This window comes from Cuculus canorus, chromosome 1 (assembly GCF_017976375.1).
Source record: "Cuculus canorus isolate bCucCan1 chromosome 1, bCucCan1.pri, whole genome shotgun sequence".
Taxonomy (NCBI): Eukaryota; Metazoa; Chordata; class Aves; order Cuculiformes; family Cuculidae; genus Cuculus; species Cuculus canorus.
Window position 1 is genome coordinate 175,751,524 of NC_071401.1, and position 144,179 is coordinate 175,895,702.

Below are 144,179 nucleotides of genomic sequence, written 5' to 3' on the forward strand. Positions count from 1 at the left end.
GATTTAAACTGATTATTTTGGTTTTCCAGTGTTGATACTGTGGGAAGCGATTAAATGTAAGACTAAGGTGCAGTTTGTGTAATGAATGTCTTAAGGAACAGGTCTCAGAAAGACATGGAGACTAAACATTGAACTGAAACAGAGTTTATATGCCCAAGACAAAAACGGCAGATGCAATGCCATTTAACCCTGGAGACACCTTCACTCTGTAGCGGCTCTCCTGCTTGGCTTTAAAAGTGGGTGCCATGGTTAGGGTTCATTTTATCTGACTGTATTGTCTGAAATTTAGATTTTGAGTTCATCATTACCCAGGTCTTTGTATAATCAGCAGAGAAAGATGATCCTCTGTAGGGGTCAGTTCAGTGCACCTCACTTAGACACCTGTTTGGGCATCTCCAGAGAGTGATTTATCATATCACTCTATATTGAGAGGACTTGTAAAAACATCTATCTAAAACAAGATGCCTGATTTCAGATGGATAGAGTTAAGTGCTATAAATCTCACTCTTCAGAGTTGTACTTCTGTGCCTTGTCCTGAAGTGTCCCAGTCTTGAGAGGGCTGAGCAACTCAAGACTCCAACTTACACCTAAGCCTGAGTTCAGAAGGTAGGCATTTTTCCGCCTGTGTTCCCCGAGGGGTTCAAACCATTTGGTGGTGTTCATACAGCTTGCTGATGGATATTGTCATGACAACAGTCCTAGCCATTTTTTTTCTTTTTCTTTTCTTTTTTTTTTTTTTTTAATATACTCGAAGAATGCACCCACCCCATTTACTTGATAATGTAATGCTTACAAATTCTGAGAAGGTTCATTTCCCTCCTTTGGCTGAATTCACATCCTTATTTTCCACTTCTTAAGAGAGTCCCTGGAGTAGCCAGTACTTGAGAGGGGGCTTGGAGGCAAGTATTTTTAATTGTCCCTTCATCACAAAAGAATTCCAAATCTGATGCAGTTCAAGAGGGGAAGTTAAAGACTGTGAATATCACTGAGCTGCTGCTCTGCAAGTCTGGCAGACAAAATTCAGAAACTGACATGCATATCTTCAGTGTTTTCTTGTTGGCTGGTACTAGGTAGCTGTACACTGATTTAAAGTAAATCTTTTCTCAGTGCTCTAGCAATTGTGGACCCCATTTAACTGACTCTCTCCGTGCGTTGCTTAGGGGAGTTTGGGTGGCTACGATTGGCATGGATTCCACTCTGGCAGCCTGGTACCTAAAATGTAAGCACTTATGTATTTAAATGTCCAAAAATAATGCTTACTGTAGAAGAAGATATTCTGGAATTCTGAGACAATATTACAAATCCTAGCTCCGTTATTAAAATCTGTTTAGCAATCTTTAAGATACTCAGCTGTATTTTAAAGCTGTGCATCCCAGGCTTTACTCTTCAGCACAGAAAAACAGAATTCTGAGTTCTTGATCTGTAAGTCCTCGTGGCCACCATGGAGGACATGCACAGTAACAGTGCATGTTCTTATCACTATATCAAATGCAAAGAATCTCTGTGCTGTGATTAAAAAATCCCAAACACAACAAAAGATATATGATGTTAATGTCCTACACATCTGAACTTCACAATGTACATTTTTTAAATTTCATTATCCCAGATAAAACCGGAGAAAGAGATGACCAAGTTGGTTTTGTATTTACTACATAAAATCAGAGCAAGTCTGTTATCTATATTTCCACTAGCGTATATAGGCTAATGATTCAGCAGTGTAGTTTGAATGCACAAATTTCCAATTAAGTCAATTATTTTTCTTTGTTTAGCAGTCCATTATTAAAGTAAATACTGTTAGATGGTACTATGTCAGGATATAAAGTATTAATATTTGGGAATAAGTGCTTAATGTTCCTTTAATCACTTGAAGCATATAGGATGATCCTATAGGACAGATGAAGAAAGCAGTTACCCTGCAACAATTAAATACTTGGGATCAGTTTTTCTGTTAGTTCAGTGAAATTACATCATATTTACACAGCTCTCTCTTTGTTTTTTTTATGTTTCAAAGGAAGATGTTAATGTTCTAACCCCCCAAAATGTTTTCTTAAAAAGATTTGTTCTTATGGAATAAATAGCAAAGATAAGCCAAAGGAAAAAACTTTTGAGGTTATTATTACGATTTCCCTACTGAAAGGGATTAAATGTGCCTCCAAAAGACTCATAGTACTTGGGGTTTCCTCAGCCAATGGCCTTGAGCTACTGCCTTCACTCCAGCCTTCACCTGTTATTCTTTGACTCTGCAGGGTACCAAACAGAATTGTATTTCCATTAAAAGTAGATCACCACCCTGCTGGGGCCCTGTAATATTCTAATATATGCGCAGAGTTGGAAACAAACATCTAAGGAAATCACTATTTTTCCATGATTGATGTTAGTTGTTTTTTTTCTGGCCAGTCATTTACTTTCCTGTCTTCTGACTTTCAGATGCATACTAATTTTAGAAAAGGACACTAAAGGAAAGGCACAATGCAGGTTTGGGGTGAGATGAGAAGGTATTGTAGGGCTTTAGGTCCATATAGTAAGTTGAAAGCCAGTCCTTTGTGACATCGGGTACTATACTTTTTTAAGAAGCCATTTGTTGTAGGAGAAAATAAGTGTGAAGACTACACTGTAAATGTTGTAATTTTTACATACTTGGATTGCTTACAAATATTACCTTTTTTTCTACAGAGAATGGTATCTCAATGGTGACTATTTAGTGCTGCTGGTGTCTGTCGTCCTCATTCTTCCCCTGTCCTTACTGAAAAATTTAGGTAAGCAGTAGAGTACAATCAAACCAAAAATGCATTGAAAATACAGTGGGGAAATGGTTTGATAGGAGATTTGAATCTTTAAATGCTATGTGAATTAACACATGTCTCCAAGCTTGTCTCTTGGGACTAATGAGTGGTTAGGTAATTGGTGTCAGTCTACTTTAAAAGGAGAGAAAAATCAAAACAAGTGTCTTTAAGTTACAGATGTGTTTGTGGAAAACAGAAGGACAGTAGAGAGGGTAACTTTTAGAACAAGGGTCAACAGTAGCTTTCTGTTTATGTTCTTATCACAACATTTGACGTATTTTGATCAGTAGTGAAGTAATACAATGTTATTAGCTAATGAACTTATTAGCTATCCTGTAACAGTCTCAAAAGAATGGACATGCTAGTCCTGGGTTGTTGAATTGTGTTTGCAAAGAAGTCGCTTTTTTCATTTTAGATCCCAAGGAGTAGCAGAATATTTATACTAGGTGCTTTTTGTGAAATGGCTGTAGTGCAGTGATATATGTGAGTAATTCAGCTAATACACTATCATTCAGAGAATCCTGTAGTGGAACCTTACGAACTGAGAGTTTCGAAGCAAATTACTTTCTGAAGTTATTACTTTACAAATCAAGTGAATCAGTAAAAACAGAAGGAAAAAAGCTAGTAATTATATTAGAATTAATCCTATAATCATTCTTAATATATGATAAGCAACTCACATTGGGGTGGGGGGGTTCTGGGTCTTTTTAAGTTAGGTTGTTTAATGTTACAGACAGCTACATGTATAAACCCTAGTATGTCTTTCAGAATTTTCAGATCTGGATTGAGATTAGCAGAAAGTCAGTGAATAATTAACTTGTTCTATGTAGCACTAAGAGAATGGCAAATCTTCTTCAATATGGCATGAGCGGTGTTTCTGTTTATTGTACCTTAGCGGTTTTTTATCTTTCTTGAACACAGGTTATTTGGGCTACACCAGCGGCTTTTCCTTACTTTGCATGGTCTTTTTTCTGATTGTTGTAAGTATAATCTTGTAGCTTTCCAGTGCTTGTAAAACTGCATTTGAAAATACAGTTAAACACATTTTCTAAAAAGTTTCACATATTGCATTAGTCAAAGTAACAATAAATGCATGGCTTTATTTCTAGGTAATTTGGAAGATGTTTCAGATTCCTTGTCCTATGGACAGTGACATCATGAACGTGACAGCAAATGTGACACTGCTGGCACCTTTGGTACATGAAAACATAACAAGCGATGATATTTGCAAGCCAAAGTATTTCATCTTCAATTCACAGGTAACTGACTAAAAATCAGACTCTCTGTTAAAAATAACAAAAAGAGACTAAATGCATAGCAGATAAATTAGGTGTTTTTTCCTCCAGGTAACTGCCCAGTTGTAAACTTGGGGTGGGCTAAGACTTTCTGTTCCAATAGAGTTAGGCCCTGTTAACCTCCTGTAGACTGCGTGTTTCCACACTCCAAATGCACAGAAATTAGAGGTGATTGAGCTGCCTGCCTGGAATTTATGACAACAAACACATCTCTCATTCTTCAGCACAGCGTTTCTCAAGCTTCATTCAAGTAATTTAGTAATGTGTTTTGAGAAGTAGATTGCAGAAGAAGATGAAGTAAATGCATGTGAATGGGAAATGTATGCCAGGGTTTGGAATAGACATTAAATTCCCAGTCACAAAGTCTTGACTCTCATAAACTCTCCCAGTTACAGTTGCTAATCTCCACATCTAGCAAGAAGTATGTGCAATAGCCAACACCAAGATCAGGCTGTAGTGGCTTAAGCCTGTGAAATGCAGAACATAAAGCTCGATACAAATATATTCATCTCAACAGGGGCAAGTATTTGGTACCTTAGGGCCTGAGTTTAGAAAAATATAAATGGGTTTTCGCGTTTGTCAAATTTCAGTTGTATAGCTAGTTTTCATCAAAAACTAACCTGATACCCAAGTCAAAAGTGAAAAATTTACTGATGAATTTTTAAAACTAAATTTCTAATATCTGCTGAGATACTTAAGGAAGATACTTCTGTTTTTCAGACTGTCTACGCTGTCCCAATCCTAACATTTTCTTTTGTCTGCCATCCTGCGATTCTTCCTATCTATGAAGAACTGAAAAGGTGAGTGTTAGCTCTGACGCTGTAATTTCACTAAAAAAAACCAAGAAAAACCCCAAAAGTTATGTAAACCAGTGTGTTCTCATTGCTAACAGTGTTTCTTTTTCTTATAGCCGAAGCCGTAAAAGAATGATGAGTGTGTCTTATGTATCTTTTTTTGCCATGTTCCTCATGTATTTATTGGCTGCTCTCTTTGGATACCTGACATTTTATGGTGAGTATTGCCTTCTCTGCTTTCTTTTAAATTAATTATGTTCTGCAAAACCACAGTAGTATTTATAAGTTAGAGTAAGCAAGCATTTACTATGGGTTCTAAGTATACGCTCTAGCGGTATTTTTAAGAATTCTGTAAGTGCACACCCAAAAGGAGATCAGTAGTAGAACTAGGCCCAAGGCACAGGATTAAAATTGGATTGAATTGCCTCCAAGATTCAGTGCCTCCAAGTTATCCCTGTGTAAAATGCAGTCATGCTTTCCAGGAGCTGTTGAGGCTTTGAATTCATATTGCTGTGACTGTAAAATTCACATAGGATTTAGAGCAGAAGTGGTTGTTTGTGAAGTACGTCAATTACCATCTAATTAAAATACCATTTTCTTTGTAGGAAATGTCGAGCCAGAACTGCTTCATACTTACTCTGCTTATCTGGGTGATGATATTCTTCTTCTTATTGTGCGTCTCGCTGTACTTATGGCTGTGACCCTTACTGTACCTGTAGTTATTTTCCCAGTAAGTAATTTATTTTTTTTAATCTTACAACCATTTATTATTTGTCCCAATGCAGTTATTTACCGATTTGGCAACTCCCTTTTATAGAATTTTTCTCCTAACTGTGAAACAAAATTTGTTCTAATAAGCTTGAGGAAATATCTCTATACTATTAATTCAAATAAATTAAATAATTTGGCAGCCTTTACAAAGCAGTATATGAAAATATGTTCAATTATATTGTTTTCTGGTATGGTTTAATTCGGGGGGTGGAACAGATTGCCCGTTTATAAAAGTACTTGCGCTATTGGATTATCAGCTTACAAAAATGAAGTGTATTTTTTGTAAGTACACTGTAAACATGAATCTGAGCAGAATCCTTAGGTGTTACAAAAATCCCTGGGATTTATTTTTGTTAAAAGACAGATGTTTTTCCTTTTGTTTTCTCCATTACTGGCTGTCCATTGAAAATACAAATCACTGAAAAGAGAAGCAAACCAGAAATACAAAGTTACCTCTCAAGTGCAGGAAGTATACTAAAAAAAAAAAAAAAAAAAAAATTTTTCAACATTTAGAAAGTCTAAAGTGTTCAGGAAAGTGATTTTAAAATACTTTCAGGAGAACATGTAGTTCAGGTGACAGTGACTGACTTACACAATGAAAACTAAACTTTTTTTTTCCCCCCTCTCTTCAAAAGATCCGCAGTTCCATTACCCAGCTTTTGTGGGCAGGGAAGGAGTTTAGATGGTGGCGTCACTGTTCCATTACAGTTGCTCTTCTGGCGTTTACCAATGTGCTTGTTATCTTTGTCCCTACTATCCGAGACATCTTCGGATTCATTGGTAAGCATTTTCACATCAGCTCAAGTAGTCTTTCAGATCTCAGAAAATGCATTTCCCATTTGATTAAATTATATTTGCCTGTTTATTAATATTGATATCTCTGCTTCTTAAATACAGGTGCATCTGCAGCTGCCATGCTGATTTTTATACTTCCTTCTGCCTTCTATATCAAATTAGTGAAGAAGGAACCAATGAAGTCAGTGCAAAAGATTGGGGTATGTATGGACAAATATGTAATACTTGCTCTGAAATAGTAAGCACGTACTTCTGTTTTCTTCTTCATGACTTAAGAATTTTGAAGTCCTGGAGAGGCTGGCCAGTGAATTCACGTTTAATGTTATCTTAGTCAGCCTGTGGGAGCTGCATGGATACTCAAAACTGAGGAGAGAGCCGTCACAAGGCTCAGTTCACTTCAGTGACTTCTCTTATCCATTAATCCCCAACATCAACAATAGTTCGATGGTTCTGTTGCTGGTACGATCTAGATTTCAACAGATTATGCTTAAGAGCTATACTACGTCTTTTTTGTTTAAATTTTCTTTGAAGACTTGTATGTGTAATTTACCACAAGAAGCTGACCTCTGCCAATCATTTGGGTCATCCTGCTCTTACTGGCCTTAGTAACACTAACTTGGAATCAAAATCTTAAACATATTGAGTCAGAATCAAGCCAGTGCAGTGTCACAGCCTAACTGGTAGCGACAGCTACTATAATGTCCCTGCAATTCTGAAAATAAATGTACTTTTTTATTTAAAAAAGGACCTCAAGTATGAGAATGATACTTGGCTCCTTATTGTCTGCTGTCATCACTTGTATTTTTTACTTTGTCTTCCATGAGTAATGACATTGGTGCCATAAATGGGCATGACTTTATGAGTCCAGTAGCAAAAACTTAAATACTTCCTTTATGTTTTCTTTTTCAGGCTGCATTCTTCTTTCTAAGTGGTATACTTGTGATGACTGGGTGTATGACACTGATTATTCTAGACTGGACCCACAATGTTCCATCTGATGGCCATTAACTGTCCCGGTTTAATCTTCAATACTCCACTTCAAATGCCAGTGTTCACTCAGATACCTACTGAGAATTAAAATGAGCTACTCAGCTTCCTTTAAAATGCAGATTCTTTGCTGGTGGTTCTTCTGATTGTAGAATACCTGAACTCTGTCTTTAAGAAGCTATTCTGCATGATGGAAGTGGATATTAACATCAAACCACATGAGTGTCTGGCTGAAGGAAGTGACAACTTTATTCCATTCCAGAGAATGGACAGAACTCTCTGTAGACTTTTATCAAGCCATGTTTGGCTTTCATCATTGTTACTTGGATATTTTCTTATTTTACTTGAATGTGCCTATAATGGAACCATTTGATGTGAGAAATATCTTTTATTTACAGCAAAGTGTTTAAATAACCAATGAGAGAGAGAGAGAGAGAAAAACACTATTATTTTTTGTACCAAAAATTCTTATGGACCTCAAAAGCACTATTTTGACTTTAAGAAACATTTTTCTAAAAAGAATGAAAGAATAACATAGAAGAGCTCATAAAAATATTTAATCAGTGACCTAAATTAAATCTAGTTTGCCTTTCTTTAGAGGCATAATTAGAAGAAACTTTATTTTAAAATACACTTCTCATGACCAAAACAGAAAATGAACCAATTCAAATCAAAATTCTTTAATTATAAATGTTTCCCATTAAGTTCACTTAATTCAGAGTAGAGTGAAAATAATCCTGAAATCATTTGTTAGCTTACAGAAGTAAGTGCAGTTACCTTAATTCCCAAAAAAGGTGTGGAAACCCAAATTTTCAAGCTTTAAAAAAAACCCACCCTTTAGAACGGGTACATTTAAAAAAAATGTAGCTAATTAGAAAATGTAAACATATTGACATTTCCCTTCTTGAGGTACTCAATAGTGCAATTGGGTAAAACAGGGTTTGGGGGTTTTGCTTTTTTGGTTTTGTTTTTTTCTGTTGTAGATATAAACTGAATGGCACTGGAGCATATGATGCCATTGATGTAAAACTCCCTTCTGGAGTTCTGTCTGTTAATAAGGTCCATTGTCAGTTGTAGCAATGTTTGTTATTTTTCTGTCCAATCTATCTTGAAACACTCTGTAGGAAAACAGAAAGGTCCTAATGTAGTTTACTAGTTGTATAATATTCAAGAAGTGTACAATATTTCTCAAATTACTTATCCATTGATGGATTTTTTTTAATTACTTGACTATTCTGTTTCTGAGTCACATCCACAAAATAACTGCACCAGTATTTCATGCTTGGTACAAACTCTCTTCATATACTCAGCTGGGATTCTTCTTCCAATTTATACTGTATAGTAGTATTAAAAATAACCTCATAGACTGGATAGTCATCTCATACTTGTTTGCTTCAGAAATAGGTAAATCTCTTACGAGCCCTAGCTAGCTAGCTGATGAGACAGGTGCTGTATGATTGTGATTAGCTGTTTTGTTTCTAGTGCATGTTTACTCTTTCATTCTTATCCCAGGTTGAAGAGAAATAACACTTGTATTACAGCATACTTTGCTTATTAGAGGTTCTCAAACACAACAATATTGGGTACAAAAGCCTAGATAGAGATTATTAATGAAATAATCATGGCAATGTGGTTGGCTGTCTTCATCTGACACAACGCTTTAAAAACCTGATTTACAAAGTTTCACTCCGTCATTGTGTTGGGGTGAACAAGTAAGGGCCTGTAATCCATTGATTGAATGGTGCCTGAGACTTTTTTGCTCTTGTAGAATTCATCGGGAACAAATCTAAATGACAGTCACTGGCAGATAATGTCAATCTCTGCCCAGCCATTTAAAAACTATGAAAAAAGAAATTGCAGCTATTTTGTATTGATACTCCTGCATGACTGTAAGTACTGGTCACTAAGTCTGTAGTGTAAAACTGTAATGAGAAGTTAAGATTCCTCTTGTGTTGTTTGTATTATTAGTTTGGTGGTACTCAACTGGCAATTAATGATCCTGGAGTCAGTCCTGAGTAACGCTCCTTAGGTACTTCCCTGCCTCAGGTACTTTACATCCATGGCTAACTATCCCATGCTACCTGGTCTCCATAGAAGTGCTGAGCGTGAGCCTCCTCAGTACTTTGGCAGCTTTTCTTCTTCCTCTCCACAAATGTAGAAAGGTGGAAGAAGATTAAAATGTTGTCCACCTTTGAGCAATTTGTAGCACGTGAGGGGTGAAGCGCTTCTCTTGCCAGCCTTTAAAAAGAAAGGAAGTGAGAAATGGCCTCCATTTTCTCAGTAACCTTAAAGAGGAAGGAGGTGTAAATGAGAAGTTACTACACAGTCCTTCTCAGCAGCCAGAGAGGAGGAAGACTTTCGTGATGACACCTCATAATGTAAATTAATATGTGTCACTTAATTCTCTGAATGTAGCAATTTCCAGATTTCACATTATGTACTATATTATTTGATGACTGGCTCTCGATCTGCAACAGTTGAGTTCCACTTGGCTGGGTTGATTTCTAACATATGATTTATTTTTTTTCCTAAACCTATCTGCTTAGTTACCTACATGCAAACCACCTAAAAGAGCAGCTTCAGTATTAAACCACTGTTTTGTCACCTCGGTTGGACATTACTGTCTTCCATGATATTTCAGTCATAAATGTAACATGTTATTTATAAAACATTAATCCATTAAAACTAAACCTATTTTTCAATATTTATGATAGTCTATGTACATAAATTGTATGTGTGTATATACTGTAAGTACAATGTATATAATGTAGCTTTGAAATCTAGGATTTATGTATATATTCCTCTCTCATTATGGATTGTTACATCATTTCAAGGAGTTGTTCATGTTGTACATCTGTGTAACAACTGTCAAAGGAAAGGATCATCTGCAACGAAATGTAACGTTTACCAAAATGGAAGAAATGTGTTACTCCTGAGGTGTAGAAGGAAACACTGAGACTGTATTTATTAATGTATATGTTGCAATAAACGCAGAAGTCACTTGGGTCCATAAAAAGCATTGTTCAGGTTCATGTATACTTTTCCTCTAAAATTTACCATGGATGTTACGATTTCCTGAACTTGACAACTTTAATGATCTAACATACTTGTTAGGCCACCGAATTCAGGCATCCTACGGTACATCCGTGTACATATGTAAATACCCACTGTATTGTTAGAGGCCAACACTAGTTGCAGTTGTTGGCAGGGAGTGCAACACAGTTTCAATGAAACATTGTATGTTTGTTTTAACTGAAATAAATAAATAGATAATCCTAAGCAATGTTGTGGTTTTTGAGGGGGGAGGGATATGAAGGATTTTCCTTTAAGAATGTTTTTAGAAGTGTGTCTTTAATTTCATACATGTTTAACATTTATATGGCACTTTTCGGGGGGGGCGGGGAGAATAAAAGCATACAACTAAATTCACAATCTATGACACTGCATGACTAAGAACAAGTCTAGACATTAAAAAATGAGAATTTTGCAAGAGACCTATATTATTTCCATTTTTTTCAGTATATCTAGAGACAAGACTCTGTTCAGTCTTGTACAAGTGTAATAAATGAGTGAGTCTTGCCAAAATCCTAAGCCGTTTTCCTGCAACTGAATCTCCAGGAGAACAGTAACTGTGTAGGGATTTTCAAAACTGGTATGTCTGTTCCACTTGAACTTCAGCAACTGGGTACAAGCACAGCAGCTCTTTGTTCTTGAGAAATCTGCATGGGTTCATACCAACCTTTGTCTTTCCTAAATATTCATGAATTGGGTGTGAGAGACACAAGGTGTAACTTCATGTGTTAGGTACACAACAAAACACTATATGAAAGTAATATTAAAAAGGCATAGTTAAGTACCTTGAAATTAGGAAATGCCTCAATTAAGGTGGTTTAATTACAGAATGGCATAGTATTTTTTGCTATTTGTTATTTTGCGTTTTATCACATTTTCTATGTTTATGTATTTGCTCAAGGTCCAAAGCTCATCCGGATGGGGAATTAATGTCCTCATTTCTCTGGTCTCATTTTAATGTTATCTTTGTGAAACACAAATGCTTACTCATTTTCATGATGTTGCAGGCCTGTAAGAAGGTATTAATCAGCCTGCACATCTAGGGACCTGAGTTTAGAGAGCCAGTGCTGTGGAGCAGCCGTTCGTTTAAGTCCACAATTTAATGCCCAGCATATGGTGTATTTTGTATTACAGCATTTGCTTACGTGCATCTGAAGCATAACTACAAACAGGATTTGAGCGTTCATCATTCTTGAGACAAGAATCCTAAGCATCAAGTTAGCCACTTGGGAAGGGTGGTCATGCCTGGAAATGCTCATTCTCATAACTTGCTCATTGTCACACAGGAATTTCGTAGTAGTAGAGAAGCTCTTTCCCCAGAATGCCACGTGACCAGTTCAACAATCAAGCTCACCTTTATGCAATCAGGCATTTCTACCAACTTAAATAATATACAAAGTAGACTTTTCTACACGTCTGATTAAAAAACCCCAGAAATTATTGTTGTGTGGCAGTGTCTAAAATCCTGTGCTTTGAAGCTCTTTACTCACCACAAGGTCTTTGCTCCAGAAGAGCAATAAGCTGTCACTTAGGGTTTATTCGCAATGCCAAGGTTTGGGAATCTTTTGAGGCCTTTGCAGGTAAGAGATGGCATCTTCACTTTCTTCAGGTCACTTGAAGTTTACGTCTTTTTCTGCCTTGGTCTTGCCAAATCTGTTCTGTCCCACGGTCATGCCTAGGCACCTCACCCCCAAGTGTTCGTGCAATGGCTGGATCACATCGGGTCATGCCCTAAGATCCCCCACAGCTTGATCCATGTACCTTTTTGTAGGGCAGCACAGCTCCTATTCAGTCTGCATGCCCAGGTTTCTTTTCTGGAGAAACAGAAGGTGACTGGCGTATGACCAGGTTTAGGTTTCAGTGCCAGAAGGAGCTGAGATGCCACAAGGGGTCTCTCAGTCCTGCTCTTCCTGAAATGTGGACATGCCATCTCATCTCCAGTGCAGACGTGCCCAGCACCCTCTCCCTTGGCCTTTCTGGTTTCAGTCCCTTGAACGTGACAGTCTAAACCCCAGCTGCTTTCACATGCATTTCCTTCTGCCTTCTTGCACTGCTGCTTTCAGCTGTCATAAGATGACTCCTTGTCAGCTTTGTCACTCTCACTCTGACCTCAGTCCCGGTTTGTCAGTTCTCCAGTAACACCGCCTCTCCCACCTCCTCCTGCAAGACACATTCCCTCATCTTACTGCCGTCCTGACTATTTGTCTGCCCAAGTCCAGATCCCACCCTTCCACATTCACTTCACCCAGGCACAGCTAGAAACATCTACCTTTGATTTTCCTAGTCTCTCTCCATCTATGGCCTCCAACCTAACTAAATTAGCGTTATCTTTTGTTCTCTGGCCACCCTTCCAGTTCCAGTTCTCCAGCAGTGCTGCATGGACTCCTCCAGCAGCTCAGAGCAGACGATCTCCACACTGTGTTCTGGTACTCCTTGCCCTTCCAGCCTCTGGCTGAGTGCAAAGCCCCGCAGTAGAGACTGGGAGGAGAAACTTTTCCCAGGAAAAATGATTCATTATTTTACTACAGGAAAACGTTCTCTTTTTCCTCATTTATTCCCAAATGGGGCAAATAATTTAGGCCAATTGTTTTTCCACACGGATGTGCAAAACTGCCACTCTGCTGCAGTTACTCATAATGGAAAAAGTCAGGAGAAGAGTCTGAAGCCAGATAACATTTAAAAGAACAGAAGCATATTCCAGTAAAAGAATGGTCAGATAATCTCAGCAACAAGCAGAACCATCAACCCTGTTTGAAACTGTTATTTCAATTAGAAATAAGTGCTATTATTTTTTTAAACATTTTTGCTATTATTTACATGTATTTAAATGGGGGTGGGGTGTCCAATTGCGGAACATAAATTGGTAGGTAATATATGTGGGATGGTAGTAACAATAACATAGAAGATCAATACAGGTCTTAGAAAGGAAATGTAGCTTATTTAACTACCTTTTTGGCAATCAAAAAGTCTTTACATTGTCTCTAAACAGCTCAGACTGCAGCAAAATGAACTGGAGCCAAGTGAGGTGCTGCAGATGTTCCCAAATGCTCAGGAGTTATCAGGCCAGGGCTAATGTGGTCAACCACACAGCTATTTTTTGTTAAAATAAACGCCAGTTCATGAACAGCCAATACTGGTCTTTCCTGCCCACTTTAGTAAAATAATTTAATGCACCAGCAAAGTGTTTCTTAGGGTTGGACCCCAGAGTATTACATAGAACAGACAGATGGACAGACAGGTATTGTGAGAGGTGGCGTGGGCTGGGAACTGCTCCCTGGGTGCCTCATCCTGCCTGTGGTGGCATCATCTGGAGGCCCCACTCCAACCCCCACCAAGGACTGGAGTGAGGGATAAAATCAGCAGGCTCTTCTACAGAAGGCAGGATATGGGGAGCGCGCTCCAGATCCAAGGCTGAGGAAAATGCTAAGAAAAACAAGACAACGATCAAAAGAGCTTCATCAGAGCTGCAAGTTTGTGGAAACATGGAGATCATGAACAGAGTTTCATCCCGTCAGCAAAGAGCAGCAACCAGAAGAGAGACCTTCAGAAGACAGCTTTGAAAATTGCTGCTACTAAAATATTTGTATTGGTCTTTTGATACAGCCATGGAGGCATCGGCTGTGAAATTGTTACTGCAAGGGTTACTGGACTCCAAATGAAAATGGCATATGAAGGATGCATTTTTCTGGGAAACAGGTGAGGAAGTTCCTAAGAAAAAACAAGCTGCTTTTACAAGAAGCTGCTGAAGAGTTAGTTACCAGAGGCCAGAGCTGGGTGCAGGTATTTCCTGCCGAGGAGCAGCGCCAGGAGCAGCGAGCCTGCTGTGTACACTGACCCACCTGCAGAAGTCGAGCCAAATCTTGACTGCAGGAAATGATGAAATGTGCACTAACATTGATCAACCACCCCTGGAGGACGTCTGCAGCCGCCTGCTATTGTCCAGCTCAAAGGGGCTGCAGGCTGCCCACTCCTGTGGGATTTTGGCACTTGCCCTGTTTCAAAAGATCAGACAGGTCTCTTGCCTTACTGCAAAGATAATGTTTAGTAGCATAGATGAGATTTACTTTTTTCTAATCACTTTGTTAAAACCACAGGTGTCCCAAGAAACAGTTTGAACTGAATGAAACGTACTTGCCGTAATGATCGTTGTTTGGGCTAACAGTGTGCCTGTGCCTGTGTCTGCACACACACGGGGAACAGAGGGTATGAGGGATCTTCTAATCCACTTGATCTGACCTGGAAAAACAATTAAAAAAATCAAATGGGGAAGTGAAACCCACAAGTCCCTCTTCTAAAAATGAGACAAGCACCAATATTGATTCCGACACTCACATTATTTTTCGGAAAGGTCCAGGATTCTCCAAATTCCTCTTGCACATTGTATTTTTGAAGCCTGTACTTTCTCTGGTAACTGCAGCAAGCTGGCCTTTAATTTCCATTTCTTCTGCAAGATCGCTCATTTTGGGCATGCCATTATTTCACATACCTGCCTCCTTCAAATCTTTAACAGTCAACCCTAAACTGATTACATGGCATAAATGTAGCAGCCTTTCTTTTCCCAGGACCCAGCCCCAAGGTCTACAGTGAGCTCCTCTCAGCTAGTGAGCCGGGTCACAGTAGCATATGAGCTGTGTTTCAAAATCGAGTCACTAGTTTAACATAAAACAAATGGGTTTGAGTTTTTGCTGCCACAGATTTTCCAGCATGAACTGCAAACACAGCCCTTCGCTGTGTTTGCAGTGCATGCTGGAAAATTTCTCAACCCACTTAAACAATCCATATCTTGGATCAACACACTGCTTATCTCCAAGTCCCGCTGTAGAAGTCCTAAGACAGTTATTACATCTGAGCGTGGCTAACTGCTAGTATATCCATTTGTCCTGTCTTGCAAATTTTGGCAGGGAATAGCAGTTCATCCTTTCTTCTGCATTTTCTATCAGCAACTTGACCAAAACTAAACCTCCGAAGTATTTCCTTACTTACTTGGGTATGGATTAGTTTGGAAATGAATCAGATCCTCTCTTTGTCCGGAAACTCCAGAGGACTGAAATCCTTCTGAAAAAGGCATCAGCAGCTACTCGGAGTAACTACTTTGATTGTCTTCTTATTTTTATAAACAGTGAGCAAATTTAAACACATGCAAGGTGAAGTGCTTTTACAGATAATTTTGTTTCTGTAAATTGTGCTGGTATCTGGATCAATTTGCTTGTGTGATTCAGACTTGTCCCTTGCTGAAGACATGGTGCTTTCCATGCCCGTGTACATTGAGTTATTTTACATAGTCCAATAACACAGAGATAGAGCTACGGAAGTTCATCTGCAAGATCTTTCCTGCTTTCATTTCTTTCGCTCTTTTTCAGACTGATGCATTGTAGCTTTCCCTTCTCCTTTTCACCACAGACACCCATTCACTTTTTAAACACTCTCAAAGTTTTGAAAAACTATTTGGTCTTCTTTTTGTGAAGACTTTGCTTTTCATTTGCTCTGTAGAGTTTCCCCCATGATCTTCTCAGAGAGTGTAAAGATTTCGAAGAGGAAATACATGGCTGCCTTTCACCCCCTCTAGCAAACAGACTTTTACGGGGGGATTTTGAAAGACTCAGTGATAAAGAAACAGTGAGAAATATTGCATGTAATATCATGGCAGTGCATATGACAGCCAACTGATACACCAATGTTACTAAACTGTGGTTCGCCTTCAACACTGGAGGGGGTAACTGAAAAAATAACTGCGCAGTTTATTCTGCATCCTACTGCTGCAGCTCAGCTGTGCTTATTTGCTACCCTGCACACTGATCTGGCTTGTGAACCCTCAGGGTTTGTGCTTTTTTTTCATGTAGCTGTCGTTACGTCTGTGAGCCCATCCATTCTGCAGCCTCTCAGGGAGATGGCAGGCGAAGAAAGATGCCTCAGGGGCAAAGGGGTGGGCAGGCAGCTGAACTGGCTGCACTGCCCAAAGGAGAAAGGAGTCCAAGACAAAACTTGACTGTGTGGTAACGAAAGGGATGTTTGATCAACGGTCAGCCTTGAGGTGCCTGAAGAGTGAGAATGGAATCTGCCAGCAGCCAGTTTTCCTGCACAGGGAAAGGAGCCACCACTGTAGGCCAAGTGCCCATCACAATGGCGACTGTCGGAAGACCCCTCAGGTCTTCTTTTCACTCCTCCCAGTGTGCTCACGAGCAGGTCAGTGTCATCGAGGGCTCCTGCAAGTGTGAATGGAGATATACGCAGTGACAGCGTTTTTTGGAGCAGGCAATGGAGATCGCTGAAGGCACAAGTGACGGAGGAGGAAAGCAAGCCAAAAGAAACACAGGAGGAAAAAGAGTCCTGGAGAGGAACAGAAAAATGTATAGTTGCTTGTTTGTGAGGAAGAGAGAAAGTAGACCCACTGATGAGTGAGAAGAAAAATGAGAAGAACGTCTGTGTGAAACGTCAGAAATTTTAAAGTGATTTCATGGTTATTTATTTGCCTCTTTGCTTTCCCTGAACAGGACGAGAGGAAGGACTTTGTGGAAATAATCTTGGGTGAGGTACGTAGAATATATGACAACTGAACATCCGCCAGCCCAGCCCGTAAACAGCTCAATTAATAAATATTCATAATCATTTGAAATTATTTTGAAATCATGTGAAAAAAATTTGGAGAAAATAGTGCATGTTGACAGTCTCCAAGGGAAACCTGAGTCATTACTTAACTCCTGTTACTTAGTGCCCTCAAGGCTTTCTTCTGTCCCACTGGCACATTAGCATAAGTAATAAAATAAATCACAATAAGCCAGAACCCCTTCCTGCTGACTGTGAGCAATTACGAGCATTTGTATGCTCAGTGAAATCAAGGAGATAGTTTATCCGAGTAGCCTGGAGTTCCAGATCACCTTCTGAACATGGATTTTTTTGAGTGGATGGCCATTAGAAATAAGCCAAAAAGGGATAAGTATTTTTCAGACTTCACTGACTCTGAGCCAAAGATAGATAAACATTTCCCTGTCCAGGTTTGCAAGCTGACAATGAGCACACACATCCTGGAAAACAAAAGAGCATAATAAAGCATCTCCGGGCAGCCAAGAAGTAGTGGGCAACAACATCTGGTGCGGCAGCCATGGCCTGCGCAACAGCCAGTGCAGACTCGCAATAGACCCTACAGGCAGATCACTCCTCCACCTTCTACACAGCCACAGATCAAACACACTGGCACGTGTTTGCCTCCCTCCAGAAAAGTGTTCTCTCTTCTTATGGAAAGATTTTGCAGTGATGAGTTTTGATGCTAAAAATATAAGACGTAGAACTTACTCATTCCCTAAGGAAACAAACAGCGTGGTCCCACAGCCTTGAGGGACCACAGCATTGTCATTCTCCACCAAAACACACCGGCAACGCTGTACGCTTTTCTACTCACTGCCAATTACAATATTCTGAATCACAAGGAACATACAAAACCTGCAAAGTCACAAACAAGGTTCTGGCCTTGAGTAACTAACTTCACTTCCTGAAAATAAATCAACAGAAAAATGGTAGGTTTGGTGTCATTTTCCAGGAACCAGATAGGAAGGAAAAGAGGTTAAGTATTTTCTTCCGGCCAAAAGATTGATGACGATATTCACATCTAAAGGGAAGAATTTGCCCTGACTCATAGGAAATATCTTTGTTCTTGGGGATTTGAAAACAACCTTTGTGGAACAAAACAGATTGCACAACCGTGCCCGTGTTTCGAGGAAGTGTAACTTTGCCTATTGAAAAGAGTAACAAGGTGAAGAAGTATCCTAATGGAATGTGAGGGTATTTTCATTTTTCTTCATAGCTGGCTGCACCAAAGGCAGATGACAATGGTGAATAATTTTAAAGAGCATAGCAACACAGAAATAGAAAGGTGTTTAGATTTTGAATAATTGATTTGGGTTATGTTGCTGTTGTCAAGCTGTTTGTTTATCTAGAAGACACAAAAATGGATAAATTCTTTGCTCTGACGAGATTTCAGTCTGAGCTGTGATGATCTCATGTAATGTTGGTTCTAGCTGTCACATAGTTACTCCAGCTCCCTTTTTTTAAAACCTACCACAAACTTAACAAGTATTAATTGAAGCAATGACAGAAACAGAGCTGCAAATTCCCTCCAAACCCCAGTGAAGGTGCTCGCTCATCTTCTAATCAACGTTTCTACACAGAAGAGTGGCTACGGCTTGTTAAAAACGTCTTCAAACCTGACAGCATTTTTATTACAGTCCCAAGGTTGCTTTTTTTGCTGGAACATAAGCATGTGTACTCCAAGAGCTGAAGGATACCAGCGGCACTTGAGAGAGGACCAGAACTGAAAGGCAAAGTGGGCATTCACAGCACTGCACTTGGTGCTCTGGGAATCCAAATTAAGTGTATGCTTTAAGCAACTTGAATGCTCCCACTATATTTAACACTTATTTTAAGGTAGTTTTGGACTCAAGCCTAAAATAAGTTATTTCTGTACTGAAGTCCTCATATATGGAATTAATTTGGAAACAAACAAAAAAAATAGAGCTCAGACTTTGCATCAAAAGAAGCGAGTAACTCAGGCACATGTTGAGAGAGACAATGGGGAAAGCCCTGTGGCATAAGAAAAGTTATCCCAGTTTTCAGGCCTGCTGTTGATACCTAACCCTGTTACAAATCCTTCCTGGACCATTACCAAAACTGTTCTTGTGATATTTTCCATTTCAAGGCTGAAACATCTGTGTGTGTTTCATTGTGTTGGGCATGGCATCTGAAAGAGAGGGCCTGGCGTTGGCATGGCCAAGCAGGTGGAACAAGCTGTGCTTCTGGCATCCGTTTTCCAGGTACTTGGCCTTTGAACAAACCTTTTTTTCAGTTTTATGGGCTCTTAGAAATATTCCCAGACATTGACTCAACTCTATCAGTCAAAGGATTTCTCACAGATGCCCTTTCATGGTAAATGTTTCAAGGAACTTCTCAGGTCATAGATTCACAGAATCATAGAATCACATAGAATAGTTTGGGTTGGCAGGGACCTTGAAGATCATCCAGCTAGACACCCACAAGTCTATGGGGCCGGATGGGATCCACCCAAGAGTATTAAAGGAGCTGGCAGGTGTCCTTTCCAAACCCCTTTCCATCATCTTCCAGCAGTCCTGGTTGACTGGGGAAGTTCTACTGGTCTGGAGGCTGGCTGATGTTGTGCCCATCTGCAAGAAGGGTTGCAGGGAGGATCCGGGGAACTACAGGCCTGTCAGTCTGACCTCAGTGTCGGGGAAAGTCATGGAACAGGTGATCTTGGGTGCTATCATGAAGCACATGCAAGAGAACCGGGAGATCAGGCCCAGTCAACACGGGTTCACGAAAGGCAGATCTTGCCAAACTAACCTGATCGCCTTCTATGACAAAGTGACTCAACTACTGGATGAGGGAAAGGCTGTGGATGTAGTCTTCTTGGACTTTGGTAAAGCCTTTGACACAGTTTCTCACAGCATTCTGCTTCAGAAACTGTCAGCCTCTGGCCTGGACAGGCACACACTCTCCTGGGTTGAAAACTGGTTGGATGGCCGGGCCCAGAGAGTGGTGATAAATGGAGTTAACTCCAGCTGGAGGCCGGTTACAAGTGGGGTTCCCCAGGGCTCAGTGCTGGGTCCAGCTCTGTTCAATGTCTTTATCAATGACCTGGATGAAGGCACTGAGTGCATCCTTAGCAAGTTTGATGACACTAAGCTGGGTGGAAGTGTGGATCTGCTGGAGGGTAGGGAGGCTCTGCAAAGGGATCTGAACAGGCTGGACCACTGGGCTGAGACCATTGGCATGAGGTTTAATGAGGCCAAATGCCAGGTCCTGCAGTTGGGGCACAACAACTCTATGCAGTGCTACAGACTGGGAGAAGTCTGGCTAGAAAGCTGTACAGACGAGAAGGACCTGGGGGCGTTGGTTGACAGCCGACTGAATATGAGCCAGCAGTGTGCCCAGGTGGCCAAGAAAGCCACTGGCATCTTGGCTTGTATCAGAAACGGTGTGACCAGCAGGTCCAGGGAGGTTATTCTCCCTCTGTACTCAGCACTGGTGAGACAGCACCTTGAGCACTGTGTTCAGTTCTGGGCCCCTCACCACAAGGAGGATGTTGAGGCTCTGGAGCGTGTCCAGAGAGGAGCAACAAAACTGGTGAAGGGGCTGGAGAACAAGTCTTATGAGGAGCGGCTGAGAGAGCTGGGGTTGTTTAGCCTGGAGAAGAGGAGGCTGAGGGGAGACCTTATTGCTCTCTACAACTATCTGAAAGGCGGTTGTGGAGAGGAGGGAGCTGGCCTCTTCTCCCAAGTGACAGGGGACAGGACAAGGGGGAATGGCCTTAAGCTGTGCCAGGAGAGTTTCAGGCTGGACATCACGAAAAAATTTTTCACAGAAAGGGTCACTGGGCACTGGCAGAGGCTGCCCAGGGAGGTGGTTGAGTCACCTTCCCTGAAGGTGTTTAAGGTACTGGTAGATGAGGTGCTGAGGGGCATGGTTTAGGGATTGTTAGGAATGGTTGCACTCGATGACCCAGTGGGACCCTTCCAACCTAGTGATTCTATGATTCTATGATTCCAACTCCCCTGCCCCACTAGATCAGGCTGTCCAAGGCCACATCCAACATGGCCTTGAACACCTCCAGGGATGGGGCATCCATAACTTCCCTGGGCAACCTGTGCCAGTGTCTCATCACTCTCATGGTGAAGAAATTCTTCCTTAAGTCTAGTCTAAATCTGCCCCTCTCCAGTTTATACCCATTGCCCCTATCCTATCACTACAAGCCTTTGTAAACAGCCCCTTCCCGGCTTTCAGACTTGAACATATTTCAGGGAAGATACGGCCACTTCTGGAAGCAGATTTCTCAGCAGGAGATTTAGGAGGACAAAGACAACCACTTCAATGCATCTGCTGTGTGAATATCTTATTTAAATGTCAATGTCACCCTACAGCCACCAACACGTTGTACAGGTGCCCTCACAACAAATGGCCACCAAGTGGGAGGGCACGGGCCGTGCTTTGTGCACAAGGGCTTCCCTGAGCCCCTCGCATAGGCTGGCAAAGCCACTACTACCCATTGGGCAACATCATATGACAACATACAGAACAATATTGCCATCTTTACTCTCTCTGACTAAATAGAGGACAATCGCATACCTCAGAGAAAATTAGGACAATTCCTGCATGATGCTGTTAAGTAGCTGAGTTATGAAAAAACAACTATATTCTTCAAATTCACTTTTCATTCTCTTCTTGTTACAAATATTTTTTTCATTCCCCTGCTATATAAGACCTTTTAACATTATTTTCTGTCCGTTAAGTTTCCTGTGTAGCAGGCACTGTCCTGACGTACTGTTTTAATCCTTAAAGAGGATCAAATGAAAAACAGATAAAAATATTCAAATTTCAGAGTTATTAGAATCCTCTTGAGGATGTTTTTCTTGTTTTCCACTTCCTGTCAGGATTTGATTTTGCAAATGAAGCCAACACATACAAACCCTGATCACATCTTGCTATTAGGTTTATATTTAGACTTATGAGCAAGATTTAGATTTAGCTTGGGATTATCAGAACTTCAGCTGCTCATTTCTTTAACTTTGGGCTCTGAAAAAAAAGCTATGCAAGGAAAGCGTATCTGAGGACAAGACTACAACAGATCAACAAGAGGATTATATGTCATAACATACTTCTATTAAAGATAAAGCACTTCCCGCTTCTCTGGAAAGTGTACACTTATTTCCCAGAACAGTAAAAAAGGAAGAGATAGAACTACACATCCCAAACGAAACGTGCACCAAAACTGATGTGGAAAACAGAAATAAACTAAAGGATTTTCAATTTGGACGTCGAAGAACTAACACTGCAATCTTTCTATACATCCTAAACAGGACTGTGGAAAAACTTCAGTGTAGATGAGGAACACATATTCTCAGAAAAGTCTGCGATAAAACCTGGAGTGTCTCATAAAAATCATAATTTAATTTTACTACTTCCTCCTGTGAACTTTGTCACAAGAACATTTTATCTCCATCACACGATGTAAAATGAAAAATGAGAATATGCTATCATATCTATCAAAATAAGTTGAATTCCATGAATATTTGTAACAAAGGACATAATATTATTGTAGCCAAAAAGGTATAAGAACATAAACAAGACTAGTTTTCTGAGGGGAGACCTTATTGCTCTCTACAATACTGAACTACCTGAAAGAAGGTTGTAGAGAGGAGGGAGCTGGCCTCTTCCCCCAACTGTCAGGGGACAGGACAAGGGGGAATGGCCTCAAGCTGTGCCAGGCGAGGTTCAGGCTGGACATCAGAAAAAAGTTTTTCACAGAAAGCATCACCAGGCACTGGCAGAGGCTGTGCAGGGAGGGGGTTGAGTCACCTTCCCTGGAGGTGTTTAAAAGACAGGTGTATGAGATGCTCAGGGGCATGGTTTAGTGGTTGATAGGAATGGTTGGACTTGATGATCCTGGAGGTCTTTTCCAACCTGGTGATTCTGTGATTCTGTGAGTTTGTAGGTAAATATTATATCTTTATCAAATGAGCTGGTCTAATTTAAAAAAATTAGTTTAAAAAAAAAAAAAAGCTTGCAGAAGCACAAGCGCTTTGCAGGTCTGAAATAGAAGCAGCAAACATAAGTTTGCTATGAAACAAAGTTTCATCGCACATCACAGTCTGCTCCTTTCCCATCCTCATGTCAGACAAGTGATGCATTGTGCCTCCCTACACTTTAGGGGGAGTTCCAGCTACCTTCCTATCACGTGGCCTAACTTATGCACATGTAATTTGGCTTAGAGCAGCTCCCCTCCACTTCTGCCAGGCTTTGAAGTTTGCTTCTACATCTTACTTGAAGAAGGCTGCGTGTGCTCGAAAATCTGCTTTACTCAGCGTATAAACGTCGGCTTGCCAGCGTCTGTTAGTGCACTCCGTTGGCATGAGCCATGTCCTGGGCCATTGTCATCCCACATGATGTGCTAACGCTGAATAATCCAAAGACTAGAAACCAGAGGGCTAGTTTTGCTGCAATAGCATGACAACAATACAAACTGTTCAAACATTAGTGTAATGACATCAATAGCTTCATGCCACTAGCATAAGAGAATATAAACACATTCACAGTAAGAAATAATTTCGTAGGGAAAATGATAGGTTTGTGAATGAAATATGAGTGATTTCAGTATGACACATTCTTTTTAGACTGGATACATACAGGATGACAGTTATTTTTGTTTGTAGCTGAATATTTTTCAACAGCATTTCAACAGTATATTGAAAAGTTATTTCACTCTCCAAATGTGTGGACTACAAAATTCTAAGAGAACACTCAAATAAATATCCATACTCAAACAGCCCTGAATGGACTAGCTAGGTTTTTCATGTGATCGCTAAGGTGAGGAAGGGTGCAGTGTGTACTTGCTGTCTCTGTGTCCCATCAGGAGCACTGGGGTGAGGCCAGGATCATCTCCGCAGACTGAGCGCATCAGGTAAGGCAAGTGAGCTGGCAGTGGGCTATTTTAATCAGCAAAGTGTTGTGCCCTGAAGCTAGTGGAAAGAGAAAGTTTTGTCTGTCCTTAACTAATGACATTGGCACTCCACCCTTTCCAGGATGTGACTGATAAAACGTTATCTATAGTACAACCTAGCCTCAATAAAGGGGAAAAAAATGTAAGGAAAAGGGCAGAGAAAAAAAAAATCATTAATTGTAATCTGTACATTTTCCAAACGTGAGATTAAAATGACGAAGAAAATTCCTTCCATTTTCAGAAGGCAGTGGCCTTTGGTTATGTTACCATCGTCTTCACATTACACAGCTCATCAACTCTGTTGTCACAGCATTTTCAGGCAATTGATTACCTGGTTAGGAAACACAACTTAATGAGTCATGAGCAGCAGTGTTTGTTGTGAGTGGCACTTGTTTGTTTAATCCACAGGAGAAACTAAGAGCAACAGTAGCCATTTCAAACTAGCTGAACGTCAGAGAAAAGCAAATAGCTTTATATATGTAACACTACACGCTGGCACCAAACCCTCCTGTGTGAAAACCGAGTGGCAAACAAGGAGCAAGTGAATGCTTGTGCCCATAGAGGCCTCGAACGTTGCCAGCAACAGCCAGCCATGAAATTGAAAGCAAATATTTGCTCTGCTTAAAAAATGCTCAGTTTGTAATAATTGCGTAACGCTGTGAGCTTCAAGAGCTTCTCAATCGTTTATGGACACTGCCTCTCTGCTTGCTGGATATTTACTGAAGTTCCCAGCTGTTTGCTATCAGTCACTCCCCTGCTTAAACTCAGAATATTTCCAAATAGAATTGTGCAAGTGAAACAAGTTCTGATATACTATATTTTTAGCTTCCCTAGTTCCCTATAGCACGAGCTGCTGCCTTTGTTTGAGTTGGTGTCACTGCAAGCAGTGAGCATGCCCAGAAGTCTGATTCCTCTTTCGTTTAAGGTCCTGATTTGGGTTTCTTAAAACCACAATCAAAATCTTGACATTTCCTATGCTGGATGTGCTCCAAGCATTAGGTGGTTTGGAGGGCTTTGCAGGGGTGGATTTGTCCGGTCTCAGTCAAGAGGGGAGGGGAATCTGTGGTTGAGCTTGGCTACGTTTTGCCTGTCACCACTGGTGGATCTGTCACTCGACATCCAATTTTTTCACACCTCTCACCTTTTTCACACTGAAAACCAAAAGCCAGCGAAAATTGCAGAACTGTTCCATTTACCTGGGATGCAGGAATAAACACAGTTTTACAACACAGAAAGCCGTGCAGCTCCTATAGGTCTGTGCTCCCTGCTGTGGGGAGCTGGAACGAGCTCTGCTGCTACCTCCAGCATGGCATGTCCTCTCTCAGTCTCACCAGCTGTCATTGCTAGCCCCTTCCCCTATATTCTCAGATAGCCCTCACCAGGTCTGACAACACTGTGGCCCTGTTTTGGTCCCAATCACATCAGTCCTGCTCCTGACACCTGGTGTTGGTGTGCCCCCACTGAGGCTGAGTCCCTCCGAGTGAACAGTTTTGGCACAGGGCGACAGCAGCACAGTGGGGACTCTCGAGCACTCAGTCTGGGAAGGGGACGTGAAAAGGTGGGAGAAAAAATCTCTTGTCCAGTGACGTCTCTTGTTCAGACAAGTTCTTGGAAACAACTGGTGTGGGTTAACAACACTAGCTCGGGCTTCAGAGAAGCAAAGCCGCCTGTGCACCACCTGCCTGCTTCTGTCTCCGCACTGGCCCTTCTGTGAACTGATCGGAGCTCCAGGCTTAGTAGGGTGTTATTCTTAACGTGGATGTGTGCCTCAGCCTGGCTCAAAGCAAAAGCGATGTCTGTGCAACCACAGCTTAAAAAGGAGGTGTGCTCCTCCCTGGGCTGCTCCTTCCCCCGCATCCTTCTGAGGGTAATTTCTGAGCAATTCTTTACATCATTACATCCTGGACTCTCTCTTATGGGCCAAATTTGGGAAAATGCTTCAGCACAGGCCGTGTTTTATGTACGTGTCTGTCTTCGTTGACTTCAACAATCTTCCAGGCAGCCCCAACTGTGCCTGAGATTACCAAAGACAGGATTTCCAGCAGCCCCCCACACATGAGGAGAAAAACAGGATGATGGATTCTTGCTGCATTTTTGGATGACAATATTTTATGAAAGCATCCACAACCTGAACCAGGTAGCATTCCCGATGAATATGAATATTTCAGAACACATTTACAAAATGCACTTACTCCTTCCTTTTATGACTGCATTAGGCCATGATGGGAATAGTAAAAACATATTGGGTCAGGCAGCTTCGCTTACGCTAGTCCATAACAACATTTCCGATGTAACTACAGTTCGTGAGTGCACAAAGTTTGCCTGATCAGGCTATGATTTGCTGCCGAGGCAAGGCTTTAGGAAGACAGCATTTTCTAATGGCCATTTTGGACTAAGAACACTAACACACTGCTGTCAAGTTCATGCATCAAGTTCTAATACAAAGAGTCTAAATACAAGTTCTAAACCTACTTGCAGGCGTGCAGGGTTTTTTTAAATTTATTTATTATAAGAGATATAGTAGATATCTGCTAACATATAATATACATTTTATATATATATTTTAGCTCTAAAATGGTAACATATAAAAATTTATAAATTCATCTGCTACATATTGTAATATATCTCTGCCTTCTGAATACCCAGAGCTTTACACACTAGATCTACTGGTAAAGCCTACATTGCATTCTGATCTTGTAAGATTTTTTTCTACTATCGCTTGCCTCAGAGCAATTTCCTTTAGAGCAACTTTTAGAATTTTACATGGGTCTTAGAAATTTCATTGTACTTTTCCTCACAGCTTTGTTAAAATATTACCTGTTTTCTTCACCTTCTGACTAAGCAGTGTGAAACAGAATGAAAAACAGGAGAATGAAAAACTTGTAGATGAGATAAAGCAGTGGCAATCAAAACTACCAAATCCCCTTTCTGGTGTGAAGAGCCTCTACCAGTATTTGAATTGTGTATGTTCCACTGATAACCACTATATTGCATGCTGTAAGATCACACACAATTGGTTAAGAATGTACACAGTTAGTTAAATGCATTGCTAAGTGAACAACATCTTCCACTAATCCTGATTTACCAGAAGAGGATGTAGAACAAGGCAGGTGGTGTTCACCTGGATGATCAACTGCTGGTCATACCAAGCATCCCAGATAAGATGCTATAGGGATGTAAGCCCAGATAGGACAGAGATGTAAGCCTACACTCCGCAACGCATTTAGGTGGGCAAATATACAGCTGGTGGAAGACAATAAAACAGACTCTGGTAAGGAGAAAATTCAGCTTTCTGCTTTTAAAGATACCAGGAGGTGGTATGAAGACATATTTACCTCTGTAGAGGCATATAGTGATAACTACGGCAGACACATAAAGTCTTTGAAGATGTCTTTTCTCTTGTAATACTGTGCTCCTATCATTCATACAACCACACAGAACTTTCTGGTTACTGTACAAAGAGAGGGGATCTGCTCTGGGAAAGAAAACTTGCAGGTGCTGTATCCAACTGGAAGCTGTGAGTTCTCTTGCTTTGTACTCAAAACCTATAGCACCAGGACCTGCATGGAAGAGTCTTCCATACTAAAGAAATGCAGAAAACGTCTTTTGCTTGCAGGATTCCCTCAAGGACATTGAAGGAAAGGTTAGCTAGTCTTGCACTAGCTCATCTTGCTCCACCATTTGACCGGACTCCTAAACGAATTATGTATTTTCTCATTTTCCCTCTAGGTTTTCAATCTGCAATGGGGCTAATAATACTTGCTTCTTGTAGCAAAATGCTAGGAGATTCTGAGATGAAAAACAGCGTGTAAGTTCAAAGTACTTATAATCAATAATTCTACAATATGATAGACTCCTCACTTCAATCAAGTACACTTTAAAAAAAGAATTATATGCTCTAAAAATAATTTCCCAAAGACTATCCTTGAAATCAGAAGATTCAAATATGGAGCACTTAACTAGACTGCAGGAATGCATGCCATTTCTAGACCTGTAATTAGGCAACAGAGCAGATCTAACCACTTCATTACTGTAATGACAGCTGCTACATGAAGCCCAAAACCAGAGAAAGAAATAGGTTACCACACAGGTACCTCAGAATGTTTTTAAGCATAACTGCTCATAGACCTGTACTCTTTAATATTTTTGTATGTCTTTTGCCTTTTTGCCTTATTTGCAGCTTGGGCTCAATGGCACGTCAGGGAGGTGCAACTGGCATTAACCAGCTCCATGCTGCAAGGGAGGCTTGGGGGAATCAACCACACCAGCAGCGCTAGAGACTTCCCTGTCTCAAGCAGATCAGGAAGTTTTGCTGTTTTTATAACATGAAGTTCCACTTAGCTTAATTTTATCAGTTTAATACTTTTTCTAGAGAACTTGACTCCTCCATAAACACATTATTAAATGCATGCACATTTAATAACCACTGAACATGCACGGGTAGAACATTGCTTTGGCCTACAGCACTGTCACAATCTCTAGGGAAGGATTTTCACAGAACACACGATACCCAAAGCCTTGTAAATTATGGATTAGATTTTGCTTTCATTGATTTCATTTAGGTTTAATGTAAACAGGATTTGTTTTCCTTTTAAAGAACTGAAAAAGATAAAGTATACACCAGAGGGACAACAAGATGGGTACCAGGCACCATATGAGGCACCTGGAAGGCTTTACACATATGTTAGCAACGTCAGTGTTTTAAGCAGGTTTACTGTTTCTGCTGTATTTCAGCCATACTTTACAATGTGCCCTTGGACAGTCAATAACCTTATTTTGATTTATTCCTTTTAAAAAATATAAGCCATCAAGATGTTCTTAAAGAACTTCATTTTAACCTAGTCCTCTACTCCCTGAGCAAAAATCCCTTGTGTGTAAAGCTAATCTTTATTGGTTGGGTTTTTACTGTGGTGATCTAGAGTTCATGATTTTACCACCATTCTGGAAAGCTTGTGTCATCTTATTAGACAGAAATTGTCAAATACAAGAATTCACTCTTTTTTTTCAAATTCACTCATTTAATGGTGTTTCATGATCCCATAATACCTCCAGGATACATTACTGTTGGATTATAATAAGGTAAATATGTGCAACTTGGATACTTACAGGTTAGCATGTAACTTCATTTACAGTCGGGTAAATGAGCATGCTGATTTCTAGAGATACTGAGTTCCCTCAGCTCCCATGGATTTAACAGCAATGAGAGATGCTCAGCAACTTTGAAGGCTTCTAATTAATGATGTGGATTTAGATATATAATATTTGGCACCAAACTCTGAATTAAACTTTCATATTTTATTTTAGATATGTATCTTTTAATCTATCTTTTTTTAACGAGGAGAATTCAATTACTGGGCTGTGCACTAGCAGGCCAGTCCCAGACTAAATAAATTATCTTAAGTATAATTTAATTCACAACAGTCATCAATTATTTCATGCTTCTAGATGCATCCCATCTTTCATAGCCATGCCTCATGCTGGCACTAGGAGTTGCAAGTTGCCAGGGCCGTTTCTGCCAACCCAAGATAACAGATACTGTCACTCAATACACTGAGCAAGTCTTTAACACTACTTTACACAAATGGAATAGCAAAATATATGCTGTTCTGGGAGAGAGAGGATCTCCTCTTTGTGTTATAAAATGACAAAGTCCAAAGATGCTCATTTTGGAAAGATCCAAGCTTTGTGGTCTACTCAGACCATACAGCACTATCAATTGATGGTAAGAAGCAACGCCTTAAAAGCAATTAAACAAAAGAGCATTTTGTCACACATACTTTTAAAGTATGTTTTAGTCAAGCCTTTAATGTCACTTCAGGCATCTATGAAACTTGCAAATCTTTTTGTTTTAGTCATTGCTATTTCCTTAGCTTCGTGTAAGAAGATTTAAAACTTTACAGTCTGGCAAAACACTTGTTCTGACCAGAGAAAAACATCATAGCAGACAAATAGAAGGTAAGGAGAAAAAGCATGGGTCCCTGGTTCATTGCATGAAACCCTGGGTTTGAGGAGGAACAGCAGAGTACTCCTCCTAAATGAGTATTAGTCATTGTAGTTGTATACAAGACTTTGGTCAGGAAACAAAATAATGATACCATCTCATGATCACAGAGTCACAGACATACATGCAAGATTTCACAGCCCTCGAAAACTGATTGTCTCAACATGCAGAGTTGGAGGTGGCTGAACACATGCTTAAACATAGTTGATGCTATCAGTGTTCACGAAATGTGTGACAAGTGTGGGCAGTTCTTTTCAGAGTATTTTACAAGACCAGTCATGTACACATTGCACATTACACATCATAGTCAATGATGTTTTTCCTTGCTTAGTTGCTAGGCAAAATATCCTTCTCAACTAATGTTACAGAGTCAATGCTGGGACCCTCTTGGCACCAGCACTCTTTTAACATAGTGGCAGATTTCCAAGAAACCTTTTTTTCTATCTGATAGCAGATCCTGGTATTGCAGACTAGAGAAACAAAATATATTGAAAATTATACTTTGCTTCCAAGAAGAAAGTTGAATGGGGCAGTGCAATAGCATGCTGTACTGCCCCAGAAGAGTTCACCCACCTCAGCGGCCCCCATGGTATGTTTGGGCTTGAACCACGCTCAGCCTAAGTAGTTACCAGCATTTTATTCCTCCTTACAGCACATCTGCAACAGTTTTTGAGCCCACAGTCTCTGTAAAGCCTTGGTGGGAGGAGAATCTCAATAAATACTTTCTAAAAGATGACCAGTACTGCCCTGTCCTGCGATGAGCCCCATAGCTTAGATGCTGACTTATGAGACCGAAGCTCATGGGCTCTCTGCAGCAAATAGACACAAAGACTTCATTCAAGAAAAACAAAATCAGACAAAATAGCCCCAAAAATCGATATGTTTTTATATATCAACCAGCACAAGATGTAGGCATAGCTCTGAGTTGCAAAAATATCCATTGCCTACACTTTGTGCTTCTTCATCACTCTTGGCCATTCTTGAAGGCCAGAGATTCCAAAGAAGTTCAACTACACTTCCTGGCAGCAAACAGATTGTCTGCAAAATAGAGGATTTTTCTCCTTCTGCTGGCTTTCTGTTCTCTTTTATTCCCCTCTCTTTCACACAAGCGCTAACACGTAAGTTCAAACATGCCAGTGACGGATGTACTAAAATAGAGGTGAAGAGAACTCTGCAAGCACCTCCAGCTCCTCCTGTCAGGCTCCTCACGTCAGCCGTGAATCCCCCTGCTCCAGGCACAGCTACCTCCAACTTGAGCACCGCTTTCCTTTTGGGATGTAGCCATACATTTGACCAGGGGTAAAATAGTTGAACAGGTAATCATCCAAACTTAATGACCCTCTGTCATCATCTTCTTGCCAGGTGCAAGATTTTTGCCTTGAAGCTGTTGTAGGCTTCACTGCAATTTGGAAGCAAAAGACAACAAAGAAACCAACCAAGACCCACTTTCAATAAAATGCGCCCCAAATCAGAAAGCACTTAAAAACTGTGCATGCAGAAGCTTGCCAAATGCTCACACATGACAATTTAGTCAAACAAAGAAGGACTTGATGTGTTTTATGTTCATTTGTACTAGATAGGTATGGGTTGTTTTGTTGTGTACCTGCAGTTTCCATTAGACAGTTTAAGTTAGTCAATAAGCATAAATTTTTGAAGGACATTTCAGAAGGGAATTTTCCAGAATCTGAAAGAACATTGCACTTCGGAGTATCGTTCTGAAAATGAACACGTCTGTTGACGCATTTTAGGCAGCCAAAATAAAATCTAAAGAACATTTGGAAGTTGCAGGTCTGAACAAAAGAAGGATGAGAATGGTGTTATCACAGACAGAGAAAGGCTCAGGGCTATTTCAGAGGAAAGAGAAGAGGATCCATTTTGACTAAATAGAAGTGTATTGAAAGGCATCCAAGAAGAGAACTGCCAGTTCTAGACGCACAAGAGAAAGAAAAATTATAGGCCTGAAATATAAAAGCAAATTCCTGAATCTTTTGGTATATCTGAAATCAGATTTAGAAATAAGATTATAAGTGAAAAGAATAAAGAGAAAGGCCCAGGAGGAGTGAATAAGGTCAATAAGGAGTGAACGGCATGAAAATCTATTGAAAAAGAAGCTTAAAAGAAATCATAAAGACCGAAACTAGAGGATGCTGGTCACAAGCATCAGGGTTTCACAGAATATCAGGGCAAACAGAACTAACAGCGCTAAAAAATCAGAAAGATATTGAGAGGGATAGTGGAGAAATTCAAAATACTAAAAGTGCAAAGTAAAACAGTTTTCATTTCTGAGAAGTGCTATCATTTTTGTGGAGCTGTGTTAAGATACTAAAAAGATTTTTTTTCCAAATTCTAAGAAAAAGAACTACCTTGGTTCTTAGAATATGCATGACAAGGTAAGAATCGAATTATTTGTAAGTTAGAAAACACATGCCTTTACAAGTATAAAATGAATGGTGGTAAGAGAATGCATCAAATAGAAGACCATTCACGCGTTAGCCTTATATATTTCTTTGTTAAAGAAACAAAGTAGTTTCTTCTTCATCTTCTTATTCACTACATCAATACCACCTGACCACATCCGCTACATAGTAGATATTTTTGTTTAATAATTTGGGTTGTAAGTTGATTGGCAGTTCAAGAGAAATAAGCCTAATTGAGCAACAGTGAATTGCAAATGCTCTCTTCTCTGCTTCCAGGCATGCACGGCCAGCACATCGGGCTGGAAGGGGATTGAAGCCCCTGACTTGGAATCCAGTCCCACATCCTTTGTCAAGCTGAAATTCCTGTGGGGCTGAATATGGTGCTAGTGTGAGCCCCAGAGGGGTTTATTTGCATGAGGAAGTGTTGAAAGAGCAGTCCTTGGCTTAACAGCCTTGGGCAGGTAGCTCTTCCTCTGGCTTTGCTCTCATTACTGGAATGATATGGTTCTCTCCTAGCAGGGTGCAATGGGTGTTAATTAAACTACTGTTTGCAAAGCGCTTCCCATTCAAAGAACTACCCCAGCGAAAAAAAAAAAAGACGCAGTACAAGTACCAAAATGAGAATACAACTTGTACATTCAAACATGGTAATTTGAAAAACACAGTTCTTCGTGTGTGTGTGTCATTTGCCTTTTTGGCTTGGCATTTAGGAGATTCAGGAGGGGAACTTCCAGAGCAAATACCTCGAGAAGGTGCCAGCAGAGCTACCACGAGAGCTTCGCAGCAGCCGTTCCCCCTCCACGGGCGGCCAGGCAAGCTGCCCCCAAACCCATATGCTCCAGCATCCTTTTACTCTTTGCCTTGTGATACCCCGTGCAAGTCATGCATTCCATGAGGTGAAAACAAGGACTGCGGTCTCAAATTTGTCAGCTGCAATGCCATCTTGCTTCAGATTTGTTCTTAAAAAGTTTTTTTTTTTCAATCCAAAAAAGCTCATACAATACTTCCTATGGTTTAGTACAGAAATAACCACCTACAGCAAACCACCTTCTACATCAAATCGCCCTTTATGCTTTTAGAGCATGTCTTGCCCCAGTTGGAAATGCTCTGACCTCTCGCACAAATGGCAGTGTTTTCAGCATATACATTTTACATGACGAAACAGGAAATTGGGTAACGTGATGTTTCCAGATCTTCCGTGGCCATTTCAGGGAAAATGCCACAAAAATCCAGCCTGCCGGCCGGGAGAAACTCTCCTGTGGGCAAGCCATAGCATAAAAAGAGAGTGAAAAATTATTTTTCTTGTTGTAAAAGCAGTAAAAATTTGTTTGTTGTTTTTTTAGAGAGAAAAAAAAAAAAAAGATGCTGACCGTACCCGGGGCGGGAGAATGTGGGGAGAATGGGGGGATGGAGGATGAGAGGAGCCCCGGGATGGTAGAGGATGCGAGGAAATCCGGGGGAAAGGGGTGTGAGGGATGCGGGGTGGAGGATGCGGAGAGCTCAGTGGGGGTATGGGGGATGCAGAGAGCCCGGGAGAGGGGGGGGGGGTAGGATGCGGGGACCCGGGGAAAGGGGGGGAGGGATGCAAGGGGGAGGGGGGGAGGGTGCGGGAAGCCCGGGTTGTGGGTGTGTGATGGATGCGAGGAGCACGGGGAGGCGATGGAGGATGCAGGGAGCCCAGGGGCAGGGGGATGCGGGAAGCCGGGTCGGGGGGAAGGGGGGAGGATGCAGGGAGCTCAGGGAAAGGGGGGTGAGGGATGCGGAGGGAGAGTGGAAGATGCGGGGAGCCGGGGAGGAAGGATGCGGAGAGGAGAGTGGAGGATGCGGGGAGCCAGGGGGGTGTGATGGATGCGGGGAGGCCGGGGAAAGCGATGCGGGGGGGGAGGTGGAGAGATGCGGCGCGGCTGAGGGATGCGGGGAGCCGGGGGAAAGAGGGGTGAGAGATGTGGAGGATGGGGGTGGGGGGGAATAGAGGATGGGGGGAGTCCGAGGAGGGTGTGGGCGATGCAGGGAGCCCGGGAGGGGAGGGTGGGGGGCGGAGGATGCGTGAATCCGTGGAGGGAAGGGGGGCAGAGGACGGGGGGATGGATGCGGAGCGGCGGTGCCCGTGCCGGCGGGGGGGCTGCGGGGGGCTGCGCGTCCCCGAGCCGGCGCGCTCCCGCCCCTCCACATGCCCACACCCGCGGCGGGAGGAGGAGCGGCATCCTCCTCGGCGCCTTCGTCTCGCCGATTTCGTTTCCCTCTGCACCCCGTCCTCGCCCCTTTTTTTTCTATTTTCTTTTTTTTCCTCCCCTCAATTCTCTTTTAAATTCTATTTCCTCGCTGTCCCTGCCGCTGTTTGCCGGGGCGCTGCGGCCGGATCGCACCTCGGGGCTCCTGGGGAAGGAAGGTAAGGCAGCGGCTGCGGGCGGGGATGCGGCTCCCCCCGCCTTTGTCTCCGGCCGCGCTTTTGTCCTCGCCGTGTGCTCGGCCCCCGCCCCGACAAACGGGTCTCCGCCGCCCCCGGGCGCTCGCGAAGCTTAGAGAAGCTGTCGGGGAGCCGAGAAGGGTCTGCGAGCGGCGGGCTGCGCGCCATGCGGCACCTCCCGCGGCGGGGATGCTGCGGGCACGGCGCCTTCCGCGCGGAAAAAAAGGAAAACGGGGGGAAAAAAAACCCCGACATTTAAAAAGGCAGTCGGCTACGAGCGTTCGTTAGCAGCGCCTAAAAAATAATTGAAATACTAATAAATGACAGAGGGGGGTGTGAGCGCGAGGGGCTCCTGCCGCAGCCCCGCGGGATGCGCGGTTGGGCTGCCGGGGGGGGATCGTTCCTGCTCCCCTCGATCCGCCGGGGGCACCGCGAGGTCTGAGGTATTCGGGAAATGCAGGCTGGGCCCCCGGCGCGCAGGCGTGCGGGCGCGATCCGAGCCGCGGTGTGTGCCCGTAAACGCGTAGTAACACCTCAGCTGCTGGGTTATAGGGAGCCCGGGACGAGAAGGGGCAGGCGGGGGGCAGGGAGGCTCACGCGTGTGCGGGTCGGGCTTTGCTCTCAGGGCAGAGGGTTGGCTCCATTGTTTTGCCGAGTTTGTAAGGCAACCTGTAGCTAGGATACATCTCCTTGTGAAAGGGGAGATGTGTAAACCCGCGCTTTGTTTATTTGGCGTTGGAAGGACTGAAATAAACCCCGTGTTTGGCAGCGGGTTTTATGGGAGGCGAAGCTGTAGCCAGCCTGTGCCACCAGCTGAGCCCGCCACATGTCCTCGGGCTGCTCAGTGTCCCACGGGCTGCTCGGGGGCATCGCCCCTGACCTCTGCGCCAAATAGGGGCTGTTCACAAAGGCTTGTGGTGATAGACCAGGGGCAATGGGTATAAACTGCAGAGGGGCAGATTTAGACTAGACATGAGGAAGAATTTCTTCACCGTGAGAGTGGTGAGGCACTGGCACAGGTTGTCCAGGGAAGCTGTGGCTGCCCCATCCCTGGAGGTGTTCAAGGCCAGGTTGGATGGGGCCCTGGGCAGCCTGGTCTGGTGGGAGGTGTCCCTGCCCATGGCAGGGGTGGGAGTTGGAACAGGATGATCTTTGAGGTTCCTTCCAACCCAAACTATTCTATGGTTCTATGATAGTAATCTGTGCTTCATTCGCCTTTAGGTTTGTTCTAAAAGTGAACTTGTTAATTGATACAATACAGTCTGGTAGAAGAAAAAACCCCAAAACATTCTGAATCTAAGCAACTTAGATTAAGCAGTAAAACCAGATACAATGGGAAAAAGAGAGAGCATCCTTGCATCTAATTTTTACTTCATTTGTTACCAACTTTGTTCATAAAGTCTAAGAGGGAATTCCCTCTGTTACTGAAGGATACAGAATATCAGTAACTGCCCTTTTCAGGCCACCAGCCTATGCCAAAACTGACTGGCAAAACCTGACTGAAATCTAGGAATTGCCATATTGCTGGTGAGCAGAGGCCTTCTGCTCTGGCTCAGTGGAAATTCACCGACTAAAATGTGATCTGCTTCTCTGTCATACTGAATGACTCTCATTTGACTTTGCTGTTTTGGAATGGGATTTTTTTTCTTTTCTTTTTAAGAGGCACCATAGCGAGAGCACTTCACTGAAGCACACTGCAGCATCCTCTGGCTTGTCACTTGAGACTGTTTATGCTGTAGTTGGACCAGATAGGCTCTCCAGCCCCGGTGAGGATGGGAGATGTGTTGGCAGTGAGTGCCACACTCCACATACTCTTGTGTGGAGGATTATCCTCCGAGCTGTTTGAGGCTTCTGCAGACTGCCATAGAACATGGAGGATCAATTGTCCTCCCTATCCAAATCCTGCTTTTTACAAGGGTTTTAAAGGATGGAAGAGGAGGCGGGGCCCTCTCAGCCAGTCTGCTTGCGGGCTGCTCAACCTGTGTCTCTGCCCTATATTTTGTTGGGGTTTTGGGGTTTGTTCTTTACTGGGGGAGAAGTGGTGACTGAGCAGAAATGGGACTCTCCTTCCTCCTGTCCTCTCCTGTGTCTTTTTCTCAGCTTACTCATTTCTGCAGAAATGTGCTTAACACATAGTGTGACAATAGCCGCCACTTTAAAAGTTTGTGTTGTGGAGGCAAACAAGATGTGGGAATATTTAAGTACTCTAAGCTTGAATTCAGTTTCCCTTTCTGATAGGTATTTAGTGCTGTGACCTTAATCCTATCCAGGAAGTCTGAGTGGCCTTTCTTGGGAAAAATGGCAGCTTTTTCGTGTTCAAGGTGTTTCACAGCCCTTTTCCAGATAACTCTCTTGTTTGTGTAAGCTTATCTGTTAAATATCACTCTGAGTCTCCTACAGTCAAGAAAACTGAAACAAATATATTACTTGTAAAGGGAGGAGGGGAGGAAAAGTGCCTTGCGTATGAACTTAAGTGAAGAGTTCTTCCTTCTGTAGTACAAAATTTATTTTAAATAAGAATTTCAGAGCTGCTGTTTAACCCTCTTGAATTCATGGATAGCCTGTTTCGTTGCTGTGAACCATAAAATCCCACTCATACAGTGCTTCCACTTTCTGTGGAAGACAAGAGTTCGTTTATTTGTGGTGGTGAGTTCTAGGATCTCTTTAGCAAAATCGAGGCTGTTGAGAGGATTTCACAGAGAAATATAATTAGGAAAAAATGTGACTATATTCCTCTGCAAAATGCCTTCCCTTAATTGACTGGGAAGGGCTGAAACCAAAAATGTACTTAAAACCATTTTCCTTTATGGCTCATCTTTAAGTGTTTTGCCTAAAGTAATGAATCACTGGGTGAATCAGACCAGGATTTTATGATTTCTTATTTGCCTGCCTTTGATCAGCTGAGTAGCCTGTCCAGACTTAATCTGGGACTGTCTTCCTTTTCTTAATGGCAGCATGGAAGGGCGGGGTGGAGAGCAATGGGGCAGAGCAGGAACACTTTCCTGTTGCATTGCAAGGTCATGCACTACTGAGAGGAAGGTTGACAATCCACATTTGTGCTCATTGCTCCTTTTTTATAGCATCCTTTTCAGAGCTTCCTTCTCGAGTCTTCTGTTGCTTGTTTCCCCACTCCCACCTTATCTTTTAACCGTTTTCATCCCTCATGCCACAAGGGCTATGTGAGGAAGAAGGAGCCTGGAAACGAAAGTGATGGCTTGCAGCCACCAAGCAAACAGCTGCTGCAGCTGGAAGACCTTCCGTCTGCCATGCTGCCCTGGCCTGGCAACATTGCTGGCAGGCAGGTTGAACACATGCCAGCACTTCAGTGGTTCTTCGTGGCACCCTCGAACCCACCGGGGCTCGGCTGCTGTCGGGGCCTGGTGAACCCACTTCCTTCCGCTGACTGCAGCCTGCTGCAGAGGGGCAGTACGGAGCAGCCGGAGGCAATGACATTTCAAGTACTGCAGATGTTTGCTCAGTGGATGTGAGTCAGTCTTTAATTTTCACGCTCCTTGTTATCTCGTTGGCCCTTCTGTAATCTCTCCATTTTGTCCTTCCTGTGGATGAGGAGTAAATCAGGAGCTTTATGTTCCACGTGTCAGGTGTCACTAATGCTGAACAAAAAGGGGACAGTTGCTTCCCCGCTAAGTCATTTTGTTCACCAATGCTGAACAAAAAAGCTACTTTCTTCTCCTCCTCCCAAGGTGATACTCTTACATATAAAGCTTATTGCTTTTTGTCATTTAAGTGAATGGGTTTCACTGAGTTTCAGGCTCAGTGTTTCATTATTTATATCCATTGTGTCTTGCTGGTCATACTGCTCTTCTTTGAAAGAACTTTCAGAAGTGTGAGTAGAGAAAGACGTATCGCATCTCAGGCTTTGTAGGAATTAAAACACCTTATGTGAAACTCAAGTGCTGGATTCTGATGACTCGTAACCAACCATGAGGAGTTCTTGGCAAAAATCCCTTTGAGAAAAAGTTGAGTCATATTTCAGCTTTTAAGCAAATTATCTTGAATTCCATAGTTAAAATTGCTTACCGTGTCTTGGAGATTTGCCATCCCCAAGACCATTGGACTGCGGGTAGCACTCTGTGAATGAAGTGTCCAGTGATTTTGCAAGTGCACGTGACAAAAACCATACCCAGAGATGGGCGAGACGGTGTCCAACTTGGCCACTTGTCCAAACACCTCTCACATACTGGGTCAGCTTTTTGGCAGCCACATGTTTTAAGACAGCACTTTTGAATGATGTCATTTACAGGATATGAAAAAAATGGCCTGTGAAGTAAGCCATCACCTTTACCACCAGGACTGATGATGTTACTGTTAAAATCACAATTTCTAGTGGAGTGTTTTCTAAGATTACACTTCTCCCAGGTACAGCCCAGAAAGGATTCATGCTTCAGCCAGCAGAAGAAATAAAGTTAGACTGTCTGTATTACCGTATTTTTTTCAAATCCAAATTTTTGAGCCTCTTACTGCTGTTGTGGAATTAACAGTCCAGAAAACTGGAATTGTGGGGATTTTTTTTTTTTTTTATATTTCAGAAGGCAACAGAAAAAATGACCCCATTGGAATGTGTTTTAGTGGCTTGTGGAGGTCTCTGTGTCCTTGAGAAAAATAAACTTGTTTTATCTTCTTGTGTCATCTCACAGTCCTCCTTCTGAAGTCTGTGACCAGTTGTAGTCTTTCCCATATTCTGCAAGGAGCACACGATGAATAAATTATCCTTAATGGCTTTTACAAGACGTGTCATAGGCTGTTTAAAGAGAAAGCCAAGCTCCTAGCCAGAGCAGTGCTTTTTTTACTAAATGGAATGACTGGATCAGCTACCAAACAGACCTTTAAGTTTCCTTTAGCAGGGTCATTAGTTAGCTGTTTCTTGGTTCTATCTTGGGATGATTCCTGCTTTGAGGAGGAGTATTTGCCCATCCAGGTGGAAAAGTTTAGAGTAAGAGCAAAATTCTTATTTTCTCTTGTTGATTTACTATGTGTGTGTTTGGAGAGACAGGTTTGATGGCAAGTATCTGTTTTTTTCCTTTTGGGAGCTTTAAGACTGGGCAGGGTAATAGGCACAGTGACTGGAAGTGATTGGGATTGCTACAGCCACTCTTCAGAGGATTATTTACTGCCTTGTAATGTGAGTTAAGAATGAAGCTCAGTCTAGGAACTTGTGTTAATATAGATTTTTAATTTGCATTTTTTTCATAGAATCATAGAATCACCAGATTGGAAAGGACCCACTGGATCGTGGAGTCCAACCATTCCTAACACTCCCTTAAACCATGTCCCTAAGCACTTCATCAACCCATTCCTTAAACACCTCCAGGGAAGGTGACTTGACCACCTCCCTGGGCAGCCTGTTCCAGTGCCCGATGACTCTTTCTTTGAAGAATTTTTTTCTGATATCCAGCCTGAACCTCCCCTGGCAGAGCTTGAGGCCGTTCCCCCTTGTCCTGTCCTCAGTCACTTGGGAGAAGAGGCCAGCTCCCTCCTCTCCACAACCTCCTTTCAGGTAGTTGTAGGGAGTAATAAGGTCTACCTTCAGCCTCCTCTTCTCCAGGCTAAACAACCCCAGCTCTCTCAGCCGCTCCTCGTAAGACTTGTTCTCCAGCCCCCTCACCAGCTTCGTTGGTCTTCTCTGGACACGCTCCAGAGCCTCAACATCCTTCTTGTGGTGAGGGGCCCAGAACCGAACACAGTGCTCAAGGTGTGGTCTCACCAGTGCCAAGTACAGAGGGAGAATCACCTCCCTGGACCTGCTGGTCACGCCATTTCAGATACAAGCCAAGATGCCATTGGCCTTCCTGGCCACCTGGGCACACTGCTGGCTCATGTTCAGTCTGCTGTCAACCATTACCCCCAGGTCCTTCTCCTCTGTACAGCTCTCCAGCCACTCTTCCCCAAGTCTGTAGCACTGCACAGAGTTGTTATGTCCCAAGTGCAGGACCCGGCATTTGGCCTTGTTGAACCTCATGCCATTGGCCTCAGCCCAGCGGTCCAGCCTGTTCAGATCCCTTTGCAGAACCTTCCTACCCTCCAGCAGATCCAATGACGCTTATTAGCAGATCATGACATTTATTCAACTAAAAGGCCTCAAAAGTAGGAATATTACAATGCTGCTTTCAGTATAGCTCGGCATCAACTTATGGTGAATTTTCATTAGTTGAAGTATGTTTTTTTTTCTTCCCACAGCATTTGTGGCAGCTACACCTGAGGTGGTGATTTGCTTAGCCCAGCTATACCAGTGTCAAAGTTCCCTTCCGGAACAAAGTTACTGCATTTGCAGAGAGCAGCTCAGTATGGCTGCAGACCCCTCCCATGGATCACAAAGGATTGTCCTCTGGCAGTGCCAGGGTCTGTTGTAAAGGCCAAGTGATGAGCCTGGAAGGGGACTTCCAATGCGTAGGGAACACAGCTGGTTGATGTGAAGCCTAGCCTCTGGGACTTTAGATTTGTGATTTGTCACATCTGCAAATTTGAAATTTAAAATACGGGTTTGACGGTAAAATTCATGTGACTACCTGTACTCCAGTGACTGTGAAGGATGCCTAGATTGATTAGCAGTGACGAAGGGTTTGTTCTGTGTGTGTCTAAGGTAAAGGTATCTTTGCAAACAAAATTGCAATTTGCATAGTGTTTTTTTCCAGGTATCACACCTCTCCCACCCCTTCCCTCTGAGTCTGCAAGCAGTTCACAAACTGAGTGTTATTGTTGCTATAATCATCTTAATTTTACAGATGGAGATGCTAAGGATGAGGTGGTTGTTCTATGCCAAAGATTTGTGATGAGTTCCTGCTGTGACAGTGAGAGTTTCAGTCCCCAGACCCACTGCTCTCTCTTCACTCTTTTGTTTTGGCACTGAAATTGGGTTTTCTCATACTTGGAAGTGCAATGCGTTATTTCACTCAATTTTTTGTTTGTTTCAGGGGTTTGTTTGGTACAGGGTTTTTTTTCAGTAAATTACTTAACCTAGCAAGAACCTGAGGCAGATTCAAAGATGTGCCTGGTGTCATGCTGTTTCAGGAGCAGCTCGTCTGTCTGAAACCTGGGATCTGCTGAAATGCTTGCTGGTGCTTCAGCTGGCACTGCTTGCACTAAAGTGTTGCTGCGTCTTCATTCAATCAGTTTTCTCCAGAATCAGAGGTTTGGTTAAAACAAACAAAAAAAAGGTTGTCACTTTTGCACTGCAAAGATTCCTTGCGAATAAACCACCAAGCCATTTTCCTGCCAAGCCGGCCTTGCAGCATTTCAGCTCCAGAGAGGCAGAACAATAAGCAGGAGCTGCATGTCAGTGGGCTGTGAAGTCTGCTCTCCAGCACACTGTTTACCTCACAGGAGCTCTAATTTAAGCACCTGCTTTTGAGATGCTTAATGGGGAATTTAATAAGCACAGGCAATGTCAAGGCAGTTCAGAAAATCCTCCTGGAGGATCGTGATGTGAAACGGTGCCCAAAGGGAAAGCTGCTCTGCTTGAATCATAGACAAACCCTTACGTGGGTTTTTAAAGGCGAGGGCGTACAGATCTCGATACAGAGGCTGCCATGTCTATTAAGGAATTGTTTACTTTAGGAACTCACTGTTACAAGAAGCTTCAGGATTCAGCAGTCTTGGTCCTTACCACCGCAGCAGTCACCATCTCCTGTGGCCTTATCCTTTTATAAGATCATGCTTCTCCTCCAAAATAGGTAGACTATTTCATCCCCGCAATCTTTGGGAAGACAGTTCCGGAACATTACTGATAAAACTACCCTCTGCTTGCCAGTCTGCATTTATTTATCAGTAGCCTAAATCCATCTATATTTTTTTTTTGTTCTGCCAATATTTTAATACCTGAGGAGTTGCTCCCCTGGAATCTGTAGTGGAAAACTCCACGGAGTTGTTGAAAAAGACGCAGCCCAGATCAGCCCCCCTCCTTGCACCAGGCTGTACCAGGCCCCGTCTGCCATGGTAACAACATGCATAGTTGCTCCTGCAGTAGAAAAGAGCAGATCCTGCCTTGCTGTAAGCCTCAAGGCTCACCTTTAAACTTTGCACCTAAAATTTGGGTAGTTTGGGCTCTTGACGGAATGTTAAGAGCACATTTAAACATTTCTGAGAATGTATTTCCAAGGAAAAAAGTGTATTTGCAGAGGTGTTTTCTGCGTTGTGGGGATGTAGTATAAATCAGAAGTACTGGGTCCTGTAAATTCAATTTGAAACAGGCAGGTGTCATGACTGAACAAGTGAACTATGTCCTCCTCCCTCAACAGTGCCCTGCAAGAGCTAAGGATGCTCCTACTGTTTTTTGGTTGCATGAGAGCAGTTTGATGGTTTTTAGGTAGCCCTGAGAATTTTAAAATATCCCCAGATTAATTTGTCATCTGAGCATTTACCATGGACCCCAGGGTGAATAGTTATTTGGCAATATTGCAGAAAATTCATTCACAAAATGGGAATTGAAACAGTTGTGGTGCAGGAGCATGTTTGTGAATAACATCCTGTTGCCTCAGCGCCACGCTGGAGTTGTAGCTCAGCCAAGAGTGGTCAGAGTCTGGAAATTATTGGTCTTTCAGTTGATTTGCATTGCTGATAAGGAAATGTGTCACTGTAGCAGACTTGTCTGATCTGCCTTTGGTGTTATTCTTTGTGCTTTTAAGCAATACTTCTATCAGAGGAGAAATCATCTGATCTTTAGATAATAACTGCTTGACACAAGATATACGTTGCTCTTTCTTCCTACAATATATGAGCGTAGGGATTTGATTTTGTCTGTTTCTGAATTTGTTCAGAACAAGTTTAACTGTACACAAAGTATCCTCTGCACATCCTCTTTACCAAAAATCCTTAACATATTCAAATACCTGGAATGCAGATATTAGTAGACAAGAGTACTGGAATAACTCTATCCTCTGTTCCATCCACTTAGCAACAGCATGGACACAAGATATTTTATATTTTTTAAGTAAGAGGCAGCATGGAGAACATACAGAAGATGAACAATGAATATTGAAATTGGACTTGAATAAGCAAATAGGTTTTATTTCTTAATTTGTAAGTGGTTAATCTTTTTCCTGAAACAAATAGGATTGGTTTGCTCACGAGTTTGTAAATACAAATAACATCTTCAGCAGTTCATTGCAGGACCGAGTCAATTTGTAAGGTTAATGAAGTTGATCTTATTAAGGCATATAAGGTTACTACTGTTCTGCCATGCATTTACATTATAACCTGCGGTCTCTCTAACGATACAAGATTGGTTGGTAAGGATGGTCCCTCTCATCCAGTTTTCATTGGTTTCTTCTGGAGATATTGACTACTGTAGGTGGTATACATTTTGGGGTTTTTTTTCTTGTGTTTTATTTAGGTTGCTGACACTGTGGCTGCCCTTTACACAAGAGATACCAACCAAACACTAATATTTGGAGAAACACTTGGATAAGTACAGTTCCTCACCCAGGATGCCTTTCAAAGCTGGATTAGAACTGACTGAATTGCAGAATATGACTGTTCCTGAAGATGATAACATCAGCAATGATTCAAATGATTTCACAGAGGTGGAAAATGGCCAGATAAATAGGTGAGTATTTTTCCATTGACACTGCCTATGCTAAGAAACACACTGTTTAAAAACAGCATTTTAATTTTCAGTATATGTCTTGAATTATTCATTACCAAGTCATGCTCCATTTGAAGATGTAATTTGAATTTCATATGTGACATCTGTTGGGCATAGGCTGCAACAGCAGATAAAGCAAACAGAATGGCAATTTATTCATCATTTTGAATCTTTCAAATTAGTCTAATAAAATGCACAAACATATAACGTAGCAAAAAGCCAATATTTTTAAATGTCAGCTTGCACACAGCAAAAAAGTAGTAGTAATTAATACAATTAGACCTGTGGCATAATTTGGGGCAAATCGCTTTGTTGACCTATGATATCTGATATGATGATTTTAACCTGCCTGGCCACCTCCATGCACCCAAGCCTCTGGAGATTTACAGCTGGTGTTGCTGGCAGCAATTATAGTCCCAGTCCCTGTTTGCAATTGGGCAAGGGAAGGTGGGCAGTGGCTGTCACTCCCTGAAGCAAGGATAGCAGGAAGCCAGTAAAATAGAGACATATATCTAATTACTGTTGAGTTTAAAAAATGAATATATTTATCAACATTGGTGAAAGTTATTATGTTTGTTTAAATTAGGCTGTAGACGTTTCCTGTAAGCTGCACAGTTATTTCAAAGAGCAGCCTGCTCCACCTGAGAATGGTTCTTCAGGCCTTCCTTACAGCCTCCTACAGGTGTTGAGCCATCCTGCTTACAGCAAAGGCCTGCTGACAGACCCTGTTTCAGTTTTCTGAGTTGTAAAACAAGAAGCTGTTTTTTGATCAAACTTCCTGTTCAAATACTGCAAACCGTGGTGGAGTACACAAGCCAGCCGGTGCCTGCATGGAGACCCAGCCCTGCCCAATGCTGGTGCTGCTGGAAATCCTCTGCCATCACATTATCCTGCTCCTTTACTGCTGGGCTGCTGCTGCCTGTGTTTATGGTCTTTAAAAAACTCTACTCTTGCCTTTTCTTCCTTTTCTTCCTTTTAGCGGCAGCTTTGCTGGCTACCTGGAGAAACTCACTTTCTGGTGGAAAAACAAAATTAAGAGCTGTTTTTTCTCGAGTGTAGAGTCTTGTGGCTCTTGTGGTTGTGCAGGTGGACAGGGAGCTTTGGCAGCAGCTGTGGGAGTAAGCGCCCAGTGTTGGCCATACCATGCACATAGCAAAACTGGCTGGCCGTACCCTGGGACTGAGCAGGGGGCCCTGGTTGGCAGTGTGGGCGAGTCCTCCCCAGCAGGAGGGTGTCAGCCCCTGCTACCCACTCAGGGGAAGTCCTGGGGCAGTCGCCAGCTGCACTGTGTAGTGGTGTGACCACAACGCAGCTGCACTGGTGAAGATTAGAGCTAGTCAGGAATTTTCTGATGCAACTGCTTTGATGAAAAGTGCCAAAACAAAACACAAACCACTTCTGTAAAAAAAAAAAAAAAATAAAAAAAATAAAAAGGAAAGGGGAAAAAAAGGCAGGAGCAGGGAAAAAAAGGCAGGAGCAAGGAAAAAAAAAACTCCTCCAATTTTGCCAAGACAAAACAGTTCCAGTATGAACCTGCTTGCTTTCCTGCTGGCTCACTTCATGAGACAAGATGCTCTGAGGCTGACAGTCGTAAATTCACTCCCTGGAGCCTGGTGAGGATTTATATCCTTGAGAGCAGAAGGAGTGGCTGTACCAGGCTGGCTGCACCTCCCCAGCACTTTGGCTGGTGCCACCAGTAACAGTTAATGGAGAAAAGCCCTGTTAGCACTTCATCTTTCGGTGAATGTTTATGGAGGGTGGGGGACAGCATAATGTATGGGCCCGAACTTCAGCGGTGTGGATGTGCTTTGTTGGGGTAAGGCGTAGTAAGCATGGCAAGGTCTGGGTTGGATCCAGACTGCCTGCAAAGGGAAGAAGAAAAGTGGAGTGAGGAAAGAGTGTCAGAAACTCAGACAGACTTTCTAATTACTGTCCTGGATTGTAGGGCAGATGAACGAATTCCACAGTTTTCCACTCCTCTACGGATAATGTTTTTCCTCTGCAGAGCATCATTTGGTTGTATGATGTAGCCCATTATGGCTGTCTGCTATCCCTGTGCCGAGGTGCTTGCAGGCTAGCTACTTATCCATGCATCCTATACATGAATATTTTTCCCTATAGACCCTGATGTGTTCGTATTTCCCTCCACATCCAAACCAGGAGTTCTGAGACAGCTGGCTGTGACCACGGCTTCCAGCACAGCAGCGGGTGGCACCAGCACAGGCCTGTCAGCATCACCTGCAGCTGGGGCTGAGGCTCTCATGGCTTGTGCCCTGTGCAAGCGCTAACACAGGTGATTAGCACACAGGCAGACCCGGCTCTGTATGCCTCACCAAATCCAGCCTGGAAAGGTGTGGTTATTTCCTTTCTATAACTATTTTGACAAATGCCCTGTCTCCATAGAACAAGAGGTTAATAGGCGTATGGAAGAACACATTTTGCGCTGCCAGTACAAAGCATGAGACCTTGTGAAACTCCAAAGTCCATCAAATTCAGTGGGATTTTTTCTGTTGATTTCACTCGAGCTTTAGATTAGATCTGTAATTTTCAACTAACTTATTTTTTTCTTTCAACCTGTTTGATTCTGCACTCTATATTTCATTTTATACATTTTTTTTCTCCCAGTGTGTAATTTTTCAAGCTCAATATAAAGCAGAGTTTTTAAGGGACTTTTGGGGAAGGTACACCAATAAGGAGCTGATTCCAGGCCTGGTTTTAAACTGCAAATATTTCTTGATACTGGAAAAGAATTCTCTAATTCCCTTTGGATTTCCATCCTGTTCTGGGCCTAAATATGTATTTATATATGCAGTTATATGGAGAGAGGGGCTGTTGTTTGGAAGGTGCTATGTTGGGAGAGATTTTTTTTTGTACTCAGTTGCTAAATTTCTTCTGAGAATGCTGTTAAGAGACTTCCATCAAATCCAGATATTACTTTGGTGTCTTTTAACTATGTATATTGGCTATAAAACTTTGACATCTCTGCACATAACTGTAAACCAGTATTTAGGTGACCTACTCCTTATCTGTAACTACAACAGTGCTCTCAGGAAGCTGCAGGCTGAATATCTGTCTTGGTTTACAGCTACTAGTAAGTTATCAGCACCCCTTGCACGCTTAACAGGGTTGTTAGTAGGTAGACTCAGATCTGGTCCAGATTTCATAGTGTAAGCCAGACCAAGGTTTCTGCTCCATTTCTTGTTCCTACCTGCCCTGGAAATCTTTGCTGTTGCTCTAAGTAGAGCTCAATTTAGAGAAGCTGCCTAAGGATAAAGTTCTGTCATCTTGGCAAAACTAGCTTCCCCTAACAAATATTAAAGGCATTGTCAGATATCACTTTAGTTTAATTACATTTAAACATATCTGAGATATCTAAATGGTTTCTGGCTAACTCTGCTTAGCCAAAATGGTTAGCTCGGGGATATCACCTTCATCAAGCATTTCTCATTTCAGTCCTTTAATAAATTAAATTTGGAAAGCATAGTTAAACATGGTCCTTTTAAAACCACTTTATCAATAAGACTTAAGTTTCTACTTTGTAATAAATCAAACCAGGAACAAAATTAGGGGAAGAAATTCTTTCCAAGCTAACCACGAGACTTCATGCATCACTAGGATCACTTGATTATTTTTTGGCCAGGATATTTTATTAATGAATCTGAGAAGTTTTGTATAAGCTGCTCATACTCAGTTGTGATGTAGGAAGCACAACAGGACAGCAGAAACATATAAGAAGAGATTATGTCTTTTAATGATGAGTAAAGTTTTTGAAATGAAGACAACAAACAGGGCAAAAGGATTTCATGCTTGTCAGAGACTCACAAGGCTTTGATGACACAGAAGGTCCTACTGTGCATTTCCACAGCACCTGTCACAATGGCCTCTAGTCCTTGTGGGGGCTGTGAGAGTCTGGAGTAAGCAGTTGTTTCACTTGATTTTTGTCATATTTATAAAGGTCAGACATACAACATTCTATGACAATGAATAGCTCATATTCTAAGCACATCTATTAAGCAGAGCAGATATGTGTCACAGTTTAACTAGAAATTCCAGTATTCCAACATATGTTCCTTTTCATGTGCTGTAGTGAGGGGAAAACACCCTGAAATGAAAAAAATATTTATAAAAAGCAAAATCTTGGGAAACTTGGTTTCTGTTGAACCATTGGATTACCTTCCCCCTACATTTTTTTTAAAGTTCAGTAATGCATTCCATTAATGGAAAACGTAGGCTGTCATACAGAATGCCTGTACCACCTACCAAGCATGGTCCCAAGGCAACCTTCTTGTCTGGACTTGCAGGTTAGGTTGCCTGCAATAGCAAATGCAGTACAGCCTGTGAATGAGGTGGACCCCCCACCCCCCTCAGCATTGCTGAGCTTTCTGAGCAGTCTGCCCTGGGGCTGCGAGGCAGGGACTGGGAAGCACCCTGTAAAAAAGCTGGGCACAATGATATGTACCTCATAGTCATTGTGATTTGGGAGCTCAGTGGCTACATTCCCTTGTCTGACTTAGTCCTCTTGTATGCATCACACAGCACAAATGGAGAAATATGTGCAGTGTGACATAGTAAAAGTGGGATGGATGAAGCCCAGCTTATAATAGGAGATGAGAGGCTGGACAACACGCCCAGTCTATTTTAGTGTAGGACAAACTCAAAAGAAAGTGCTTCAGATCAATTTATCAAATCAGATTAGTTTTGTTAGAAGTCCCATCCAGGAGGAAATAATGCATTTGTTGGCCACAGAAGACACCAGCTCTGCAGAAGCTGTTTACTCTGTCAAAAGCATTCTGATGGAAAGTCCCACGGTCGCTTTATATTCAAGCAATATTATTAAAGTGTTGTCTTTATCGTGTGTTAGTTCTTTAACAGTAATTTCCATCAAACTTTAATAGCAGGTGGCAATAATAATAGTATCTACAAATTCATTATTTCTGTAATTATTAAGGGGAGACTGACTGCAGAGGGATCAGGAGAAGCAGGGGGAGAAGACTAGTTACTTCTATCATAACTCTGACAAAATCTAAAATGACACATGATCTCCATAAATGACAGAAGAAAGCAAAGTCCACAGATGTTCCCAGCAGCACTTACAAATCCAAAAGAGACAAAACTCTTCTCTGTGCTCCTGCCTGTATAAATTGCCTGCGGGGTGTTACGAGAGAGAGATGGAATGTCTTTTTGAAACCATTCACACTCTGTTGCCCGCGTTCAAGAGATGGGTTTTAAACAGACATGAAAAAAAAAAAAAAGCACATGCTCTGATTCAGGTTGAGATTTTTTTTCACAATGATGAGATATGTCCATAGTGAGCTTTGGAGAGTTGTTATAATTTGGGATCGGTCTATTCTAGAAGTGCTTGCTTTTGACTTCCTAAAACAGTGGGCGAGGTTCAGCTATCTATTCCAGCTGTGTTAGGGTTGGCAAACCTAGCATGGATCTATATTTTGTTGCAAATTAGTTGCTGAAGTTAGTAGTTTGAAAAATATAGGAGAAATCTATAGTTGTTTTTTTATTGATATAAAGGAAGTCAAAACAGACCAATGGGTAGAAGTCAAAGTTGCAACAAGACCAGTAGAAATACCACATATATTTTGCCAGCCATGCCCCAATTTAAAGGATAAACTCAAATGTGTATGTAGTACTCAAAATGTTAAAAACATGGGGCCCAGCATGTCAACTGTGGAAGACAAGTCAGCATGATTTTGGCATACATTTAAAAGCTGTGCTAGCATGTCTTGCTAGTAATTAGGCCACAGCTGGGGTCGTAGGAAAGTTTGATAGCGCTCTGTCTTTGTGAGTTCAGTTACATGACCAGCCTGAAAAATGCTGGATGGACTCAAATGGTGCACAGTCTTCATTCAGTTTGAACTATACATCCATAGGCAGTAGATGATCACAGCTGTTGGAAAGGACCAGCAGTCCTGCTCTTTGTGTTCAGTGTATTGTTTTTCTGTTTTAATTTAAGAAGAGCCACCTTAATTTACCTACAGCAAAAGGGTCTCTGACAGTCTGTGAAAGCCCCTGGTTAGGTATGTAAGGCGTATGATGGCTGATGCATTAGCCAGTGCAGCCTAAGAACCATCTGTGGATTAACAAAGATGCCAGGGACTTAATTGTGCATAAACCATCAAAAGATGAAAAGCTAAAAGAATGCTTTATACAAACTAAAATGATTGCTGAAGAAAGGGTTTGGGAGAAAACAACAGCTCATCCAAATCAGAAGTGTTGTAAATCCCAAGGATGCCGACACAGCTGCAGGAGGCAAATCTTGTTCTGGTGACGGTAAGTCGCTAAATGTGGATATATCAAGGACACAGAACAAGTAAAGGGTGCAGAGAAAGAAAAGCTGTTTATTCTGTGTTACCCTGAACAGAAGTGTTTAATTTTGCAGTATGATGAATTAAGTATTGAGTTTTGTAAGACACTTACATGAAAATCCAGTAGCCCAGAATGGTACACCAATAGAGCATGCTGCCTGGTTCAGAGTGATCTGGACAGCACTGGCTGCATGCAGCACCTCTTCCTGCTCGTAACTCCAGACATACTAACCCTTCAGTGACAATGTAGGGTTTTACAGGGTACTACAGTGCTACCCAACAATGAGAGGGCATACAGGGTCTTTTAGGGATCCTTGGCAGAATGCTGAGGGCACTTAATTTTTGTTACAATTAAAGCTTTATTTTCATAACAGGTTATTATGATTAGTGTAGTACTGAATTTATTGTAAGAATGGCACAGTATTTATATAAGCAGATCAGTGTAATGAAATCTATATGTAGCAAAATACAGAATTTATAGTACAACTTAACTTATGATTTCTAATCACCTGGACCCTGTGCTTACATGGTTTGCTGTATCAGTGTAATGATCATAATCGGGACTCAAAAATCTTATAAAAGAACATGAGCCACTCCCTCAGTCCTTGGAGGAAGTAGAGTACAGAGGGAGGGCCGTCCCTGGCCACCTGGGGGTCCCAGGTTTCACTGTCCAGCAGCGGCTCTGGTCCAAGTCCCCCACTTAAGACTTGTAACCACTTGATTTTACACAGAATGCTCTGGGTGCTGTTAGGCTTCGCTCTTCTGTGAGGGGGTGGTCACCACCACCCAGTGAGCTGCATGCCTGGGACGTTCAAGGCTGGCAAGGAGGGGAGTAATCAGGCTGGCGCCCTGGAGTCTTGAAGCCAGCAGGGCGGGGAGAAGAAGATATCTGCTTGGTTTGTCTACTTGGTTCATAGGACCTTCAGGGCCTGATAGTGAGGGAAAGAGACTGAATGCATGACGCACTCAGTCATAAAGAATGTCTGCTTGCTTTATAAAATGGTGTTAGTTATGTAATCACTTCAGCAGGAGTTGGGAGCAGGTGCTTCTGGTCTCACGCACCTCTGCAGGACACTTCAAGAAGTATCTTCTCCTACTGTCTCTGCAAACAAATTATTTTCCTGTCCACAAATTCAGTGCTGCTGCTCTACTAAATCTCCCTGAAGACCGTTCTGTATATATACATTTACTCTGATCTTGTGCTAGTGTTATCTTTATTGGTGCCCAATGTACTCTGGTATCAGTGAAGCATAATCTGGCTCACTAAACAGTTATGAGTTTGGTGTCTTTATATACTGTTTTTATATGTTGTGATTTTTGTAATCACATGATGCTCATGGAGTGAATGTGTTTGCATTTTCTAAACGCTTGCTGAAAATAAATCCTCTGACTTCTTTCAGTAAGTTTATTTCGGATCGAGAAAGCAGAAGAAGTCTCACAAACAGCCACCTGGAGAAGAAGAAATGTGATGAATATGTAAGTCTCTCTTGCTGTTCTTTCCCTGTAAAAATGAACTACATGTTGTGTATATGAAGGGCCTTTACACACAGTATTCAAAAGTGCTGGGCGCACACTGTCATATCTGAAATTCAGGTTCCAGTAGGAACTACCTGTGCTCAGTGCTTAAAAAAAAAAAAGGAAAAAACCCCAAACAAACAAACAAAAAAACCCAAGCATTTTGGTGGACTTGGGGCAAGGGAATCCCTCTTGCCTGTGTTAGGCAGGAAGGCTTGGCGGTTTCTTATGGCCTTATACTATATAAATCATGGCTAGGATGTTTCACGGGTGTAGTGAAAGATAAGGTTTAAAATTGAAAGTGTAGTATGAGATATATATTGCCTATATCATTTACATCAGTTTACAAAACCTATAGGACAGTGATCAGAGTACAGGTGCGACAGGGATCAGTGACGCTTTTTCCTCTTTCAAACCAATTTTTATTGTTTCTATACAAGTAGTTACTTGTAACTGATATATCACAAATATGGAGTTTGAAGCATAGACACGTTTCCTTGCTCTGTTCAAAGCTATTACTGGCATGTCTTTACTTTTTCAGATCCCAGGAACTACGTCACTGGGGATGTCCGTCTTCAACCTCAGCAATGCAATTATGGGCAGTGGGATTTTAGGTCTCGCTTTTGCTTTGGCCAACACAGGGATTCTCCTTTTCCTGTAAGTATTGATGTGGTGAGTAGCTGATCTCCATGGAGTTTCGCTGCATTTAAAGAACGTATGCACTTCCAGTAAGCAGAGCGATTTATAGTCCATCTGTAATCAAGTACTGCATTCAAGCTTGGGGATGTTAGCCACAAATTTTGGACATTTTTTTTTCAGTTAAATTTTTTGGTTGGAGAAGCCACTGCTTGTAATGCTAGAGATAATTAAGTCCATGTTATTTAATACTGACCTGAGCCTAGACAGGGATTTTTCCTATGGTCCACAAGCTACACGTACATCAGAACTATTCAGTAATAAAAGTTGCAGTGCAGAGTGAACTAAGTACCTAGTTCTTACATGTGTCACAGGATCTCCAAAGCTTTCTTCAAAGCATGGTGCAATAACTACTTTTTTTTTAGCCAAGAAAAAGAGTATTTATATTCCTTTATATATTACATATAATATTTTCTTCTCACTCCCACAGTTTCTTCAGTTTCTTATGTGAGAGTCCTTGGGAGCCAAAAGAAATATAGCCAAGATTTTAGTATAAAAAATTAGTTGAGGTAGAGTACTTAACTCCAGGAAAAAAGAGGTGTTTTGTAAAGAATTTTATAGTTTAAAAATGAAATGGTGCCAGTGACTGAGTAAGACACAGTATTACTCTGTGTTATTCTGCATCGGAGTGTGAGACATTTCATTGTGAAAAGTGATTGTTAAGAAACCAGTTGGGAATTATGTGCAGATTTCAGTGATAAATGTTCATTGAGAGAAGAAATAAAGTAATTTACAGTCTTTGAGAACTGTTGAACACAGTTATTGAGTTTATAGATTAATCTAAAGAGGTGTCATTTCTTGAATGTCAAATTTAAAATTCTAGAAATTGTGTTACTTCTTAGGTTTTGGGGAAATCTATGTTACAAGCCCTCTGTATAGCAGAGTGGGTGGCCAAAGTGGTGCATATAGCCATCTGCTCTGGGGTTTTGTGCCAGGATAGCTACATCCATGCTGCTAGCTTACAGTTTGCTGTGGCTGGGTAAAATCTAGGAATAATCCAAGGACTTAATCCATTTACATTAAGAATGTACAAAATCTCATAATTGTGCTGTCACTAAGCTAGGCTATAAAGTAGCTGGATTCTAATTTAGGCCTTTATTGTGCAGAGAGACTGAGTTTATTTTATTTTTGCTGCTTTTTTTTACTCAGTACTCTAACCTGTATGTGATACGCCAGCCGTGCTCTGACAAACACTCCTCTGAGGGCACAGACTGGTGGTTGCAAAAACTACTGTAACCAGAAAAAAAAATATTACCTTTTTTCAGCCTTGTTGCCTCTTCTGTGATAATAGTGTCTCAGCCAAGGAGCACCCTCAATTTCTCTAATGTTTCGGTTTTCTATAATCTTCTTTCAGCAGTTTTTCATGTGAAATGTGTTTGCTCTAAAGGATGTAAAAAGGAAGTTTCTTTTAAGTGAAGTGAATCAGAGCAGTGATGTGAACAACAGAGAAGCTTCTAACAATGTGTGATGGTGACTGGTTGGCCTGAGTAGTGTGAGTTTAAATCTGTACCACCACGTTGTGCAAAAAACTGCCAAACCCAAATGTAGAGCTTTTATACAGTAAATAACAGCATTATTCTCTACAGAATTAACTGTGTGTATTTAAAAGTGGATAATTGTTTTTGTTAGCTTCATAATGCCTTTAGATCTGTTGTCCTAGGGGTAGGCCAGCCTGCTGAGATCAAAGGTGAGGAAACTAGCAGGACCTCACTGCCCAGGCTAGCAGAGCTTTCCCCTTTGAAGCCTGGAGATACAGGATCCTAATGTGGTGTCTATAGTTATGCCTGAAAGTAGAACTAATTTAAATGTACTCTTATCATGCAATAACTCAGAGTTAAACCCGGTTCATTAGCGTTAGATCTTTTCTCACACTCTCATTCAGTACATTTTTCCCATAAACGTATAGTTCTGCTGTTGCTGTCACGGGTAGATCTTAGAGCCGTTTCTGCTTTAGATGTGATTAGTGCTAGCAATATTTTCATTGCATTTTGCACAGAAGAAAGGACTTAAATTTCTTGCTCTTGAGCAGCATAGTTCTGAAGAGTGTCTAGGTTGCTTTATTCAGTATTGGCATGCACCGTCCCTGAAAAGTACAAAGCAGAGGTGGAAAAATTGAAGGAGAATTTTCAGAACTAATAAAGCAGACCCAGGCTGATTTCCACTCACACAACTCTTAGCCTCCTGCAGTGTGAAGTGTGTTCTTAATATAAAAATTGCAAAATAAACATGGCAATGAGTATATACTCTCATATCCTATTGGCATAACTTAGTGCCATAGATAAGTGTCATGCTTTCTAGGCAAAACAACTGAGATAGGAACTCAGAAGAACTTAAGCACAGTATTATTGATAACTACAATCTGGACCAAGGAAGTATATCCTTTTCTGTATGCAGAAAGGGAGAAAGTCTTGCTGCAGAAGGATTGCACTAAAGGCTTGGAAAGATATAGATGGGCCAAGACACTTAGGCATGGCAGGAGCACTTGTTGTTGCCTGTGGTTTCATCCTGGAGAGCCAGAATCAGAGTGATGGGTCATGTCACAGAGACATATGGAGCAGCCAAGTGCAGTCTACAATTACTGTGACACTGTACATGATCTGAAACCCTGCTTAGGCACAGGGGCTTGTTAGATGAGCTATAGCATGAGACTACAGGTGTAGTGTCACAATGTTTTAAGCAGCTGCTTGTGCTGAGGATGACTGGAAGCAGTCACAAAGCTGCAGCCTAACTCATCCAGAGGTTTAGGGCAGGCTGGCAGACCAGTCCTCTGCAAGACCATATGGTGGCAAACCCCATGCTCTGCCATGCTTTTCTGCACTTGATACCTTATGAGGGTTCAGAGCTGTGCAATGAGGCAGGTGAGTGCACGAGCCCTACAGGTCTTCCGGCCCCAAGGCCTGGGACTCTGCGGAAGGCTGGGGACAGCACATGTTTCAGCTGACTTGGCAATGTAGCAGCTGGGAGAAAACAGCAGTGGCATCGCAGGAACGGTTCGTTCCTCTCAGCACTGTACCAGTCCCCTGGCCTTAACTGTTTATTCTGGATTTGTTGGGAGGAGGTGACTTTTACATGTGCTGGTTGCTTGCATAGCTGCCAGCACTTCTTTAAAAGCAGGCAAAAAAAAAGTAAGGGGGTGCTTTTGGGACTGCAGCACAAGCTCTCCTGCTTCTGTTTTGAATTTGTGCAGAGCAAGTGGCATGGGCATTTTCATTCCTTTCCAAGGGGTGGTTCTGGCATGAATATCCCAGTCCATAACACAGTCCTAACACAAACAAGTTTTTCATACAGCATTAATGAAAATGCCAAGTGTCTCTGTGAGAACCCTATGGGGAGCTAAGGACAACAGATCAGATAAATACCTGGCTGCTTGGGAGTGTTATTTTTACCACTGCAAAGGCTCCATGAGCTCAGTGCCTGAAAAACGGGAGCTTTTAAAATTAAAATAGACTTGACGCTGGCATGCGGAGCTGCAGCCACTTGGAGCTGGGAGTGAGAGCACTGGAGCACTGTGCCTCCAGGCAGACGGGTGTAACAGCTCTGCAGGGAACACTGGGCAGGAGCAGGGCTTAGCAAATCTGTAAAAAATGGAGCAGAGTGACCTCAACCAGTACAATCTCCCTTCCCTCCCTCCCCTCCCCAAGGAGCAACACCCTCTGGGCTGCACAAAGGGTGTGTTGTTATTGTCAACCATCATTCTCCATTGGCAAAAGAGTAATTCCTCCTATCACATCTTCATGTTTCTCCCTGCTCCCCTAGCCATAAGAAACTTGTGGGTCATTCACCACTGAAGTGTTTCTTGTCTAAAATAATAAAAAATTTGGGGGAGGAGGCTTCTCATGCTGCTCTTTCTGTGTATTCCCATGAAAAAGATGATTTGCTGCCTGTCTGTGGCAGCAGCTTGTTTTCTGTTAAATTTTAGGCTTGTTTTTCTCAGTGTCCTGAGGGTAGTTGTCATAATAAAACGAGGGATTGCCAACAGATTGTCGGAATGCTCTTCACACACATCATGAAAACATCATCAGGTCTTTGTGTGTCAGTGTTTTTGAGGGGAAGGCACACATGGTGCTTGGCTTAAAGACATAGAGCAATGAGTGAATGTGGTTTTATGCACTTAGGCCCCGGCACTGACTAATTATCATTTGTGCCGGCAAGTTCCCTACACAGTTTGGTCATTACTTCCTGCAATTCTTCTACACGGAGCCAAATTGGAGATCACAGCAGATCAGGAGTGACATCAGTGAGGGAACCCCAGTCCCTGCTAGGACAAAGTACAAGCCTTTGGTTTCTGCCTTTATTTCCACGGGAAGATTGTCAAGCCTGGACTTTGCTCCTTTTCCATCTCCTTGTGCACTGGGAAGCACATAAAAAGCCATTTGGGCACCCCTTTGGTAGCATATGAAACATGTCCTGGGACAAGATGCTTCCATTTGGTATGGAAGTCTTTAAGTAGAGGACTTCCCTTTGAGATTTTTACTCTGCTTCCAGGAAAAATGCTTGAGAATGAGTGGTGAGGCACATACCTAGTTCATCCCTGTTCCAATTAAATCTTTATTCCTACCTGAAAAGTCATCTTTATTCTTGCTTCTTTCAATACAGGGAGGCGTAACTCACTAACAGAGCTCTGCAGCTCTGCTAAGTTTTACATGGTTAAATCTCTCTGCCTGCAGGGCTTTCTACCTCCATGGTGGTGTGACGGAGCTGCAAAAAGCATGTAAATCACATGTATTTATAGGGCTTTTTGCATTGTCAGAAGAGTATAAACATTATCTCAGAGTCAATGGGAATATGGCCCAACATGACCTATCACAATGTTAGAGCGTAGCTCTTACAGTAAAATGTTTTCTATTCTTTTGTAGGCTGCTTTTGGTTTCAGTGACACTGCTGTCTATTTATTCAATATATCTCCTGCTGGTGTGTTCAAAGGAAACAGGTAATTTAAGATGTTACTGTACCATTTCATTAGAATTGTAAGGAGCAAGAGGCAAAAAGTGCTTCACATAAGGCCAAGTGTTTTGTGTAAGATGGAGTTTTCACCACTTTGCTGACAAAATCTAAAGGCCTAACATATTTTAGGTCAGGAGCCCAGAATTAACAGGAATTTATGTCATAGCATTGGAGAACATAATCTGACCCTCACTATAAAGAGAAAAATTGATTACAAAGCATGAATTCTGCTATCATGAAATGTTGTAGTCAGTGAGCGAGAAGGAACAGCTCATATAGTTTATTTTCATTAAAAAGATGCTTGCAAATGAAATATTACAATTCTTCACCTGTGGTATAGCTTACCTGGAAATACAGTTTATCCTTAATAGTTACTGTGAAATTCCTGATAGTCTTTGTGGTGTAGCAGGAGGCTTCCTAGAAGAAAGTAAAATGTAACAGTTCTTCCACAGAGAAAAGTGTATCTGTAAGCAAAATAGAACTAAACACAGAAATTAGAAGTTTCCTGCAGTTATAAATGTCACTCAATGGTAATATTTCTACTTCTAAAGCCTTTTATTTCACTGTGTTCTGAAGTCCAAGATTCTTTTTACTTGTGTAACAATATCTGAAGCCAGATTTTATAAACTGTCTATGCACAAGAACACTGTAATATTAATATAGACATGCATGAGTTACTGCTACAGCATGTGTAATGGCAGTAACTGCCTATTTAAGTTAGATATGTATGCCTAATTGTGGACACACATGTGCCCTCTTAGTTCCTTAAATCTAAGGCTTACTTTCTTTGCAGCTGGTACCTTTAATCTGAAATTTATTACTTATACAAGGTGCAAAGCAGAAATGTCAACTATAAGGAAATACAGAGAAAATCAAACAATGGGTTGCATTTGAAAAGTCATCTGTCTAGAGTAAAGTCTGAAACAATTCTCTTTCTGTTCTCTTGTATCTTACCATCTTCACAACATCCAGTCTTTTTCTTAGCCTAAATCCTAGCCAAGGAAAAAACATTTAACAGAAACACAAACCAACTAATAGAGGAGTATCTTGACAGATATTTAAAAAGGAGTTTTAGTTACAATTTAAACTTTTTCCTGCTTTTACCAAAAATATACCATGCTGAGAATTCACAAGTTAAGGCTTCATTGTTAGAAATTGTAAACTATCCTGTAAAACAGTGGCTGCCTTTGTTTGGATCATTTAGTCAAAGCAAGCAAATTTGCAGAATCACAGTAGTGTGTCTGCTGTGGCCAGGTTGCCAGTGGTGACTTGTGAATCCTACTGTACTGAGTTTTGTCTGGAGAAGAGGCTTTCTACGTCACTCTCATTGCAGATGCAAATCTAATATGCCAGGATGGGGACATCAGAACTTAACATGTCACTGGGGGTATAGACTGACTCATTTAGGGGTTGTAATAGCCTCATTAAGGGCTTGAACTTCAAAAGTGACTGGTAGCCAACGGTAACATTTATAGACATCAAGAAAACATTCCTACATAAGTTTTACCCCTTGTAATTACAAGAAGGCTCTCTGTTTACTTGCAAGGGGCAGATACGGCTGCACAGATGGGTGGTTAACTGAGAAGGAATCATAAGTGTTTCAACTCAACAGCTTTCACTGGTGTATTTGTAACCCTTCTCCTTGTTCCTTTTTGTGTAGGGTGCATGGTGTATGAAAAGCTGGGTGAGCAGGTCTTTGGTGCCCCAGGGAAAATGATTGTCTTTGGATCTACATCTCTCCAGAATGTTGGAGGTAAAGGAGATGAGGGGTACTGAAACACAAAAACTAGGAATATCTTAATATATGTTACTTCTACCAACCAGTCAAGTTCCTCCTTCTCTCTGTGATGTCTTGGGATCTTCCTTCTCCTCAACATAGCTGCATGCAGACCTTTAAAAGTGCCGAGTTACTGAATGATCAGTAGTTTACAGTCAATCATAGTTCAGGGTCTTCTATCAGCAAAGGCTCATGTGGGAAAAGGTTCGGGATGCTTCTGTGTACTTATTTCACAAAGTATCTTATCCATTTTCTAAACTGACTTTCTTCTTCCTCCAGCAATGTTGAGCTATCTCTTCATAGTCAAAAATGAATTGCCCTCTGCCATAAAGTTTCTAATGGGAAAAGAAGAAACATTTTCGTAAGTTGAGTTCATTTTGATGGTTATATATATAGGATTTAATATTGTGTAGATAAATTTAAGCATCTGTTTATAAAAGCTTTTCAGTATTGGATACTCTTTAGTTTTCTCAAAGTAGATTTTCACAGGAATATCTCAGAGGGTTAATAAAAACCAAGACAGCTTTGGGAAGGAAAAGAGGATGAATAGGAAATAAAAGGTTAAGTCATTGGTAGTTACTCTATTTGCACACCAGGTTTTCATGCAGAATTGTGATTTATACAAACGTCTTGTAGAATCCAGTCTTTCACAGTGTTAGGCCACACTTGAAGATATTAGGAACAATGCTAGTTTAATATTAGGTATTTCCTTGTGTTCTTAGCATCTTATAGGATTTTGTCCCTGAAGCACTGTCCATAGTATGGAATTTTTCAATACTGGCATATGACAACAGCAGAATGTTATGCTCAGATTTCGGACACTTACCACTCCTTGACATTTACCAGGTTCCTTAGAAGAGGGTAGTATTTCTTTATAGTGGTAGATATCCTTTGCACAGTAGGTTATATAGCATGCTGTAGAGCATGACAAGAAGGTAGAGATCCCATTCCTCTGGCATTCATGCTAAATTGGACCAAGCAGTGGAAATAGGTCATGCAGAATGCCACTAATGCTGTCCTTTCTCCTCTTTCTCGCTTTCCAGCAGGATTCAAAGCACTTTGCTAGAAGGAGATACAACTTTGGGCTGGCTAGTGCATGCCAGCCTGCAGGACCCTGGTTTGCCGCCCCAGGCTCATGCCTGGGTGGTTTAGCAATTGAATCGTGATGGCCCCTCCTGCCCGACTGTGTTGTATGTGTGACCCTTCACATGGTCTTTCCTCATCCTGTCAAGGTGGCTTATATCAGGTTACAGAGAGCGTTGTTTTGCCTCTCAGTCCCACTCACTGATCTCAGCACCAGGATAATATTTTGTCTAGTGACTATGAAAATCTACCATATCTGAGTCAGAGAAGTGCCGTGTTTTAAGGGCTGAATACTTATTGAGCCTACAAAGTTCAGATGTAGCCCCCATCTCTCCCTTTGCAGGAGCTTGTAGGGTGAGGAGACCAAAGATAATTCTGTGACTGCAGCAATCCAAGAGGATGACTGAGTGTGAGGAAAATTAGAGAAGGTTTAAGGTGTGCTGATGGTGATTTTTTTAATGTTTTATACAGGGCATGGTACGTGGATGGGCGGGTCCTTGTTGTCACAGTGACGTTTGGTATAATCCTCCCTTTATGTCTCCTTAAGAACTTAGGTAAGATGCAAATGCCATCATGGGAATAAAATAAAGGAGCCCAGACATCATGCCACTGATAGCCACTCTGGCAACTCAGCTATAAGGAAGAAAAATACGTTCTCATTGTAATCTAAGCAGCCTCCCTGGCCCAGGATTAAGCTGTGTTTTGAGCATCTTGGAACAAGTATGCCTAAATTGTCACAGCAGTTGAACTCAGCATAAACCAGTTTCATCCATACAATTCTGGAAACTGATTTAAAATATTACAGTTAAGATGGTCCTCATTTCATAAGGCAGTTCTAATTTATGAGTATCCTGTAAAAATAGCCTCACAAATTGCAAGATTACAAAAAAGAACTTACTTTTTAATAAGTATTGAAATTTTTAGTTGGACTTTGAAGTAAGGTGTGTATAGAGGGTTGCATTTTCAAATTGAGTCCACAGAGGTGCCGCTAGGTACACGATGTATTTTTTAACACCACGTAACACATTTTGGCACTGAACTCCTGTTGTGATGTTCTTTTTGCAAAAATAACTTATACTCATCTGACATGGCTCGTATGAGGGAATTTGGGTCATATTCTGATTGCAGTTGAACATTCTCAGGTTTGTTTCAATTATCATAGCCCCTGTCAAAAGTAAAATTAGTTAAATTGCCATAAAGGTTACCCTCGGGAAGTCAAACACGTCAGAGCAAAGCTCACGTCTGTCTGAAAGCCAATAGGCTTGTGATTTGGGGGACTCCCATAGCAATAAGATGTGCTTTTGTCCTGCCTAGAAGCTCATGATACATATTAAATGTATACTATAATACATTGACAGTTTTCGTGGAGGAGGAAAAAGAAGGAAACCCCAAGATATGGCTAATAAAATAATTTTGTATGAGACTGCCTTTTAATTTCTTCCAGGGTATCTTGGCTATACCAGTGGATTTTCATTAAGCTGCATGGTATTTTTCCTGATAGTGGTAAGTTCAGCTTGCTTGCTTTGTTGGATGAGAGTCATTTGATAAAGTACTCAAAATTTCTCTGATGTTTTAATTTTAATTTGCTTTTTATTATTTTTAGCAATTAGCTGTCTTTTGCTCTTATTCTAGGTTATTTACAAGAAGTTTCAAATTCCCTGCGGCGGGCTGGAGCTAAATACAACCTCATCTATCCTATCAAATAGCTCAGCACATGAACATATGTGTAAGCCAAAGTATGTTATCTTTAATTCCAAGGTATGTTTCTTTTTATAATACTTATTTTTAATTATAATATATGCACATGCAGCCCATGTTCCTAATGTGATCGACCTCATGTAGGGCCTGATTCTCATTGCTTCCACTCGTACTTCAGTGTTGAACACACAATGAGTAACCTAGCCCAGTTTTTATGGACATGCTGTGTTGAACTTACCTCCTTGCTGTCTTGCTCTGTCCCAGCAGTAAATGTACTAAGACTGTGAGCCTGAGCTGCCACTGGACAACAAATGCTTTCTTTGGGAGAGTTTTCTTTTCCAGTTTCTTACTACCCATGCTGCAACAGTGCCTTTAGGCTGCAGTTCAGCAGAGGCTGAGTAAGCCATTCCTGCGTCCAAAGCCCAGAAGTAATCCCTCTGTCCTTCTGCACACAAACCACTTCTTTGTGGCAGGGTATGTAGATCTGTAGACATATGGTGAGCTAGATCGGGAAAAGCTGAAAGCTAATCCAGCAAAAATTTGATCGCCTTTCAGCTGGATACTTTCCTCCATCGCCACACAGCTGCAGGAAAAGTTGTGCCAAGAGAACGCAAAAGAGCAACTGGCTGTAGCTGTGGGACCCAGGAGGATTGCTCCTGTCAGCTGTGCTGGCGTGCAGTGCTTGTTAAACGCCTTATCCAGCAGGGCAGGGTCCTCAGGGCAGTCACATCCATAGGGAATGTGCATGCATAGCATGTGTGTGCAAAAAATTGTTTTTTTTAAAATTCATACTACCAGCTCCAGATGAAAAAAACAATCCGAGCACTTTTCTTTAGTTGTATTTAGCCATCAGCCCGGATCTGGTGTGGCGAACCAAGAATTGGTTAACTGGGTGTGCAATAGCAGCTTAAGTGTAGGTACATTTTAGGTAGAAGGAGGGTCTTATTCTCCTACAGTAAGTGTCAGAATTTGCCACAGAGTCAATGGAGGCACATGTGTGAGAGGAGAGACAGTTTCATAGCATCAAAGGATCCGAGGTTAGCAGGGACCTCTGGATAACCACCTGGTCCAACACACCTGCTGAAGCAGGGCCACCTAGAACCATTTGCTGAGCACTGTGTCCAGGCAGCTTCTGGGTTGCTCCACAACAATAGTATGCTGTGATCAAGGGAGAGAAGGTGGCACAGGCCTGGATGAGGAAGGACCTCTGGAGAGGAACCAGTGTGTTTACTGGATCCTTCAGGCCTGGGGTGCCCCCCAGGATGGCTTCTGTGGGAGATGGAAGCCTGTGGCCAGTGCAAACAGATCTCAGAGGGCTGAGGAGAGCTCCATGTAGGGATGGACTCATTTTGTCCTTGCAGGAGGACCTGTTTTTCATGTGATCTCTGCTCATACCCATTCCCTAGGGAGAATGGAAGTGCTTGGGCACTGAGATCATTTGTAAAGTTTAGCTATACGCTGAGGACTGACACCCACTCATGTTTTTGGTGGAGAAGGGGGTGAGGTCCCTCCCAGAGGCCTGCTGCGCTTCCTGGTGATGTAACGGTCTCTCTCTTTCCCCAAGGAAAAGCATGCTCCCTCCACAACCCTCCTAGCCCTTTTGTTGGCCTGGGAAATGAAGGGACTCAGTCTGGTACCTTGAAATATCCATTTATTTGTAAGTTCTGCATTCCTCTTCTCTTTTCTTACAGTCTGGAGATGGGCTTCCTCTTCAGGACTTCAGCCTTAGCACCACGAGTGCGCACCCCTCTCCATGCCAAGGCAGGGTAGTGTAGTGGTGACCCACCATACATCCCTTTTACTTGTAACGGTGTGCTAGTAATGGTGGCAGTAGCTGGGCAGGGAATCCCATCCCAGGGAGCAGAACCAGCAACCATGTGGCATCCAGCACTGCGCTCTGCGAGCAGAGTCAGGGCTGTGCTTGTGTGACAAACACGAAGACTTTGTCCTCCTCGTTGATCGAGCACTGCTCTCCATATTTCATTAAGTATGTGCTACTTGACAGGTCTTCTGTTTTCTCTGAAGGCTCTCAACACTCGGTTGAAGAGTCTGGAGAGTTGAGAGCTGAGGTAGTTGAACACAGATCATTTCTTCATGTTGCTGGGGGAAATACTGCTTTTTAATTTCTTTTCTGAAATTCTCTTCGGACAGACCGTGTACGCTTTGCCTACCATTGCTTTTGCATTTGTGTGCCACCCGTCGGTTCTCCCGATTTACAGCGAACTTAAAGAGTAAGCCTTTCTCTTTTACTGTTGCCAGTTAATTGTTTTGAACCGCTTTGCATGGAAAATGTTAGCACAGAGGTGCTCTGAATCATTTGTGCCATTTGGAGGAGACGTGCTTTAATAACACCCAACAAGCCAACAAGCGTGGCTGTCAGCTAGGAAATCTGGCCTCCCAGGCGTGCCGCTGGAGCGGGCGTGTGGGAGGTTGAGGATAATGCAATACTTTGGGATTTTTTTCTGGACGTACACAGCAGCCTGGGAAGAGCCAAGTAGTGCCGTTCTTCATTTGGCACAGGAGAGAGGCATGTGTGCAGCTAACAGCATTTGTTCCAGTGCAACTAAAAATCTGTTGCAGTACCAGGAAAAAAAGTATTTTCAAGCTCTCGTGTACTAGATGTCCTATACGGAGACAGCTGACACCTCCAGCAGGGCAGGGCTGTGGGGACCCTGCTGTGACATCTCTGGCAGCCCCAGGGGGCTGCAAATGGCTTCTGGGCCATGAGGGGAGCCTCAGGGGAGAGGTTAGGGTCAGTCAGACCCATGGGTGCCTTCAGGTCCCAGCCACTTGTTGGGTGCTTTGAGTTCCAAGGGACTCCAGCAGATCCCCAAGTGCCCGTCCACAGCATCCTTGTGTGGGTTTAAAAGTCTAACTTCAGATGAATATTTGAGAACAAATATCTGAAATGTTTACACTTTAACCTATTTTACAAGACTGTAGTGGTCTGCATACATTCATTATTTTCTACCCAGGGGTACACAAATGTTTCTCTGCAAACATCCAGAATGTTTTCGTTTTCCTGTGTATAATTTTACTCTTCCTTTATTTTGGCATTTTAGTTTAATTACTGAAGTGTTTAAGGGCTGTCCCTGGCTTCACGCTTTGCTCTGTTTAGGCAGGTATGGCCAAGGAGCAGAGCCACAGGGCAGATCCATCATTTCTTGACTTAAGCCCCGAGTAAGGTCCTTTTCCCCAGCCCTTCTCTTCCTTGTGCAGCTGTCAATGAATTCTTGTTTTAAATGAAAATGCATTCATGAGTCTTCTCAGAATTACAATGTTTATACAAAGACTTAATGCATTTTAAAAAGCCATTGAAAAGTCCAGCCCAACCATTTTCATGTGTTTTTTTTTCTTCTCTCCAGCCGTTCACAGAAAAAAATGCAGTTGGTTTCAAATATCTCATTTTTTGCCATGTTTGTGATGTACTTTATGACTGCCATATTTGGCTATTTGACTTTCTACGGTAAGTATGCAGTTCTTTACTGATCTAAGTAGAAAGGGAATATATGTGAAATCAATAGCGTGTCCCAGCTGGAAAGGAAAGTCCTGTCCACTTACATTAAAATACTTCTGCAAATAAATTTCCTTAAAATTTTTAGGTACAAATCCTTTACTCCTTTCCCCCTGTAGATGAAAAGCACAAGTGAAAGCAGTATTTGCAAAAGGCATATTCAAAATACGAGGGAGAGAGTTGTTTATAGAATTGGGGATTAGCTGGTCCCCACTAAGATTTCCATTCCCAGGTCCTCACCTGAATGTTGTGTGCATTGGTAATAACCAAAGTGCACTTATCTCCATAAAATGAGACAGATTTCAGAGCAGGTCCTAGGTTATGAGTATCAAATCAGCCATCACAGCTTTTTCATTTTCCTATTGATGCTTTCATCACAGAGGCCAAGGACCTAATGTTTTCTCTGTATCCCTAGAGCCGAACCCTTCAGGTCTTGGTTAAACAAACAGGCCATGAAGGTGGGGAAGCTTCAAGTGTTGTCACAGCTCAGCTGCCAAAGTGTGGTTATTTTAGTATTTGAGACTTGCCCCATCTCTTTTCATGCATATCCATTCACTTAAAGAAACAAACAAATCATGTTTTCTCACTAAAGGATGCAACACGTATGCCCTAAAGGCACAATTATGAAATAAAGTAGGATAAAATATGAATGTTGCCCAGGTAGCTACTTCCATATTCCAGTATAATGAGAATGTTGAAAATTAGTGTCTTTTTCCATGGACCATTAAGGGGTTACAAGACAGATGACAAAACTGATGTTTGCCTTTTACCGCAGAGTCACCAAAAGGTCATCAGTCTTCTCCATCCTATTCCGTATGAGCTTTTTGTTACAGTCTCCTCACTCATAATACTGTTCTTTCTTTGCCACAGATTGCAAGAGAAAGAAAATAAGTAAATACGAAATGTGGCATTTTCTTTTTCAAAGATGTACCTATCTCGTATTTCTTTTCTCAGGCTCTCATTCTGATTATGAGGCCTTAAGTCTGCATGTGTTGAAGTAACTGAGGTCATCTGTTCTAATTTTCCCAAAAAACCCGAAAATACGCTGCAAGTGACAACAGCAACAGCCATTCTCATCCAACTGCTCCTGTCTAACACATTTTTGTAGAAATGCATCAAATTAGCAGCCCCAGGGAGCAAGTGGGTGTAAATCAGCACGGACCCCTTCGCTTTGGCAGGGAGGAGATTCTGATGTGATTGCCCCAGGGATCTGAGGAGGCAGATCCGTGGCGCTCCTCTCTGGGAATCTCCCACGCCCCTCAAGGACGAGGGTCTGGAGTCCATGGAGGAGGTAGGGGCTGCGTCCTTCTGGCCCTCCCAAGGGGGAATGGCGGAGAAATCCCTGGGGTGTCTCGTGTGCCTTTCCCCATGTCAGGCGCGTCCCTGCTTCCCAGTGCTGAGAGCCTGTGGGTGGAAGCTCTGAGGCTCCACTGTGGCTTCTGCAAGGGCCAGTGCCATGACAGGCAGCAAAAAGACTCTGAGGGAATATAAAATTCCTCCATTTTGATCCTTCTTCCCCTTGAGACTGACAAGGCCTTATCTTTCATATGTTTGCTTACAGTTTTCTAACCCTCTTCCCTACCCTTACCTGGGCAAGAACAGTGTTTTTATTATGGCCATTTCTTCTTTACACCAATAGTGCTTGTCTGTTTGCTGTGTTCTCGAAAGTGTTGCAGTGATGACTATATTTACATTGCATAATTACAGAAAAGAGGTGTTTTTCTTCCCCTAAAAGGTCACACTGTGGTTGGGCTCTGTGGTGTATCTAGCTGAAAGGAAAACAGACCTTCAACTGTAAGCCTTGCCCTTCACTTCCTACCTGGCTGCAGTCCGTGAGCGGTACAGAAGTTGCAGTCTGTGCTTGCAGAAGCAGAGTAAGCTCTGTGTCTCAGAAGCTGTGCATGTGCCCGGCTTGAAAACCCCACTCCTACTCTGCAGGGAGGTGGGAGAGTGGTTTCTTTCTCCTAGTGGGGATTCAAGCACTGCATAGATGGTGTTGACCCATGGTCTCTCCCCAGAAGTGTGTCCTGGGGCAGAGTGCAGTCATTTTGCCACAGGACAGATCTCTCTGCCTACACAAGGTTTTACCAAGTGCCAAAGATTTTAAACTAGATGTGGCTGCTGAGTTCCCTTTAATGACTTAGGTTAGGAGCTGTTACATTTTACCACTACCTTCCTAAGATTAGCAGGCAGAAACAAAACGTGAGCCTAAAAAGGGGCAGCGGGTATGTTTTGTGGTGCGCTTAACAGCCGCCCCATTTAAAGGTTACAAAGCAAACACACAGGTTCCTCAGCAACTTGGGTTTTCCTGTTGGTTAGCGCATGCAGACCCATGCTGCACTATGTATCACAGCTTCAAGGATATGTTTTTGCAGGGGGTTGTATTAAAATATCACCAGCACCTCCCCATTAGGCACCCCCAGTGATTTGTCTTGGCTGCTGGGGCCACCAGCCGGTGACGGGCCGAGCTGCAGGCACTGCTTGGGGAGGTGGCAGATTCAAGAGGAAAAAAACATCAGGGCAGCCCTCAGAGGAGCTGCCAAGGGATTTGAGTGCAAATGTCAGAGCGTCTCACTGAGAGCTGACCCGAGATAGGCTTTGTTCTTGGTTGAGAATAAGGGCACTGCTTTTCACTGGAAGTTTATTTGCTGTTTAGACTAATTTAGCTCAAAACCGTGTAGTTTATATTAAGTTCAGCCATTGGATTGCATGTGGTTATTTTTATATCATTTGAAAAGTAAAAAAAAAAGCCCATGCAACCGATTAGAAATAGCTTATTTCACTTTTCTTATTTTTTGTAGCTGTATATATGTAAGCAAGCTTTTGTGTATGTCTCACTGTTGTCTTTCCTACAGTGAAAATTACCTTAGACTTAGGCATGTGCAGTCTTTATTAGGATGCATTCCTAAATCAGGCCTCCAAAGGATTAATCTGGAATAATGGAATCATTAGGATTTGGTTCAAGGCACTGTTTTAACTTGAGAACGTTTCATTCCATACTCTTTTGTTTGCAGATAAATCACTTGTTGTTCAAGAAGGCTGTTGTTAAGCAATGATTTTTGTGAATGAATTGCCTGTTTGCCAGTACACTTATCCCACTGTGTTTTCCATAGACGATGTGCAGTCAGATCTGCTTCACAAGTACCAGAGCAAAGATGACATCCTCATCCTGACCGTGCGCTTGGCTGTGATCGTTGCGGTGATACTCACAGTGCCGGTGCTGTTTTTCACTGTAAGTAAAAAGCTCCACACGGTTTAGAAGTTGGTAATGGTTGTATGCAACGTGTTTCTTCAACCCATTGGTGCAGCAGTTGCTAAGGCAGTGACGTTGCAGGCACAAAAAGAGCTTGAGCTTGGATCAGTCTTTTCCCACATCAGACTCCCACTAACTTCTGGAGAACTTCTCCCTGCAGAAAATTATCACTTTTGGTCTTAAATCTGTTTTAAATTGAATCCACAAGGGCTCTCTCTTACTTCACATTTTTCAGTACAGAAGGACCCCAAAAGGCATGTCAGAAAGGGAGGAGTGTCCTACTGCAGATACATGCATGCCTACAGTTTCGGAATATAAACTTAATTTTAAGGATGATTTCAAAGGGCAGTACACCAGGGACCCCAAAGTTCCTGGCAGATCTATGCTGCACTTGCTGTCATATGAAGCACTAGTTCTAACATGGTAAACATGGGAAGCTTTAAATTGGCTTATTAGACTGTCCCTGACAGAATTCTCTCTCTCTCTGCAGGTGCGTTCATCATTATTTGAACTGGCTAGGAAAACTAAATTTGACTTATGCCGTCATGTTTTGGTTACTCTTGTACTTTTGGTTATCATCAACCTGTTAGTCATTTTTATCCCAACCATGAAGGATATTTTCGGAGTTGTAGGTACAGTATCCTGATTTTGTACTACTGATAAATGACTGTTTCTAATCAGCAACACAATAACTAGCTCTTGCTGACAACTAACAAAATTCATTTATTTGAATTTTGCAGGAGTCACTTCTGCCAATATGCTGATTTTCATTCTTCCTTCATCGTTGTATTTAAAAATTACACAGCAGGATGGATCAAAGTTGACTCAGAGGATTTGGGTATGTATTCCTTTCCCATCAATACAATGCTTTAGACTTGTCAGTCCTTATAATGTCCTAGATGCAAAGCGTACCTAATCTGAACATATGTGTGAGCTTCTTTACATTACATTCCTACGTTACTTCAGTATGCTGGCCACCATCCTTATCTTTCTCCTTTCCTTACCCTGGATGTCTTCTGGTAGAGAGGCCACACAGGGCATGTTGTGTCCTGGGGGGCTCTTCCCTGCAGGAAGCTGTCAGCAGGGCACAGGTACCCTTCCAGCCCCCTTCAGCGGCCCTTTCAGCCCAGCAAGCTTTCTCCATTTCAGCATGTTGATTGAGCAAATGTGCAAAGCATTCTCTTTGCATTTTTGCTTATGGTTTTAATGGACCTGAGTGAAACTTAGAGTACTTCTCTAAGTAGAAGCACCTAGCTGAAGTATTAACCCTGCATGAGCAGATGGGACTGAGCCTTGGGAAGATTTCCTATGAAATCCCAGAATTTTTTTTCCCAGAAAGAGGTCCAACCTTCCTGCTCTGAGAAGACAGGTAGGAAACTTGTATTTTGCTTGTTCCATCCACAGACCCCAAGATGAAAGGGCTGAACTTCGATGGACACATACTCAATGAGAAGAGTACATTTATTTCCATGAGGCTTTGAAAAGAGCAGAGCCAATCAGTCCTTAAAACAGACTCGCTTAATCCTCTTTAGGGATGAACGGTGTTTAAGAAGTGAATTGAAAGGAGAAATAAAATGGTTTTGGTGTTCAGCGACTAATTTTTAATGACGCTAATCTGTTTAATTATCTATGGGTCTTGTCTTTAGCAGAAGTGCTATCCCATTTTAGCTGATAACTTTGATACATCACCTTGTAAATCTCCTTAAGAGGAGAAGTTAACATATTGAATTAATTGTCTTCTCTTTATATTCATTATTTTTTTCTCCTTTTTGCTCTAGGCTTCTCTTTTCTTGGCGCTAGGGATAATGTTTTCCCTAGTGAGCATTCCCTTGGTCATCTATGACTGGGTACAATCAGGAGGCAGTGCCGAAGGCCACTGAAGTTCACCTCCTCCTGAAAAGAAGATGCCCTTGTTTGCTACACACCAAAATCGCAACCATCCATTCTGTTATCTGTTCCACCTTTTGTGAGTTTACTCAAATCAAATGCAAATAATGATTATCCAGTACTGAAAATAGTTTAGGGTGTATTTTCTTGCAGAAAACACAACCAATTTTTCAATAGGCATATCACTCTGTGACCTGATACTGAGTTACCAATCAGCTTAAAGTCTGTGAGACCACCTAGAGCATTGCTCGTAGGAATTCCATCAAAATTTGTTTCCCCTCTTCCACCCGTGAATTGCATTGTTCTATTTTTATCCTTAGCCCTTCGACCATAAACTCTCCTCCTCTAGGGCAGCAGTGCCTGTTGTTATCAATCCCAACTGGAGTGATGTCAGTTCACACCCTTCCCACTGCCTTTTAACCAAAACTGTTCTCCAATCGTATGCATCCGGTTTGTTGGTTTGTTCTGTTGCGGTTCTGTGCACCATTTGTCTCACTGTTAAAGTGTAGCATCTTGGTTATGGGCACAAAAGTCACCATGAGAGCATAAATTAGTATTGTATAAGCATAGGTCCTAAATCTGTTGTCTCACTGATGTTTTGGTGGGGGAGCCAGCACCAGGGCTTGGCGCTTCTGTGGCTTAGGGGAACAGACCTGTGTGCCCGCATGTCTTTGTGATGGGGTGCAGGGAGCAGGAGAAAGACAACTGCTACTGCCAGCCATCACTCCCCTGGCACACTTCAATTGGCGCCCGACTAGAACTAGGCTTGACCCGAGTCATGAGGACTCAAGCCTGAAGAGGAGCAGACGCTCAGATATTTCTGTAGAAAGTCTGCTTTTTTTTTCAGCATTAAACTGTTTACTAATGCCCCACTTCTCTCATAAAAAAAAATACTGAGCTCCAGTTTTATCAAAACATACACATTTAATCATACCTCATGCCTTTTCCATTCTGGGATTCATTTGTACGTACCTTGTAGAGACTTGTTCCTCTCCTGTGTCTTATCCTCCTCTAGCTGAAGTCAGCAGGGGTTTGACAGCAGCCGGAGCAGGATTTGACTCACCCTGCCAAACTGCTGGATTTCTAATGGAAATTGAAACCTGTAACATTTCTTTAAACAAACAGGAACACTTTTTATACTTAAAATGGTTCATTTTCATTTCTTATTGATTCTCCATGACAACTGAAGAAAAGACATTCAATTATGACTGGCAAAAACACTGTAATTGCATCTGTTGTCAACAGAATAAGCATTTGCCTAATGCCTTATAGCTGGTGTAGAGAACTACTTGTAGAGACTCAAATGCTGAGCAGGTGATCGTTAACCATCCTGAGTAGACATCTTCTATTAGTGCACTGCCAGCAGCATGAATTTGTTCACTTTGTGTCATTCACCATGTGAGCTAAAGGGTGTCTCAAAATATGAACCCAGCTCCCGCTGAAAGAACTGATGGCAAAAGGGAGGCCTGCTTCATGCCCGCGGCCTAAATGATGTCCTCAGTGTGCTCGAGCCATACCTGTCAGTATGTGGTGACCCTCTAGTTCCCAGTAGCTGGTTCATTGCTGACTCCCATTGTAGCCATGGAAGGAGACTGTCTTCAGCTATGGGGAACCTGTCATTGCAGCTTGCTCTTTTTAAGGTTAGGGATGGAGAATTTGGGATCTTCGGATTCCTGTAAGCTATTGATTTGCCTCAGTTGCTATTGCCTTGTCCTACAAGGCTAGAAGTCACTGAGCTGACATCACAGAACATTTCTTAGAACCTTGAAAGCTGGTTTCTGAGGGTGACATCCAGAGGGGTTAGTTTGGGGCCTTCCTTGGAATTTGTGCATCAACGTGCAGAGCGTTCATGCTGCAGAAACTAAACCTACTAAACCCAGACTTCTAGATCTGTCCGTCCGCCTAGGCAGTGAGGTACTCGGCTCTGCTGATACTCCACTGTGATCCAGAAATAAGGCAGAGTAGACTCTGTAGGCTGCCAAAGTCCTTGAAGTAGCCCAGCAGCAAGAACAAAACTGGAAGTCTCCTCCCTCCAGACGAAGTGACCTGCTAGACTGCAGAATGATATTCCCTTAGTCTGTCCCCTTCCTGCCCCATCAGACTTTCACTCCTTGCAGCACAGACTCCCAGCAAGATGTCCAGTGTGGCATCCTTCCCAAGCACCCCTGAGCCCAGCATTTAACACAGGAACTGCTGAGCGACCTGGGACCTATGGGATGAGACAGCTGGTGCTTTCTGGCAGCTGGTGTCAGACCCTTGGCTGTGATCGTGCAAGCCACTAGTTTCCTCTGCAACATCTCTGTGTGGGACTGATACCTGCGCTGATTCACAGAGAAGTCCATCCCGTAACTTACGAGCCCAGGTGTTAGTCAAGCTTTGGAGAGAAGAACACATACTCTGTTCCTATCTCCTCACAGCTCATTCCAGGCATCTTCCCAGCTTGGAGTGTTAGTTTGTGGCGCCTCTTTCACAGGCATCAAACTCTCCCTGGTCACTGCAGCAAGAGTCCGGCATCTCACTTTGTTTTCTGGCTCAGCTTGGTGGGGTCACATTTCAGGTGTCAAGGTGCCTTATAGTCACTCTGGATCTCATCCCAAAAAGCCTAACTTAGATGTGAGAATGCTGTACTGTGTTATCCTCAAAATGCTCCAAGGCTTTCCTGCTTTCCTCTCCCCTTTATCCTTCTTCTACTGATTAATGAGCAGAGCATCTCTGTGCATTGAGGGGTTTTGAAAGACCCTGTGAGCAACTTTTAAACACCCAGGTAGGAGCTAGAAATCTGATGTGCTGCACAGGGTCCCAGTGAGGTCACAATTTTAACATCTCCCTTCTAGGCCCTCAATAGTCTGTACTTTCGTGTTTAAAATGCCAGCCAGTGAGTTTTGGCATCCAGCTTCCTTCGACTTGAAGGACTGATGGGTGACTGCTCCTTGCATCTTCCTACATCTCCTCCATCACCATCCCTCTCTCTCATCTTTGCTATTCTGCCTTCTTTTCCCCAGTTTATTTTTATACTGGAGTTTTACTGGATAAACAGGGAGAAGAATGAGCTGGGTGTGTGCATAGAGTGGAATTACCTGAGGTACTGGACCATCAAACATATCTTAGATAATGAAAAATAGATACTGAAAAATAGATACCCAATATATTGAGTCTTTAAACAGACTTTGTTTCTGGGTCTCTGGAAAAAAAATAGAAAGAGGGAATTTTGCTTAGACTGATTTACTGGCATCATATTTATAGATATTTATGGAAAGAAATCATGTGTTTATTGATGTCTGTGGTAATGAACGTGAAATAACGTGCTTTTTGTTTTCTCATCAGGTTTATACATTCTTAACAGAATGCAATAGACCCTGCTGTAACTGTCAACATCAGTGATGGATGACAATATTTGTATGAGGTTATCTGTAAAATGTACTGCTGTTATTCAGTTCATTTGAAATAGTGAACTTGTAGCCAACGATGTACAAGTCCCACATTTTAGCTAGGATTTTAAGAGCACAGTGAAATGCTGTAGGAGTTTCTCTGTTGTTAAATTAATAGGATCCAGAGTACCGTATCTACTTAGTAGGTGGTAGCATGCTTTCTTTTTATAGAGAGTTTATCGCTGTTGTGAGCACTGCAAATGTCATAGACTGGATGCAAAACTGCTTCTAATAACTACAACAAAATATTTTAATGTTCTCATTCATAATAGCAACAACTGAATGGCGAGGGACAAGGAAGGACTAAGCAAAAGCAGTGGCTCCTAGGGAGATTTTAGGAGTTAATCCCACGCTTAAAGGATGGCATTGCTGCCTCTTGTAGTCCACAGCACATTGCAAGGAAAATAGTCATGAGCTTAAAGCACCCTTACGGTTGCAGAATACAGCTGCCCTTCTCTGTCCAATGGCAAACATGCCTCATAAGTAAAACACAGTATGTTGTTTGGGAACAATATCTTGGGAGCAGTGACCTCTCTGTGTGATGCTTGCTCCTGGTCAGAGGGCCAATGACAAATCCATGCACCAGCACAGACCTTCTGTGGGGCTGACACGGACCAAGTGGTGCCCAGCCTATGTGCAGGCCCAGGGCAGAACAGCTGGTCTCAGCCTGTGAGGTAAAGGATGGGGCTGTCCATCTGCTCCTGAAGGCTGCTTTCCTGAGCCACACACCGACCCATAGCTTGTGCTCCACTTCCAGTAGGTCATACATGCAAATGCAGGTTGGGTGATGTATGGGTTGTGTCTGTACATCTGCCTTACAATGCATTAGCACCACTGCTCTCTCTGATATTATTACGAGTAACAATTAATGGTATCTCTAGCTTATCTTTAAATACATTTCTTTGCTTGAACCTTACATTAAGGCTAAAGAGCATCTTGGTCAAAACAAAATTCTTTCCATGTGGTGGTGTCCCACCTGCAGTCCTACTGTCCCACCTCAGTGCCTGTAGGAGAAAGGCACAGCAGAATGTACTCAGCTCCATCAGCAGCTCTAAAAAATGGCTTTATTGCCTGGCACCAAGGTGCTTTCTTAACCAATTTCCCAGAGCCTTTGGCGTCAGAAGAATCCGTATTTCCTATAACTTACACAAAGAATGTTTTATTTGTATCTAATGTAAGGATTCTGTAACAAACTGTGAAAAAAAAAAAAAAAAGAAGATAATGAATTAATAAAAAGTACAGGGCTGGCAAGGTCTAGAATTCACAAATTGTACACATGCCTATGTTTTTGAAGACAAATCTATGCAGTTGTGTTGTATTGTAGAAGATTTGGGTTTTATGTACATATATATATTGTAAATAAATAGGATGCTGTATATTTTTGCAGTTGTTTATCCTCTATGATATAGAAGTGTTGAGATAGGCTCTGCATATTAAGAATAATTTTAATAGAAATACAAATACTTTAGCTTCTGACTTAGCAAAATGTGTATATCCTTTCCTTTCTCCCAAGAATTCACAAATTAAATCCTACACTTGAAATTACAATTACATCACTAATGTAACAAGAAAAAGAGAAATAAAAGGTCCAATGAAATTCCTAGGATTAATTCCAGCACATGACTCCCTGTTTTCTCAACAGCAACTTAGCCAGTCTTCCTGCTGGGTAAAATATCTCCCTTGGAAAGGGCCCCTTTGGTACCCAGGTACTTCTTACCTCCTCAGATGAGGTCAGGTGGTGGTAAAGTGCTGAAAAGTTTTTATGCAGAAACCAGAGCAAACTGCAGCCAGCAATGTGACCCAGCATTATGCTGTGTTTTATCCAGGCATGTATCTTCCCAAGTGGTACAAACAGAAGTTAGGGCAGGACTTCTGCATTTCTATTTTCAGCCACCACAAACGCCTGTAGTTCAGAAAAACGTACTACAAGTTAGGGGTGGGCAGCAAGCAGAGCTCTTTCGTGTCATTTCTAGCCTGCTCTCTTCCTGCAGAGTCCTCTCTGCAGGCTGCTCCTCCTCGGCAGACCCAGGCACACTGCTATCGTGCAACCAAAACACTAACGCCCGAGGCTTATGAGAACATCTCCAGCCAGTGACTGCTTGCGTGTGCCACCCTATGAGCTGGCAGAGGCCAGTGTTTTGGTTGTGGTATAGCTATGTGTCCAGGGGTGAGGATGATGGCAGGGGAAGATTGTTTATGTAATGAGAGTACCTCTGTCGAGAGCCTTGCATAGATTTTTCAGGATTGCTGATAAATGGAAGTTGAGAAATGCATCTAAAAATAATTGGGTTTTTTTTTCCATGGTTACTTTTTGGTCTTTGATGAAAATGAAACTTGAAATCATGTTTGCTTTCACCGTGAACACAAATTTGGGGAAAAAAACTATATGCAGTCACTTCTACGGAGCTTTTCAAATTGATACAAGTGTATGTTTTGTTTTCAGCGTTATAGCCAATAAGAGATAAACTGTAAAAGTATTTTTCAGCAAGACTTGAACTTTAGGTTGTTTATAGAAACCTGGTTTTAGTGTCCCAAGGTATGTTAAGGTTCACTCAGATCCAGTATAAACAATACTGTGTGAATGATGTACGCTAGATACAAGCTCTTCTATAATAGATTGTTGAAGTGAGTCATTTTGCTTCTGCTAACATCACCATACTTTGTGCTGCTCATATCCAAACAAATGATGCTTTTTTAAGTTTCTGTGTGTAAATAAAAGAAAATGTTAAGTTCTATAATCTCTCTGTTACCTCTATAGTTTTTAAACATTAAAATCATGATCTAAACTAATGTTGGGGCTGTACTCGTTCTTTCAAAGTGATGGCTTTGTATCATCATAATGCCTTAAACAGCATGTGTTCCCTGCTCTTATGCAAGTATTTTCAGTGAACTCAGGGCATGCAGCTCCTGCAAAGCCAACTATATTAGACTCGGCATGTAGTGTATATTTGACTTGGCACAGTGAAGACTGGCAATGAGTGGCCTTTCTCAGGGGTTGATGTTGGGACTGGGGCTGTTTAATATCTTTGCTGGAGACATGGACTGGGGTTGAGAGCACTGTCAGCAAGTCTGCCAACAACACCAACCTGTGTGGAGCAGTTGACATGCTGGAGGGAAAGGATGCCATCCAGATGGACCTTGACAGTTTTGAGAGTTGGGCCTGTGTGAACCTCATGAAGTTCAACAAGGCCAAGTGCAAGGTCCTGCACCTGTGTCGGGGCAATTCCAAGCACAATTACAGGCTGGGCAGAAAACTGGTTGAGAGCAGACCTGCCAGAAGGACCTGGGGGTGTTGGTGGGTGAGAAGCTCAACATGAGCTGGCAATGTGTGCTTAAGGCCAGAAATATCCTGGGCTGCATCAAAAGAAGTGTGACCAGCAGGGTGAGGGAGGTGATTCTGCCCCTCTATTCAGTTCTTGTGTGACCTCACCTGGAGTGCTGTGCTCAGTTCTGGAACCCCCAGCCCAGGAAGGACATGGATCTGTTAGAGCAAGTCCAGGGGAGGGCCACAAAGATGATTAGAGGGCTGGACCACCTCCCATATGAGAACCGGCTGAGAGACTTGGGCCTGTTTACCCTAGAGAAGAGAAGGCTCCGGGGAGACCTTATAGCAGCCTTCCAGAACTTAAAGGGGCCCTACAGAGAGTGCAGTGATAGGATGAGGGGTAACAGTTTTAAGCTGAAAGATGGGAGATATAGGTTAGGAAGAAATTTTTTCCTGTGAGGGTGGTGAGGCACCGGCACAGGTTGTCCAGGGAAGTTGTGGATGTCCCATCCCTGGAGGCATTCAAGGCCAGGGTGGATGAGGCTCTGAGCAAACTGATTTACTGAAAAGTGTCCCTGCCCATGGCAGGGGTGTTGGAACTGGATGATCTTCAAGATCCCTTCCAACCCAAACAATTCTATGATTCTTTGTAGAGTGAAACATCAGTAGATGGCTATGGAGCATTTACGTGAAGTTTGCAATACAGTTTTAGAGAGACCTGAAGCCAGGGTGTATGGTCAGCACAGACTGGGGTGGCTGAAGATGACAGCATTTCTCAAGCCCAGCGCTTGTTTCTGTCTGCACTTTGAAGGCTGTCCGAGTGCTTGCCAGTCTGTTTCAGGGTCAAGTGAGGCAGTTTAGCTTTCAGAGTTGCTGTTAGATTTGGGGTTGAGTTCAGACGCCAAACTGGTGCCCAGAGTGGCTAAATCTCTGCTGGACCTTCTGCTATGGAAGCAGAAGTGATTAAAAGATGGATGAGGAGAATACCCAAGCACAGTAGTGTCTTAAGCATTCCTAGCTAAATCTGCCCAAGTGCCTCTGTCAAAGCCTTAGAATGTCTGGAAAATGCTAACTTTTTGCCTTTGACCACCAATTTTACTAGTGCTCAGGCTGTAGTGATCACTTACACAAAGTTCTCTTGGTTAGAGTCCTATCGATATGACTGAAGACCTTACTTGACTGAACAGGATGAGTACAGTTAATATCTCCATGGCGTAGTTCCCTGGGCCCCTCTGTAGGAGAAACCGTGGGAGGATTTAGATACCAGAGGATCCTTGGCAAGCCTTTGCCTGGTCCTCATGCCCAGGAAAATGTCTCGAAGCTATAATCCTGGAACCACAGAGGTATAAGCTTCTGCACTGATCTGGTCTAATAGCCTCTCCTGTTTGGGCATAGTCACTTCTCTACCTGGCCAAGCATAATCATCTCAGAGCCATCCCTTGAAATTCAGGAGCATAGTTTGTGAAGTAAAAAGACAAGCTACGTTGATCTTCTTCCCTGCTTGTAGAAACATCTGTTGCCTTCTGCAGTGCAGTCGGACAGCTTCACCTGAATCTCACCTAAAGCCACACAGGCTAAGAAAGAAACACCACCCTCCTTTTCAGCCACAAACTTTTACCTTATGTTTGGCTTAGTCTTTCTGTATCCCCAAGGTCAGCCAGGCCTCTGAGTTCGTCTGACCAGTCCCTCCTTGCTGCAGAAAACAACCGAGAAAATTACCTGCAGCAAACTGCCTGAGAGAAGAGACCCCTCCATTTGGGTTCAAGTGGGGTCTTAGTTTGACTTAAGTTCACACAAAATGGCAGTTAGTCTTCAGGCTGAAGTCCAAATCCAGGCCACTGTTAAAATGTCTCATTTCTCACTGGGCCAAGAGCTGTTAGTAAGCACTTACACCAACTTCTAGAGGTGTAGGAAAAGCAGACGTGGTAGGAGCAGGGATGAGTGGTAAGTCTATTTCTAAGACTTTCCAATCACAGACCCTTCAAAAACCGAACATGGTTTCACTTCTTACACCCTATTCTCCTCAGACCCAGGCAGGACAGCAGCACCATTCACTTTGCGTTCAGTTCTGCTAGCAGACTCTGGCCAAAATCCTGACTTAACACAGACCCCGGTGCCAACAGACAGAAGTTTTCAGGCAGCCTGGCTTCTGTATTTTGCAAATGTTAAGAGCCTTATATTTCTCTTTCAACTTACAGTTACAGAAAATGGAGTCTTAAAGTTGTTGGTCTTTCATTGCTAAATGTCACAGTGCTGGCAAGGGACGGTGCTGCTGGCTTAGTGCACCTCAGACTTGCCATGGCTTAAAAAACAGGAGGTTATTAGGATTCTTGGAAAAAGGTGTAGTTCGGCCAGGACTTCTTAGACAATAGGGCTGGGAAAGTAAACTGCAGTGGGGCTGGGATGGTGTAGGCCAGCCGCCTGATGGCGAATCTGCAGAGCAAAGCCACCTGGGTGAAGCTGATGGTGGTGCCTGGTTGACTACTGCCCTCTTTGAGATTCCTGTGTTTTGGGCCCATGGAAGCTGCTGCCTTGGAAAAACTGAGGGAAGAGTATTATCAATAGCAGCCAGAACATACCCCAGAGCCAAGAACCACATCCCCTCCTTGGAATATGCCACTTGGCTTAAAGTCCCAGCTCCTTTCTCCAGCAGTAACCAGATCTCCCTCGTCCTGCCCACTACATCCCCAGGGGAGAGTGTTTGCCCAGTAGTCAGCAAACTTTAAGAACTGTCCTCTTGCCAATTATGAAAAGCTGGTGAAATTCACCATGTTTTTCATAATAATAGTTTTTCATGAAGATCATTACTTCAGACTACATCCTTTGAATGTACCAGGTGCTGACCCACAACATGCTCCCATGAGCTCTTCCTTCTTGGACACTTTTAGAGACCCATGCTCAGGTAAGCTCCCAAAAGTGACTCTTTTCAAGAACTGTTGTTTCCCCAGCAGTTCTCACCTCATGTAAGCCTTGCAATAGCTGGACCATCCCTATTGCCGCCTGTTACAGACCTGCCTCACAGCCCAGGAAGAGCTGCTGGCTGCCCTCACCTTGCTTAGGAGGGTTCTGCTCAACCATTCCCTTCCCACAGCACTGGATAGCAACAACCCTTGTGCCTGTAGGGGTGTTTGACGGCGATTAGAGCTGTGAAAACCAAGTATCAGATGCAGGTGCACCTGTGGCTGCCATTTCTCTTCTCCAGATTCATGCCATGAGCTCGTGCTGGTGAGCAGCCGATGAGGATGAGAGGAGAGGGTCTGTTGGCCAAATGTCTCCCCAGCTGCCAGGACCAGCCCTCCAGAGGTCCCTGCATGTTCCTGGACGTGCAGCCTGCCACAGAGATGCAGCAAGTACGGGGACTGGCAACACAAGGACTGGAGCCAAGCGCATCAAGGATTAAAAAAACCCAGTTGTTCTAACCTGGTTAATTATAAGGGTGCGTAGCAGAGTTAGGCACCGAGGTACTGGAAAGTGTTATGATAACAAAGAAACTCATGAAGAGGGTGGAGAAATTTTTACGATGTGAGATCAGATTAATGACCTGTAGAATGGCTGCAGTAAAAACAGCAGCCTACAGATGCTACAACATTTGTAGAACACATTTCTTCAAACCATAACCAAAGCCTGTAATTTACTAGGATGTTAAAAAAGAAGAAAATTATACGTTCACTGACAAAGCCAGTTCTTGCAGACTCTGAAGTCTCCTCGGGCTTTGTGCAGGCAATGCTTCCCACTAGTATTTCTTACATGAAAGCTGGATCTCCTATTAATTTTCAGATACCATTTGCAGATAATCAGAGAAGTACCAGATGCTGGAGAAAAAACTTCCCTATCATAACAAGGAATTATATATCTCTTGCAACTAGATCATCATAAAATGAAAGGAAAACAGGCATCAGTCCTCCATTCTCACATCCAGTGGCATTTAAACAATGAGAGCAGCCTCTGTCACTACTGCTGGCAGGCCTCCAGCAGCACTTTGAAAAGGCAGCGTGGCCTCCCTGTAAATTGATAAACAATCTTGTTGGGCAACAGGCACAGGAACATTCAAGTCTTTGTTAAATTTTGACTTGAGTGAGGCACTAATTGGCATCTTTCTGGGCAGAACAAACAAGGTCAACTTCTCTGCTTTCCAGAGGGAGACTATTTTAACTAGAATCTCAGCACCCACAGTTAATGGAATAAAACCCAGGAATGTGGGTACCATGAGATGCAGAAATTGTTTATTTTCTTTAAGAGTGCTGGTAGTGAAAACAATCAAACTCAGTCAGCATAAAAACCTTGAATAACTGATGTAGCTGTGCTGATGTCTTCATTGCACACTCACTGTCACTTACAAAGGCAGACACGTCATCTTCACGTGGGATGCTGATTTCCTAGTGTAAATGTGATCACTGTACTGTTTAGGATTAATTTAACCTGGAGAAGGGATCATATCCTTGCCTCTGCTCTGGGCTGAGGAGCAGAGAATGGCCTGAAATCCAGACAGGGACACCAGTGCCCACCAAGATACAGAGTACTCTCTGGTGAGTGGGAAGTGGGCCACGTAATTATCTTCTTTCATCCAGTGCTCCAGCATGTCCCTTCCTGCTTCAGATTACACTGGGGCAAACTGAGCTTTCGCTGGGACTCACACTCTGATCAGCCAGAAGGAGGAAGCTTCGCAACTGAGCAAAGAATCAGTCCCACCAAGCAGAAGATGCACCCCGTGCAGTTTGCATAGCCCAGGAAGGCAACTAAAGCACTGAGTAAGTGGGGTGGCACTACAACACACCAGGCAAACTCATCACAAACACCTTGATTTCTCTGGGGACAATCTCACCATCCTAAAAAGAAAGGACAATTATAAATAAATTCATTCTGTTAAAAACATCTATATTTACATTACAACCCTTTATCAAGCACAAGTGACCTGTTTACTACAGAAATAGCCCATACTTTCTCTGCGGGCATCTGAATACCACTCTAAGGGCTTGGGAGAGTTGTCTAAAACTGGAAAGATGTTTTTTGTTATTTTGGTATTTGCAAACAGTTCAGATGCCAGCAAACAAAAAGGGTCAAAATTAATTGCTAGAAAACATTTCTTGCAACACGCTCTTTACCTACCCACTTACGTCTGAACAAACACCTTGGTTAGCACAGCTGAGCAACATAAACAACTCCCACAAAGAGCAGGATTCATTGAAGCTGGCTCCAGAAGGTGTACTCTTCATGAGGAGACAGACATGACGAGAGCATTTACCCAGAAAAAGAACATGCAGTGTTTTGAGCCCCACTACTTCATAGGTGCTTTCTCAGTGGACCTCCATAAGTGCTCCACTAAAGGCAGTAGTGTACTGGCAGGCAGCTGGTAACACCTCTGCTACCTTGCTGGGGAAGTACTAACTTCGGGATGTACTATAGCTGAAAGCTGCAAGAGGGACATCATGTGTCCCAGTCACAGATCCGCTCAGCAAATATTTGGTCTAAGGGACCTTCCAGGAAGATCTGGATGAGCTAAAGAGAGAAATCCCACAGTCTAATAACAACAGACCAGGTTAGCTATATAGCACCCATATACAAATGCTGTTTATTTTCAAAGAACTAAGAGTTAATTAACTGCTAACAAGGATGCCATTTAGACTGCTGAGTTTCAGGTGCAAAGAAATTTACCCATAAAGGTCTTGGGGTGGTACAGAGCTTATTTCACAAAGGTCACTACCAGCCAACCCTAAGTGGCAGGAATACTGCTGAAAAAGGATAGATTCATTTACTAATTACATACACAGATCTGTTCCCAGGTATTACTTCCAGAGACTTTCCAAGGTTCACAGCCTGCTGTGAAATTGTTGAGGTTCACCATGGTCAATGGAATTAGCCTTAGACTTACATAATCTGATAAAATGTCTTAGACTCTCAAGAACTGCCTTAAGGGGTGTCTACTAAGATAATAAGTTATATGTGAATTCCTTGGGGGATGGAGGGGACAAGGAAAATACTAGCTAAGATTTAAGCCTTTGTATCTTTAATTGCTGATATAGGATTTATATTTATTGCTTCTGGCCTTGGTAAGAAATGAAAAATTATCTAAACCAACTCTGTACAAGATGTGGAGAATCAACAAAAACCCCCAGGAAAATACATAACAAAGGATGCTAACATTGCACTGCTGAGGCAAATGTTTTAAGGAATTAAAACTACTGCAATGAATCATAGGAGCTCCAGGTCTTTTAGGGCAACATTCTTGTGACTCACAGACTCACAACTAAGCAAAAAAAAAAAAGAAAAAAAAATTAAAGGCAAGTGCAGCTGTAAAGCTCAGTGAAACCCCATCTAATGTGTGAGGCCCAAGCTGTGATGAGGTAGCCAACGTGGCTAGTGATGGCTATTAAGAATCGCACATGAGTCTTCTCCACTCTTGAGGCAAAGCTACTTTGCATGTGCACTCATACTTCTAAATGTGTCTTTAGCTATTGCTTCTCTTTTTGGTCACCTCCACAGTCAGTTGTGCAAAAATCTCATTAGCTATATGAATTTCTCTTTGTGGGATACACATGCACAGCAATCCCTGACACAAATTTATCATTTGTATCCAAGATTAAGAGGTAAATCGGCACGGACACCAGCAGTTTAGCATTAAACCAACAGCCATTGCAGTAGTATTACTATAGAAAACACATCTGCCCTCAGCTCCAGTGAAACTGGGTCATCAACATTATTTCCTCCTGCACTGCTGTTTTATATCTGAACATGCAGAACCTGAGGTGTTACTCGAGTGCACAAGCTCCCGATGACCTGTGGGACAAATCCACCTCACTTGGCAAGGAAAGGAGATAACCACAAGTCTCATTGGTACTCACTACATTTCTCACAGAGATAGGTCTGGGATAAGACAGATACCTTGTTTTTTGCTTTGATGCCTGATAAAAGCCATTCGTACCACAATGCTAATGTTTGTGCGTCATTTAGCAGCTCAGCTCATGATGCTTGTGGTTGCCTTAACCTATATGCAAGACGCTGGGTGCTTGCTGCTTTTTCGGTTTCAAGTCAGCAGATGGTGCTTTTAGAAGGACTGTCTTCCATTTCAGCCAAAGGAATTTGGTAAACCCAGTAAAGAGATGCTCTAGGTGTGCATCAGTGAGCTGCACATCACCAGAGAAGCCTAGAAGGGGATTGAGAAGAAGAGGACATTACATACAGATCCTTAATATTGGCTGAAGTAAGGAAAGACCAACCGAGTGTCAGGAAGCTTTGTGTGAAAATACAGATCCCTTGACAAGACTACTCTCTCATCTCAGCATTTTATAGCGCTATTTCTCAGCAGAGAGTCTCAGGCTGCCCCCAATGCACAGCCAGTCGAGATGGTGAAGTCTCTGTTCAACGTGTTCTGCAGAGACACAGAATACACTGTAAAGAAAGAAACTGCCCACAAAAGACCAACATCTCCTCAGAGCTGACCAGGAAGGAGACATTGGCCAGACGGCCCGTTCGGCTGCCATCCTGCACTTGAAGGCCTCTTGGAGGACAGGGAAGGGGAATAAGGCAGCTCAGTTTATTTATAACTCAGTTTATAACACTTCTGTCCTTTTCTGTCTGACTCAGCCTCTGCCCTGTGACTGGAATTTAAGTGTCGAAACATGAGCAATTTGAATGCATTTTAATAACATTAGTAATAATGTTATTCATAATATTGTCCCTTTATTATTGTAATTCAGAAAATGTCCATTGTTTATATTCTTAACATGTGCATTCTCTCTGCCTTTTTATTGAAAATTATTATTTTTTTTAGCTTTTACAAAGGCCCTGAGCATTTTCACTCTTCTCTCCCCACTCTGCAGGTGATACAGCTGCAGCCAGATTTTCAGAGGGCAGCTCAGACTTGAGGGTCCCCTTTCTCACGCAGTGGTGTGACTCTAGGACTCACGCTCTCTGCCTGCCTCTTCCTTGGGGCTCAGCAGGAAGGGAAGAGCCAGCTTCTTGGTCCCTAGCAGGGTTCCCAGACCACATGGAGAACACACCATGTGCACCAGATGGGCTTGTGGAACTGTTCCCAAACTCACAAGGTCAGTGCTAGGACTGGCTGTCCCATTGTCACCCACCTCATTCTTTTCTTGCCATAATAAATCCATAATTACTCAGCCATTGTCTTTCTACTTCTGAAGGACCACCAGCAGCCTGGCTCCTGCAACGCTGAACAGATCAAAAGACAGGGACAATGTGCTCACACTCCCAACCACCTATACTGCCTTTGTGCTGGTACTGAGCTACACTCTCTCTGCAGAGCCAGAGACCCATTGAAGGGTTCACACTGCTGTGCTGTAACCTGAGTGGTGTCAACAATGCTTCTATTTGGCATCTGTACTTATGGCATCCTGATATTACAATAGCAATAATAAAAAACAGATCTCAGAAGCTTTCACGGCTCCTTTGTAATAACTGCAAAGTAACACAAACTTTATTCTAACATTATCCGAGCAAATCCATAATAAGTTTTGGTCCTGTATGGAAAATATTTCAATAAATGAGACATTCTACATCAGTTTTCTGGCTGTTTTACAGAATAAATCTCATCAGAAGAATTTTAGCATTGGTGTGGTCGATTGGTGATGCTCAATGTGTTTCACATGCCTAGCAACAGAAAATCAAAGCAAATGAAATCAAATTAAGGGGTGCTCACTGTATAGTCATATGGAGGGGAAACCACAGAGGGTTGTTGGTCCTAAACATGTAGATGTTGGCTCATATGGCTTTCCCGGTATATTGATGCAGCAAATGACAAAACAAAATTGATGCTAGGCAGAAGACCAGCAGAAGATCTGCAGACACGATGAAGGAGTTGGCTCTCCACAGTTGTCTTAGCTTTGCCTCCTGCAGTTTGTTATAACATCACTCGTACATGGAAGCAGATGGTACGCTATGTATCAATTTACTATGCCTCTCTTTCACAGATTTTTTTTCAGATCCGTCTGTGCATTTTTACTCAAAGGGGGACCATATGGTCCCTGTGAGGTAGTTTATAAATACTTGTATATTTACAGTAGCAATCAAACCCAGAGTCACATGCGTACCTTCAGGAAGGCTGCTGAAAGTAGCTGGGTACTATAGGGTTTGGAATGACTTCCTCACTACAGTATAGAGATATGCAATGAATAATTAAACAGAAATTGATTTCACATGGCCTTCCTGATTGCATTTGTTCCGCTACCACTGCAAAACACAAGGTTCCTAAACAGAGCTGGTTCGAGAGAGACAGGCCTTTGCACACTCATTGCAACCCACACTGGCATGTCCAGAGGCCAGAGTCTCTTACAGCACTCTGACAGCATTGCCTTCATCCACCATTTACAGACTGGAGAAACGATCCCATGTCCCCAGGCTGCCAGGGGCTGGGTTAAGCTCTTGGTGAAGAACAGTCTAGGAAAGATGGTGCTACCTTAACAGGAGGCCCTCTTTTAGTTCACCCCTGAAGTCTGTAGGGGCTGACTTGAACATCTCTCTCAGCCCTTCCACCAGGAGAGCAGTTTTCTAGGTGCAGAATGTTAAAGGACAACAGATATCTACCTAGCACTGCTACCCGAAACACGCTGAGGCATAAAGGCTGCTGCAATTGACCACGACATGAGTGCCTCCTCCTGCTCATCCTTCTCCTTCCTCCCTATGCATCCACTGACCTTATATTCATCTCAGCAAAGAACAAATTTACCTGAAGAAATAAAAACCAAAAGCTGTCTGAAGAAACAAGACAAACATTCCTCATGTAAAACCCTAACATTTTTCAAAGTGGCAGTGACTGAATTAGGGGCCACCTCTGCCCCTCAGAATATTTTCAGCACTACCCTTGATTTCACATATAAATATTCAAAAGCAAAACAGAACCTCCCCAGTACCAAGGAAGGGTGTGCAAGGTTCGATGTCTCAGACACTCTGTCTAAATTGCCAGAAGACCTCAGGTCCTGCTTAGGTCAATAAATAAGAGCAGACTTTTAAGAAGCACCTCATATTGCTATTACAGGCCAGGATATGTCAGTGACAATGCTCTTCCGTGGAGGTCAGTATCTCTTTGTAAATCTCATTTGTGGGCTTAACTGGAGACACTGGAATAACCATGGTCCCTGCCTCCCTAATCCACCACATTAAGCATGAGGTCCAGGCTCCTCTGGTCACGGAAAATCATGTAGTCCAATTCCTATAAGACCCGTGGGACATAAAAAATGGCACAACCATTTTTTGTTTATAAGAATTAACGCCTGATAAAAATGAAGATAAAACTGATTCACTCTAGGTGGCAACATTATAATTCTCTTTACTTTCCTTTCTCTATCGCTTGCATTACTGACGGATAATGAGATTTGCTTTTCATCACGATCCTCCAGGTTGATGCCTAAGAAGAGGGCTATGGGCTGTGATTTACTGAGCCGGGAAGCAGGATTAGGTGGGTTATGTAAGCAAGACAGCAAAATCAATCACGAATGCAATTCAAACTCATTCCAGTGTTGTGTTGAACTGTGCCCTCTCCCCTTCAGCTTGAAGAGAAAAATTGCAGAGATCTGTGAAATGATTTGAGAAGTGGCTTTCAGGCACTGTCCCTCCTATTCCTTTCCACCTTGGACGTTCAACACTGCCAGATGTTGACAGCACCTTTTGCTTCAGTTATTGAGCAGCAATGTGTGCTGATGTGTTTCTCTCACACAAGTATGAAAGAAAATGAATATAACATGTACTTGAAGCACCAGTCCACTAAGTCTGCTCCTGGTTCAACGATCAGTAAATTTGGATTTGGGTAAGTCAATGGCTTGCCCGCCCAGCACGTGGTCATCATGCGGACAAGCACAGCCAGGGGTGACCAGGGGGATGGCATGTGGTGAGAAGTGGAGAAGGCTGGATTTGCAGTGTGGCAGGGACATCTCCTTCAGAGATGTTAGGCCTCTGAGGTGCATTGCTGCCTGGAATCGTCATCATGTCGCCAGTTTGTGAGGTGGTTACAGCACCACCCTGTCACTTAGAGGGTGAGGAGGACTGCCCACCACCTCTGTCCCCACGCACAGGCGGTGCGGTGCTGGCCTTCTCACCCTTCCCTGAGCCTTGGGTAGGTTGCCCTGTGAAAGCATCTGCAGTAGTGTGAGCTGCCATGGGGAAAGCCACCAAGCAGGGACTTAGCTGGTATCTTCCCCACTACTGGAAGCTTTCTGCCCTCTTTCCTTATTTAAAGAACAGGAGAAAAGCTTTGTTTCATGTTGTTTTGTGTCCAAGCTTGACCCCCAGACTGTTCACAGTGACAGGGTTAAGTACATATTAATGTGTTTCTATTATCAGGATTAATGTCTGACTCCATGAAGTTATTTAGTCTCCTTATAACAAACACAGGCACCAGGCTTGCCCTAGATTTCAAAACTGAAATGTCTCTGAAGATCTGGGTCTAAGTGGCCATATCAGTAAAACCGTGGAACTAATTGTACACAGGGGGCTATCAAATGTATAGACTGATAAGCTAAAAAATAGGCATCGCTTTTTGCTAACTAATAATTATTTTTCTGCTATTGTGATAAGGAGCTCAAACTCCCTCTCTCCTAATGGGAGAACCTGAATCTTCCAATGCAATGCTCAATACAAATGCAGTGCACCAGTGCTGTGCTTCTGCAAGAGCCTCCAGAGAGTAAAACTGACATCAAAATAAGAAATATTTGGTTTTTCTAAACTAGTCCACTGTGGTAAAACAAGCAAGCACAATGCCTACAAATACTGAATTTAAAGTGTTATTTCTTCATATAATGTACAATATTACTGTTTTAGCAATCCTACCTATAAAGGTACACTGATGCAAATAATAATTTTACTGATTTTATCAAAGTGGCTTTAATTTTTGTTAATTGACAAACAGGTCCAGTAGTATCTGTCCTCTATTTTTAGCTTTACTCCAGAACTCTACATTGCCCCTGGCATAGTAAAATGACACCTTTCACAAAGACAAGAAATTCATTGACTTCACATTTTAAACAAGCCATTGTTAAAATAAATTGAAGTCTCTTAACTCTTAACAATAGTGAGTCAGATGGATCTGACCTCTGCGGGTGGGACTCTAATTATGTCTGCTATGTTTAAGAAAGTACAGTATTGTAATAATATTATTCATTGCATACCAGGAGTTCCAGCAAAGGCTTGACAATCCCAGGAAACGATGCACATCCTCATATACAGTACTGCTAAAATGCTAAATATGTCTGGTCATATACAGCCTGGGCCTGTGAAGTTATGGCATCGTTGTTTAATAGGAACTAACATCTCCGGCCATCCCTTTCCCTAAGGGACTGACATTGTGCTCAATCACAGCTTGACCTCTCTATAAAAGGATAACTGGGATAAAACTCCAGCAAAAACAAGTCTCATTGCTGCTGTACAATGAGGGGAGGGAAGGAAGCGAGTGAATCAGTGGTTCTGTGGTGTGGAAAGGTAATTTATAGCCTGTAGAGGACAGAAGGATTGCTGGAGGGAGGGAAATTACAATGCGACATAGAAGTTGCATCTCTGCAGAGCCTGTGTTCTCTTCTAACCATCTCAGTTATGAACTGGAGTTCACAGCCACCAAACCACCCTCCTGAAGGGTGACGTGGGTGTCCAGCGGGAGCCTGGGTGGCTCGGCAGGCTCTCCTGCCCAGCTGGTGGAAAGACCCATTGGGAGCAACAAAGCCCGGCATCTCTTTCAAATGATGTGGCTAATCAATACTTGCTTGATAATTAACTTTTAACCAATTTCATCACAGTGAACAGAAGACTTGTCTGAAATGAGTTACTACATTAGTAGCTCTGCCAGGGGAGGTTCAGGTTGGATATCAGAAAAAAATTCTTCACAGAAAGAGTCATTGGGCACTGGCAGAGGCTGCCCAGGGAGGTGGTCGAGTCGCCTTCCCTGGAGGTGTTTAAGGAACGGGTGGATGAAGTGCTGAGGGACATGGTTTAGGGAGTGTTAGGAATGGTTGGACTCGATGATCCAGTGGGTCCTTTCCAACCTGGTGATTCTGTGATTCTGTGATTAGTCAAAATACAGGATGCCGCCACTCAACTATACTTCTTCCTCACAGCTAGTAGCGTTTATAGAAATAATCACAGGCTTATTCGGAGTCACAGGCTGTGTTTTAGAACCCCATACTTTTTCAGGTAAACATTAGCCACAACGTTCAAGCATCTAGAAAACTAAACTTTGGCCCTAAACTTACGTTTTCATTGCAGCAGCTGGGTCTGTCGCTGGTGTCCCACACCTGCTGGCATTTAACCCCACTAGTTAGCTTCCCCGAACAACTTGCTAAATCTCTTCCCTGCTGAGACCTGCTTTTTCTTTTTGCGTTTACTCTCTATTTGAAGACCTACTGATCACTTATTTCTGGAAGATACCAAGCAGGAAACCTGCCAGCAGTTTGGGAGCCAGCCTCTCCCAAAGGCAGGGGGAGCATCCCTCGGGATGCCCTGACCTTCCTCTCCTCAGAACTGGCTCCACCATGTGGCCAATTCCATCACTTCGCACCTAATGTAGCTCCAGTCGGAGAACGAGATGCTCGGTGGCTGCTCTGCAGGAGCTGCCCCAGGAAGGTGGTTGAAGGGGGCTTCCATCTGCTCATCCTGGCTTTCATTTGGAGAAAAGGACACGTTTAAAGAGGATTTTGCATCTTCTCTAGCCGATTAAAGCTCAAAAATATATGGGCAGTTGTATCTACCACAGACATATTTTTGTTTCCACTTAAAATTTTCAAGAATTATCAACCAGTCCAGAGTCAATTGAAAATCCATGTTTTCCTTCTAAAATTTAAAAATCTTTACTAAAACTAGTGTAGAAATCCCCACAAACTACTGCTCCAGGCAGTGTTCCCAGGAGCTGTGGTGGGCCATGTACAAGGTGGTTGACAGGTGTCCCCCTGCCAAATGCAAGCCCAAGGGCCCATCGCACATCAGAGCCAGCTCGAGAGCAGTCTCTCCAGGGAGCAAGATGCTTGGCTTTGAGAAGCAGCATGAAAGGGCTGTCCACATCTTCCACCACAAAAAAAGAGGGAGCAGCCACAGCTGCCATCTGATAAATTTATCCCACTCTTAAAACGGTTCCCTAGCTTGAAGTCCTTTCCAAAAGGTGGTCAGCAAGTGCAGGGAGCAAAATAATTGCCCTCATGGGCAGCAGTGCTCCCCATGCCACCACATCACCAGCCTCCCTTGTGAGCTGGTATGTTGATGCTGTGATAAAAGATGGTATCAAGGAAATGCTGCTTTTACAGGGCTAGAAAATGTTCATCCTATCCATCTTATTCCAGAGGGGGTCGCTGAACACAGATCACTTGTCACATCTCTTCTGGAGACCTACGGTCTCAGTGCTGGACCTCATATTTGTTAAAAAGCTATGAAATTGTATTTGGAGTCTCTATAGCACTTCTATTATAGACTTTAACACAGTTGGAAGAGGTTGGTAGGCAAAAATAAACATTCTTACACTATGTGTTTAAAACGTTCACAGTGTACACCAATACCTGAAACATAAGGTCTGTCACACTTCAGGTATGGGCGCAGCCACACATTTAACATCAAACTGAGCAGGTCGCTACTGAATCCCTATAAAAGCTCAGTGTTATTAATGGCTAAAAAATACATAATGTGCTCCTTCAGCAGAAATGTGTCTTTCTGTTTTATTAAAGCTTTATAACATTTCCTTCTTACTAACCTGGGAGGACGGCATTTGTATGATCTACTTAGCCCGCCAGCCTACCAATTCTGAAGTTTATAAAGCAGCTCATCTAATTTGATAGCATTTTCTTCCCTTTTTCCCCCTGTATTTGCTCAAAAGCAGCTTTCAAATTCTTGAAAATTTTAAGTGGAAACAAAATATATGTCTGTGGTAGATACAGCTGCCCATATATTTTTGAGTTTTAATTGACTTGGAGGTCCTGGTGGACACACAGTTGAACACAAACCAGCAAAATGCCCTTGCCACAGAGAAGGCAAATGGTATCCTGAGCTACATCAGGCAAAGTACTGCCTGCAGGCTGAGGGAGGTGGTCCTTCCCCTCTACTCAGCACTGGGAAGCCCACACTTGGAGTGCTGTGTCCCGTTCTGGTCTCCTCCATACAAGAGAGACATGGAGCTTTTGGAGAGACACCAGCAGAAGTCCACATGGATGATGGTGGGACTGGGGCACCTTACATATGAGGATAGGCTGAGCGAGCTGGGACAACTCAGCATGGAGAAAAGGAGGTTCAGGGGGCTCTCATCAATCTGCACAAATATTTAGAGGGAGGGTGCAAAGAGGACAAACCCAGGCTCTTTTCAGCGGTCCCCAGAGACAGGACCCAAGGCAATGGGCACAACGTGAAACGTAGGAGGTTACCTCTGAATATCAGAAAGCACTCATTCACTGAGAGGTGACTGAGCACTGGCACAGTTTGCATAAGGAGGTTGTGGTCTCCATACTTGAAAATATTCAAAATCCATCTAGACATGGTGCTGGGCAACCAAATGACCTCCAGACCTCATCCTTTCCAACCTCAACCATTCTGTTATTCCGTGAATCCTGGATACACAACCATCCTGAATGGGTCAGAAGAACATATCTGGTGTGAAAAGCAGACACAGACCACAAAGGGCAACGGCTTACTAAGGAGCTGCTGTGGGCCACGAGGGCAGTTACACGTGGGCACTCCACCTAAACAGGTCTGTGGTAACAGCAAGCTATTGGGGGAAGATAACTAAGCATTGGTTCCTTTGATAGCCAGTTTAGCTGGGTTTTATAGCTCACATCCCTTCTGATTTCTGATGCTACATGACAGCTGCAACCCAATCACTCTTTGTATCTCCTGAGTGCATTGAAAAGATGATGTTTTTTTCTTTTCAGGCACTACTCCAAAATTTGTATTTCCCCTCTAAGTCCTGTGAGCTTTGCTTGGGTGACAGGTGCACACCATGGTAGTCCCACTGCTCTCCCACACAGAGCTGAGAGCAGCAGGGATGGAGACCGCACAGTCTACAACGTGCCCCACAGCTCGGGAGCCCTGAGACTGCAGCAGAAGGGATGTCAGAAGGTGCCTAACTCACCGAATTCCTGTTGGTAAGGCTATTTCACTAGTTTCTGTTATTATTTACAGGTGTAAAGGTGCTTACAGCTTTGGTCAGATTTTCATTTAAGCATTTTAAAATCAAAGAACTAAAAAACTTCAGGTGGAAAAAGTCTCACTGGAAAAAAATCCTAGTTTACCTGCTGAAAATCATTTTTGAATGTAACCACAGAAGAACAAAATAAGAGTCTAGAAAAACCCTGAGGCATGAATGATGATGGACTTAGGAAATAATTACATAGCTGCTTAATTTTATATTCTGTGAGTAATCTCAACAATTTGACAAAACTCTTCACAGTGCATAAAGCTAAGCACCTCCTTCAGTCCAGCCCACATTAGCTTGAGCCCCATAACATTAACAAGTCCTCCACCTAGCTGCCTTTTTCCATAATGTCAGCCCGAGCAGCTGCAGACAAGCAGAGGCTCTTTGGAGTGTTATTTTGGGGGAAGTGCCAGAAATTATTTATTTCAACAGGCTTTTGAACATACTGTACCATACTACTATTCTTAGAATGTATTAAGTAGGGTGTACTTTCAGTAGAGTGGATGCTTAATTTTTGGTTTGGGTAAAGATTTTTTATTATGTACTAAAAATACACCAGCAGTATTATGTATGATTAAAGGATGTTCTTTTTAGTGGCACCCTTATTAACAAGTCTGCTATGAAAAATGTGTTTATTAGATAGCTAGCAGCACTTCTGTTTGTATTGGACCCTTAGCTAGCAACCTCATGGGTGGCTCTACTGCTGGTTTTGGGTGACCAGTTGGGGGTTATTGCCTAGGGACTCTACTGAAAAAAAAGCCCAGTTTGGGTGCAGCAAATCACAAATGTCTAAATTATGTTATCAACATAAACCATTTGATAATAATACAAAGCTAAATGACTGTTTAGAAAAACTGATGATGGTGGTGTTGGCATTGATGCAATTCATGTGAGCTATACAGCAAATAATCTGAATTTTTTTCTTTTTAAGTTATGGTGAAGTTTTATTCTTAATCACTTGGATTATTGCCTGCTGCGCTTAGGACATGGCATTGGTTGAAGAATTTGAAGAATGCATTTAAAGAAACATATGCAGCTTTAAAACTAGTTAATAGAAATCAATAGAAAAAATGGTCTGACAGTCCCCTGCAGAAATGCCTGGTCCCTCAAAATAACTCCTCTTTCCACTTGTGTGACACTGAACTACATTTCTGTTTTCTGCCATCTCTGTGGAAGACCCACACAATAACTGCAAGGAATTGCAAACTGACTGGGCAGACTGTCTTACTGGAGATTACGTTTAATCTTTTAAATTAATAATCTCAAAAGAGAAGCAATAAAATAGAATTGTCTTTTCAACACCTCACCAACTCTATCGGCTCTACCAAAAGAAGGGACTAGACAATTTTTGTAGACCCCTCCCAATTGAACTCCTCTGTTCTATAAAAGTGAACATAGATTGTCTTTGCTTGCTCTGGGTATTTCCAAAGAAGCTTGGCTGACTTAATGTGTAGCAATCAAAGAGAGTATTAACACCTCTAATACTCACTTTTCCCTTTTACTTATGGTTATCACCCCTTAACAGACAGTAGAATGAATGTTTCGAACTGCATACCTCATCACCCTGCTGCAAAACACCATCAATCTGGAATCCACTTGTTGGGTTTATCTCAGTGTTTTGGGTTTTTTTCCCTTCAAATGGAAACCTGCAGGAAAGGAACAGCTTAGACAGGAGGGGAAGGTAATGTCTCTTGGTATGGACAAATATTTTCTGGAGACACTGTTGTACATCACGTTCTTTAACTTCTCTTGGACCATGACTAGATAGTGTGGTAGGTTGGATTTCAGAGACTCCTGTTCATCCTACAGTTACTGCTGTTGCTAAACCACAGGGTTACAGATATAGAATTCCTCAACAGAGGGAATGGCAACGGCAGAAATTTTGAGAAGCCTGATATATCCAAAACCTCAAGGAAGGGTAAATGACACTGCAAGAATCAAAATGCCAGACAACTAAGGAAGAAAGATTCCAAGTCAGATTATTTTAAATTTTTCTGAGCACCTTTGAACTGCAGTAATTAATCAACACTTTCAAGAAAGTAAGTCTGTGCTAAAGATTCAGCATTTTAAATGAAATATATAGGACTCTTCTACAGTAGAACCAGCCAAGGCCAAAGAGTGTTCCTAACCTCTCGAGGTTAAATAAGGAAGATCAGACAAATCAATCCACCCTTATTTGTCATGTAAAAAAATAAACTAATGGACCTTTTACATCTGTTTATAGAATAAAATCTTTTAGATATTCATATTAGTACAAAAATATTGATTCTCATGAAACAAAGTTATTAAATCGCAGTGTTATATTATTCTCCAGTATGGTTCAAACTGCATAAACTCTTCATAGATTAGATGTTTTCATCCCTTAGGGTAAACAAAAAGAAGGAAAATTACAGGTGTAGCTGATGTAACAGTGTGCTGTTATGCCATAGAAGCAGTACCTCCATCTATGTAGTTCAGCTGAATAGTACAAATTAGGAGTAAACATGCAAATAACAAAATACCAAACAATGCTCCTATGAGACAGGGCTCAGAAAATTTTGATTTCATAGAGTTCCTTCAGTTCTTCAATAACAGGTAGGTATGCCGAGTTTATTGCACGTTTGTATGAAGACATGAGCTAAAGAAGTCAAACTGATGAATTTGCAGCTAACAATTCCTTTAGTTGAAATACTGTAGAACAACTAGAAAGGAGCAATTTACCCATCCCCTCACTGATCAAGAACATTAATGGGTATATTCCTATGTCAAAAGGAAAGAAAAGACAAGACCTCACCTGAAATATATTAAGAATTTATGTCATTTGAAAATTCAGCATACCATTTTAAGCATTCTTCTTCCTACTGCTACATGGGAAATGTATAAATGATTTTCATTTATATACTTTCTGTATCAGTGAGATTACAGTAAAGTTTCCCAAGTAGATGGCTGAATCTATAGCAGGCACAGGCTGAGACTGGGAACCAGAAACACTTTCAGTGTTGGCTGAGAAGTAGGTATCAGAAGCTGAGTCTTGCCAAGCTGCATATTTAGACAGTACCACATTACAAAGCTAAGAGCACTGATCTGTCTAGAAACACTAATTAGCCACTATTTAAGTAAATAATATGCAGAAAATAATGAAAAAATCAAGAATCATAAAACATAAACTAGTACTTCTGGAGAGGAGAGTATGGAAAAGCAGAAATTGATACTATTTCTTGCCATTCCTCTGTCTTTTGAGAGTGCAAAGTTTTTGAAGGAATGACCTATGCAGCTGCAATCATGTAGCACATCCTCGGGCAATATCTCAAAGTGATCATAACGACAGGTGCAGCCCCAAACACCCAATTCCCGGCAGTAACTTGTAGTTGCACCAGCTCCTACTAAACACTGCACCTGCACAATGCACAGGTTGCATGTATGTTTCATTCTGGGTTTGTCTCAGTTTTTCATGAAGTGTGTGTGTGGTTGACCCCCATATACTGTGCACCACCAGTACACAGTTGATGGAAGCGAGCGGCTCACAGTGCAAGATCCTATAGCCCAGTATAAGAAAAGGCTGATAGAGGACTATCATTGTATTTTTGTACAAAGGGAACAGACTCTGCTTTGCTAAATATTTCCACTGTACTTTCATTTTTTTCTTGGCATTACTGGTTAACTCTGGTCTCTCTCATCCTCCTCTTGCTCTGTAACACACATTCTCCCACAGCAAAACATCTCCACCCGAAGAGCTCAAGCCCATGTGCACCTCTCATTTGAGCCTAACACGGCTTTCACTCAGCTACCTCCTATAGTCCTTCTAAGACGAAGGATGGTAGTTACACCCAGTGCTTTCAGTAATACTTACTACAACCTGTTACAGCAAGTTGAATGGAACCAGTGAGCCTACTCAGGGTGGCAAAGAGACCACTGCATAATGTGGCTCAGCTTAAGTTCAGTGCGCTAAATTAGTTAGACAGGTCACCACCCCACAAATCAGAAAACATAATTTGGAACAGGAAAAGAATCCAGGCTGGTTTTGCTAAAGAGTGCAGCTTTAGATTTTTTGTTAAAAGTGCAAGGTATGCACATACTCTATGCTGGTGTTCAAAGCTGCAAGCATTTTTTGTCTTGAGATTGAATAAACGTGGTTGGTCACAGCTTAATGCTAGAATACTTGTTAAATGTTCATGGGAACTCTTGGAATAATTAAAGAAAGAATGGTGTCACCATGACAGGATAACACCCATCCCATTTCTTTCTGAGGAAACAATATGGTTATATATTATAAATTATGGCTAATTAACTCACATCCTGTTTCCTCATAGCCCAAAACACAGGAAGCCTTTTATTCTTCATGATATTAAATCTTACTGTTATTAACATCTTTAATATCTACAGTGGGATGTATTCCAGAGGATTCCGTTCTATCTCCATGAGGCACAGTCTAAGTGTCACCAAGACTTGGCATGGCGAGAGGAAAATTCTGGCCAAGTGCCTTACAAATTTCCTCTGATCCTACATAAAAGGGTTGCTGCTATCCATGAAGAACTGAGAAAGTCTGATTTCCTAGGGTTTTGTTCAAGTTCTTCATCTTCAGAGCCAGAACATACTTCAATTGAACAGGAAACTCTCAGGAACTGACACATGGTTCCTGGATATGGGAATGCAGTGAACCTGAAATGTGTGCTGCCAAATTTTATCTGATCTGATTCCACCCACTGGATTCTTTTGAAGACGAGTTTTGTCAAAAATTAAGCCAACAAGGTTCTTTTTATTTAGTTTACTAAATGGTAAACATAGCTGATTCAAACACCAATAATAGAACCAATGGTTGCTGATTAATCTCTTCTAACGAATTAGAAAAAAAAAAAAAAAAAAAAACCATCAACGAAACAAACAAAAATCCAAAGCAGAGGTTTGAGAAACTTGTTTCTGCTGTGGTTTAACCCCAGACAGCAGCTCAGCCCCTCCCAGCCACCTGCTTACTTCCCCTTGGTGGGGTGGGAGAGAGAACTGGAAAAGTAAAAGTGAGAAAACTTATGGGTTGAGATAAAGACAGTTTAATAAAGCAAAAGCTATGAACGCAAACAAAGCAAAATAAGGAGTTTGCTCATTGCTTCCCATTGACAGAGAGATGTTCACCTATCTTCAGGAAAGCAGGGCTCCACCATGCATAATGGTCACTTGGGAAACAAATGGCATAACTCCAAACATCCCTCCTTCCTTCTTCTTCTTCCAGCTTTAAATGCCGAGCATGATGTCACCTGGTACGAAATATTCCTTTGGTTGGTTGGGTTCAGCTGCCCCAGCTGTGTTCCCTCCCAGCTTCTTGTGCTGCCCCAGCCTACTCGCTGGTGAGGTGATATGAGGAGCAGAAAAGGCCTTGACTCTGCATAAGCACTGCTCAGCAGCAACTAAAACCTTCCTGTGTTATCAACACTGCTTCCAGCACAGAGCCGAAACGTAGCCCCATACTAGCTATTATGAAGAAAATTAGCTCTGGCCCAGACAAAACCAGGACAGTTTCCAACATGGCCCTTAACATATATTAAACTAAATATAAGGAAAATAAAATTTTAAAACAAGATACCCCACAAAGGTTGTCTATACTCTAACTGACTATACATTTGAAAATGATTTATTTTTTTTAGGCGTTATATCAACTTTTTTCATTCCCCTGGCTAAAAATCAGAAGTCTTGAATTCCTCATGAGTGTGTGTTATCTCATCCCGCCTGCTTTTATTTAGAGTATCGTACTATATTTCCAAACAATGATGCTTGCAAGCAAAGACATACTGCATGTAAATAAAAACATAATATCCCAGTCAAAGACATTTTTAAAACAAGGAAAGAAAATAATGAAATAATGTTCTCAGTGCAGCCAAGTAGCTGAGACATCTTGACGTACAAAACACACAACCTGCTTACTTGGATAGATACACATATGGCACAGCTTCAAAACTAAAAATTATCTAAAAAGCAATGAGAATGCAAGCACTAGAGACAGAGACTTTGGAATACTATGCTATTTGAAAAATGAGCTAAGCCACCTAATTCATTTTAGTTTGTGGTTTGTCTGTTTGGTTTTGTTTGGTTTTTTTTTTGGGGGGGGTGCATAATAAATAAATATGAACCAAAGTTGAATTTGAAATGAAAGCAATAATCAACATTACTAGAAAAAAAAAGAGAGAACCCCTAGAAAACCTTTGGAAAAAATAATAAAGCAACCAATTTGTAAACACTTCAAAGAGAAGAAGAAGAAGACAAGGACCAACAGTAATTTTTCAAGAACAAATGATGCCTAACCAATCTAATTTCCTTTTATAGCAGAGTAACAGGACCCTTGGATTGGACAGACTAAACCTTATTGTATACCTAATTTTAGTAGGCCTTTCAATGTTGTAACCTAATAAGATTCTTAAGAATTAGTTTTAAAAGCTAAAAGCAGATAAAAGCATGTTGCAAAGAGAAAGCGGACAATCTGATCCCAGTGCTCATAGTGGACAGGAGCAAACATATGGGCTTCTGATGCAGCAGGAAGGATCCTGGTTACAGATTAGAACAGCTTTCCAAAAGTACACATTTTAAATCAGGGAAATAGCCTGCCTGAGGAGACTTTGGAAGAGAGAGTCCAACACAAGAGATCTTGAAGAACAGACTGAAAAAAGGAGCAACATCTGCATGAGTGACCCTGCATGGGGCAGAGAGGGTGAATGAGCTCTGAATAAATAAACTGTCAGTGTCCAGACTATTTTTATGCCATTTAAATATATCTACATTCTTTAAAAGCTCAGAAGCCAAGAGCCAAATGGATGAATCAGCCATTAATCAAATGAGCATCTGAAACTAGATAGCAAAAATATATCATCAATGGTCTTTTTGTTCCCTGGGCATAGGATATTCTGGTGGCTTTCATTGATCACTCCCAACAGTGTCATAATAGGAAGAGCAACCCATGATGCTAATTTTTTTTCATCTTATCTCTTACAGAGACAGAATATAGTACTGGCAGCTTCAAGACTCCAATTACTACACCAGGCTCATTTAGGTTTACTATGTTTATAAGGTAATAATAATAAAGTTCCTTGCCCGTTCCTTTGTTGCAATATTGTAAGTGGTAAATGGTGCAGGATCTTTTCAATGGTGCGGGATACTTCAAAGTTAATTCAAATTCACAGCACAAAACCATAAGTATCTCTATGTCCCTTTTGTGCTTTATGCCTAACCTGGTTTCTGCACTCACGGATAATAACCTCTTTTGTCCTCCAGGAGTCCCACCCCTTACCACGCCCTGCTTCACCCGGCTTTCTTCACCAACCACTTCCCCTTCTACACACTATCTACCATATTATGATCAAAATCTCATGGTCTGCCCTGCCATCATTTCTGTCCCTCCCTCTCCCTAACATCTCTCTTATTTCTAGTATCATTTCTTGTCGCTCCCCTCTCCAAATGACCGTGCTCTCATTCAAACTGTGTTCCGTGCATGTCTTCCAGATTCCTTTTGGCACATCTGGCTTCTACCTGTCCTCGCAGCTACACCACAAGTACAGCTCTGCTTCTGCTTTCACACAACACTGCCCTCCCAAGAGACACACAAGTCAGCAAAAGGCTCAGCCTAAGGGAAGTTTCTAGCTCTCAGGGCTGCAGGGAAACCCCGAAAAAGTGGGCAGAGTACATCCCCCAGACAAAACACAAGGCACACACAAAGGGATGACAAAGTACTGCTAAAAATTATGTGCCTCCTACATCTTGGGGTTTACTCATGATCTTTGATAGAGCATTTTGGAGCTAGCTGGACAATGAAGAAACAGACCTACTTGAACCCTGCTACGACAGACAACAGGCAGCAGTAACTGTCTTCGTTATTCCCATCTTCAGATCTTCATTCACTTATGGGTTGTGGTGTACACCTTCATTCAGCACCACCCCTGCCATCCGTCTCTTTAAGAATGTTTGAAGCTAAAGACTTTAGAACAGATAAAAATAGACTAAAGAAATGGTGAGTTTACCACCCTGAAGCATGAAAAATCACAAGCGTGGCTCTCAAATCATAAGATTCTGAAAATAAGATTCTTTTTCCAATGACTGGCTGGTGCTCCCAGCTCCTCCACTTAATCAATTAAGAAATTGTAACAAATTATTTCTGTAACCATTTACACCACCTTTGTCCTAGTCTAATACCTCTCTTCCTGACATCTTCACCTCAATTACCAATGATATTTCATCTATTCCTTCAGGCCAAACCACTCTCCCCTCTCAGTTGTTGAGAAAAACACTAGTGGGTACCAGAATGAGGAGAGCATGATAAATTCATGAATGTGCCTACATCATATGGTTTGCAGCGGCGAGTACAAAATCTGAGTTTGTGACCTGCTATTTCTATATTCCTGTACAAAACCTGAACTCCTCACTTCTGCTTTCCCCAGGCACAGAGCAGACAGAATGCGCTACATCTCATGCTGCCATCCTCCTTTGACAGAACTGACCAGCCGCTCATCAGGTTGGTTCTGGGAGCGGACATCCATTTGGACAGCACTGTGCTTCAGCCCCATTTGCACTGGAAATGTCTGAGAACCTGAATTTCATGTACACATAGGAAAACTCGTAAAATATTTGCCAGAGCTGACAGCAGTGACGTCCTAGATCTTTCTCTCAATCATAAAGAGTGTACAGTATGTGCCCTTCTCAAAAGGTGGATGAGAAAGGGCCAAAGCTATTCTTCTGTTGCTACATATCTTGAAGTTGTGTCAGTAGAAAGGCCAGTGCTGGAATGAACGCAAGATATACAATCAGAGCATCAAACATAAGTACAGACAGCACCTCAGAAGTGATGGATGTTTCTCTTTGCATTCCTTTCTCTCACAGACACGTCTCTTCAGCTTGCCTGGCTCTTCTGCACAACAGGATCTGTGCAGTGTGAGTAAGTGACAGAAATGTCTTCATGATAGATAGAGTGAATACCAAGTGGCTTAGTAGTTAAATTTTAACTAAAACACTCAACAATAACAAATAAACATATACAGAAATTCCACTGTGGCCAGCTAGTAAAGCACATAGCTGTTTTGCTGCCGTCATTCGTCATTCTTAATTGTTTCAGCAGCTTGTTCTAGGGCCATTCCAGATTTCAGTCTATTCAAAACACAGCACTGGAAGTAATTTTTTTCTTACTTTAAAACAAGGTTTTCTGGAATTCCAGCCTTCAAAACAGCTTATTATTTTCTTCAAATGATCCCATTGAAGATTTGAGGCGTTCATTAACTTTAATAACCTTTAAGTCAGACTTACTTAAACATTTCATCTCCACTCTCAAGTCTGCACTTTCCTACCTATGGTTACGGTCTTGCTTCTTACTACATTTCCCTGCAGCCTGCTAACAAATCCAGTCTCTTAGTTTCTTCCTGTCACTCTTCACATATGCTTTCCCCACAGGCTGCTCTTACTTAATTCAGGTTCTTCCGAGTTAATTTTGAATTAATCAGTCATCATGGCAACTAATAACGTATCATGATTCTTGACAGACCAACACTGACACACACTTTACTCTGCTCCAGCTGTAACAACATAATTCTGGACACAAGGAGACACTCAACCAAGCCTGTGTATTTAGGATAGCTGGTTCCCCTTATTGTTTTTTTGTTGCTAATAAGGCAGGTGTGATATCTTGGGGATTCAGCTGAGAGTTTGGTGTTCAACAACACCCGCCAGCTCCTCTGAGCCTGTGTGGAAGTGCTCTGAGCAGACACACACTCTGGCGGTGCCGTGATGGAGAAGTATAAACAGACAGGCATCCAACAGAAGCTGATGCATTGAACAACTCTCCTGTTTGCTATAACCATGATATACAACAATATGGCAAACAGCTTTGAAAATACTGGTTACACAAAACCAGAAGGTTTAATTCTTACAACTTCTGTGAGGCCCACAGCCAGCACCAATTACCACTGACACCACTGACATCTGGAAGGACCCTTCAGGTGCTTTCTTGTCCTTTCAGACAGTACTCCAAAATTTGTCTTTCCCCTCAGTCACATCCCACAAGGGGATAAGGAGAAGGTATTTTGCACCTTGTTTACCTCATTTTTCACTACACATCCTGATCCCAGAAAGGCAGACACTTGCTATCTTCTACAAAAATCCTAGTATCTGCCCAGAGATGCAGACACTTAATATATTCTACAAACATCCTGGCCTCTGCTCAAAGATACAGATACTTAGTCTTAAGAAAGTTATGAACTCTGTAGTTAATCGCCTCATGGTTAAGAATGCTTGATGAAACAAGGAAAGGGATATCAGACAGGGAGAATTCATGATTGTTTAAGGATTACTTGAAAGACACCCTTATCCTAACTAAGGATGTGGAAAGAAAATAAGTAATTTTCTGTTAAAGTAGAATTGTGTAACCTAATGAATATATTTATTAGATAAGTGTCACAATTGTATTAGCTAGGTGGGATTTTGAGTACTGGTTTTGTACATATAGGCCTTTGGGGTGTTCAGCAGGTGTGCTAGCTCTGTGAAAGACGTTCCGCCTAGCATCCTGCACAGAATAAAAGCAATGTTCACTCTATAAAATGCTTTGTTTTGGGAGTCTCTTTTTTTATTGATTTCAGGTAACACCGTGAGCCATGTCACACCGGGTATGGTGGAAGTCCTGCTGTTTCCCATGTCCTCACCCTGCCCCATGCCCCACACATCACTGCCACCATGCAGGTGGCTCCCAGTGAACAGGCAGGGACAGTGCCAGCTCCCCTGAAGGAACATGGCTAGAAGCCTCATGCCTCTCAGCGGGCACTGGGGGCTGCAAGCCGTGGCTCCCAGCCTGCTCTGAGCCTCTGGCCCCATAGGCCCACTGCTGCCATCACCCCATGCAGTGAGCATCAGCCCCTGTTGCGTGCTCAATCCGGTCACAGGGCTTTGTCCAAAGCTCCTTTGGGATAATTATAGAATCATAGAATCATGGAATGGTTTGGGTTGGAAAGGACCTTAAAGATCATCTAGTCCCAAACCCCCCACCATGGGCAGGGACACCTCCCACCATGTCAGGCTGGATGGTCTTTAACATCCCTTCCAACCCAAACTATTCCATGATTCTAATGCCTAACCTAAATCTTCCTGCTTTCAATTTATAGCCATTGCTCCTAGTCCTATCACTACAAGCCTTTGTGAACAAGTCCTATCACTACAAGCCTTCCCTCCCCAGCTTTCTTGTAGCCCCTTCAGCGACTGGAAGGTCGCTATAAGGTCTCCCCAAAGCCTTCTCTTCTCCAGGCTGAACAAGCCCAACTCTCTCAGCCTGTCCTCGTATAGGAGGTAATGCAGCTTTCTGATCATCCTCGTATCCCTCCTCTGGACTCGTTCCAATAGCTCCATCTCCTTACGTTGGGGATTCCAGAACTGGACACAGTACTCCAGGTAGGCTCTCACAAGAGCGGAGCAGAAGCCCCTCCCTCGCCCCGCTGGCCACGCTTCTTGTGTTTGTGTTGCAGCCCTTATTTTTATAATACAAATTTTAAAAAAAAAAAAAAAAGAAAGAAAGCAAGAAAGAAACCCGCAGGTAGTGGAGGGCGGGGGAGGGAGGGGGGCGTCGCGGCCGGATGACGTCACTCCACGCGCCCCCCTCGCCGCGCGTGGCTGCCGCCGCGCGCCACCAGAGGGCGACCCCTCCCGCCTCGCCACCTTCCCCCACCTCGCCACCTCCCCCCACCACCATTGGCTCCGCGCCGCTCGGCGCCGGGTCACGTGCCCTCACCCCCCCTCCCCCCTTCAAGAGAGCGCCGGAAAACCTATCCCAGAATGCTCTCGGCGGCGGCCGCGGGACGGTTTGGAGGCGTCTCGCTGGCTCCTGCCGCCACGCCACCGCTCTCCTCACCGCGGCCGAGCAGCGAGCGCCCCCCCGCGGCCGGCGCCCCGCTTCCCCCCCCCCCGTGGCGCGCGCACGTGTGTGCCCGGCGCCGAGCGCGGCCCCCGCCCCTCCGGCCCGGCGCGCGCCGCTCCCGGAAGCCCCGGGGGAAGCGGAGCCTCCGCGAGCGGCTGCGGCGCCAGGTGAGCCCCGCGGCGGGGGAGGGCCGCGCCGCGCCACCTACCGCTCCGGCCTGGGCCTTCGCCTTTCCGCTCGGGGTCGGGCTCTGCTCGGCGGGGCCGAGGGGCTCCGCGCCGCCCGCCCGGGGGAACAAAGCGGGGCGGCCCCCCAGCGCCTTCGTGGCGGCGCGGCGGAGCTCCGGACAAAGATCCCGGGCCAGGCAGGTCCCTCGTCCCGCCGGGAGTGGCGGCTGGAGGTGGGGGGGGAGCGGTGTGTAAACACCGTAGGAGCGATTTATACAGAGGCATAGAGGGATAGGGCGAGGGGGAATGGCTTCGGATTGGAAGAGGAAGGTTTAGATTAGATATAAGGAAGAATTTCTTTCACCATGAGGGTGGTGAGGCACTGGCACAGGTTGCCCAGGGAAGTTTGGCTGCTCCATCCCTGGAGGTGTTCAAAGCCAGGTTGGATGGGGCCTTGGGCAGCCTGGTCTGGTGGAAGGTGTCCCTGCCCATGGCACAGGATTTGGAACTGATGGGCGTTGAGATCCCTTCCAACCCAAACCACTCTATGATTCTAAGAGCATCTGTCTTAGAGTAGCAAGAGTTCCTGGGAGGCTTTGCGGTTGTGGAGGAAGTTGCCCGGGGAGGCTCAGCTGAGCGCCCAGCTTTGCTTTTGTGCTGCCGTGGGGTCGCAACATCGGTAGAGTCACGCTGAGTCGCGCCGGAGTCGGGAGGCGGTGCAGCTGCTGAGCTAGTGAGTGGCTCCCCTGCTTCCTGTGGTTCACGGTACATCGTGTCCCAGTTTGTTTTTCCACTTTGGTGAGAGTTAAAGAACGTTATTAGTTTGAGCTCCAAGCGCGGCTCATTTTTGTTTGACGACCACGTTTTTAACTCCAAAAGGTTTTGGTAGCACTAAAATTGGTCCCTTTGCTCTCACGGGAGGTCTCCCTCCACTTGTAGACTACTAATTAGTTTGAAGTTTTAAGAAGAATGAGATAGCAGAGCAAAAGGCCAGGTAGTTGCTGTTTGTTTAGTATCAGTAACCAAGGACTGTTGGCAGAGAGTCATTTATTTAAAATGTGAGGAGACTGTTAAGGTTGTTCACATCTGAGTAACAATTATATATTGGATTGGAATGCCCCTGATCATTGAGCAGCTGTTTTAGGATTTTAACTGTATAGCTTTTTAGGGCTTTGGTAACATCAGATGCTTCCTTAACTAGATCTCTCTTCGAGGTTGTGTTTGTATATCACTGATGTATTGGAAGCTTTTAGTTCTCTTTCCTTCCATCGTAGTATTAAGTGAAGTGTGATCTAACTTCAGACTTTTACTGTGTGAGTATTTCGGACTCTTACACACGGGAGAGGAATGGGGGAAGTCTGTTCATTTACTTATAGTTTGTTTGAATCTTAGCAGAAGTAAATAGTAGGCTTCTTAAATGACTGAATAGCAGAAATTTGCTGTATTTGACTCATTACACATCGTAATCCAGGTCTGGTCTCTTTTAATTGGAAAGCTGTAGTTAGAGATTCACAAGGTTAAGTAAAAAAATGAATAGCATCCTCTTTAGGGACATGGAAGAGACTTGGAAATGATCCCAAGTACTTTTTCAGATGTTTCCTTTAGAATTTCTAGGAATACATGTTTGTTGTTCTGTTTTCCTTAGAGGAGTTGAGAAATAGTTGGGGGAGGGAGGAAGCTGTTTAGACTTTTATTTCAATGTTAAATCGTTCTCAGCTTTTCTTCCAGTAGCTTTCATGTGCTGATGTGTCAACTTCCAGAGTCATAAATGGCTCAAATAAGAAATGCATCCTTTTTCTTTCGTGTTGCACTCATCTTTAGTCTGCTTGTGAATAACCAGAACAGACAACAGCTGTGTGGCCTTAGTGGTGTGGGGTAATGGAAATCTCTCTTCCAAATGGTCTCAAAAAAGTGTTTTCAGACCTTTAATAGTAGTAAAACTGGGTTCACTAATTTCTGTTATATGCAGATTATTATTTAAGTTTGGGAAGGCTTCTGTAGGAATTTGAGTTTTTTGAACGTGAATTTAGAAATGCATGTAGGCTATCTTATTCTCCAGTTGCTCAGCTATCGCTTTTGAAACATCCACAGTTTCTTTGTGCTTGTGATTGACTGATACAATAGATATATGACTTCTAGCCTCTGGTTTTATAAAGCTCTTAGATGGTTCTGCTCATGATACTTGATGGTTCTGTACTGGTTACAAACATCTGGGTTTTTTTTCCTGTTACAAGGATTCTTTGCAGAATCTTCTTGGATTTCCACTGTCCTGAGTAGTTAAAATCTGTGCAAAACCTTAAGTTATTTGAAGGTGGCTTTATTTGGTAATTATTTTTATGATGATTTTATTTCAGTCAATGCTCTATCTAAACATACATGATATTAATGGAAGGAAGAATAGATACTGCTAGAAAAAGCTGGACTTCGTATACTGACACTTGAATTCTTGAAGCCTGGCTGTCTGTGAGTCTGCTGTTCAGTGTTGGGACTTTCTTTCCCAGCAGTGTGTGGTGAGGGGGAAAAAAAATGTCATTTTAGTTAATAGTAACAAAACCATATAGTTCAGTTTTTGCTGATAGCACTGAATAATCAGTTTAGCTATCAACCAGTTATCAATTTGTCTTAATTCTGAAATGGTTACAGCTAAACTGTTCAAGATTAAAGTAGATTTAATAAATCTCAACGTTGCTTAGGTTTTTTGCCTTTTTTGCAAGTTGGCGACAAACAATGTTAAACAGATCTATACCCTCCCCCCCTTTCTACAGTCGTAAATACCAGAGGTCTCTAATGTGCATGCTCTGTAGAGCACATCAAAACAAGGGCTGCTTCGTGGCTTTTCAGCAGTGTAGGCAGTGCTTATTTCATGTCTTGTGTACTAGCCTACCCTGTCCTGAAGGGCACTGCCGTTGGTCTGAGAGGGTAGCAGTGCAGTAACATTGTATCCTCTCTTCCCTACTTGTTTGATCTCTTTTCCCAACAATTGGGGATAGAGGCAGAGTTTGCAAGCAGGAAGTTGTGAATATCTCTGGTTTGGATTTGAAAGTTGATTTGGTTTAGTACCCTAAACCACCTGAACAGGATGATTCTCTTGTTTGTTAAGGTAGCTGCAGTCGTGAAATAGCAAGTGGAGGAGATCTGTAGTGCTGGGAGGTGGAAGGTGAATGCACATCTGCCTTTCTGTTCCCTAAAGCTGCAGTTCTGCTTGCCTGATCCACCACCTCTCTGCATCTGGGTCTGGTGGAATGCCAAAGGCAAGGTGGCTGTGTTGGAAGGACTGAGAGGTTGAACATGCATGTCTGCATTTCAGTGGCTTGCACCAAGTAGTTTTTCTCCATCCTGAGTTTGAAACAAAACCAACCCTAAAGGCTAAGGAAGTTCCCTCTTGCTTTTAGAAACATTCTGCTGTCCTACAGGTTATTTTTATGATGCATCAGATAGCTTTCCTTAAGACTTTTAGTTGGAGAAATAAATCTAATCTAACTAAACGTGGAAGTTGTCACTTCTAGGCTGTGGAAATTATAACTGACTTGATAAAGGATGATCAAAATATCATAGTCAAGACTAAAATAAACTTTCTATAAAATGCATTTACTCAAGTAACAAATATGTATACACATGCACATAGGTACATGTACATTTCTGCTTTATGTTTTGTATGTTGTGCCAAAATGAATAATAATATCTGTCTTAACACAGTTTTTAGTTAAGGATTGGTGAACTCCTGTTAAAATGCAATTTTTGTTCTTCTGGTACTAGGTCTGTAAGTGTTGCTTTACTGTGAACTGCCTTCAAAGGTATGATCTGTGACTAAACCTGAGTGATGCATTTAATGATGTTTGGAACTTTTCCAAGCTAGTATGAAAATGATTGGAAACATCAAGTGAGTTAATCCTTGTTGCCTTGCTACTTACTACCTGGCTTTTGTTAGACTGCCAGCAGTAATAAGGACTGTGACGTTCCATGGGATCACTGTCTGATAGAAGCCAATGTGTATGTCCTTACCTTTAGATAGCAACACTGGCCAAAACTGCAGCAGCAAAGATTCTACCTTTCCTGATGTGCCACAGGAGAGATGGAAACCCTTACGCAAAACTGGGCTGTACTGATACTCAAAACTTGAGATTTAAGGTAGAATCTGAAGGTAGATGAATGGTGTAAGTTGGACTGCTTGCTATCCAGAGCAAGTAACTTCAGCAGTTCTAGACAGAGACAATAAAATACTTCTCTGCTTTCTGTACAGCCACTGAATATATGCTTGTACATGGGTTTGCCTTTTTTTTTTTTTAAACATTTATAGTTTATTGCTTGTGCTGCAAAAGGTAATGACCTCTATGGATAGATGGGTGTAAGGAAAAATAATTGCAAGTTTATGAAACAGCTGGAGAAAAGTCTGTTGGAACTACTTTGAGCTCACTAGAGTCTTGTTTTAGAGTTCTTAGAAAATTAGGATACCTATACCAATGAGGGTGAGGTATCCTTCTCTCTGAATCTATGGAGTTGTGATTTTTTTTCTTTTAAATGTAGTTTCATTGCTGAGCAAGAAAGCTACCTTACCCAACTCTCAAATAAGTCAGTTGGTACCAAGAGTTACTTTACGGCTGTTACTGTGGCAAGAAACTGAATGCAAATCAGGCTCAGCATTTTAAGGAGCCTGTAGTATTGTTGATGTTGGAAATACAAGTTCTTTTTGAAGCTTTGCAATGGAACAGAGTAACCAATTATAACAAAAACTAGATTGGTCACTTAATAAAACAGTGCTTCACCATGAATTCTTATAGGTGGTTTCTTGATGCCATTTATATGGTGAAAGTAACCCAAAATGGTCAAGAGGATAGTTTTCTATTAGCAGACTGTTCTCACAAATTAAAAGTTATGGAGTTCGGGTTATATTTCTTAGGATCAAGTCTAGCATTTCCCTCTTGTGTGGTTAGTAGTTTCTATTGCTGTTGGCGCTAAGGAAACTTTCTCCGATGTACCAGTCTTCCATTCCTGGCTGTATTTTTATGGCTGTATTTTAGGTGTCTTGAAAGTTATCACCGAGTAAGGGCTGTGAAAGCAAGATCAAAAGTAATTGAAACTGCTTATCCCCTGTCTATCTACTACTTCTCAAATGATTTCTAATGAGTTATTGTTCCACAAATATTGAAGGAGATTTTGTGCAAAATGCAATTACATTTAAAATTATTTCAGTTGTTATAAATCCTTTGCAAACTCTTTTTTTCCACCGTTTTCTGAAAATGTAGCATTTCTTTTTGTATGAGGTTAGTGTAAGTCTTTGACCTGAACTTATAAGAAGCTGTTACTCAAAGTCAAAAGGATCTTGAGGACTGTGTTTTTATCGCCATAGCTTTCATTGAGTGCTTTTTTGTTTTTTTTAAAAACTATGCTTTGGAGAGGCAAAATATACTTTTAAAGGGCTGTGTTCTTTCTTTTGTTTTTGAGTCAATGCCTCTGTATTTTACATATAAGCTGAAATTACTTTGTAGGGCAACACACTTTTTAATACCAAAAGAACATGTCATATCACTAAACTCGATTTGATGCTTAAAATGAAAGAACAGCATGCTTTTAATGGAGGACTCAAATTCAGTGGATTTTTATCAAATGTCTGTGTGGTTCTATGCAATCTTCTGTAGCGCATTTTTCCATTTAAGTAAATCCATAAAATTATAGGGAAGCCTATACATTACATGAATTTTGTGAGAGGGACACCCATCAGTTTGCAGGGGTTCAACATTCAGAAGCTGAGAAATAAGACTATTGTGATGTAGGTGAAAGGAAAAATAATGGTAGTCTGTAATTGGAGAATTGCAGGCTATTTCCTCCTTTGCTGGATTCAGCTCATTCTTTGGCTCAATATACTTTCCTAAACAACCACTCTAGTTTTGTTGCTCCATTAATATTATGCATCTTAAATGTGGTTCTTGCCCTTGCTACTGCCCATGAGCTGTTCATTTCAGTTCAGTCTTGCTCCATTGTTTCTGCTTGCACTGTTAAAAGTCTCAGCTTTTCCACTTCTGTCTTTGCAAGGTATGTTGGAGTAGTTCCTACATCTCTGGTGTTTGGGTCCAGCTATCTGAGCAAGTTTAGGGTGGTATTAAGGAAAATAAGGATGGTCTTCCTGGTTTCTTTAGCATCAGAGAAATGATTGCAACAAGTCCTGCTGTGTTGCCGTAGCACTGGCTGAAGTATGTTCATTCATCTTGTGGGAATGTTGCAGTGCAGAGTAGCAGTGGGATAGGAACTTCAAATTATTAGTGTATACTGAGCACAGATCCAGTTTATGGAGGGAATAAATGCAATGACTAGCAAAGATTTCTTGAGTAAATGCAAACTTTTTTCCTCTGGATCTATGACATGGCTAGATTTCGAAGGGTTGCTTGTGCAGAAAGCATATTCTTCATCCCAGTGACATACTGCCAAGTATCTGCTCTTTGGTGGAAAGCATGAAAATACTAGTGCTTCCAAGTGGCTAGAAACAAGTACCTTTTTTTTTTTTTTTAAAAAACTGTTCTTGGAAATGACTGAGCCATTTTTGCTGACTTTGGTATGTAATGCTATCCCTTCCAGCTGCAAAAGTATGCATGTGACTAAGGACCCTCAGCAGCAGAAGGCAAGGTCATGAGTTTATGCTGATTTGATTTAGTCAGTTAATCCATGTGCACCATGACAATAGTACCTAATCCCTAATTAGTTCCTGTATTTGTACATTCCCATTTTACCCAATTTAGTCAGAGATGACTTAGAAGACACACCTAAGTGCTGAATTGTACAGTTTGTGAGAGGATGTTATGTATGCTATTTTCTGTTACATATTTCTTCATATTATGTTAATCACTACAGTACTTCAGTGTTTTATCAACAGTTTTTAGAACAACACAATTTAGCCCCTGGTATACATGCGTGTTCTCCCTGTGGGAGTGGTTGTGGTTTGGTGCTTCTGTTGGGAGTCTTGTCGTACACATGCACACATGAAACAGCAGCACAGTGCATATTACCGTCTATTGAAAGTAGTGGTTTGGAAGGCAAAATAGGGTGGTCTTTTAATTTCTGTGAATATACATTTCATCATCTTGTATTGATTTTTAGAAGTTTCCATTCATTTTTTCTTCTGTATAAATGAAACTGGTTTTTTTTCCCTGGGGGGAGAAACCGTGGCTCCAAGGAGCATTCCTTCTTCTGGTTGTTATGAACCCAGCTGTGGACTTCTGTAAAGATTAGATCTGGGATTGTCCTGTATAATTCAGAACATCTTTGGAAATCAGTGTAATGAGTGGCAACCTTGCTGGGGAGCTACTCTGCAAAATTGTCTTGGTCCAGTGCATAGAGAAACTTTATGACTTTGTCCTCATTGCTTTTGCGTTGTTGAGAGCTGACAGAGGCTTGAGTAACCTCTGACAGAGTGGAAAAGGAACAAACTGGAAATGTCACTAAAGAGCCATTAGGGACACAAGCACAGCTTTAAATTGCAGGTTAGATTCATCAGCTGTGAAATATATACTTTGAATCAAATGAGACTGCTCTGTGACAATTAACTCCCAAAGTGCCTCTTTTTCTTTTCTTGCCTAACTAGCAAGTGTTGCTTCATGTAGTTCTTGGTCTGTAGGCTGAATTTGCCTAAGCATTGACCCATCTTGGTTGTCAGTGAATGTACCTGATAGTATAGAGCTGTCATTTTGCTGTACTTGGATATTTAATTTCATGTGGTCTGAGTTAACCTCACATCTGCTGGCAGATAATGAAAATGCTTGATTTAGATTGACTTATGGAGGGAATCTGCTGAGGTGCAGTTTCTCATTGCTGATTACAGGGTATGAGCCCTTAATATGAGTTCAGGAGACATCCTAAACTTTTGCCACCTATCCTACTGGAACAAAGCATTTTACGGTTGACAGTGCAGAAAGATGAGAAATTAAATTTACCTGCTGAAGATAGTTACCCATCAGTGCCAGTAGGGTAACTGTAGTTCAATACAGAACTCAAATTTGTCACACCTAAAAGCTGCTAACTGCTGTGCAAGCTTGTAATCGGCTTTCCTTCACCTCTCCATGAGCTTCCTCAGAAGAAAGGGTGTCAGCCTTGTGTGATAGCACAGTGAGAACTGATCTATACAGGGAAACCCTCTTCAGTGTCTTTTTGATAAAGAGAATACCCTTCTGATTCTTTAACTGCTTTGGTCAAACATCACACCTTTTCTGGCTTGTGGAAGTATCGGACTTTATGTGGGTTTTGCCAGTAGTCATGTGGACGGTAGTGATTCAAATGAGCAGTCGGTCCTTGGATGTGTGTCGTCTTTGAGGGAGGGGAGTACAATGGGTCCAGAGGAGGCCACAAAGATGATCAGAGGCCTGGAGCACCTCTGCTATGAGGACAGGCTGAGAGAGTTGCGATTGTTCAGCCTGGAAAAGAGAAGGCTTCAGGGAGAACTTATAGCAGCCTTCCAGTACCCGAAGGGGGCCTACAAGAAAGCTGAGGAGGGACTTTTTACAAGGGTACGTGGTCATAAGGACAAGGTGGAATGGCTTTAAGTTGGGGGAGGATTTAAATTGGACGTTAGGAAGAAACTCTTCATGATTAGGGTGATGAGGTACTGGAACAGGTTGCCCAGGGAAGCCATGCATGCCTTGCCCAAGGAAGTGTTCAGGGCCAGGCTGGATGAAGCCTTGAGCAGTCCAGTCTGGTGGGAGGTGTTACTGCCCATGGCAGGGGGGTTAGAACTGGATGATCTTTAAGGTCCTTTCCAACTCAAACCATTCTATGATTCCGTAAGTGTTTCACAAACTTTTGGTGTCTTGTGTTGTATTATGTTATCCACTACTACCTAAGGGTGATGAAATAGTGCTCTCTTTTGGATGACTTCTTGGGATGGAATTTGGAATTTTGCTGAAGACTGATAGCTTTATTATCATTTCAAGTTTAGCACAAGGCTTTTGTATTTGTCATTTTCTTAATGCTTGTTTTCCAGTGTTAGTGGTTCTTCTATAACCTACATCCTTATTTTTCTTTATTACTAGGGTAAAAAAAAAAGTGAGACCTGATTACTTTGGGAAGGAAAGGAATGGGAAGTCTGATAGATCAGGGGCCAGCTGCATGACTGGGATGCTTGTCCCATGCACAAGTTTCCCAGTACAGAGAGAGATAAGAACTTCCTGAATAGGTATCTTGGTGATACTGACTTTACTGTCTTCAGTCTCACATATGTGTAAATCTGTTGGGCTTGGGGGTTCTTATGGCTTTGATTATAACTCTTATTTAAGAGCATTAAATTGGTGCCATGCTGTTGTTAGAGATATTAAAAGCAGAGTAGAAGTTTTGTGGCATATATATACATTACCCTTTTTTTTCAAGATGTTAATCTGTCTACTTTAGCTCTCTGTTGAGAGAGAACATTCAAACTTTTTGAATAGTGACTTTTCTATTATTACCCTTACACATACAAATAATATACAATGAATAAGGTATTCCTCGGGTACTTTTAGTAATTGTCGAAGACTGAGGAAACTTGTGGATCAGCATGACTTGTCAAGGCATGGATACCTGAAAGGGGACTGCTGACATTGTTTGGCTGCCTCCTTTGACTGTCCAGTAAACTCAAGTGTTTACTGATTTATAGCAGCACTTCAACATGCAATGTTGTCTAAACAACTTTGTGCGTCCCCCACGGTTTCTAGAATATTCTCAAATATGTGAGATCTACTAAATGACATCTTTCTTACTGCCCTGATGTTTAGCCTAAGTCTTATAAGTGCTTTTTTGTTAAACTTCATTGAGGAACACTGCCTACTCCCTTGACCTAATGTGAAGGGGTCTGTATGGCAGGATTTAAACCAGTTTATAATTATAAGCTTTATACAGGAAGGCGATTATCTTGTGTCTGTCCACTGTAAGGTTCTAAATCTTCATTGAAACTCTTGGCTCTTCAGATGGTCAGACATGTTACTAAACTATAATGACTGCAGCAGTTTCTCAAGCTGTATTTGCACTTTTCCATTGAGTTCTATGTGCCTTCCTTGCTTGAGAGGTAGTTATGTCCTCTGTACTTCTGTGAGTGCTGGACGCGAGCATTGAATATCTGCAACTGGTACTCACTTTATCGTTGAGGTACCCACAGATATGAAAGCGCTGAATCTAGCAGAGATGTAGCCACAGCATCTGCAATGTAAGTGTGCTTGTCAGTGTTTTGCTGCGAGACTGTGGAAAAATAAATCCTGAGGAGGATATCCACTGTGTTGTTTTGGGGTTGTGTTTTTCTCCTATGTAAGGAAGGGGAAAGTTGGCAGAAGGCAGTGTACTACTTAGAATACTATAATTCTAGCCATTTGATTTTGACAATTTTCTCCTATGACTTTTCCTTGCTTTTTCATGGACTTGGGAGATAATCTAAATACTGCTGTGCCCTTGAAGGGGGCAGTTTGACAACAAAGTCTTAGCTATTGTGGCACCTTGCCACTGCCAAAAGGGGCAATTCCATTTTATGTCTTCCCTTCCCCATTCAATCACTTGCAATTTCTTTGGAACACTTGTGGCTCTTAGCTGAGTCTGCTTACCATTGCTAGTGGTGAGAAATAGAGCTGCTTCTTTTGGTGGCAGCAAGCTGTTAGATTAGCTCTAAGTAACTGCATCCTTGGAGGGTCTGGAAAGAGCCTTTAAATCAGCAGTGTCTGCTTGTCTGAATGGCACCGATTCTTTCCAAGACACTGGATCTACATGAATAGGCTTAAACCACCTACAGAGAAAGACTTCTCTTTCTGTTCCCCAAAGCATAGCACTGGTCTCTTTCTCATCTTTGTTGGCTTCATGGGCATTCCATTTGTGAATGCAGAAAAGGTGCAAGTTAAGCATACAAAAATTATTATGCTCTTTAAAAGGCCTGCTTTGAGTGTGCATGTTGGTTCTATTCTCACTAATGTTCTGGAGGATGAGATTTTACTACGCAAAGGAGCAATTCCAGGATGAGTGCTTCCAGATTCTCCATTTAGCCCTCACTTAGTGGAAGGCAAACAACATTACTGAGTTGTCACTTGAAATAAGTCTACTTTCCAAGCCCTTCAGACAAATTAGAAGGTTTTTTTCCAAATAAAAAGAACTGTAAAGGTTCTTGGTGTACTTTTGTAAATACCTAATACTGTCCTTTTTTTTCCCCTCCTTTTCTTGGAGTATGTCTTGTGTTAGACATAGCAATACAAGTCAGTCAAAAGCTTTTCCAAGGTTCAGCCCATCTCCAAGATGACACAGGGCTTCTGGCAAAAACTTTCAAAAGTTTCAGCAGCAGCTGGATATCTGCCCAGTAATGGTCCAGAGATTCTGGTGGTGCCATACAGGGAACTCTGGATTACACTGTGTTCTGTCATTAATAACTAAAAAAAAAAAAAAAAAAAAATCACACCTCTGTTTTTGTAAATGTGGCTAATTGAAATCTGTTTTCCTTAAAAACACATTTACTGAGGGAGAGGCTTAAACCTCCTCCAGAGTTTTCTTCAAGACCGTCAAAGTGCAGAGGGCAAAACAGTCCTACTCTTCTCTGCCCAAATTTTTAATTTTAATGGGAGTAAAGTGTGTTATTGTTTTATTAAGCAATTAAACTTTGTACAGTGAATGTGTGGCTCACTGTGGTTTCCTAGTCGAAACTGATTGTTTCTTTAGTTAGTTAAGATGTCAAAACACAACTAAGATGAAATCCTTTTAAAAAGAAAATTTCTTTATTAGAAAGAACAGTCAAAATAAGTCACTATGGGTACTGATACAACATGTGTTTAAGAAGTTGAAGGTTAATGAGAAGTGTCTCCTTAGGTCTGTTAAGGGAACAAGAATAAGCCAGTCCTGGACATCATTTTGCATCTGTTTACTGGAGATCATTTCGTGTGTTCTTGATTTACATTATACTGTCGCATTGAATATGTGTACTTCTGTGTAGGTAGGTCTCCACACGGTTACTGTATGAGAGAAAGAGTGTGTTTAGATGTTGTATTTTGAGGGCATAAAGAATGTTTGTAAAGGCCTTACCTTGCAGTTAGTCAAGAAGGAGGCACATTCTAATTTCATGTGTCGCTTGTAGACCACTGCAAACTTTCATTAGATTTTTCTCTCCCTACTTAATTTTAAGATCTTAACATCCTAGATTTTAGTTCAGCAAGAAACTCGGTTGCATGGCTTTGAGTAGACCATATTTTTTTCTTTGTACGTGCATGGTGAGTTAGTGTTAAAATATGTCTGTATTTTTGTGTGATTAATTAGTTCGTGTTAATATAAAAGGTAAATAGCACACTTTCGTGATATAGAGAATTGTTTAGTGTGTAAATGGCACTTATGTAACTTTATGGAGTTGTTCCAAGCACATCATGAAGCTATGTTCCTCAGATAGACAGTGATTTAAAGAAAATGACAGGAGGATGGGGTGGTGGTGTGTACTTGTGGCAGTGTCCTTTTTCACTGTTTTAAACTTAATACACTCAAGTATTCTTGCCTTTATCTCAAATATAAAATTAAATAAGGGGTTTCTGTTACAAAGTACTTCCATTGAAACCATACAAGCACCAGAAAGTACCATCTTGGCTGCAATGCTGTTCTGTCTTCAGGAATTACTGGAAAGTATTTTATCTGTAGAGCTTGGGCAGGGTTGGTAGTGGTTTTGTCAGCACTAACATAGGATAGTGCTTGTTGGTATCTTGTCAAGTGCCTTGCATGTGGGAGACCTGCGGGATTTTCCAACATTTTACAATAATGGTGAATGGTGATAGCTGGTGGATGTACTTGTTGGATATTAGCATTCTTCAGATACATATTAGCCTGATGGGACATGGTTAGTCATGGATGTGGACGTAGTATCCTCTTCATGTGAGCTCGTGCAAATTTGGTAGTTGGGAGAATGACAAATTTATCTTTCCACTTTCATTGTCTCTCCCTCTCCCCCAGCCAAGACTACAGATTTCTTGTATGGCATGCAACTGGAATGTCAGTCTGAGAAATACTTTCAAATCTTCTTGGAGTATAAAAAATGTAAAGGAATACGTCACATTTTGGGACAAATAAGAGTTCTGTTTTCTGTTGTTTGCCTCTCCTATATCAGTATGTTCTCTTTTCATAACTCTGTTTTTAGGCTTATAAATTTAACGACAGTTTCTTCTTGCTTCAACTGTTCCGGTGCCTGTGATGACCCTTTTAAAGCGATGGAGAAAATAGCCTTTCCAAAGTTAATTCGTTAAATAGTATGTAAAGTTTGGTGATATCTTTATTTATAAATATAAATATTTTGGTAGTATTAAATTCTTTTGTGTTGTGTGAAATGCACAGTGTCAAATTGACAAAAAGTTGTGCTGTGCGAAGTGATCTGTGCAATGCATTAGCAGCACTGGGTGTCTGTTTAAATAATAGTTTTGTGAGGAGAACAATGTAACACTGCACAAATGTATTCAGTTGCTGCACATCTTGGATTTAATATTCTGTCAATTTTAGGATCTGTTCTTCTAATTATTGTAACTGCAAGGATTTCTGGCATGTCTTTGTCTAGAAATTGTTCAGTGGAGAAAAAGTTACTTTTTCTGGTGAAAAACAAATTTAAAGAGCTTCTATGGCTTCTGTTTCTGAAATCTGCCTTAATGAACCCAAGACCTCTGTTATAATAAGCATGGACTGTACAGCTACTGCTTAAGTTACAATTTGGTATCTACATGTTGTCTATTTAAAGCCTTTTCTGTAGATGGATGCAGAGTGCAGAATTCCTGATCTTGTCTTCAAACTGCCTCAGCTGTGAGATGTCCTGAGGGTTGAGAGAGGTTTGAGCACAGCTAGTGGATTTTTCTGCGTCTGTAAAGCATTGCTGAGGTTTTTGTTAAGACGTAGACAAGAAGGAATGTTCTTATGTTTTATATATAAATGGACGTATTCCACAAACCACTGCATGATTTAAACTTTTTGGGACCAAAGCCATTAAGTCCTCTTGCAAATAGGAATGAAAACAGCAGACCTTGATCTCATGCTTTAAGTTCATTTGTGATTTTGGTGGTCTTACCTGTCCCAATTTGATGCAGAATTTCCTTGTTCGAGGCTTTAAATTTTAAAGTAATAGTTTGGCTTTTGCTGGGTTTCATCTTGCCTAGCCTGCAAAGGAGAATGGGTGGTGGTCTGGTTCTGCTAACAGAACTTGCATAAATTAAGGTTTAAAGAAATATTAGTGCTAGTAGCTGCTTTACAGTTGATGACACTTATCCTAATGATATCTTTTAAAGTCAATTTTTTTTATATCAACATAGTATGGTAGTGTAGGGGGAGAATTCCCTTATAGGTGGGGTTTTGTTTCCTTCTTTTTCCCCCACACTGAGCTGACTTGATTCACATATTCCTTTTGAGGGATTAAAAGGTAGTTCCTAATAGGAACACTGAAACTATTTAGAATCTAATTACAGATGTCTAATTAGGTTCACAATTTTGACCATTTCTTTAATAAACTGTCTGTGTTTGAGACTCACAGATCAGAGTTCTGCTTTCTTGGATTGTATAGGAAAGCAAGAAGTGTGCGTGTGATGGGTTATCCACATGAGTGTTTCTTGTCTCAGTAAAAAACAATGACCTTTAAAAGTCTTCCCGCTGTCGAGATCAGGCAGTAAAGACGTGATCAGATGAAAAATTTTGGGAGATAAATTCTCTCCCTCCCCCTCCTTGTTATCCAGGTTGTAAAGGGAAACTAGTACAGTTTGTGAGTTAAATATGAGGAAATTTAGTTGAGGAGTGCGATAGTGATGTTCTGTCTTGCTGCTCTTTCTGGAAAAAGAATTAGGGTAAGGAGTTTGAAAGCTCGGTTGGTTTGATTCAGGTTTGAATGATCAAGTAGCAGATCTTGGTGATTATCAATTTCTTCAATCTCTTGTGAAGTTTTAATTTGTCCATTTAATAATAATTTTAAAGCTTTATATAGTTCCAGAGAAAGCTGCTGGTCCCTCTAGGGCTAGTGGGTTGGAGCTTTAGGTGCTTATACCATCTCTGCTGTGACTACATGAGTTTGAAATGCAGGTGATCTTTTGTTGTTATTTCATTTTGCATGTAGTAGGTAGGCCTCCAGGTAACATACACTTGCTGGTTTTCGTGAGATCAAATTCTTTCAACCTGTATGATGTGGATCACAAAGATATTGTCTATCCATGTTATTCATTATTTCATACTGCTCCTTTGCAGAACGGTTGAAAGATGCATCCTCTCCATTCATCATACTCTACCTTGTCCCTTGTTTGATGATAACAACTTACCCTGCATTTTGTTCTAATTGCGTGACAAAAGCAAGAAGCAAGTGAATGTAAGCTGCTCTGATTTTTCTCCCTTGCCACTACTGTAGTGATACTACATTCGGGAAGCACCTTGCTCTTCTGGTGTTTGTCTTTAATTCTGTTGCTTCAACCATTTGTGAAGGGCAGTCTGCAGATTTTAGTTACTACAGTGTTATGTGGTGCAATTTGCATAAAAACTTAGCAGTGCATTTAATTTTTAAAAGTAAAAGCACCACTGGTGACCTTAAAATGCTGCAAAACCTTTGCATTTGTGGAACAAAACCAATTTTCAAGTTGGAAGTATTGGTTGCCAGAGTGTTCATGATGCTCATAAGTTGCAAACAGATTGTGAGTGATCTGTATCTAACTCTTAATGTCACCTGTTTCTGCTCTGTGGAGTTATAACGAAACAGAGAGCACTCATCAAATCCATAGTGGTCACTTTTATTTTCAAGCTGCATTTTAAATAAACTGTGTAAACTCTCTCTTTTCCAGACTACATTGTGTAAGAAGATGAAGAACAGAAAGCAATGTATTCAAGATACTGAAGGTCAGAAGCATGAAGGCATGGAAGGTAAAGTCTGTGTGTGTGAAAAACATTCAAGTATGTTATTCCAGTTCAAGCTGTGAGGGTCAGATTTTAAGTTTGCTCTCTCAATTAGTATGCTGCTTGTTCTGAAAAAAGTTGTGTAAACATAACCACTATCTCAGCACAATATTTTCCTTTGGCCTGTGAGATCCCCAAATCTTTTCCTGTCTCTTCTGTTTTTTTATTTGTTGACTTACGGTAGTAGAACAAAAATGAAGATAGCAGCTGTTGTTCAGAAAAGAAATTGTTTAGGTAAAATGCCATGAAGAAAAGTTCTTATATTTTTATATTCTGAAAACAATTTCTAATTTTAAGAAAACTAGGAGCATTTTTTTGTTTAATGTGCATGATTAGGTAAATGTTTGTAGATGTTCAGATTAAAACACTTCTAAGACTGGAAAGCTAAAATAAAGGCAAACCATGTGTATGTAAGATAATGAATATAGAATATGCTGGTCTAATTTATTTCATGGAGAGAGAGTGCAAACATCCAAGGAGAAAGTGCTTCCTATTGGCCCTACAGTCATGTAGGCATTGCTCTCCTGAGTTCTATGCGGTGGTTATTTAAATAGCACTAGAGCTAACTCTCCTTTGTTTTAATAGCAAATATTGGTACAGTAGTCTATGAATAAGTTACGTAGTGTTTTTCACCTGAATTACATTCTTTAACTACTCCTCTGGCCAGGGTCTCAACTGCATTAGATGTGAAAATTTGGTTAATTCGCTTTAAACTACAAGAAATTCTATGTTATTGCCTTATTATTCAAATCTAGAAGGACTTAGTTTCAAAAACTGTCAAAAATTCCAAGTGTCAATGTTAATACCAGGTGAAGATAATGAAGAAAGCTGTTCCTGTTCTGCTGTATTATATGGTGGTGACACATGCCCCATCTGCCTGAACTGCCTTCTAGAACAAGAGATTGGTTTTCCTGAGAACTGCAGTCATACCTTCTGCATGACTTGTATTCTTAAATGGGCTGAGGTAAGACTTGACAACCAAGGTGTGTGCTTATTTTTCAGTGAAATCTACTGCATTTACTACCTACAGATATTTTTTTTTTTAACAAAATACGTTATGCATAGAAGTGTTTCAGTGACTAGTTTCTAAATAGATTATAGGAAAACTTCTTAGTGCAATAAAGTACTTTGTGTTTTCTTTCATTAGATATACTGATTTATTAGTGGTTATTAGAGATTAGGGGTCAATTAAGAAAGGCTGTTGTCTGTTTGGAAGATCAGACAGTTATTATGTATGCCATAACATTGCAGTGTCATAGAAAAATCTTATTTTGTTATACCTTATGCAGTTTGTCATACTGTCAGCTCTTAGGGCTGGGAGCAATATGTCTTTGTGTCAGTCTACAAAGCGAGTCTGATAAAAACCTTAGTTTTCTACCTCTTAAGAGAATTCTATTAAACGGTTTGGTGCTATTCTGAATTAAGAACTTTCATTTTAATTATGGCTACTATTGGAACTATGTAAATACCTCTGTAGATAGATAAGGAAAAATTGCTTGTTTAACAAATTCTTGATGATCTTGTTCTATTTAGTCTCTTTTTCCTCATGTGTGTCCTGTAATCATTGCGTAAGTCTTTATCTTTACCTTTCCTGAAACCTTTTCAGTTGTCAATATAAAACACCAAATTTGAGTTGCTTTATACTGTTCTGGTGCAGGGGGAGGGAAGCGTGTACTCAAATGAGATGCTGCTTTTTCTCCTGCTTATATGTGCACTTGAATTGGTTGCCCATTGTAGTAGAGACCACTATTTGGTTTCTTTCTTTGCAATAACTTTTTTTTGAGGTAAATGAAGTTTTTGGTCTCGGTATATCCTTTAGAAGGTTGGTATCAGGTTTATGTTTATATACAATATACTTAGTAGGTAAAAATAATACATAAATGTATTTTTAACCTTATTTTTTGTATTATTTTATGACTGAAGGCACAGTAACATAGATCACTTTTCTGAAGATTTTGTGTGAACTTCAGAGCATTAAAAAAAGGTTATTGGATGAAACTTGCTTTAGTTTCCCAAACCAGATAATAAACTTTTTCTGTTGCCATATTTTTGTTTCTGCAAATGATTAATTGCAGTGCTCTTATTTATAAGGGAACAGGAAATTCTTATCCACAATTGTATCCTGACTTCCGTAGCTGGTTCTTATAACGGCAGCTGAAAGGCAATAAATAGTGCTATGTACAGGGAAGCAGTACTGTAAAGGAAGGGCTTGCTGCTGGATTTGAATTTATTCACATTGGGATTAAAAGCATCTGTTAGTGAGGAAGGGAAATTCTCTTCTTTTAAAGAGGCAGGTGAATGATTTGACATTTTTCTTGTCATGTTTTTTGTTTTTTTTTTTTGACACTGAGTACTATCCAAATAGAATAAAAGCAACTTCTGCTCTTAAAAGTTTACAGATGAACTAGATGTGATGCTACAAAAATGGTGGGGGATTGTTTTTAAAGCTATGTAAGGTTTCTGCTTCCTTCCATTAGTGACATTCAGTGGGGAAAACCAGCCAGCCTTCCTGAGGATACTTGACAGTTGGACCTGTTGAGTTCATGAAATTCCATTGCCTAATCTAGTAGTGTTGATTAAAAGTAAAGGGAAAACAAAGTGTCCAAAACTGGCTGACAGATGTTTAGCAGCTTCAGCTGAGAGAAGCAGATGAGGTTTTGTAGCATGAAATGATAGTAGCATGTTATAAGGACATGGCCATTTGAAGCATGCTGATGACACATGTCCATGATTAATATTTAGCAAGTAAATATTTTTCTGACAAGTGTTGTATAAGGTTTAGCTTTCTCTGCTAGTTCTTGGTTTATCGTAACTAAGGAAAACTAAATCATTGATGTGTAGTCAAATTTAAGTCTCCGAATGATGAAGATATAGAATTTATCTGATCTTTAAAAAGTATACTATCAGATTCTGTTTGAAGATTACTTATTTGTATTGGGTATAAATAAATTGGAACTGCTTTCCTGTTAAAGCGCTGGAGAATAACAAAATCAAGAAGGTTATTGAACATTTTTTTTAAATAAAAAGTCTAATGTTCACATTACTTGAAGTTCTCCTTTGTGGATGTACTGTTACGCTCCACTTAAAGGCTTGCCAGCAACCTGTGTTCCTGTTGGATGTTTCCTCTATCTTTGTTGCGTCTGGACCTCAAAATCTAATGGCAGCAACTGCTTCTTTAAAATGTTGGGTTTGAATTGTACATAACTGTTCTTCTGAGAGTTTATGGCTTTTATATAAAACTGTGCAGGTTCTAATTAAAACCAGGGTAGTTTAGGCAGATGGCAAGGGTTTGTTTACCATTCTGCTCCCTCTTCTATCTATGGGAGATTTTCAATATTGCAACTGGAGTTGTCCTGTGCAAGCAGATTTTCTGTCTGCAAGCAGCAACCATAATACTTTGAAGATGTTGGGTTTTTAAGGAGGGGGAGAGAATGTAGACATATATATGCATTTAAAAGTAATATATAAAAATTGCTTTTAAGAGCATACTTTTAAGGTTCATTCCATGAAGGGTAAAAAGGGATAGGAGATTTGCCACTGAACACCTAATCTGTATTGTATCCTGATCACTAAATCTGATTTAGTGCTGTATTATCTTTCCCTTTGAGAAAAGTTGTCCAACTCCTAAAAGATAGATCAGTGGGAGACCAGAATCCCCTCCAAGAAACTAGTCTTCAGATTAACATTTTTAAATGTCCCTTAAATTATTCTACACTCTGACTCTGTTTACTGTAGTTGATTGTGGCATCTGGGAGCATCGCTGTACACTGAATTCAGTTACCTACACTGTTAAATTCTCCTATAAAACTGTCATCTTGTATGCCTTTGGCCATGCTGACCGGTGCTCCCTCAAGAATTGCTGGGCAGCACTGGACAGGCAAACTGTTGCGGGTGGTTTTCAGCAGGCATGCGAAGATTAACATGTTTGACCTCAATTCTTCCAATAATACAGTGTAACTGGAATGAAGTACAATGACACATACTGTATCTTTCGTATAGAATTCAGAGATCCTTACAAATAACAAATAATTTCATCCTTTCCTAAAGACAGACAGCTACCATTCCAAGAGAACTTGTCAAGACTTTATGACAACTTGGGGTTGGAATTTAAGGACTAGCCAACTGTGCGATGTAGGTAGAGAGAAGAAGACAGCTGTCTAGAATTACCAGTACATAGTCTGAATAGCTGTTGAGGCTAGAATCTGTTCCTATGCATGCTCTATCTTTGCTATTGATGAATGAGATTTAAAACAAAAACAAACAAAAAAAATCAAACCAAGCGAAAAAAAAAACCCTAACATCTCCTGTCAGGAATATTGCTTTCCTAAAGCATAGGTACAAAAGATTTAAATGTTCTTGCTTTAAGTAGACAGGAAAAAAAGTCATCCTGAGGTTTTTACATGCTTCTAGAAAATAGTGCATTTCCTCGTATTTTCCTGTTTTTCATCAAGATGTGGAGAGGTTTATTGCGATGTGTGTTGTTAGTCTCCCCTTTTCACTGAAGTTGGAGGTGGATTTCTTGTGGGCTTTTTAGTGCAATGTTATTAGTAGGTGGAGTGAATTCTACAGGCATTACTGTTACAATCTAAACCTTTCCTTTAAGCCTGAAGTTTCTTGTAAAAAATCTGGTGTAATTTGTGTTGCTTAACAGGCTCACTAATAAAGAAGCAGTAAACAATACAAGACCATGTTTCTTTTTGGATCAGCATTTCAATACAGTAGTTGAAGAACAGGCTTTATTATAGGCCATGGAAAGACAATAAGAAAATCTTATAAGGGAAGAGACATAGTGCAGTAACTTTTTTTCTATACTTGCATCTTGTTACTAACTGTTATGAAACATAACATGAAACTTGATGAGATGGGGATATCTGCCAAAGTTATTTTGTCAACCAAATACATTTGGGGGCTAGCTTGCATATATTTCTGTAGCTTCCTGAAAATTCCCTGCTGGAATATAGTAACTACTTCAGTCTTTTGTCTACTTCATTTATTCAAATGCTGTTTGAAGTGATGCAGTTAGAATAAGGAACACTTATTCCTTGTGTTTAGAGCTCACAGTTCTGTGTTGCTGTAGCAGTTACCTGAGTATTGAATGTGAGGTCGTGCTTGTGGAGCTAAAGCAAGTTTTTTCTAGAGGGTTATCGAAACCAAATAAAATGCTGTGAAATTGTTCTTCAGTTTTCCACAAACTAAACGTGCACATGTTCATGAATGGCTTTTCAGAGGTTGCAGTGTTCATGAATGCTTGCATATTTTATGAAGAGAATTCTCTGAATATCATAGGATGCGTGAAAGAATGAATCACTGCAGAGTTACCAGTTTTAACATGAAAACTGAGTAGTTCTATGTGGAAAGTAAAACAATTGAAGACATTGAGGTTTGCTGAGCTACCGTTCTGTGTTTTTTCGAAGGAAAGCACTGTTGAGTAGAAAAGTGAAGGAGCTTACAAATACCAGCTATGAGCTTCTAATAATTCTGGTGACTGCTAAATAATACACATTCAGATTTTTAAACGGCTATGTTAAAAGGAAGATATTGTATGAAGCTGTGATTCTTCTAAGGTTGTGATGCATCCTGCACCCCTCCTCCCTTGTGCCCAATAAAAGTGATAGCACTTGCTTGGACTCATTCCATCTCAATGGCTCTTTTCTTGTCTTAAATGCGTTTCCCCCAAAAGGATAGTCTATGTTCATTATACCTATGATGCTACCTGAACAGAAGCCTCGGAAGAAGGCAGTTGCTAACTTGCCTTGAATAAAAGAAGATTCAACACCTTCTCTGGTTACTGAAACATTCTCAGAAAAGGTGAAAGAGAAGAGTAGAAACCACCATGCCTCATGATTGCTTCTTGTATAACAGCTGACTACATTTTTGCCCTCATGCTTTTGTATCACAGCACAAATTCACAGGGGAAGGTTTTTTTCTTCAGTGTCCACTTGTTCTTATGTTAGCAGACAGATGAGAGCTGATGGATGTTTAGATAAGTGTTAGGTAGATAAAGTAACCTCTGGCTTACCTCAGGGTTGCCCAACAACTCGTATGGCACTGGGAGAGCTGGGAACGCACATGGGACTGTCCTGTCTTTACTAGAATTTCTCTTGAGATTTGTTGTGAACTATCTGACAATGGTAGGGCTATAAAAATCAACTGAATAGAAGTGGAAAAAGCATCCTCTATTTCTGAACATATGTGAACCTAACCATAGCTTTTCGTTCTTCCAAATGGTTTCTTCTTTTTCTACTGCTATGTATAACTGTAATTGTTACTGTGGGTTAGCTTTACATTGACTGCAGGACAAAAACTGTCTTCATCTGAGTCCTTTGGGGACTGGCTTAATTACCCGATACACTTAACCAAGGCCATGACACTGCAGGGAACAATGGCGTCTCCCACCAGGGATACATTTTCAGTTAGGATAAATTACCAGGGCGTCAAAGGAGGAGGTAGTGGCGTTAGCTTACCTTCTTGTTCAACAACTTTTTCATGAAACTGCCCCTTGTTTTTTTTTGTTTTGTTTGGTTTTTAACTTACCCACTCTAACTTTGTTCTCTCTACTTCATTTGAAATCAGAAGCTGCCTGAGTGCTTGAGGTTTGGGGGCTGCGTAGGTGAGGAAGTGAGCTCTCTTTGAAACTGAGAAAAGAACAGAACCAACTGGAAAAATGAAAACCCGCAATGAAAAGGAAGAAGTTCACCACTGAACTTCAGGGCAGAGTTCATATGCAAGTTTCTCATAGCTGCTTATGCAATTCTAATACTGCATCTTGCTTGCATAAATAAAAAGTGTTATACTCTTATTACTTCTCTTAAGGGCAAAAATCGCATGCCTCTTAAGATCATACAATTTGTGTACTGGTTCTTGTTCAGTGGATGAATTGGGGCTGGAGGCTGGGTGGGGTTGGTGTGGGTTGTTTTTATTTTGTTCTCCCTGTTTTGGAAGAGTTGTGAGCTGAGGCAAATAGATGGGGGGTGGTGGGACAAAAAAACCCAAACAAAAAATAAAGAAAACTCAACAAACTCTCACAAACATATATATGGAGTTAAAATAAACAATTCTCTAGCAGCGAAAACTAATATCTTATATTAATTTCTCTGAAAGCTGATTCACTACATGATCCAGTTGGGTGGAACTTTGGAACTTATCTGTTCCATCATTAACAGCATTTATTGTTCTGTGTGTTCGTGTTATCTGATGTAGTGCAGCCTCATTAAGAGGACATTTTGATGATTGGGGGGAAAAAACAATAAATCTATATTTCCATCATACTGTAGGGTAAAATAGCCCTTTTAAGTTCCATTCTCTTGCAAAGCGATTTGTAAAACTTTAGTTTTCTTAAATCTGGGAATCTATTCTTTCTGCTGACTGAAAAAAAACCAAAAAAAATAATGTAGTATAGCCAAATATATTTGCAAGATGAGGGAAGATGTTACCCTGTTTGCTGTTGGTCTTCCTGTTTGTATGGTTTTTGGTGGTCATCGCCCAACAAACTTTCTGTTGAAAAAAGTGTTAAGGAAGAAAATATTTGAACAATAAGAATAAAAAAGAACATTTGTATATGTATAAAATCAATGTTACCTAATGAGGACTTAGAAATATGGCTAACTTGATGTAAAATGCTTTTTATTTTTTGAACACAACTTCCAAGTTACATTCTTGCTTCCTTTAGATTTTTCCCCTACAGAGAAATCTGCTTACCTGAAATAAAATGCTGAGTGTATGGATAATGTGTGCAAATACATTCTTAGCGTGAATAAGTTGCAATTTGTGTATTTCTGTAATCTATTATAATAGCAAAGAATGTAGAAAACTGACTTCTAACTTATGAAAGATTTTGTAATAAGTAAAATAATTTTTCAGACACAGGCTTCATGTCCCATTGATCGCAGACCATTTCAAGCAGTATGCAGGCTTGATGCATTAGAAAGGCAGGTAAAGGTAAGTTCCAAACACATTTTCTTAAATAACTTAAGTTGCAGGAACACCCAAGTTATGTTGCAGACTTTTATTCATACAGCTATGTTAAATAAATTTTCCTAATGAAATAATTGTTGCTTTAATATTTCTATTATGTATTTAAAGATAGGAATTATTCTTAATTATTTTTTCAAAGCAAGTGTTTACATTAATAATCATAAAGCTGCTATTGCTACTGTATAGTATCTTTGGGTGATTTTGATACATCCAAGAATAGAAGTATAGTAATTGGTCTTAAAAGGGTTTTTTAGCTAGGTTTTGTAAACAAGTGGTGTATCAGTTAGCGTGCAATCTTGCCTTCTCTTTAGCTGAGATGAGTCTTGTATATTTGCAGCCTCTAATTTGCAGGCAAAATCACATGAAGGCAAGAGGAATCAATTAATGCTAAGCCTTGTTCAACCTATATTTTTCTGAATTTTTTCAGCTTCCAACTCTTCTGAATAATACTGCTGTGTTGTAGTTTACCAAGCAGGAAAATACTACTTGATTCTGATAGGTGATCTTGAAAATATATATAGAAAGATGCTGATAGTTCTGTTTATGGTACTGAGTACAGTGCTGAGCAGTAGAGATAGATGGAATGTATGCCATGAAATGTGGCCACGGTAGTCAATATTAGCAGGGTGCTATCAGGACATTGGCAGCATTCCCTTTGTGATTTTCATAATTAGACTGCTGATAGCTTATGGAGTTGCATATAAAGCCAAGATACTGGAATAAGGAAATAAGAAGTATCTAGTGCAAAAAGTTGTGATGTTGCCATTGAAGTAACTATAGTATGTTATAAAAATTGTATTGCTTACTTGGAATTTTGAAAAGGGGAAAAACCACGATGTTATATAAAATCCATAAGTTATTTGAGTCTAGAGGAAAGTCAGGTGTTTTTAATTATGGGGAAGCATTTGAGATTGAGTGGTAGTTCAGCATTTCCTCAAGCTGGACCTCGTGTATTCAGATCAGCCAGCTTAGTTTAAAAAATTTAGCTTGTAAATTGTCAATGGAAGATAGTGCATAGCTTCGAAATACTTGCCATGGCAGTCTAAATGTTCAGGGATTTTTTTTGTTATAGCCGCTGTACGTATTGATGAGGCACCTTCCATTTCAACAAAAACAATTTTTTTTTAAGAAAACCAAACAGATCTGCAAATTGAAGTTAAAGATTTTAAATGATTTCCGGTGCTTCTGTTTCATCTTATTTGCTCTGTAGACCTTAAGAATCTTTGAATGTATTTAAGGCCCTTGTGTATTGAGATTCTAGATTGGATTGATTTTATTTTTCAATACAGGTTCAAGTTAAAAAACAGCTAAGGAGGAAGGAGGAAGAGGAAAACTGTGCCTGCAATAAGGGAAAATATAGCCACGCACAAATGAGAAGCTATGTGAGGTTGGTCATCCACATGATTTTGAGCACTCTCATTGCAATATTCAAAATTTATAAAATCAGCCGTTTTAAAATGTACACCCTGGAAATTTTTTTAAACCACTGATGGAAAAAAGTTTAACTTCACTTTTATCACTGATGCATTATAATTCCTACTTGCATACTTAAAATAGCAAGCAAGAAATAAGGAGGAATGTATTTCTTGTGTCTGTAAAAGTTGCATTTTTCAAGCAGTTTTGGTAAATTTCTAATTAATGTGAATTAAGTTTTTGTGGCTAGATCGTATCTTAACAGTATAAATCTCTTTCATTGTCTAAACAGACATCCTCTTTCTTCCATGTTACCATAAACATGGAAGATGTTCCTCTTTTACTATATGTTTTACTCTTTTACTATAAAACGTAGTTATGGGGAACTGATGTTATTCTAGTAAGTTTGAGAGGGAACTGTGGGCTTTGAGGAGCTTTATGTTGTCACATTTGCTGCCTTTTATAAGGCAAAGCTTAGAATTACGTGGACAAATTTCACTAAATAATGACAATCTAAAGTCAGTGTGTAATGGAATATATGATGTATACAGAGTTCTTGAGATTGAATTTGAAGCAGTCTTTGCTACAGAAAAGATAAAGTAAACTACATTTTTGGCTCTTAATAGAAAATAAATAAGATTGATCTTTGCACCTCCCTGTTCTGAATCACTGTTGACTTTGATATTCTTCAACATATTTATGCAAGCAGGTTATAACATCTTTCACGTGTTGCCATGAAAGCAAGCAAAATTAACTGTTCAGATTTAATACAGTATATTAGCTTTTGTTGTGTAAATAGATTTTCTCTTTTCAGTCTGTGGCTTTTAATATTTGGAAGATTATATACACGTGGTGCAAGTTCAGGTTTTAATCGGAGTCAGAATTTGGTTTACGTACACAAAATAAAAAGTCCTTGAAATAAGAGCTAGTTTTGTTTGGGTGTATATGCTGTGCTAGCTTATATATGCCAAAAAAATACCTCTGTAATATCTTTTGTTAATCTTGCAGAAGAGCTGTATGTCCAGACAGAGGGCGATTAACAACAAAATTAAGCAAAGTTGTGAAGAAAAAGTACAGTAAGTTGGTGTTTGTCCTCCATTTGCTAAATTGCTGAGTTTTCATTAAGGAACCCTAGATTTTATTTTTTTTCTTGATGAGTGATTTTTTTTTTATCACTTTCATTTGTATATGAAAACCAAATAATGAGTAATAGAAGTCTGGAACTTCAGAAAACAGAATTGCAGTATGTGGAACTACTGTTCTTATTTTACTGTAAAGACTGCTGCTTCATTTTGGTCACAAGTGAAAAGGATTCTGTTTCAGCCTGAAGTCATTTTCTGCATCAGACAATTGGTGCACAGCTAATGAGTAGCTTTTATACATATGATGCTTTTTGGTGGGATTTCAGCCATCAGAAGCGCTTCAATGTATTTTGGCGCTGCCATTGTAAGAGGCTTATTAAGTAGGTATTCTTTGATAACTGTGTTCATGACTTAGTTTCCTAAGCAAATATTTGAAGAGGTGAAAACTGCTTGGTACATAAAAAGCTATTGTGAAGGTGCATGCATTTTAATTTTACTGAGTTTCTATGTAAACTGTAAGTACACTGGAGAAACATTTTCATTAATATCTCATTGCAATAATTATTTTGACTAACAATGAAAAACTAATGTGCTGAAGTTAAGTTTAAAGTTTTGTTTCTAATTCCATACAGGTAATATTTTATATGACAAACGAAACAAGAAATCTTTGTCTGTGAAAATAAACAAGGTTGGTGCTGATAATGAAACATTTGTAAACTTTTTTCATTAAAGCATTTTTAAAACTACCTTTCTGTTGATTTTTAAGGTTAACTTTTTCTGTTAATTTTAGTATGATCCAAACATTATTTTATCTTTTTATCTTGAAGAGTGTAGCTAGAATATAGTGCTGGGTTCTATGATCTTCTCGCTCAAATTAAATATTTTCATTTAGATTTGGATGTTACAATGTAAGGTATTGTAGCTACTCTGTTTTCATTTTTCTTCACCAAAAGAAGGTGATATCAGCTATAATCTGTTCGTGATGTACCATTATAAGAAGGAAATGAAGTTTTAAATTATTTTCATGAAAATACATAGTTATAATCAACGAAGTAATTTGTTACATGAATAAGCCATGGACATTATAGTTTGCAAGGTGTTTTTTTAATGGGAGGTTTGTCCCAAGTATATATGTTCACTAATTTTAGCTTATAACACAGGCTTATAATATGCAGAATTCATAAGGAGCTATACAGGCTCTTTGATTTCTGCTTACCCTCCTTTCAAAAATATTTTGTGTCTCTCGGACACAAGTTTGTGATCAGTGCTTTCTTATTCACAGTTTGCCTGAAATAGTTTTAGGCCATACATTTCTTTCTAAAGCGTAAATTTCAGTGGTTTCCATCATTCTGTCTTACTTAAAGTTTAAAAATTTGGAGGAAAAATGGTCTTCAAGTCTGTTTTGCCTGCTGCCTTACTTCGTGCAGTATATGAGCACATACTGCATCATGTGTCTTTTCTGGTGGCCTGAATTGTCCTTTTTATTTGGTGCTTATACACCATAGTTCTCAGGCATCTCTTGGGCTCCAGCCTTCCCGTTCTAAGTCAGGTATTTAGAAATGTTGCTTCTGTTACCATGAAAAGTGAATGGTACCTTTCATTGAGTTGAAGTGTTTGAACTGGAAGGATAGGGCTTAACGGTAGATCAACATCTAATTTGACTTTGAGGTTGGTGAATGCTTTCATATGTAGTTTCACTGATTTATTGTACACTATTTAATAGCATTAATTTCTAAAATGGTACCTGTTGCAAAGAAGGTGCTTAAAATAGCAGAGCCATTTTAAGCTTTCAGGAGGAGGTAGAGGGCTCAATTATCCGATAAGCATACGAAATAGGGAAGAATTTAAAAGAAAGCACTTACTTGCTAACAGCCACTTCATGAGGATATTTGCAGAACATCTGGATAGGTTTTTTTAGATGGAGAGAGAAATGTTAATGTTCAAAATTGCAGTATTTTTAAAATAAAACTTAAACCCAACAGCTTTTTAGGAGAAACAATTTGCACACTGATGAATTGGGGCATGTTCCCATCAAAACCAACTTTCTGTGCCAATGTTTGACGGAGCATATGGGTAATGACTGCATACTTGAGTCATATATATATACCTTCCATTATGAAGTTTATTTTTAATCAAAGTAAATATATTCTGAAAGAAAATTACGGGAAGGCTGAATTCCCATTTTAAAATTCCTGTTCATTCCCCATGACTTGTATGCTCTAGTCAGATTTCAGGTGGTATTAGCCTTTTAGGTGAATGGGTATAAATAGCAAAAATGGGTCAGTGTAGGTAAATGTCAGTCTGGCAGTCTGGGAGAAGTCTCTGGAGGTTTACTGTTCAGCTTCTTTTCCCCTGCAGCCAGCCTGATACAATTGAACAGAGTTTACTGCTCACAAGGCAAAAGGCAATATGGTAGCATACAGTGGGGGGCTAGGCATTGTTAACCACTGAGATAAAATGTAGTATTTGATGAAATATGAAGTGGATTTTGAGTATTGTGCCTTTGTGTGAGGGCTCAGTAAATACTGAGACACACCAGTCGGTCTTCAGTTTTGTATCCTCCCCCAAGGCAAAGAAGAATCGAACCTACTTTAATAAGGTTTTCTTGTTACTTTGAAACCAAACGTTCAGTGAACTGCTGTGAAGGGGTCTGTCTGAAAGTGTACTGGCTGTGGTTCATTAGGTAGCAGAAATGGGAATTATGGGATAGTAGAGATCGCGTTCATTTATTCATAATTTCTGTATGGAGCATTAAAGATTTTGCTGTGGACAGCCTATATAAAATGTAAAGTTTATCTGCAAAGAGCAAGTGTTACAAATTTAGAGGATAAATAGAAAAAAAAAATTTACTGTAACTGCAAATCTTACCATATAAATACAGGTCTACTGTTGTGCCTGCTGTTTGATCTGAAGTCTTGCTGATAGGATATGATTTTATTTCAGTGCATCTTCGTGTATTAAATACTTTATTTATTTTTTTGTCTTTAATTTGCATATTTTTTGTAGCCCAGAAGACAGACCTGCTGGAATGAGTGCTTCAGAACTAATTTGTTCAGCACACTTCTCGCCAGTGGTATCAGTGAAGAATCCTTTTTTAGCTGTAGAAATGACTGGTTAGTATATACTAGTGCTTAATTTAAACTGGTGGGTTATATGTTATATATAACATATATATATATATATATACTGTATGTAATATATATATTATATATATGTTATACTATTGTAGGTGCTATAGTTCGTTCTGCTTCTGTCTGTATATACTGCTATGAAATGTTTTGAACTATGGCTAGGTTTTTGTTCCATGAAGAAGAGCAGTAAAAGGATAAACACAAATGTTTTAAAATGAGTATCATTAAGTGCACATCCCAAATTTTGTTGTGTGTACAGAATTAAAATACTCAAGTATGTGCTTTTAATCTCAGTGATCAGCATTAATAAATTTTATTTTTCACTCATGTTTAAACTCCTTGCTGAATTGAAGCTTTGAATAGGAAAGGGTTAGTTCTGTTACTACAGCAGCAGTTAGCAAAACGGTTAACAGTCAGTATTCTGTTTTGTATCGGAAGCAATCTTTTCTGTGGTTCTTGTCTCCAACAGGAGCACCTTAAACATATACGAAACGATTTTGCTTGATGAGCCTAATACTTAAGAAGGGGTGTAAAAAAAATATATTTTTTGGTTGAGAAGATGGAAGAAAAAGACAGTCTAGAAGAACGTTATTTTGATAATATGGCCTAATTAAAAAAAAATATTCTCTATATGTTTTCAGTAGTCTGTAAATGAAAAAAAACTTTGCCAACAGTATTCATTTGTCAAGGATGCAGTTTCTTGTCTTTCAACTCTCCAGAAGACACGTTTCATCTCCTGTTTCCCATTCTGCCTGCCTCATTTATTTAGGACTTACGTTTACTGTGGCTGCTTTTTCCCTCTAAACAATAACCATACATAGTTTCATCATGACTGTTGATGAAAGTTCTAATACAGTTAAAAGTCATTGATAAAGCAATTATTGAAGTACCAGAATGTCATAGTACAGAGTTAACCTGTTGTATGAAATTTGTACTTCAGTACAGAATTCACAGAATTCAATGCAACAATCAGACAGAAGAGACAAGAGCTGGAATTGTCCTGTTCATCTGTGCTTGCTAGAGTTGAAAGGTATGCATTTTGTATTCATAGTGCAAACTATTTTAATCTAATACATCAGGTTTGGAATTTAATTAATTCAAATTGCTGTTTAGATATAAAATTTGTTTGATCATAAAACTAAATAATGTTTGCATGTAACTTGCTAATTCTTTACATATTTGCTGCATGCCATTTTTATGTCAATAGATTTTTTCTGTATGTCTTAATGCTTTTTTGATGCTCATGACAATCATAACTCTACCAACTTGCGCATCTTTGTCTCTTTTCACATAAATGCAAGTTTAAATGTATTTTCAGTTTGGAAGTTAGTATTCATTGTGCTTCTTGTCTTATTTCTTAATGATCAAGCAAATGTAAAATTATTTCTAACATCAATGTGATTGTTTCCCTTTCTTCCTCCCCTTTTCTGTCCTTTCTTGGGTTGGTTCTAACACTTCTTTCTATAACCATTTATAAATGAATGCTTCTAGAAAGAGAGGAGAGGAGGATTCTACCAAATGAAATGGAAAATATAAAATGATTTTTCTCATCATTGAGCAGATGTATGTTAAAATATACATATATATAAGGATATTTTCATGGCTATAAAGCAGAAGTGTAAGAATAACTGATTTTTAAAATAAGACAGTATGAAATTGGTTCTATCTATAATCTTAATTTTGCTACATATCTTGTTACTTTTTGACATAAAGCCAAAGCTATAGACAAATGAGCAAGAAAAAGAGATTTTTAATTATAATTAGAAGTTGCACATAGGATTTAAATAATTTAAATTTTTTTTTGCATGTAATTTTCCTTATGGAAGGTTTCATTCCAACTCAGTAATAAGTTAAAAATTGTAATCTCTGAGTTCTGGTTTTGCCCAAGGTTCGTTGAGGGAGTCTGAATAAATATGTACTTATTGTGTATGTAAAAAATAACCTTTACTAAATTGTTGTGTAGGCTTTCCCCCCCTCCCCCGAAAAGTCTATTCTACTGTTGGAGGACTAAATCAGCATTTGGAATTTGTTTCCAGGAAGTAGACTGTTACAGTTCTGTATTTAGCTTTGAGGAAAGCCAAATGTGTATTGCTTTAACATAGCATACCTTGTTCAAACTGTTTTACTAGATGAGGCCTTAAAATAAGCTGGAAATTATAGAAGAGAAGGAAGGTTTTGTTTTCTATGTCAGCTTTGCTTTTCTCTCCAGTTGTGGTGAGGTTGGAACTGTCATGGTTGCCTAATGTTCTGGGTTTGTGCATTGTTTCCAAAATATGCTACAAACAGCTAAAACAGCCAATGTTAATCCTTTTATTTTTCCAGAGTTCCTTTAATATCTTACGGAGCGGAAGCTGAGACCTTCCTTCTCACTTCTACTACAGTGGCAGGGACAGTTCTTCCAACAAATATCAGGCCTTTGGAAAACTTTGGTAAACTTTTTTTTTGTAAGTTTTTTTCATAGCTCACGTGGAGTTTTGTTAAAATATGAACCTTGGAAATCAAAGTACAGCATATAGTTATAGTTAACAGGAAAAAAACCCCACCTTTCAATGCAGTTTAGTACTATTTCAAAATTTAATTCTGAAATTAGAATATAGAAGATGAACCTGCACTCCAGAGGAAGTGTAATTCTGTTTCTAAGTTCAACATTTTCTTTTATGTTACAAAATCTTTTCCTGTTGTTCAATGATAAATCTCATTTTATTACATTATTAATTGTTTGACACATTTCAATGGTATATTCTGCAGTGTGAGAGACAAACTATTTCCTGACAGAGACGTGTAGTCAGGAAACAATGCAGTGTATGGATCTCTTCCAGTTTGTCTGCAAACCCTACAGGGCTAAGAAAGGTGCTCAAGCTCCAGGTCTGTCAAGAATCTAGCAAAAGAAAAAAACTCAGAATGAATTGCCTTCCTCCAGTTGCTTTAACAGCCTCTCCATACTCGACAAGAATGTAGTTTCTTTTCCAACAGGCTGCACAAGTTCAAAGAAGTAAAAACAAAGGAGTGCTGTTTTATAAGGCAGAAGATAATACCTTCTTTGAATTGGGAATTATACTACTTTCATTTGATTATTAGGCAAAGAGATAAGAGATGTGGGTCTATTTGCTTACTAAAATTGCGAGGGAGTATGTAGACTGCTAGAAAGAGTTAAGTAGTGGAAGATCATGAAAAAGATGTTTCACTTTTTTTCTGAATTCTTGTTGAAGATACTTATTTCACTGATGCATTCCCCAGTGAAAAATCATTAGAGTCCTTCCTCTGGCCTTTGATGTTTCGAGATGCGGATTAACTTTTGCTTAGCCATTACTCCTTCTATTAGTAATGAGTTTATATGTTAGCTCATCTCTCTTGACTTCACCTTCCTACATAGAGTCAGGCTTTTTTGTTAATATACACTAGAAGCATTAAAAAAAAACCAAAAAAACAAAACCTTTTTTTTCTCATCAGAAAAAGATTATTAAAATAAGCTCCAAATTTGTTCTTCAGTATACGCGATGCTGTAATGTAAATTGCTGTTGATAATATCAGCGACTGATCTGCAAATACCAGTAATGTCATCAACTCCTAAGGCAGAACACGGAACTAAATCTCTTACGTTGTCTTTGGAAGAGGCAGGAGACTTTGAGTCTTGACAGCAAAAGGAGAGGAAGTTATTTTTTCAGATATGTTTGTTTTCAAATATGTTTGTTTTCAAATTTATATTTAGAACCAATTTTTCTCATTTGTTATCTTGATTATGTAAGCATTCTGCTTCTCTTAAAGATGTGATTTTGAAATGTGAAATTGAGCTAAGAGGATACAACATTAAATTCTTAAGTTATTTTTGTGTATTTCCATATGTTCTCACCAAACTTAAACAAAAGTTCAGATGTTTACTGTAATACATTACTTATACTGTGGACAAAGTGGAAAGCAGACGTCAAGATTGAATCTTAAAATATTGTAGTATGTTGACACTGAAAATTTAAGTCATCTTTAAGTTTGACTTGAAGGCTTCTTGCTGGTAAGAAGCATGCAGGAAGTGTAAGACATAGTCTTTGAGTTTCCTTGTGAAACTCGGAGATGTTGGATGTGAAGTTGTCCCTTGAGGATTTTGGTCACATTCTGTTGAGTGGGTGTTCCTTCCCCATTCAGTTTTTGTGTGGTGACTGAGGAAAAGACAAGACAAAAGGTAAGGACAAAAGCAAGGAGAAATGTAACCTGAACACCATTAGAGGTGGATGGCAGATATATGTAAAGGAGAAGAGAGCAAGGCCTTCTCTTACCGGAAGTATGAGAGATGAAAGAAAAGGCAGAAGTTGGAGGAAACAAGGGACACTGGGACTTTGTAGAAAGGTAGAGGACAGGAGAAAGATTAAGAAAACACTGAAAATATACACACATAAAAGTAAAGCAAACAGGGTCTTGTGATCCTTATTAAATTGTGCCTGAAAGATGGTCACAAACTTCTTTATTTTTACGCACACCCCCCACATCTCTTGGTCACACCTAAAGCATACAGTTTTTTGTCAAAATAGCAGTTGACAGTTGTTTCCAGGGTTGTGCAGGGAGACACACAAATATCAGTGTTGTAACTGTACTGTCTGAATCTTCCCTGTAGATGATGCAGGTTTTTAGATTCCATTACATTAAATAGTCTTTTTATTAATTTGACCTGAAAATGTATTGGTGAATCTACAAATATTGGTTTGGTGTTATGCAGTTCTTTTGTGATAAAAATATTTTTAAATAATGATTCAGTGAACTGAAATGCCTCATGTTTGATCTAAGTCAAAAGTTGGTGAAGCTTGTCTGTTAAAATTTTAGAAGTAGTCAGGAATGCTAAAAAGAGGCTTGTATTTCACAAGTACACTTAGAAAGTATCACAAAAATAACTTGCCCTTTAATTCTGTCAGGATTCCCATGTTCCATTTGTAATCTGAATTTGTATTATTGCAGGGTGATTCCTTCCCCATTGAAGAATATCATTGCAGATATTGCATATTAACAATCTGTAATGACATATGACTGTTTTCCTGGCTATTGTGATATGTTTGACGATGTAGCTTGTCTGAGATGGCCACATATAGCTGAAAAACTGCTGGTTAGCCACTGTGAAATCATTTCCTAACAAAATTACCAGGGAGACTGTTACAGTGGCTACCTCAAATAGTGCTAGTCACCTGAAACTCCTTTGGAAGTTCTTTAACACACACACTGTTTTCTTCTAACTACATGGCACTTTTTGTAAAATTGATAACGTTAATTAACTTAAGTGATAATTTGATCAGTGGACATCCAAAAACCAAAACTTGGTGGGTTTATTTCAAGTTTAGCCAAATTATTGATTTGACAAGGGAAGTCAAAGGAGGTGATTAGAGTCCTTTTAAAAGCTAGTGAGGTGCTTGTGGAGTTACTGCTTTAAGGTTCTCAGATGGTAAATTTACATTTAACAGTGATAAGTTTTTGATTCTGCTAACAAAGTTTGAAGTGGTAGAAAGAGGGTCTGTTTAAGAATACATTTAACAATTATTTTAATGCAGTGGAAGCACGGGGAATAACATTACGCAAAGTGCAAAGTTAGAGTTAAGAGTTTGTATGGCGTGATAAAGCTATTGCAAAATCCTTAGAAATTAATCTTCCCTAGCAAGCTTCTACTATTTGTATATGAAGATGAAGCTGTAAAAAGAACAAATTTAAACATCAAATTCCTGATGCTTTCTAACGTGTACACAAAGTATGAAACATATTAACCGACATCTCAGTAAATTAATTCAGTTCTGAAGTGAGTATTAAACTCAAGTATATTTACTTAAATGTCACTAGTCTTTAATTCCTGAGCTGCCCTTCATAAGCTTTCATAGGTGGCAAGAGTACCGTCTGTTCCCTTTGTGGTGAATATAACCTTTAGCTTTCCCTACAAAGACTTTTATCAGATTGTGGGGAGCGGGAAGTACATTACTGTGATATCCACACAAGGGGTGCTGTGCTGCTGTGTGCAGCTTAAACCTACAGCTATAAGAATGACCTTTTCTGGTGCCTCTAGGCTGCCCCAAAACGTGTATTCCTGAGGCTTTGCTTCCAACAGGCCTGCATTTTAGGGTGACAGGAACTGCTACGTACTGACATTGTTGTGTGGTTAGTTCGTTACTTTTCTAATAGTTTAAATACTGACTGTCTATGAGCAGCAGTATCAATATTAGTTTCGTTGTGAATGCTGTTACTGACCATGTAGCCATGCTGATACTGCTTCTATAATGTGTGTTTAGGTGTCTGACTTTTCAGTTTGTTAGCTTGAGTCTAGTTCTTTGAAGCAAAATATCTGCAATGAAAATAAATGCTATGGCAGCGTTTCGTGCTAAATCTTTAATTGCGTTATTTTAGGTTATCTGTTAAATGGGTCATTTTATGTTCTTAACTGTGTTTGGATAAATGGTTATTAACAAACTTTAATGTAATCTGCTTTTGTTAGAATCTTTAAGCAAAGGATATGCTGTTGCCTGTACCCAAGAAGGAGAAGAAAAAAAGCAAGCTTCTGGCTCATCTGGCGCTAGAGGAGGTAGAAGGAAATCAGCTAACACTACTCCTAGAAGAAGATCTGCACGAAACAGTAAAAACGAGACTCTGGGTCAGTCTCGGACCTCACCTTGTTCAAGCAGTTCTGCATGCAGTGCCTCTGATGGCAGTAACTCATCTCTGAGTAAATCTCCTTCAGAGTCAGAGAAGGCTCCTCCGAAACGAAAGTCTAGAAAGATTGTTAAACAACAGACACCTGTAGTTAAAAAGAATCTGCGAAGTTCTGCACGTTCTACAAAACCATCCAGTGATTCAGTGGAAGATGATGACATTGCTGAATCTGAAGCAGTTCGGACGTTAGATAAAGAGCAGCAGTCAGATAATGAAAGCAGTAACACAAACCTTCCACAGAAAAATAATGCAGAAACAGAATCTGCTAATGGATTGGAAAGCTGTAGTGAACATGCAGAAGTTGAGGAAACTACAGGAGAATGTGACAAAGATGAAGATACTTCAGGTGACACAGATGCAAGTTTTTCTGTCCAGGAGCTTTCAGTACTAACTTCAGAGAGAGAAAGTCAGGAACTTGAAGCAGAAGATGTTACTGAAAAAAAGGTAGAGCATAAGGATTATGACATTTGTGAAAATACGCTGGAACAAATGGAAACAGTAGCTAGTCCCAGAGGTGATGTGTGTGACCATGCGGCTGCTGAAAAAGTAGATCTGGCATTGTGTAGTCTTCAAAATGAATTCATGGAGAAAGAAGAAACTTTGACAAAAGTAGATCAACCCATAGCTAGTCCAGAAAATGAATTGTTGGAATATACAGAACCTTTGGGAAAAGATGAGGCGTTAGAGAGCACCAGAAGCGAATTGCCTGAGATTCCAGAAGCCATAGAAATAGACAATTCTGAAGCTGAAGAAAAAACAGCAGTTGACTGTGGAAGTACAAACAGTCAAAACTTAAAAACTTTTCAAGATGAAGAACCAGATACATTAATAGACAATGCTTCTATGGTCAGTACATCGGAACAATCCTTAAAAGAGAATGCCATGCCAGAAAGTGAAGAGGGTGGAACTTCAGAGTCGCCGCCAGCAAATGCTGAACATAAACATTTTGGTGAAGATAACAATGAAATGATACCAATGGATTGTGACTCATTTTGCAGTGACCAGAATGAACCTCAGATTGAGCCATTACCACCAGTTGAAAGTATAGAGAAAGTTGGAGTGAATTCCTTACAGTGCGACGTGGGAAACTGTACATCAGTGTCAGGACTTCCTGATGAAAAAGATGGAACTGTTCCTCAAGAAAGAGAGTGCCAAGCAGAACTCAAAAAAGATAAAAAGACTCGAACTAGAAGATCTAGATTTCACTCTCCATCAACAACTTGGTCTCCTTCTAGGAGAGAGGGCAGGAAATCTCAGTCACCATCTCCTAAAAGGGAGATGGCCAGAGACAGGACGTCACGATCACCCAAGAAGGAAATTGTGAGGGAGAGAAAGAGATCCTTATCTCATTCTCCAAAGAGAGAGACACTCAAAAATGAGAAAAAAACACCATCTCGATCTCCCAAAAGGGAAGCTGTCAGGGAAAGCAGGAGATCTTCTCGATCAAGAACTAGGGGTTCGTCTCCAAGGCAAAAATCTAGATCTCAAAGCAGTGACAGAGATAGTCAAAGAAGAGACCGTGACAGAGAAAGAAGAAACAGGAGGTGGTCTAGGTCACGGTCACGATCCAGGTCGAGATCGCGATCTAGGACAAGAAGTAAAGGTTCTTCATTCTCTAGAAATGAGAGGGACAGTCATTCACCTCGATGGAAAGAGAGATGGACAAATGACAGCTGGGGGAGTCCCAGAGGAAATGATCGATACAGAAGAAGTGATGAAGACAAACAGAATGAAAGTCATAAAAAAGAGGACAATACAGAAAAAAACAGTGATGAGCAGTGTTCTTCAGACAAGTGGAGGAATGATTGTCCAGACTGGGTAATGGAAAGGATAAACTCTGTTCCTGAAGCCAGGAACAGAGAGAGAGAGAAACCACATTGGGAAGATAGCAGGCATGATAATGCAGGGCATTCTTGGAATAAAAACTTTGGTTCAAGTTGGATTCCAAATCGAGGGAGAGGTCATCGTGGTCGAGGTGGCCGTGGAAGAGGTAGTTTCATGTATGGAGACCAGAGTGAAAATCACTGGCAAAGTAGAAAACCTCTCTCAGGGAACTCAAATGGTTCTGGGAATGAAACTTCAAGGTTCTCAGAACATCAGCCATACAAGCGTAAGAATGAACAAGATT

At 41.1% G+C, this 144,179-nt stretch overlaps 3 protein-coding genes and 1 long non-coding RNA gene across 10 annotated transcripts in view; 3 read left to right on the plus strand and 1 right to left on the minus strand.

Moving 5' to 3' along the window:
• The window catches only part of SLC38A2 (solute carrier family 38 member 2), a 16,165-nt gene extending 5,461 nt beyond the window's left edge, over positions 1-10,704 (plus strand). For all 3 annotated transcript variants that reach the window (XM_054069612.1, XM_054069622.1, XM_054069631.1), the window contains 9 exons: positions 2,674-2,756; positions 3,705-3,763; positions 3,893-4,042; positions 4,799-4,878; positions 4,989-5,089; positions 5,478-5,602; positions 6,279-6,423; positions 6,541-6,638; positions 7,348-10,704. In XM_054069612.1, the coding sequence (XP_053925587.1) occupies positions 2,674-2,756; positions 3,705-3,763; positions 3,893-4,042; positions 4,799-4,878; positions 4,989-5,089; positions 5,478-5,602; positions 6,279-6,423; positions 6,541-6,638; positions 7,348-7,446 (940 nt within the window). In that variant the 3' untranslated portion in view covers positions 7,447-10,704. The remainder of the gene's footprint in view (positions 1-2,673; positions 2,757-3,704; positions 3,764-3,892; positions 4,043-4,798; positions 4,879-4,988; positions 5,090-5,477; positions 5,603-6,278; positions 6,424-6,540; positions 6,639-7,347) is intronic.
• Positions 10,705-12,791: 2,087 nt separating this feature from the next.
• LOC128854440 (uncharacterized) lies at positions 12,792-15,112 on the minus strand. The gene is made up of 3 exons (XR_008453543.1): positions 14,830-15,112; positions 14,629-14,733; positions 12,792-14,489 (listed from the first exon to the last, which is right to left on the minus strand). It is a non-coding gene; the product is annotated as an uncharacterized LOC128854440 (long non-coding RNA).
• A 19,445-nt stretch (positions 15,113-34,557) lies between these two features.
• SLC38A1 (solute carrier family 38 member 1) lies at positions 34,558-77,320 on the plus strand. Of its 2 annotated transcripts, XR_008451014.1 has the most exons (17): positions 34,558-34,805; positions 44,173-44,385; positions 52,145-52,220; positions 52,801-52,916; positions 57,812-57,885; positions 59,560-59,652; positions 59,956-60,037; positions 61,231-61,313; positions 62,204-62,262; positions 62,392-62,517; positions 64,609-64,688; positions 65,823-65,923; positions 69,085-69,203; positions 69,715-69,856; positions 69,965-70,062; positions 71,003-71,190; positions 74,436-77,320. XR_008451014.1 is itself a non-coding variant. In XM_054073152.1 (16 exons), the coding sequence occupies exons 2-16, from the start codon at positions 44,267-44,269 to the stop codon at positions 71,102-71,104; spliced, it is 1,470 nt and encodes a 489-aa protein (XP_053929127.1). In that variant the 5' UTR covers positions 34,558-34,805; positions 44,173-44,266; the 3' UTR covers positions 71,105-77,320. The 2 variants fall into 2 exon arrangements, 1 of the variants encoding a protein (XP_053929127.1); XM_054073152.1 differs by having other exon boundaries at positions 71,003-77,320.
• A 28,472-nt stretch (positions 77,321-105,792) lies between these two features.
• Positions 105,793-144,179, plus strand: part of SCAF11 (SR-related CTD associated factor 11) — a 46,943-nt gene continuing 8,556 nt past the window's right edge. The window contains exons 1-12 of one of the 4 annotated variants that reach the window (XM_054074458.1): positions 105,828-105,918; positions 121,087-121,204; positions 121,671-121,749; positions 122,592-122,746; positions 129,643-129,720; positions 131,046-131,143; positions 132,178-132,245; positions 132,884-132,939; positions 135,258-135,364; positions 136,323-136,412; positions 137,705-137,811; positions 141,837-144,179. The exon at positions 141,837-144,179 is cut by the window's right edge and continues 168 nt beyond it. In XM_054074458.1, coding sequence (XP_053930433.1) covers positions 121,689-121,749; positions 122,592-122,746; positions 129,643-129,720; positions 131,046-131,143; positions 132,178-132,245; positions 132,884-132,939; positions 135,258-135,364; positions 136,323-136,412; positions 137,705-137,811; positions 141,837-144,179 — 3,163 coding nt within the window. In that variant the 5' untranslated portion in view covers positions 105,828-105,918; positions 121,087-121,204; positions 121,671-121,688. Of the gene's footprint in view, positions 105,919-105,982; positions 106,116-121,086; positions 121,205-121,670; positions 121,750-122,591; positions 122,747-129,642; positions 129,721-131,045; positions 131,144-132,177; positions 132,246-132,883; positions 132,940-135,257; positions 135,365-136,322; positions 136,413-137,704; positions 137,812-141,836 lie in introns of those variants that run through there. The other 3 variants (XM_054074463.1, XM_054074482.1, XM_054074474.1) reach the window with 3 other exon arrangements.

What these genes read in the sequence shown, in the direction of transcription:
- SLC38A1 (XM_054073152.1), top strand. Translation starts at nt 44,267, where the DNA reads ATGCCTTTCAAAGCTGGATTAGAACTGACTGAATTGCAGAATATGACT. An exon ending in ACAGGGATTCTCCTTTTCCT is followed by an intron (nt 52,917 to 57,811) that starts GTAAGTATTGAT and finishes ATTCTTTTGTAG; the next exon opens with GCTGCTTTTGGTTTCAGTGA. An exon ending in GGAAAAGAAGAAACATTTTC is followed by an intron (nt 60,038 to 61,230) that starts GTAAGTTGAGTT and finishes TGTTTTATACAG; the next exon opens with GGCATGGTACGTGGATGGGC.